This window comes from Athene noctua, chromosome 1 (assembly GCF_965140245.1).
Source record: "Athene noctua chromosome 1, bAthNoc1.hap1.1, whole genome shotgun sequence".
Lineage (NCBI taxonomy): Eukaryota > Metazoa > Chordata > Aves > Strigiformes > Strigidae > Athene > Athene noctua.
The window spans coordinates 121,413,011-121,557,189 of record NC_134037.1 but is presented as its reverse complement, the minus strand read 5'-3'; the positions used below and the strand labels follow the sequence as shown (position 1 = coordinate 121,557,189).

Sequence of the window (144,179 nt, the reverse complement as noted above, 5' to 3'; positions counted from 1 at the left end):
GGCAAGTGATTACCTCTATCCCTGCAAGCTCGGACATAGACAGGTCAGAGATATGTACATACGTGCAAATCATGACATGTACAAATGCCGAGAAAGGAACCCGTGACAGTTTGTGGCACACAGCAGCAGAACCTTAGCAGATGGGCATTTGGCAGCTAATTCTTTTAAACACGGAGAGAACCACTACATGCCTATACACAAATATGACAGATCAATACATGCCAATGGGGAGAAGGTTTGAATTAAGAATATGCAGGAAAGAGCCCCCTTTGAATATAGAGTTGCAAGTCACGAAAAACAACAACAAAACAGTATGCTTACCTATCATATACATACTAGCATAATGAAATCCTTCATAAGAATTCTGAAGGCATTAAATGGTGCATTAAGCATTATGAAAGCATTAAACGGTGTTCCAGCCTTATTAATGGAAGTCCCAAAGGAACTCAGGTTGTATGAGTAGTACAGAGAACATAACTAAGGACTAGATGCTGCTTAATTTATTGTGTCTAGTGTTTCTTCCTGGCTGGCTCTAGTGCTCCACAGGAGCTTCGGAAATAGTGGGATTTAGATATGGGTTAGATCAAACAAATCTGTGCCATCGGGTCTAATCGCATTCATTCAGTTCTGCCTTACACTGAAAACACACCCTGCAACTTTGAAAGAGAAAATGAGAATACCAGTTGCAAGTGCAATCAAGTCAGTGGAGTCACATGGAAAGAGGAAAAAAGTCAGAGATTTTTATACCCATGACAGTTCAGAGCCTACAGCATGGCAATTTTGAGAAATGCAGTGTTTTTAAGTAAAACACTTCAGAGGATTTTCAAAAGGACACTCTACCCTCTCCCTGAAAAAGGCAGGTCTGCTGGTGGCAAGCACAAAGAAAATAGATGCATCTGGGATCTTCATCTAAAGCTGTTCTTTTTCACTTCTGTAGTATAGGGCTACAAGTTTGTTCATTAAAACCGTAACTGTTTTTCTCCCAAGAAAGAGAAGAGAAACTGGCTTTATAAGAGGTGCATTCCTACAGTCCTAGGTAATTAGCAAACAGAATACTGTCAGAAGATTTTGGCAAGCCCAGGCAATAATGACTTACGATAACAGGGTTTTTTTAGCCAAAAAACTTTCCCTATACTTTCTCAGTTCCTCCTTTCTCTTACATCCAGTGTGGCTTTTAACTTTTCACTTGGTCACCTTCAAGTGCTTGTCTCATATTTGTTTGTGGAGTACAAAAGTCAACCAAATGGGGTAAGTTTACAAAGAAGAAATAAAACCCCACTTCCCTGGCAGCAGTGGGTCCTTGCTAAGCAACAGCAGGATGTTAGTGTAAGACCTGATGACAGGATGCTTCCATTTGATATATACTTGCTCACCTCTCTCATCAGATTGTAATATCGAGGGAATCAAGCCCTCAGATAAACCAGAACACTCTTGGATTCTACTAATCCAGTCCTTGTTTTAGCAGCTCTTTACTGGAGATAAAGGAAGGCCTATTAAATTGATCGCAAGACAAATAAGCAATTTGAGGCTTAATTCTGACTTTGGTATTAACTCTCACAAATCACTTCTTGTAACAGTATTTCACATCTGTGATAACAATTGTGCTCTGTAGATGTGCAAGTGTTAATTAGTTATAATTCCCCTTGAAAAATGTAAAGAGCTACGTAAGTGCTAAATACCATAAATTTTTCCAATAATAAATTGGCATAATTCCTAGACCTGATTACAACTTGTCCAAAAACCATGCATAATGCATATGTACACAAAAAGGTACATCATCCATTATACATGACCCTGAGCAGCCTAGAGAAAGGATATTAGCCTAAGTAATCCACTAAGGATTTTGCTCTCTAAAATGGTCCAGAATTAATAGATTGTAAAATATGTATCTTTATTCTCCCCCATCTTTGATTGCCGTTAGTTTGGTAAGAAAAGTTGTTTCTTTAATATAGTATGAAAGTTTCACATGTAACAAAATTAAATTGGCATTCATTCAATTTGGACAAAATGCAACAATAGTTAAGGAGTAATAATACTGTTCTGATTATATGAGTAAATTGTACTTAGATACTATAGAGCAATGCAGTTTGAGAGCTTTATAGGAGTTAACAGACTACAACATCCTTATAAAGAGTATCATCCCCATGTTTACAAAGAACAGAAGAAAAGGATGAAGTGAATTAAATGAATTGCCCAAGATGAAATAAGTGCCAGACTGAGCTAGAAAACTTGGTCAGTTTTCCTGTAGGCCAGTAACCTAAATTGCTGGTTAGCAGTTACACCTCCAGCTCTGTCTTATCAAAGGATTTCCTTTTTGACATAGCTATGGTTTTATCTTGTTATTTGTCAAGAATTAAAATCTCCAGAACAGTCACATGGAGATACATAACTCTGAAGGAAGCAGCTATTAGTATTCTAAAAAGCAGACAATGTAGTAGGAGAGAGGTAAAGGAATCAAAACACACCAGTCTGAATTTGCAACAGAAACATAAATGTTTGTGGGAAGAAGTCCCTAACAGTAAACTCCCTGGATTGTCAAGACCAGTCAGGAAAAGCAGTTGTGGAAGAGAGGAAGCATAGTCTTGGAAGCCCTGATTTTATTTCACTTACATAATAAGAAAATCTGGTGCCTCAATCATGCACAGTAACATTTGTGTTTATAATTGCAGACAATAAGGACTCTGGCTTCTGGGAGGGACTCAGTTTCTAAAATAAGACCCAGACATTTCTGGAGCCACACAGGAGGTATATATATTTCCTCAACCAACTTAAATTTCTCTTCTTGGGCAGCTAGCACTGCTAGTAAATTTTGGGGGAGATTTTCCTGACTCAGCTTCAGCTCTGGGCTTGCTTCAATGACTGATAGTTCTTTAGGACTCTCATCCACAATAGTTGTAACAAAGTGATAGAAGGCTCTTGTCATCTTTGCCACTGAAACTTAGCATCTTATGATTTTCAGGGAGCAAGTAATTCTTAGTCCTTGAAAAGGAAGAACGGGAGATAGGAATCCTCCTCCCAACCTTACACTCTCATACCTGCATGCACACTACCTGAGCTTGTAAACATAAGAGAACAACAAAAAGCCACCTGCCCATTTGCTGTCCTATTAGCAGAAATGGGTTGGAAATGAAACTGCGTGCCTCCTAGGCTTCTCTGCTCATTAATCCCCACCTCTGAGTTTGTTATTGTAATTAACAGCTGCTACATGCTTAGGCTGAGGGTGTTAAACCTTAAGAGCAGGAAGTAATTGATTTAGACAACCTTGTGTCAGGCCCTTTCTGAATTACAGATGGACTGGTGCTACTTGCAAGCTGGCCTCAGTCCGTCTGCAGCTCTTAAATCTTTGCCTGAGCTTGTCAATGCATCTGGCAAAGTGACCATCACTCCAACCTGACTCCTGCGCTCAGGAAAGAGCATTGATCCTGTTAGTGTCTCACCAACCACCCAAAACACTTTCTGCAGACAGGAACACCACCTTTCCCACTTTCTTCTGGCAATGCATGCACTCTGACCTGGACACTACTCCTTGCCATTGTCATGGTTTGAGCTCAGAGGGAAACTGAGCACCACACAGCTTCTCACTCCCCCCTTTTGAATGAGAAAAAAAACCCAAAATGCTCTGGAATCGAGATGAGGATAGGGAGGGCTGACTCACCCATTAGAGTCACAGGCAAAATGCAGACTCATTAGGGGAAAAAAAAGAACACAGATTTAATTCAGACACTAACAACAACACTTAACAAACAGAGCAGGGCTGTTAAAAGCATTACCACATCTTGAAAACACCTTTCCCCATCCCTCCCTCCTTCCTGGGCTCAGTTTTGCTTCCAATATCTCTACCTCCTCCCCACAAGGGGCACAGGGGACAGGGAATGGGGGGTGCAGTCAGTCCTGCTGCTTCTTCCACCTCGAGGTGGGGCGGAAGAACTTCCAGCACTCCAGCATGGCCCCCTCTCACAGGAGACAATTCTCCAGAAACTTTCTCTGACGTGAGTCCCTCCCACGGGCTACAGCATTTCCTGAGCTGCTCTGGTGTGGGTCACCCCTGCACGTTGCAATCCTCCCAGTGCCAAACTACAACAGCGGGGGCTTCTTCCCACAGGCTCCTGGCTTTCCTTGGGCACAGTGACCTATTCCACAGGCCACAGGTCGACCTCTGCTCCACCGCAGACCCTCACGGGTGGCAGGGAGGGGTGGCTCTGCTGTCTCACCATGGGGTACAGGGGAATCTCTGCACCAGTGCACTTCCCCGCTTTCTCCTCCTTCCTTCCACTGACCTCAGTGTTCAGATGTTCTCCTCGCAGCTTCTCCCCACAATTCCCACAACTCCTCCCAGGTTTCACTTCTTAAATATGTTATTGCAGAGGCGCAGCTAACTGGTTTGGCCTTGGTGCAGAGGTGGGTCCAACCAGGAGCTGGGGAGCTTTGAGAAGCTTCTCACAGGGGGCCACCACTGTAGCCCCTCCTCTGCTACCAAGAACCCTGGCACTCACTCAGACCTAGGACAGTCATGAAGACAATTAATCCTTCATGACTATTTGGTCCTTGTCCTCTGTGAGGGTTCCCCAAAATGTCAGGTAATGTCAACTACACAGCTCTTCTGAAATATGCCACTTGCCAGCTAAGAGAATGGGCTCGATTCTCACTGTTTTCAGGAAAGACTATCAAATAATACTTTGATTTGCTTACAGCTTGCATTGTAGTTCAAATCAGAGCTAAGAGAGGTATCAGAGAACTCTGCTTACTCTGTTAGCAGCCGAGTTACTCGGATTGCACTGAGCTCTGCATCAGAATGGTTTATAAAACCCAGCTTTATTAACATGCATCTGGTGAGAACTTGGCAGACAACTTTGCCCAGTGGCAAAAAAAAATTCATCTATTTAATCCTTGGAACATTTGCAGTCTCTAGACAGCCAACCAAATGAATACTTAGCTGCTTTTCCTGAATATGCATTTGTTGGCAGTTTCCAAAGGGTTAAGGGCTAGATCTAATTGCTAATAAAGTTGAATAAAATATTCTCAAAGGCATTAATGGGAATTGTTTCAGGCTCCAAATCAGTTAAACCAGTTTTTAATTAAACAATATTTAATAAATAACTTCTAAAACAACTGAGCTGCAATCTTAAGGCTTACTAAGGAAAGACTGATTCTTAAAATATTTTTTTTTTCAGACTACCTGGCTGCAACACAGGAGGTTGGACTGAACTGTTATATTAGAAAAAAGCATTTATCTTAGCAAGATCAATCTTGCTGTGATAACTTTTATTTCAGTTGAGTTATGCCAGGTTTAAAGCAGATCAGAATATTTGAATACTGTACAGTAGTCTGAGCTGATCTCAAAGTAATAATGTGAGAGGTTCTTCCTTACATAGATTTTCATATTAGTACATTTTCAAATCCAGCATGCTGAGACTTTTAAAGCTCTTGGAGCTGGGACTGTCTTTGTTCTGTTTGCACAGTGCCTGGCAGAGAGCAGTTCCAATACACAAATAGGGCTGAGGAGTATTCCAGTAACACAAACTATAAGTGATTTACTTACATTTCACATGTCGTCCTGTCACAAAACAGATGCTTATTCTGTCATGTGCAAAGGTTTATATGCAATACACTCTTGACTAAGCAAGTGTAAAAGGCGTCAAAGACCTACCTGACAAACCATATGGCAGATTTATTTATAAAGTAGTGTACTTTCAGATGTATAGCCTGAGAAGATGCTTGTCAAACAACTGTGTGGTCTACAGACATACAATAGTCTTAATATGGTGGGAAATGTAGATAAAATGCATCTCCAGTGGATAAACGTAGATAAAATTATCCAGTAAATAATATGGATAAAATGGACTCCAGTACCCTTGCTGGCTCCCTTACTCCAGCACAGTCCCACTGAAATTAGCTATTCAGGATACCCAATAACTACCACCAGCCAGTCATCAAATGTGCTAATTCTGATATGACAGCACAAACCGTCTTAATCCACTCTCCCTGCCCATACCTACTAGTACTGGTTATGAGTCACTGTCATTCTTCTTAGCTGCACTCCAGCTTCCCCAACTATGACAATCCCTGAAGGAAATGGGATTGTTGTCTTGGAAGCCAATGTGCTGCCCTGGCCACGTGAGCTGCCACCATAGACTGGCACCAGCTCAGAGCTCTCAGCAGTGATGAATGTTCTAGTGAAAATATTTCCATTAAAATTTGTCAGCTAAGGGATATGTCTTTTTAAAAATATCATGTACATGGGCTGAAAGGGGAACTAATAACCACCAAAAGAAATTAGCAACAAAAGAATAGTATTCACACCACAGAAGCAGTGTGAAACTTCCTTTTCCCCCCATATGTTTTTCTTTCTAGTAAGTGGTTTATTTAGTACTGTAAGACATAGAAAATTCAATTCAAAAGCTTTCTTCAGCCACATTAAGTTTTCATCTGTGCAACTAAACCAAAGATTTGTATACATTAAATACTAGCAAAGCAAAATTCTGCAGACCTAATGTACATACTACTGGAATGGTGACTGCTCTGCACAACATGCAAGGAGCAAGCATGCAGCGAGTTAGGAGCACAGTGAAATCCCAGGGATTTTCTCCCTTTTTATTTTTGGCCTATTTACACAGGCTCTTGATGTCAAGGCCTAGAGCATGTCTCTCCCCCCTAAACTTCAAAAGGCTAGTGAGCTGGTAAACTCTGTGAAGAAATCTAGGAGTTACCTCAATATCTCTGCTAAGATATCTTGGTGGGGTTCCCCTGTTGTTCTCTTGCAAGCTGAAGCTCTCAGCCTTGTCCCTTGCCTGAGCTATGTCAGCTGTGTCACTCATCCAGTCATGACCATGCCTGGTCATGGATCCCCTTGATCCAGACACAGATCCACGGACTGATTTCCCAGCTGACCTTGGCCTGTCCCAGAGGTGCCGGACGTCCTGGGCTGGGGGCTGCCCCCTGCTCTGCCCTGCTCCCTCACTGGGGACTGGGACAGGCCCTAACTGGCAAGGAATGCCCAGGAATCCCCTGCGGCTCCTGGTTCCCCAGCCAGTATGAGCCCACCCCGAACCCTGATACTAGTATTTAACAACTGTGTGTCAACTTCTTTTAAGTACCTGGAAGTACACATTTCTTAAATCTCTCAAAAAATAAGCTGGAAGCAAGAGAACTAAAAAGCACCCAACACAGACATACATAATTTCCTAAGGGGCAGGGTCATGTATCTTTTTTAGTTGATATTTTAAACTTCAGTAATGAATTAGTAACCCAGTTACAACTCTTAGCTTTTTAATACTTTCATCTGAAGGACTCAAAATTATTTCCTATCGCTAACAAAATTATGAAGGCTGGGGTTTATTGTTCACAGTTGAAAGCTATTGTGATTTACAGCCAAAACATAACCTCCATCCCATCAACCATCCTAACTGCAGACAAAAGCAGTTCTATTCTAGAGGAAATTATCTTTACATCAGCTTTATTTTTGAGTGGCCAAGACACTCTAAAATAACACACTCCTTCTGGTACAACAGAGTCGCAGCAGTGTTTTCAGAATGGACAATACATTAATGGGGCCATTTCTGTTTGCCTTTCTAAAGAAACACAGTTACTCAAGGCATGTTCTGCAGAAGAAAGAAAAAAAAAATCGATCAGTCCTTTACCTAATGCCAACAGTACTTTTTCTCTAACTAACAGATTTATGCAGTTAGCTTGCAACTTTCTCAGATTATTTCTACTCCTCAGAAGAATAGTGGACATTCAGATCTCTCCTATCAAGTCTAGCTGGGAAAGCACAATAAAAAGGAAGGGTCAATGGTGGAGAGTATCAGAGAAGCTGCAGGCTCTGTAAATAGTGTCTAAGGGACTGCCTATCGCTGCTGGAACACCCTTTAATTCACTTTGGAAACTCAAGTGCTTATTCCACATCTGAAATAGTCAATATCCTCACAGTCCTTCAGAGAACACCAGTTCAATTTCTATTCATGCATTTGTTCCCACTCAGTGCAGGGCTAGATGACAACCACCTCTCAACAGTCAGTGTAGCAGTTTGCTCAAAAGCGACCTGCATTTTCAATTCTTTGCTTTCTAATGACACTTACACAATTGATGGCGAAGGCACCCACACCATAGAGAACAAACAACCTATACTGAAACGGTTCCCTGCTGCCTCTGTGCAGGAATTGTTTGAGTTGCTGTTAGGGCCTGCGCACAGGCACTGTCTTTGCCTCTTACAGCCCCTCACCCTGTGGCTCTGGTTAGCACCTACCCAGGAGCAGGGTCTGATCAATGGCAGCCACTCATGTCAAAATGAAACATATGCAGGCACCCACTAGTGTCTGAAGGGTGATGGCTGCTAGACTGAAGGGAGTTGCTTCTCCAGATAGAGAGGAAACGAGGGCCAATTGCTGCAGCAATTGCTGAACAGTATATTGGACATTATTAGTAGCAATCCTGTCAAGTAGCAAGCTTGTCTTGACAAGCCCTGTTTTATAGCACTGATTCTCTTTAAATCACAAAGGATATATTACTAAATCATATACAGGCATCTGAATAGGTAGCCTGAATTTCAGTGAAAGGATGAAAAAGTTTGATTCTAATGTAACATCCACTGAAGCTCATAGAAAGGTCTTCATGAGTTTCAACAAGTACTAGATGTACTCTTCTGTCACCTCCACACTCAGTCTGTTAGAGACAGATCTGAATAAACACTTAGAGGTGCAAGAGCTGTGCTGTGAAAGTCACTGTGGATGCCAGAAAAGGAATGCAAATTTCTCAGTTATTGGGCCTTCACCACACTATCCACACAAGTCTGGGGATGTCCTCACAATATCGGGCAAGGGCCAACTAGCTGCTAGAAACAGGCCAAGACAACCTCAAGAGATTAATATCGACGCCTTGAAATACATCAGGCAGCAATCACAGGTTGATTGTGTAAGTGCTGAAAAGATTCAGGCTTTGTGTGTGGAAGACACCACAGCAATTCAATAGTGACATGACAGAGAAATGAAAAAATGGAGCCTCAATGCAAGCAAAGACAGCAGTGTTTTTCAAGGCACTGTTTGCACTAAAGGCTCATTAAAAAGAGATAACAAAATGTCAGACCTAATGTTTATCTGAGAGCACCTTCAGATTGGATATATTTGAGAAAAAAAAAGTACTAAAAATGTTTGAGACAGTCCTCAGAGCATGCACCAGGAACTAAAGGGATAATTTCATTTCAGAATTTTTATTAGTTGCTAAATGTGCTACGTCTTGGGAATTATTGATTCCAAATAGGTGATGTTCAAATAAAATTTAGTTAACCATTAATTCAAATACTGCAGATTCATACGCTATATTTTTATCTAACTTTTCTTGAATGTAGTCAATGAACAGTTTTATGTTATGATGGCTACATCTACGTTTTTCACAAAACACACTTCAAGTTCTAGAACAAGCTTTCTCTCCCTCCTGAAAAGACATATGGAAGATAAGCAATTTTCCAGAAAGTCTCTGAAGAGCAATCTTTCTTCTTTTCAAAGATTTTGATATCTTAAATAAGATGAAAATTAATTGCATGCAAATGTTTGATGCAACTCCAAGATTCACCTCAGTCCCCTTGTATACAGCTGCAGCTGATATTTGTCCTCTTCTAGGTAGTCAGGAAATCAGTTTGAAGCCTGCTGCTAATACTTCAGTTGGGATTTTAGGATTTGAGGTTAGCAAGCGAATATATCTTTGAGGCTTGATATATCAGGCAGGGGGCTTTAATCACCTCAGTGATTAACTTTGTCCATCAAAACACCCCTAAGCCTTCACAATGAGCTTTTAAAACTTGTGGAGTGGAGAATCAAAATAGGATGAAATACTTAACGCATAGAAATAGTTGGGAATATACTGTCAGCACAAAGCTTTGAGTCAACACACCTCTGCATAATTCACAATAGAGGACTCTAGCTTTATTAACTGGGTTAGTAATGTCATGTCCTGAGAGTGAAGACTCCACAGAAGCCAAGCTAAAAAATGCCACTGCCTAGGAACAGGCACACTAGAAAAGCCAGGCAAAGTCTCAGTGATGTTGGTTTAGCTGGCAAGGCTGCACATTAGCAATGGTACTGTTGTTCAGTAGTTCTGAGCTTCTAAGAGGAAATTCTAAGGGGAGAGGGCAGCAAAGAGGATAAGGAGGATTAATTTAAAACACACATTTTATCTTTTTACTCAGAAAACCAATGTTCAAATAATAACAGCTATGCTTAAAAGATAAAGCAGCAGAGAACCACCAAAATCCATTAGTACAATGAGTACTTCCAATTTTAGTAGTAACAAACAGAGCCCGTTCATACAGAGGTTAGCTAAACAGTTATTTTAAGGACTCTCTGTTCTTGGTGGAAAATTAACAGAGCAAGTGTCAAAAGCCTTTCATGATATTAAAAATTAGAACAGTCTGTCTCCACTGGGTATCCGGCCTGCAGAGAGCTTTCACCTGCTGAAATGTATAGTGTGAAGTTTATTCAGTGTGTAGAACTTAGCACAGCTGTCCTGAAATCATAATATCTATGTATCTCAATCACATGGCATTTGATGAGTATACTGGCTATCTAGAGCAACACAATTCCTCTGCTCAAGTCATTTATGTCATTCACAGCAGTGGAAAATTTAAAATACAGTCACTTAGAAACAGAGAATCACATCACTCTTCAAAAACCTCCCTTTCTGGAGAGAACAGGGGGCATAAGCAGTTATTAAAGCTGCAGAAGAAAATAGTGGAAGAAGGAGAGGGAACAAAGCATGAATATTTGCCAGATTTGAACTTAAAAGCAAAAATCCAAACCTGAAACTCTGCATTATGTCAGGCACTGAAAGTTTTGCTAATCTTTTTTGGGGAATCACACAGGTGGTATTTGTAGGTAGAACTAGGTTTATAATATCCATGGCTCAGAGGATCACTTGATGCTTGCTTCTACGCATCTCATTTGACTTTTGCAAGAAGGTGAACATGCTTGTCAATCAATCCTCTGACCTGCAATAGCAGTTTTCACTTGCTGTTCAGCCCAGCATACATAAATTTATTTTTGGACTGCAGTTACCATCAACTCCCACTTGTCTGTGGGTGGTTTGCCCAAGCTATGTACTAACAGTGCCATCTATTGCACATAGGTCCTGATGCAGACATGAGATTTGTCTCTGGGTAGGCCCAGCTCAGGTTCAGCATCATCCTTTAGTATGAGTGCAGTGCTGCACAAACCAAGAACTTGGCTTCCAAAGCTGGCATGGGCTTCAAGTAGAGCGCTAGTCATGGCCCCAACTTGGAGCTACTAGCGTTTCTTTACTCCAGTTATAACCAATTCCACTGGTCTTGCATGGCTTCTGGAAGAAGCCATTCAGTCCCTTTAGACTGTTCTGCCCAGCATGTCCTCTAGTGACAGGATCACCTAGTAACAGCATTCTCCGCTTACGTCAGGCAACAGAAACACACTGCACACTCTTGCCAAGTTTCTGACACATGCCTTGCTTTTCCAGCAATCTATTAGAGTCGTGAATTTAAAGGTATGGGAGATAAAGGAATGCTGCGCACCTCCAGCATGTTCTGCCACAGGGTGAGGTCAGCTAGCTTTGTCCATTATTGCAATGACAGAAACAAAGGAAAAAACCCTTTCCTGGGCTGTGGCAGACAAGAAAGTCCTGCTATCTCCAGAACTAACCCCTCATGGCTGTTGCCACTGGGTCTGTCACACTGGGTGCTCTGTCCCACTAAGCACTGTCAACATCCCAGGAACCATAATCCCCCAAAGCATAATACTATGCACAATGGCCAAACAGCAGCCACAATGGAGTCGTGTCGTTGGAAAGCCAAATTAAAAAAAAAAAAAAAATCCAAGTTCTCTCCCATATGTACACAGTCAACCACTTACTTTTACATGTTCTCTCATTATACTCTTCTACCAGCTACTGCCACATACCTCCTAGCAGTTCAGTTACTCCACCCAAACAGTAAGCCTACTCACAATCACTGGTCATTAGAAGTGGCACTAATACAACCACATATTTAATTAATGCTGTGTGTTTTTAAGTGCTATACCTTGACCATTGCTAGCCTGCACGCCCTCATCCTATAACATTACAGGTAGCTTACATGGACCTCTTGTATTTTTTCAACAGGCTAAAAATATCTTAGTCCATTAGCAAGCTGCTCTCAGCTGTACTCTCACATATTACACCATCAACAAAACTGCAATAACATCTATTTTTTAGGTCTACCCTGAGCACAGCTTTAATTTTTCCAGATCAGCGTGAGAGAAGGCCAGAGCCCAGGTCCCAAGCAGTTCTGTTCCTTTCAGGTCTGGGTTCTGATGCATATGTACATGATGAGGACTGAGAAAAAGAAAAGAAAGGGTGACGTCTTGTGACATTACTATCCTCAAGGTTGACATCTACTGTGCAATATTAAGCAGTTAATTTTAACGGAATTGTATTTTGGATCTCAGTTAAGCTTCTCTGCCAGAATGAAAGGTATATTGAATCTTTCTCTTGCCTGTCCCTACCCCTCAGCCACTGACAGTAATCAAGACTGACTGGAGAGTGAACTGGAATTGTTCATTTTAGTAAAACTATGAGTTAATATCTTATTTTGACAAATCAATACTTGCCGAAGTCCTTTACAACAGGTCTCAAATTGTTTTTCGGACTCATATATGTTCAGCTTTACTCAATGTTTATAAGGAGAAACAAACAGCAATGTCATGTTATATGACAGTACATACAACTTAGCTCTTGTGGACGTGACTTCATAGGTAATCTGATTATACAGATCAGCTATCAAGTGCAAGCAAATGAGTATGTGTTATCATTAAGTCTTTCTTGTTCTAGCATTCAAAAAACACCCCTTTCCCATTTAATCTGCTTGAATCAGCACAATCTGTCACCCAGTTTTTGGTAGTAAATCATGCTTTATTTTAACCTCTGATCAGGCATAAGGACAAGACTTCTCAGGCTCGACGTTCCTTAGTGAAACTTTTATTTATTTTTGTGCATCATCCCCACAATAACCTATAGCTTTATAGATGTTCTAATAGCAAACTAATGTAATTTAGCTGTAAAGTTGGTGAAAGTGTATTTCACAAGAAAGTGACTTTTCAGATATCATAACTATTTGGATCGTCAAGTCCAAATGCCAATATTATGTACAGCTGCAATTCAAATCCATTTTGGTTCAATGACTCAAACGATTTAATGCTAACACAAAACCAGTGAAATGCCCACTTTTTAAGAGCAAGACTCAAGAATTCTGCTTGAAAGTTAACCTTGAAAACAGTTTTACAATTAATTTTAATTGGATTTCTATTTAGCAGCTAAAATAATTTCCCATAAATGGCATTATGCCAAATGCAATCTCTATTGCCTTTCTAGTGGCAGAGAACTCATGACTGTAAAATAAGTGAGAGAATCAAAGGTTGTAGTGTGCTGCAAAATGGATCCTGGGGGAAACTAATAACTTACCGTGGAGCTAGAAACTAGAATACTTTTTTTTTTCTACTTTTTTCCCCAGTAGAACAGCAGTAACTATACATCCAGGGGATGCTCTGCACTTCTGAATTAAAAAAAACACGGCTGGATGAGCACGTCATGAAATTGCTACACACTAAAGAACAGCACATACATTCTTTGGGATCTTAAAATAATCTCCCAAGGGAACATTGTGGTTCTTTGAGACTGAAGACTACATGAATGCCAAATAAAGTTTCCATAGACTGACTAATCCACTAGCTATCCATCATTCTGCCGGCCTGCTTCCAGTTCTAATTCCCTTTGTCTTTTTCTTGGCCTGAACCACTCATTGTCCTTTGGAGTTGCTACACACGCCCACCCATAACAACAGGTTTTCCTTGTGAGGAATCCCCCATTAAAAGATCTTTTCAGTGGCCCCTCTTCTACTGGGGGCACACATAATTGCCTTGCCCCTAGTATTTTCAATTTGAGCTACTCTAGGCATTTAAATCCAATTCTGTACTGCATTTCTCCATGTGTAGCTGTGAAAAGATGAGTTTTATGAGGCTCTGGAAAAACACTTTCTAATTGTTAATCATACATATGGAATCAAACCTCTCCTATTTCCAGGTAAGACAGTTCTTCAACTAGAACTACAACTGCAGTGGCTTAAGCAGTTTAAAAAAAAAATAATCCACACTGTATCAGAAAAACATACAGCATTGAATAGTCACACTATTCAGAAGGAATGGATCTGCTATGACTCATGAGCCAGCAGAAAATTCATCAGAAGGTAAATTTTTCAGGGGAAATCCAGATCTTTAAAATCTTTCATGAAGACTTTTTTTGGCAGAAATGTCAGTTTCCAAATAAGTGCTGAATGCCTGAAACATGGTAAATATTAGCCCAAAATGAAAACACAAGTTTTACTACACAGCTTTGATCATATAAAAGACCAGAAAGGGAGAAATTACTTTGAGTCACTCTGATGACAATTCATAGCTGAAATACATTATTTAGGGATGAAATGTTTTTACAAAATCTCTACTTCACTTGTGAAGATATGCCTAATTTACTGACCTTCAAAGCACTAATTTAAATCATTATGGTTTTGGCTGCTACATTTTCTATGAAGTAATCTTTAAACTTTAAAAAGTTCATCTTCATCTCTGCATGAACCAAATAAACAAATAAAACTCACTCCCTCAAGCCCCACAAAACATTCTATTAATTGCCAGATTTTTTTTTTTTTTTTTACTTTTGTTCTAATTGACTACAGGTTCAAAGCCTCAGAGCACAGCAATCTCAAATGCCAGTTTTTCATCCTTTCAGACGTTGTGCAAATTTGGGAGAACTGTAATCTAAAACACTGGCAGGGCAACGGCCAATTTCTGTGTGGCAACTGTTGCCCAGTTTCTGCCAGTGATATCCAAAATATTGAAATGTTTGAAAACTCTTCTTTCCTGATGTAGCAATTGCTAAGAAATTAAATTGATGTTTGTGGACACAAAACCAAAGAAGGCAGGAATAAAAGCAGCCAGAATATATTTCAGTTCTAAAAAATACAGTTCTGAGCTTTTTGAATATTATCACACCTAGAGTATTTATACATTGTTCCGAAAAGTCAATGACATCAATTCCACTGGTTTCAACTGACTCTGAATTGAATCCCAAGCACCATTCACAGCAAAAAATATTAAAAATATAGCAGAAGGCAGTAAGCAGAATGCTGTGTTAATCAGATTCTGCTGTAGTCACCTGTGTTCTGAGCTTGTGGCAAAGTACATGGAACAGCTTCCCAGTTAACATAATTTGGAAATGAAGGACCCAGCTGTCAGCCCAGAGCACATTCCCATCCCAGGAGAGCATACTGGGGGAATTAAGATGTTTAGCTGTCTAAGTGCAAGGTCAGTTCCTTTGCTGATAAGGGCTGCTGTGAAGAAAGCTAGAAATGAGGGCCTGTCACTCTTTTCCTTGGAAAGTGATTTTAATTGGAGGCTTTACTGTCAGCCCCTGCCTCTGCTCCATCACAGTTGTGCATCTGTGCCCAATCTCCTGCTTCCCTGACTCTGCCCAGGTTTCCTGGCTTGGCCTCAGACCTGTCTCCTCACTGCTGATGGTCACTGGTCTACATCTGACCCTGATCCCACCCAGTCACCCCTCCTGCCTGCACTGTCATCAAGCTCCACTCCTGGCTCCTCTCTCCCTGCAGACCAGCCAGTTACTGCTGCTCCCTCACATGAGCTTAGAAGGCTTATAACATGCTTCAACTGTAACACTGGCAAAATGATTTTTAGGCTCCTTCTCTATTTTTCCCGCTGGAAATCTTAGGCCGCTCCTTATGCCTACACACTGCTAATGTACTTCCAATACACAAGAAATTGAAGACGCCTGCTGCAAAAGGGAAAAAATACTAATTTAAGTAAAGCCTTAAAAGTCAAGAGCTGTAAACTCACCCATGCTAGTGCACTGCATGCTGCACATTTTAAATTAATTCTTCTAGTTCTTCCCCTCAAATGCATTTCTTCCTCCCAAAACTTCAAAAGTATCCAATACCCAAAGAATTAAAAGTATTACTCATGTGCTCAGAGCTTTGATTTTTCCTACAAAAAAGTCCATTTCTCCTTTTCCTAAAATAAATGGCAGTCTCACCAGAGTAGGGTTGGGATAAAATCCTTTAATTAAGAACAAGCATTTATTCACTTAAGTTTGGCAACGATTAATACTTTCATATTCCCATTTGTATGGGCTAAATAATTGCTTTGTGCACATAAATTAATACAAAGTTAAAATAGTATCCTCTGTTCTGCTGCCCTTCTCCAAAGAGAATGTGATCTGTTAAGAAGAGCTATTGTTTCTACAGGAAAGCCTGTGACAAGACAGATTTTCACTGTGGGCTGTCATTTCTCCTTGGATGTTCAAAGGCAACACCCCTCTTCTTTCTACCTTTTATTCATTTTTAAATACAATACAAGTTTGTAATGCAGGAACTTGTCTACATCAGCAAATCAAGTCGAACTGGTAGTAGTGAATGTGCGAAAAAGACGACTAAAAGGAAAAAATTAGCATTTTCTAGTATTCCATTTCAACATCTGCATACAACATTTCACTAGCATGGATATTTCTTTTTTTTTACCATAAGCCCAGCATTTTGCCATGACTATCAGTCCCAGATTGCTTGTGTAAGAACATACCGCTAAGGGAACTAGTGCCTATTTGTCTTTATTTAATAACAATGAGAATTGGATAGCATGGAGAGATAGGGGATGAATTGTGCCATCCATTTCCAAGAGGGAAGCAGCAGGAACTCATTACTTTGTAAAAAGAGTTTCTGGTTTGCAGAAGATGAAGGGCCTAGCACACTGTCATTCAGTAAGTGCACTTTTACATTCATCCAAAAGGTTGTTGGCAATTTTCAGAGAAAGCTGTTTTTAAGAAATGATGAATTTCTATAGGATGCTTTGAGCATTTGTATAGCAACAAACCAAAACAGGAATACATAGGGGTTTTAGTACTTGAATAAAATTACTCTGTACTGAAGCTTTTAAAATTAATTTCTCATAAAAGTATTTCAAGAACAATGAGAGTTAAATTAGGATGCTGTCCATAGACTACTACTTAAAGAACACACTGTGTATCTACGTTGAAAATGCCAAGTGACTGTGTCATTGCTAGTTAACTATACTCTTTCCTAAATGAAAAGTACAAGATCCAAGCATAACAGTAGTAAAACCTTTGGGAGTGTATCATTGTTCTCTCATGTATCTTTTACAAAGAGCTTTTTATCTGTGCTCCGCAGTCCATTTGCAGACAGGGAAGCAAATGCACCAGGAGGTAAGGTCAATTGTTGAGAATGGCAGGGAAGGGACCAGAACCCATTCTCCTCACCCAGCTGGTAGCTTGATCCACACTGCTACACACTTGAGACAATGCCAGCTTAAAGCAAGCATCTGTTCAAGTAATAGAAGAAATAGGCTAATTTTATCAGTCCTCTTAAAATATGATATGTACATGTGTTCCATTGTATGATCTGACATTCAAAGTTGACTAAATTACACAGTGATCTTAAGATATATTTAGTATCTGTTATTTTACAGCTGGAACATGCCTCAAAAGTAGCCTGCAAAAGCTTTTCAGCTCAGACCTTACTGTAATCCCCAATGTTGGTTTTTTTTTTCATCTGTCTTACCTTTTATGTCTTTGTGTAACATATTCAAAGTCAACTGATTAAAAAAAAGTAATTTAAAATTAAGAATCAAAATTCACACTGGAAAATGCTTCAAATGCTCAGCCTAAGTACCTTTTTAAACCTGGCAAAGAGCCTATTTCTCTTGGGTTTCAATAAGATGCAGGATACAAACTGCTCAATATTTACTGAGCTTTTTAAGACCATAGATTATATCCATAAAAGCTTCCTGGTGGCTCAGCCACTCTTAGGCCAGAGGATGGGAAAGGAATTTGAAAGTCTGCCTTTTACCATTATCTCCACACTCCTGGCTGGTCACCTCAAAGGAAAAGAAAGAGGCAAGTATGTTTCTTGCCATGCTTCCAGGCACACAGTGGAAGCTGGTGGCAGAGAACAAAGGGGGCATTTTCACTCCTTCCAAGACTCTGCAATAATTGAAGTCTCAATCTGTCACCATGCTTTGAACAGTTTTAATGTTGCTTTTTTAGCATTCGTTTTTCTTTTCTTTCCCTTCAGTTTATTGTAATGGAAGTAATGCATTAAGAAGCAATGTTTTGACAAGAAAATCAAGACAAGACTACGAAACTGTTCCTTTTAAAATAATTATTGAAGTCCAAATTCATTTTAGCAAGGAAATCTGAGCTTTAACCTGGTAATTAATGGAGATGATTCCAGAAAGAGGACTCATTTTTCATAGAGTATAATGACAGATCTTGTTTTCCATGAAGTTGAGAAGGCTTATGAGCATTCTGCCAGGTTTCAGCCAATGTAGAGTGTTTAACGCCAAGGCCTCCAAGAAGTAATTTGATTTCCTATCTTTATGTGCAGCTGAATTTTCTCCAGGGCAGAGAATGTAGACTGACTGTCAAAAGCTGGGAGCTGCAAAATCCAGACACAGCACATTTTGCTATATTCAATTTATGCCCCTTGTTTTTAAAATAAGAAAAAATGTTCCTGAACATGCAGGCAGATAATTTAGTTTGTGTTATTTTATTAGTTTTACTTTTAGTTGGGATTGTCATTAATGTGTACAAGGCCACAAGGTGAAACAAGTTCATTACTTCTGTAGAGGCAGCAAAAGAATTTTCTAAACATACACTGGAGCAACAGCCATCAAAAGTCCAATAATGAGCTCACCATTTCCCAAGAAGAAATAACACTATTTAGTTTTAATAAGATTCTTACATCCATTTCTATGATTTAAGGCAATATAGTTTAACTGCAATGCAAGACCTACATGGAACTGTCCCCCACTCTCCAGAACACACAAGTAAATGAGAAAAAAGTCAAAGGAATATTTGTGGTCCATAGGAAAATTCAGATCTAATGTACCTAATGATACTGACCCCATTGCTCTGATGCCATTAAAAATGGGAATGTTAGAAACCAGTCCACTGCAATCAGTGGAGCTCTATCAAGGTAAAGTGTTTCTGAACGTGAGGTTCATCAAGCACTCAGCATGACAAAGATCATTCAAGTTTATACCTGTCCTGTAGCAATTCTCCCTAAACTGGATAAATTCCATTAAAATAAATTGCAGAAGTGATTTCTGCCATAAAGGACTGAGGAAGAGAGGGAAAGGAGGGGAAAACACATCAATAAAGCATTCAATAAAGATTTTACTGTGTTGCAGTCTTCTGCAGTGACTTGAAACAAGGTTCATCACCATGTTTCTCCCACAAAAGCAAAGTCAACACAGACAATTTCAAAACAAAAAAGCTCAAGTCAGATCTCAACGCTTAGAACAATATTGTGTTTTCTGAAATTGATGGATCTTGCAAGAGATTTAGGGATGTATTAGGGATTATTTTATCCCTGAAGGAGAGTAAACTAACATCAGTTCAATATGCTTTCACGTGGACATACTGAGTTTACACTTTCAATTGCTTCACGCTAAGCTTTCTGAATAAGTCTTAAAACCTTTTGGGTCAGATGTGAACTACTATAAATGAACTCTTAGCATATTTCCCCTTCAGCATTCCTTCCACACTCTCTTGTCCATACTATTCCCTAACAAAAGCAGAAAGCAAGTTGTGCATAGCAAGCCAGGTAATGGAGATCAGCAGCATGAATAGTAAAAAAAAAAAAGAAATCACAAAGATAACTCCTGCTTCTGCCTTCAGACATGCAGTTGTGTGCATATGCAGAGATGGAAGGATGGATGTGAAAAGGATCTCTAGGCAACTTGGTCTTGAAAGCAAGCCTAAATTCCAACAGCATCTCCAAACCAGGAGATGGGTTGCAGCAATGCTCAGTTACAGTTCAGCATTCTGCCTCCAACCCGTGATGCTTCTTTTTACAGTTCAGTATATGAGGAGAGTCTCCATGGCAGCCTTGCAGCTGCCATCCCAGTTATAGGCTTAAGAGTTTGTCTCCTCCCACTTCTACTCTGGCAACAGAGTAGACAGAACAGAAAGGCAGTGATCTTATTTTTGAGTCCACAGATTCAATTTATGCTAGTGACCTACAATTTCTAGATGGTGGAAGACATCTTTAATTTGTACACACAATCAGATAATGATGTTCTCACAGGGACTGATTACCCTCCCAGGAAAGGGCTGGACACTTGGAAAAAGTGAGCAGTAAATGCTGCTTTTCCCATTTAGAGGAGTTTTTTTTCCCCACACTCTACATTAATGGAAATACTGGCCATACCATTAGCCCATATAGCTCTCATTGCCTTGCACTAAGTGCAGAAATGGAAATTTCAAGAGTTTATTACTATTTATCCTTAAAGCACTCCATGCTTCTGTTTGTCTCTTATTAGAAGCTAAGAAAATGCGTAATCAATTGCCTGGTACCTGTACTTTGCAGAGAATTTAATCTGTAAGTATAGACTCAAATACTACAAATAAATCCAAGATGCTAGAACACAGTCTGGCCCCATTGGAGTACAGACTGGAAAAAATAGGCATCAGCATAACATCAGAAGACACCTAAAGGAAAAAGGTGTCTAGAAATACAGATATTTCTTAACAGAGGTTTGGCAGCAAGCATTCACAATGAAGGGAGAGCCAGACATTCTACTGCTGCAATAGACACGCCTCAGGTACATCTTCAAGAGACAGCTGAACACTGGGGAGTAAAGCCTTGTGGCAACAAAGACAGGTAGAAACACTCAAAACCCACAGTTCTGCTAAAGAGAAAGCACACAGGACGTTCCTGTATAAGCTTACACTGCACAAGAAAGCTCAGTCAAGACTAAACCTCCCCAGGGATGTGGTGGAGTTACCACCACTGGAGGTTTTTGATGCAGCTGGACAGGGTGCCAGATAGTCTCATCTATGCTCCCTTTTCCATGAAAGGCTGGACCAGGTGATCTTCCAAGCTCCTTTCCAACTTGGGCTGTTCTATGATTCCATGATTAAAATAGCCCCTCTACCTTCTGTGAGCAGAGTATTTTTCCACAGTCCTACAGTAGCTTAAGACATTTCAGAGGAAGTGTTAACTCCTTGACATTGTGAAGGAAAATTGAGAAAACCTTCAGCATCTCAAACTGCAACAAAGCTGCTGCTCAGACTGAGGCTCTGCACAGCAAGAAAGGCTAGCAGTACCAGCAAGGAAACTGAGCTCAGCCTGAAAACAGAATGTCATTACCAAGGTGCTGATATTCTAAGAGAAGCAAAATCTACTTAGCAGGAGGTGCTATCTTAATTTTGCTATCCTGTAATCAGCTGTTGACAAACTTGTTAATTGACTGAGCACAGCATCCACCAACACAGGCGTTAAGGAGGACATGGGTTGTCTAACTGGATGCATTCCCAATCTGTCATCACATTTTCAAAAGATAAGTACACAACTGGTTCATCATACAGAAATGGAAATCACACCTGCTTCAAGCTGTCATTAACACACTACAATGCCAAGTAACTGGGAGAGAGGTAGGAAATGCAAGTTGCATTTGCATCTAGAGCAGGCATTTGCTTTCACTTAATAAAATCAGCAGCCCAGATTCCACCACAGTCAGTGGAGCAGCACTCTGTCTACAGAATGCCAAGAAGGAGGAGGAAGGAAACAATTGTTACTTATTTCCTGCAGTACAAGACCAAAGAGGCAACTCACTGGTTATGATGCTACAGGTCTTAAGAAAATAAAGGTAGTACTTTTACAATATAAAGCACAGTTAAGCTCTGGAACTTACTGCTAAGGGATCCAAGAACACTGAATGAGTTCAGAGGGGATAAACAAATTCACAGAAGTCCATTGCTGACATTTAAAGGTAAAGCAAATGCTCCAGAAACCCTTATTAGTGCCAGGTGTTTCCAAGATAGAAAAGATGGTATGCACAGCCTGAACTTGTACCCTTGCCCCTGAATCATGGAAAAAAAAAAAAGACTCTACAACTCAGAGTTATAAAGCAGGTATGTTTACTCCAGTGCTAGGGTGCAAGGGGAACTCTCCACAAAGCTTGCACACCCACCGCATATTTTACCAAAAAGAGTGTGGATATCCATATTCATTGGATTACATAACACAAACATACATATGCATGAGTAAGGCTGGGTTAGTTAGAAAGGCTGATGTCAACAGTTTATGTCATCTTTGCACCTGTGCAAAAATACCTCCTAGTGGTCATCTTCAGGAGGAAGGCTTGTAGTCTTCCTCACTTTGTTTTTTCCCTGGAGCATGTGCAGATTCTCTTGGCCAATTTCTTGAATAACAAGAGTGTTTTTGAGACAGTTTACTTCCTATCTTATCGAAGAGAACCAATAGAACTTCTACCATTCATATATGGCTATCTTTACTCATTAGCAAAATTCCAACTAGTTAGAGCCACCTGTTACTCAAGGACAAAGTATAATATTTTGCTGAACATTGTAATCCTTGGTAGATTTTCACTGTGAACTGCTTTGTTTTGATGAACACAGTAGTCCTTGGTAAAATTCCACAGAACAGTCTGGGCAAGCAGGATTCTTAGCAGTATTTTAAAAAATACTATAACTTGCTATAAAAAAGTAAATAAGTTGCTAAGCAGTTTTCTATAAGTAAATAAATCTCAAACCAAGTAATCCTTTCTCTGTATCCCCCCAGGAATTTGTCACTGCCCAGCATTGAGACAGGACCCTTGGTCTGACAGAAATTTGTCTAATACAGCCTTGCAACTCATATATAAGTTTAGTCAGATGAGAAAGAGGAACCCAGCCTCAGAGATCATAAACAGGTAACTAAGGGAAATCCCACAAATCCACTTAATCTTAGTAACTTTTTTCTTTCAACTCCATAGACTTAGGATAAGTTGCCACATGGTATTTGCCATAATTTCCAATTTGTAGGCAAGTACAGCAATAATATTGACATCCCTCACTAGATTAACTAGATTATTCTGACATGTTTAAAGGGAGTCACCTGTACAAAGTGTTAGGGACCAGTAGGAATGAAGGGGAGGTGTTGGAAAAAAACTTTAGTTCACTTTTAATATTAAACAGTTAGTCAAATACACTGGGGTTTTTGGAAAGTATTCTACCTCTGTGTTCAGATGTATCTCAAACCAAACTGCTACATCTGTCAGGAAAAATCTTTCCTGAGGTCAAAATGAAAAATAGGCTGCAAAAATCCTATTAGCAAACACAATGCAACATTTGCCTTTGCATGATGAATGGCTATTTTGAAATTGAAGAGTAGAAGGTATTTGCTTTGTCCAAATAAAGTGCTGAGAAGACATGCAAAAAACACAACTGAGTTGTTAGAAGAATACAACAAAGGAAGCTCATTTAACTCTGTCCTACTCAGATGAGCTTGGTGACTTTAGCTACATCAGTCATTCTCAATCTGCATGAGCTTCACTACCCTTACTGAGACATTCAGGATAAAAATATATTTAGGGTGTGCACACAGCATTATGTGTAAGAGGGCTTACACAGACCTTTTCATACCTCTTAAAAGCAGAAGCTGAGACTGATTTGCCCCTTTATCTTCATTAACATTAAACACCTCACAATGCTAATCTCACCTGGATACCTTGAGAAACAGACAACAGAACAGAGACCACAAAGCAGTTCCAAGATAGCAAGACATCCTGCAAACTGCCACAAAACAGCAAGATGTACTATCAAATGTGCTGACAGAAAGATATTTATTTCAAGTCAGAGAGGAAGGAAATTTTGATCTGAAGAGATATTTTTACTGGGCAGTCATCTTTAGAAAGCAGAGGAGACTTACACACTCCCATTGTTTTCTCATGCCTCAGGAAAGCTCAGAAGTCCAAACATCCCCCTCTAACTTTCTCCCTCCTTCCAGCTTGTATTTCAACAGTCTTTCCATTTCTTCAGAACAAAAGTAGGTTAACAGTTAAAGCTGTGAAGGCAGCATGGCAATCTTACTAAGTATGCCAGGTTTGCTATGCTAGCCTGCAGAAAAATACAGTGAGGCTAATTAGAATCAACTGAGTGAGTACTCCAACTACAACACTTTCAAACGCTGCATCTGGCCTGGGTAGACTGATATAGACACATTCCTTATCTGATTTCTCCAGGAACATGCTGCTGGGAATTCATGGAGATTAGATACTCCTCAAATGGATGTTTGATCTGAATATGACACTTGTATTCATACTTTCCAGTCAAACATTCAAAATATACAAAAAGCTCTGACTATAGACAACATTAAACATCTCACTTCTCAGCTCTCTTTTGAGAATTTTGATCTTCATTTCTCTCCAGGCTGAAAGTAAGTAGGTTCCTTCAAAAGATTACTTTAGCATCCAGTAATCTGTTTCTCTAAACAGTCTATTTTAAACTAAAGAAGCAAATCACACTCCCTAATTCTGTTGGGTTTATTGACAGGAGTCTGTGACAAGCATGCATCCTGTTGTAACAGAATACCATGTAGCATTTGCCATTTCAGAAACTTTCTTCCTTTGCTACAGCAAATCAAACTCTAAAAAACTTAGATGAGGAGAATAGTCAATTACTATTTCTAAAGTTTTTCAAAGCAAGAATAGACACTTCTCAGTGTTACTAAAATCTCAGAAAACTAAAGTTCAATTTTTTAACAAATGATACTAACTTTTGCTCTCTGTAGCTTCATTGCAGCCCTAGTCTACCTACCTTTAGTATATTAGATAGCAGCAAAAGCCCACAAAAGCTGAGCCATAACCTGAGGATGAGCCTAACACAGACTCAAGCACCACACCATCCTGCTGGATCTGAACAAGGCACCTGGTACCACATACAGACATTGAGATTCATCAACAGCTCCAGACATAGAAAGAGAATGAACCAGGCCCTAAAGCCATCTAGATATCCCAGACAAGAACAGAAAACACCACCACAAAATCAACACTAAAGACACCAGCACACCTACAACACAGCATACTGTGCCTTGGCCTCAGTTTAAATGGGGCCCAAGGGCCTATGGGAAGGGGTGTGGCAGGGGCCCCAGGTGAGGCTGATCAGGGCCAGCAGGGTTTATGAGTGCCCTCAGGGCTCTGAGATAGCTGTTTGTAAGAGGATGATTCTGGAGTAGTTAGTTATCATCTGAATTTGTAAGTACACAGACCTAGAAGATCTTTTTTACCTGGAGAGGGAAACTCCAATGTGTGGTGGGTGCAATTTTTGTTATCTTCTATTAAAATATAGTTAAGGTTTGTTTTTTAATAGCTATGTTTGCTGCTGCAGCCAGCAAACTTTTACTAATACTAGTAGCTATGAACTTTTGCCAACAATCTTAGTTCTTCCTGTTGGTTGTATGAACAGATAATTAATTTTGTAACTCTGAGTAGGAGAAGGCTATTTTCTAAATGCCATGGTTCTTCGCCATATCTATTGCAAGGGCTTTTAACATCAGGGTGTTTTAAGCTTGTCCACCTACTACAATGGTCTTTGCTTTTCTACAGAGCCTGGATTAGCAGATAGTGCTCTGCACGTTTGGAGTCTGTAATTCTAAGATTTTTCTACCTAGTCAAATAGACTTTAAGGAAGCTAAAAGTAGTGGTTGGATCTGTTTGTTCTTAAGCCCTTTCTGTAGTGTACTTTTTTCCTGTCTAAGGAAGGGTCTGGTGGTTACTTTACTGATAAGTGTGAGGACTGGCCATCTAAAAGCTGTCTGGATTTCTACCAGAGACCATTACAAAACAAGTGTAGAATGTAAAAACAGTAGAAAATTAGTGCTACAGTAGCCTTAAGGAAGGGGCTACACCTTCTCTGCAGTCCCCAAGTGCTACTGAGATTTGATATGTTTGATATGTATGTCAAGTGATAGTACTAAACCTCTAAAAAAATTATGAGCATAAATCCCACAACTCTTGGTCAGAGGAAGCAGTCAGCAGCTGTTAGTAGCCAAAAAGTTGTTCTACTTGTCAGGCCTCTTGTTCACAGAACATATTTTACTGGGAAGTAACTGAACCACAAGTAGCAGCAAATGGTAGGCAGATAGTTAAGACGACTCAAAAAATGTCTGTTACGTTTCTAAATGGCAGCCCTCTGCTTTAGAAAGTGACAGCAGAGCTCATTTCTTAGGGTGTGGTGTGACTTGGGTGACTCCTTGCACATTCTAACAGCTTTTTTCTGCCTTCTGTAACAGAAATCATAGGATTGTATTTAAGAAATTGCTTGGAGAGTTCAATAATTTAAAATTTTTACTATTTTCTAAAATGCAAAAAAGAGGTTTTTTTCTTCTACCTCAATGAGGTATGTAATTCAGCTTCTTCACAAAGATGGGTGAAAGGGTGAACAAGAGTGCTGTTGTGTTAGAAGCTGTGATTTAGCAGGACATATTCCACGCATACGGATCTGTATTTAGATCAAAATGAAATAGGTAATTTATAGCTATATTCTAACGGTTTGCCAAAAGTATAACTCTCTCTGAAGCCAAATCAAAGTAATCTTCCTATTATTATGGCCAAGGCTCTGTCAGTGTTACAAGTATAAATGTCTGCTCAGCCATTTAACGTGGTTGTTTCAAGATGCCTTTGGCTTCAGTTGCCTTCAGGTTTATAGTCTTAGTGGTTTTCTTAGATTAATGCATCTCTGAGACAGAAGAAAAATGTCTGCTGGTGGGGTTTTGGTTATGAACTTAGAAGTCATATTAGAAGGTCATCACTGTCTTATGCTTTCCCATTTTTACCTATTCATTTATCACAGAAAAAAAAAAATCACAGAAATGGGAGAACAAAATGTAAAATATCAGCTAAAATAATATCCATCACTTGTGCTACAGAAGCACTTGGATCAAAAGCTGTTCTGCTGGGCGAGGCACAGAAATATGAATTCCACCCTCTCAGTGTTTTGAGCAGTGGGACAGTTACATTCTCACTGGGTAGGAGCTGCGACATGAGCTATAATTAGGGTCAAGTATGCCAAAATAGTATATGTGCTTCAGGGACAGGGCTCTCTGGGAGTGACCAGAGAGCCACAGGACTAGAATGCAGGACTGAGAGCTATGCTCTTCTTGCCAGAGACAGGAGGGTCTAAAACCCAAAAGGACTTGCTTCAGCAGTTGCCCCTTAAAAGGTCTCTGCTTTGCAAACTGCCTCATTTCTCTGTGCTTAAGTGTACACCAACAGAGTCAGGTCTGGGTTCCTGAAAATTACTCTTCAGTAATTTTGATATAAAAAAATACATGCCATTTGTAAAGCACAATAACTTGTTTTTTACTCAATCAGATGCTACAGATGGAAAAAAGATGTTTCAAGTTATGTAAACCTTTCTAAGTGCACAGTATGTTTCAGGTTTCCTTCAAGGTGAGAAGGTGTCCAGGAAAGTCAGGCTTAAGAGTTTATGGATGAAGCTGAAAGACCAGGAACATGAAACTAGCCACTTACAGAGCTGCACCATGGCTGGGGATATTTCAGCAATGAAAATAAACTTTCAGTACAGGGCTCTTCTGGAATGAGCCATTTTAAGACTGTGTTTATATTCTTAAAGCATCCTTTAGATTGCTACCATACATAAGCCACTTATTGATCATATCTGTTTTTCATTGTCCACTTACGAACAGGCTGGCAAATAAGGCTCTGAGCAGTTACAAACTTCAGCATTCATATTCCACACAAAACATGCTATTTCTAGATATCTGCTAATGCATTCTTTGGCAAAAGGGTAGCTCTGAAATAAACTTTTAAATAAGCCCTATCATCAGCTCACACTTCAGATAAATGTGTACCCCCCACGGGTACACATTCTTCCTTTCTTTCAAAAGGAAAATATTAGCTTGACTTCATGCCTGACACTCTTGTATTCTAGGGCTGGATCACACAAGTGCACAGGAACACCCCACAGGAAAATCAGTAATTTTCTTGACACTGATCACCTTAGTTATCAAACCACATGTCTGAAAGTTGCAATAGGCTTAAATATTTATGGACACTTTGGAAGTTGCATTTAATCATGGGATGATAACTGGTTGCTGATTGTATATTTGAAGGTTTTTGTGGCCTTGGCAAATAAAAAAACCCAGAATTTCAGCTTCCTGGAAGCTTGAGTAGTCTTTTTCTCAGATGATTTGCATTTAAAAAGACTTCTGCTTTCCTATGTCCCAGCAACAAGATACAACTTCTCAGTCTAACAATCTGTAGTCTAATCCAGCAGTAATTCTTCAAGCACGACTCCTGCCAAATCTAACAGTTTTGCCTGAACAGGGATAACCACTTGTGATGGTTTTAAGCCCTGCCGGGACCAGAGACCATGTTGCCATTGTCCCTCCCCCACCCTCGGACACAAGTAGGGCACAAACCCCGGGTTAAAATAAGAAGAAATTTAATACAAAAGTGTAATAAAACAATCTGAACAACAACAGTAGCAATGATAACAACAATAAAGAGCAATAACAGTAAACAAGACAAAAGATATACAGAGAAATACTGCAATGGTTACAGACAGCTCGCTTGCGATGCTCCCCGCCACCAAAGCCACAAAGGTAAAAGCTTCCCATGCTGCCGTGCTGGACCTGACATCAGCATGGTATGAATAACCTGGCTGGAGATCCCTTCCTCCTCTCTGATGGGGCAACTTAACCCTATTCTAGCTGAACCAGGACACTACTGCAGCACCATGATCACGGTCCCACTACCTGAAAGGCAACTGCAACCCCCAGATGACAAACTACCTAAAAGGGTCTTTTGACAGCACCAGCGTGTGGGCCTCTGGCAACTGTCACACAAAGCAGTGGCATGGTGAGCTACAAGGATATTCTATACCAGATGGAGACCAGACTGAAAGCAGTTACCTGGGTGGCCCATTTTCTTTGGCACCCGTAAGAGCATTTAGTCACCACCAGCAGAGGTCCATTTATAAATGTGTCCTTGCAGAGGCTTATTGATCTATATGCCACCTCTTTATGGAGCAGAGGGAAATAATTCTATGGCCACGTAAATTACTGTGAATTGTAAGCAGTCTTCTCGTTCTATTTTGTAGCAACGCTGCAGAGACAGTCCAGCCTGTCAATGGTAATAAAATCACCTTGTTTCAGCTGGCTCTTTATCTGGATTTTTGGTTATGAAAAAGACACTGGTGGGACCAAGAATTTTGAACTCAGCCTGCTTTACATTTGAATACAGAAAACTTTTTGGATCAAATCTTATTTTCATTCAAGTAACTAACCTCTCTAAAATCAGCGAGGTGATTTTATGGCTATGATTGAAAGTGATCTTGTTCCTAATATTCCAGGAACAATTTGAGATCATTGTCCAAAGGACAAATGGCCTGAAATGTCTGTTGGACACAAGTGATGCAAGATAAGTGATGAGATAAACTCAGATTGTGTTGCAATGTAATTCTTCTTTCAAGTAACTTACTTTAAAGTGTCCCCAGGAAAGGGAGAGCTAGGAGAATTACTGTGGCAAAGCTATGGCAGATAGAGTTACATGATTACATTTCTTACATTCATTGTGCATTTCAGTAAGTTTCTCTGTATAGGTAGATTTTTTTCAGTGCCTTGCAATGTCTTGTGTAGTTGTTTACCCTCTGTAAATGGTTGTCAGGAAAAAAAGAGGAGGAGAAAAAAAAAAGACTGGGCATTACTTGTCCATTGTCCTTGGTCTACATAATGTACAGGTCAGTGGGAAAGGAACAGGAAAAACATGCCCAGAGTTGTAGGTAATAACTGGTTAAACAGGAGGTCCAGAATAAGGATTTTATCCATGTTTTGAAATACTGAAGGAGCCAGATGAACATTACTTTATTAAAACTTAAATTATTAGAGAAGACAAGTCCCACAGAAGTCTCAGAAATACTGGCATACATATCAAGCCAACATACCCATTAACTCTTCAGATGGGGCCAGAAATATTATTTTTCACTGCATTCGGATGAAGACATATTTTCTTACTGTGGGAGAGAATGACCACAAACTTTGAAAAGGTAGTGCAGATATATTGGAAAAGATTAATTTTTCATGTATCTCTTGCTGCTTATCTCAGCACTAAATTCAGATTAATATATGAAGATATTTGCAAAGGCTAGAACTTGTGGAAGCTTGGCTTGAGGATTACACACAACGGCACCTGTATTTGTGGCTCTGCTGCAATATGTCTTTAAGACACTTATCCAAAAATTGACTATAAGCAGGAACTTAGCTTTTGATATGATAACTTTCATTTTCTTAAACATGCCATCTTTTTAGATGAGCTTTTATTCTTTTCACAGGAAGTCTTGAAGTACTGCAACCTTTAAAAAAACCCAAACCTACAGTATCTATGTTGTGTTAGAGTGCACAGTAGATACTCTGCCATAGAACATCTGTGAACTTAGCCTGGGATTACATCTGTGCCTTTGGGCAGGCTGCTTCACTGCTGAGCTCCTGCAACAGTCAGAGCAGGTTTAAAACAAGTATGACATACTGTGAGGAGAGTTGCCTACTGTCGTGAGACTATCGCTCTGCCTGGAATGGAGAAAAGTGCTTGCTGTGTTTGCAGTATCCAGAGTGGCTTTCAGATAACCAATTGTAGTGCAGTTTCGGCTGAAGTCAATATGAGATCTCCACATCTACCTGACTTTAAGAGAGTTTGATTCACTTTCACACAACATGCAGCTGCCAGAAAGGAGCTGGAGAAGGGTTATTTTTGAAACAAAAAGTCAGTGATGATAAAAAGCCATATATAAATAAACATCCATGCCATGTCTAACAAATTTTACATCTTGTGATGAAGGCCTGAATTTTGGATTTGTGTATTGTATAAGGAAGAATAATTCCTTTGCCTTTAATAGCATTATTTATGATTTAATTTGGGAGCCCAATCAGAATTATTTTATGTCGGTGACTGTTTTCATTGTAAATCACGCCCTTCTCACCACTGACAGAACCATTATCACACTAAGGAGGAATACTGACCACAGACAGCAACATGTATGAGAGCAGAATTTGGCCACAGGTGTTTGCACTAGATTTACTTTCTGAGCCTAGCCAGCTTGAGCTTGCATCATAATCTAATAAAACCTAATAATACCTTTTCATTTAACTCAAACACATATATCGGGCTTTGGAGGTGTCAGGTCTAAAAAGAGAATTGTTACTTCTGCTTTAGAGATTTTTATTGCTAAGGGAAAATATATTGGAAGAAACAGTTCCTTACACAGCAGTTCTTCTTTCTCCTTTCCACTTTGGAAAAACAAAAAAGAAAGAAAAGTAAGTCAGGCAATAAAAATTCACATTTCTTATCAGATCTGTCCTGATGCACTCAAACTTGAAAGCTTGTTCTCCTATCTCTTGCAACATCTTTTAAATTCTGAAGAGACTTGACAGGCAGAAAATGAACAGATGCACATTAGAGGTGGGAGATGATCTTGTAGGAGGTCTATGCTCGAGTTCTGCAAAGATAAGGATGCGGAGGAATGCCGGCATGGTGGAGCGCTGTGTGGGTAGAGGAATCCCCCAGCATGCACCTCTTTACAGGACTGGATATTGCATAAGGCTTGCAAATTACTTCATTTCCCTCCATTTTGTACCTTGGAAGACAAGTAAAGATACCAATACAGAGATATTTCACCAGAAACAGGCAGTCCTTCGGGTTCCAAACCTCATTCTTTCTGTCCTGGCTCCCCTGCTGAGCAGTCATTTTTTCAAAGGCAGCCAGCAAGCTGTTCCTCTAGCTCCCACACAGGCATCGTATGCTTCCTGAACCAGGTGCTCCTGGGCACCTCTGCTCCCTGGAGGGTGTGGATGGCTCTGGCTGCGGGAAGCACACTGAGCCCTGCTGTACTCGTGAGCTCCTGTTCTTGTCTTTGTATGACGAACTTCACCTCGGTAGCCAAGTGTCTTCTGTAGTTCAAGGTGCAGGCAAGATGAAGAAGCATATTTTTGATGTTATTTCATACTACAAGATCAAGAGCAGCTGTGCAGGATGTGCAGGAAGGTAGGGCAGAAATGTCAGTGCACACTAATGTGCCTACAGTGATGCACATGAACTTCCCTGCATTGGAAACATAAACAATAGATGAGCAGTGAGTTTTTTTGATGAAACATTTTTCAGTGCTGAATACTTTTGATAACTTATCTTCAAATTGTAGGGCTTGACAGGACAGCTCTAGTTCTTCACATTTATGCAGGACAGCAGAACTCAAAGGTAGTCAGAGATGTTCTTGAAAATTACGTTTAACTAGAAGTACTATGGGCACAGTACCCTCACTGGCTTTCTTTATGAAGGTGCAAAATATTATTTCCTCTTGTTATTATATATCTACCTTTTAGTGGGTAGTCATTAGGTTCATATGAACAAGAAGGCTCTTTATGTATTATGTATATTTCTTTTAAGACTTATTTATAGAGGACAGATATGAACATTCCTGGTCAAAAGTCAATGCCTTGTATAAAAGTTTTTGTTTTAAGTAGATATCAAAGGCTGAGCTATGGTGAGTTTACAGCAGTTAGTTACAGTGCTGTGTATTTACTGATCTATTTGTTTTAAACTACATTATTTTCCTTAAATATAACAAGCTTTAAGGTCAACAAATCCTTGTTAGAACACACATGGAATAGTTATTTCTGGCCATATATTGCTTATTCTCTAATCCATTATTTGTCTTAAGTTATAAACCAAGTTTCAAACTCTTTTACCATTCACATAGTGAAAAATATATTGCAACTATTATTTCATTAGGCACATGTATGGATTAAATTAAAATAGGAAATATTGAAATTGCTATTGTCTGTGTGATAATAATCTTATTTTCTAGTTTTATAAACAGTCCATCAAAAACAAATTCCAAAAGTTTAGGAGGGTGGTTCTGGAAATTCAGTATAGGACTAAAAAAAGACATAGATGGTGTTATTAGACACCATCATTTTAGGAAAACAAGTATTACAGTAATTTGCTCTGCTCTAGGCAGCATCATGAATCCATCATGGCACACGGTGAAAGAAAAAACATCAAGAATGCTGGAATACCTTTCTTTACCAGGAGTCACCCACACATAAACCTAATGGAAACAAACTTACAAAAAAAAAGGTTTCTAACTATACTGTCTACACCACACTAAAATCAATGAGTTTAATTCCCTTCTTTTTCCAGTGGAAAGCCACACTCTCATGGAAGGCTAAATTTTAGTTCAGTGACATAAAGACTTGACACAGAAAATGCTCATGGAGCACAAAGCACAGTCTTCCTTGTGTCCTTCAAGAGAAACACTGAAATTACTGCTAAAGAAGTCTAGGAAACAGTGTATCCTGGTGGTGTCCTCTGTGCAGAGTAGGGACTGGTCACCACAGTAAATTATGATGCTGCTATAAAAATATTGTGCCATGAGTGCCTGCAGTATCCCAGAATGGAGAAAGATACATTGTTGGCATTCTCTCCTTTCATTCAGGTCTACCAGAGTTACCTGTTCCTTCCATACTATAGTTGAATATTCCATTTTGTAATCAAGATGAAAACAAACAGCTACAGAATTGAACTCATAAATAATTTTTTCGAAATTTTGTCCAAAACTTAACTGTGGTTAATGGATACAGTTCCATCAACAGCTGTTGAAATCTAAGCTGACAGCTTGATTCCTAAACCTTTTCTGTAACAGTAGTGAGAGTATGGAAGTTAGAAGACTCTCAAGATTTATGCAAAGCCAGCAGAGCAGCACACACATATAGGGTGAAATCTGAAGATGTACAGATTTTTCAGAAGCCCAATGAAGCTAAAGGAGAGTAAATTTTGTAAGGGACAGAGTAACTGAAGAAATCACGAAAGCAATAAATGGTCTGGCCCAGACAGTTGTCTTCTCTAACTGCACCTCCTTGTTTTCTCTTTTTGTCCATTTCTCAATTCATGCTCCTAATCAGGTTTAAATGAGGTGTATCTTCTCCATTTTTGCAAGCCTGACCTACTTAAGAGGGATTAGCAGCACTGTGACATGTCTTCACTGTTTTAGGAACACTCTGTTGTGTTTTAGGAATGAAGCAACTCTGCCTTGTTTCTGAGCAGACTTTGTCTGAACTGAAAACCTCCTCTGTGTTTAATGTGGCTAGAAATGACTTTATAAAGTAAGACTTTTACTCTTTTCATCCTCAAGTCTTTCTTTCCTGGTCCTTTTGAATTCACAGGAACACTCCCATGTGTTTGGAGCCATCATTTTACATGTTCCTCAGCCACTTCATGGAGATCTGTTTTGCCACCCCCTTCATTTGCATATTCGTTGAGGACACAAATATAATTATTTAGCACGTTGTCCCACACAATAAAATGTTCCTCAACCTTCCCTTTTGCACATGAACTCTTTATCACATAAATTCTCCTAATTTGGTTCCACCGGATCTCAGACCTCTCTTGGTGTTGGCCAATGACTTCCCCCCCAGTGCCCAATGAATCTATAGACAAACTAGCGTGTTTCCCTCAGGTTTCCCCAGTTCTTACTGAGTAGCAGAGAAAAGTCCTCTCTGTACTATCTCCTCACAAGGGACCTTCAGTCAAGTCTTGTCAAATAATCTCTACTGCTGTATTTCTTTCTGTTCACTGCATATCTCAGGTCTCGACATCACTGAAATACCTCATCCAGTTTTCAAACTATCCATTCGGGATGGGCACTGATAAATTAAAGATTTTTTTTTTTTTTTTTTTTTTTACAAACCACGAGAATAGCTACAGGATTAGAAAAACTGTCATGAGGAGACTTTGAGTTTAGTCTATGTGTATCCCATGGAAGATATTAGAAGACATAGACGATATATGTGTTGTGTGAGGCTCTTACTTACTCCTCAGCTTGGTTGTGGTGGCAAGAAGCTCATGGCTCAGAAAGGCAGGGATCTCTACCATGCTGCGAAGCTGTTGACAGAAATCTTCTTTGGTACTATTTGAATAGAGGAGAGAATATCGCTGAGTCATTGGGAGAGGTGACTGTCGCGGATGAAAGTATTGACGCAGTAATGATTTAGAAAAATAATCTAGATTTATTAATAACTAACAACTATTTGTCAATACAAAATAACTCAGAAAGAAAAGCGACTTATTCAAGTTCTAAAATGACAATATTCACTCTACTTAACGGTACCTTAATTTATACACATATGTACATGCGCATACACAGACCAGACATATACATACAGAAACAAAGGGGTTTGGGTTCGGTAAAATGAACACAAAAGGGACAAGCACACAGGAACAAGGGTAAGGGTACGTACCCACACACACGCACACCCACCAATAAACAGGTGAAATAGAAGCTAGCTCAAAGAAAATTTCCCTCTCGAGCTTAGAGCAAATACTCACAATGCCTTGGCATTCCTCAATGGGCGATAACTGAGACTCGAGTGGGGGGACTTCGCCCTGGCCTTCCGTCTGGAGCAGACGACACCTTAAGGGTTTTGGTACCTGAGAGGCATTCCAGCTCAGGGGAGATGCTGGTCACAGGCCTGCTGCGATCCAGGAGAGCTCAAAGGGCCTCTCTGGTGGTCGCAGTTTATAGGATCCAAGAGAATTGGCTTTTGTGAAATACTATCTGGTGCCTTCCGGCAGTTGCACAAGAATTTGAATAACATGCAACCCTGTTATTGTTCCATCTGACCACATCCCAGGCACAGGTGTGTCAGGCCATCAGGAGATGATGGGCCATTATAACCTTTTCCAAGCAATTAGGAGGGGCAGGAGCCAGGCTCCTCAAGGTTATTCAGTCCTTATCTCCATAGATTGGTGTATGGCTTGGGGGAATGTGGATGGAATCACACCTGGCACCAAGCAGCCCAACAAGGAGGGCAGGGAGGGGTAAGACTTGCACCACCACAGTGACCTACTCTTGAGAAGTAGCAAATAAGGAAAATTGCTGTAGCTGTTTCATTTCTGGATGTTTTGAGTGGTGCTATGGGCAGGTCTGTCTCCCTGCTCACTCAGTGTTGGAGGAACAATGGAAGCCCATAGCTGCTGCTAAACTCCTTCTGACTAGGAGCAAACTTTTGCTTCTCTTCCCAGATGCTACTGCTGAGTCCACATAAGTGTCAATAAATAAAGGCCAGACATACACTCTGGTTTTAAGGAACGGTTTGATCAAAGCCCAGATTCCAATGGAGAAACATGGGAGTAATGTAAAGGAGCCTCATAAATGAGCAACATGTAACAAAATCCAGAGGTGGTAAGTCCTACTGTTTACTGAGGGGGTGAAAAAAAAGAGTGTAAATGTTTTAACAATAACGCTTTTCTACTTTTGGTGTGGCTTGGAAAATTTTTTATCATGATACTTCCAAATTAAGGTAGTCTCCAGCCAAACTAGAACTAATCTGTGTATCAGACCGGAAAGCAGCTCAGATCTGTGCAGCGATGTCTTCTTTTTTCTGGTCAATTTACCAGGCTAACTAAGGAAGTTGACTGTCCTAATTACTGTTACTTGAGAGTGCAATCTTTCCATTCAAGGACAGGGCTGTTGTACAGAGGGACCTGGACAAGCCAAAGGAATGGGGCTGACTGGAATCTCATTGAAGTCATGGAAGAACACATAGTTTTGTGTCCAGGCATGAGCTCAACAATGCACTGGGATAGAGAGGCTGCGTGGCTGGGGCAAAAAGTCCCTTGGGGCCTGAGTGGGCACCTGCTTAAACATGATCCCGCACCTTGAATACGGGGCGCCCTAACACAAGAAAGACTCATAAACCTTGATCGAGTGCACCGAAACTGCAGCGATGGTGGTGCCGGAGCCCTTGCCCGGTGGCTCTGCTGTCGAGCGGGAGCTGGGGCTTGAGCCGAGGGGGCTGTTCCCGGTGAGGGCAGAAGAGCCGCCGGCCGCGGCACCGCCCTCCAGCCCTTTCCCCTCAGGAGGCGGCGGCCGACTCCCGCCCAAACCGCCCCGCGCGCAACGGCCGCGCCGCGCGCTGCCCGCCCGCCCCGCGCAGGCCCCGCCCCCGCGGCGACCGCTCGCACTCCCACTTCCTGGGGCGGGCGGGTTGAACATGGCGGCGGGCGGCTGGGGCGGGCGGCGGCTCTGGTGCGTCGCGGCCGCTCTGTTGCTCGTCGCGGCCCTGCTGCTTCCCGCCGCCTCCTCCTCCTCCCCCCGGGCAGGCAGCCCCGGCGAGCCGCGGAGCCTTGTGCAAGTGCTGGGCGGCTCCAACTGGAGCCTAGTGTTGCAGGGCCAGTGGATGTTGGAGTTGTGAGTAACGGCCGCTGTGTGTCCCCCGCCTCAGGGGGAATGGGGGGGAGGGGGCCCGGCGTCTCCCGCCTCGGCGCTTGCCCCGGGGAGCGGGCACGGCCCGTAACGCCTGTCCCGGTGCGGGGAGAGGGGGGCCGGGCGGTGCCGGCCTTCCCGACCTGTGGAGGGAAGATCGGGAGCTCTCCCCCCACTACCCGCCCGGGGAGGGGGGGGGGCGGCCACAGAGGGACGCTTAATGCCGCTGATCCCCTTTAACACCGAGTGTTGTCGGCCCTGAGCCTGCAGGCACACGCTCGCCTTCTATTGCGATCTGCTAAAAGTAGCTTTCCTTCAGGTTCTCGTCCTGCGGGGGCACGGAGCCTCACGAGTGCCCTAAGGTTAAAGTAGGCGCGTTTCAGCGGTGACCCTCACGATAACGGCCAGCTGGGGAGTAGTGTCAGGCACTGCGCCTTTCTCTGCTTACCCGACTGGGGCTTTCCTTGGATTCTGTACGAGCTAGGAAGGCTGAATTTGGTGGGTAATATTCTAGCAGGAGTAGTTTTCCAAAGTGGTAGGTGTTACGTAACACCTCGGTACGCCCTCTCTTGCACCCGCCTTGCTCTAGAGATCGTGGTGTTATAGGGAGATGCATCAGATTTCATGAACTTTGCAGTGCTGCTGCTGCTTTATCCTGGTGACGGCTGAAGAGCGGCTTGCCTATTGCTGGCTGGGGTTTTAAGTGCTTCTCCTTAACTGTAGTGGTGTCAGGGCTTTGCTTGTGACATGATGCTGTTCCTGAAACGCACGTGACGGTTTGTTCTTGGAGTCTTGCTCATCTGCTTGTATTTAGAAGGGGGAAAAGGAACTTGAGAGGTTTTTTTAAGACAGCACTTAACAAAAAATGCAGTTTAAGTAGGCTGTATGCTCAAGTGGTATCTGTGTGCTGTGCTGCTATGAAGTAGGATTTTATTGCAACATCTGTGCGACTCCTCTGTGAAAGTGCTTGAGTTTGAATAGTTTGAAAGAGCCTGGGTAGCCTCTGAAATGGACTAGGTTGCCCATCAACACCTGAACTCGTGCTCTCTCATGAATACTTACCCAGTTGTTTTAAGTTTTGTTTTAGTATTGAATTTATTGAAGTTACCTCCAGTCTCTTATTAGGGGGAGGGACTATCCTAGGGCTTTACTGCTCTGGATCCTCCTGGACACATGGTTTTAATCAGTGAATAGATGGGAACAATCCTGAAATAGTTGATTGAGAGAGACACAGGGATGTGTCGCCTGTTGGGGCTAAGGACTGAGGTTGGATTTTTGAGTCTCCTTTTTTCTCTTGTCATTTATTGTGTTCTGAAAGGTGTGGGAAGGGATGATCTTGAGGTGGGAGAAAACAAATTTATTTTTTTAAATTGAATTTTTTCCACTTTGGACATCCTAGTCCTATGTGGACTCTATTGTATGAAAGAATGTTTCGTATGTGAGTTCATATCTCAAGGAGGAAAAAGTTACTTAGGGTTGCCTCAAAGTTCTTATTTCTAAGAGAAAATATTTAAATACTTAGTGGTGTATGAATCTGAGGAAGAAAGAGGAACTGACTGAAATCGGAAGTGGTTGGAATAGCAATTAGTTAAAACTTGTTATGAGTCTTTACTCCATTTAAAACGTTGCACTCTGGTTTGGAGTCACAGATAGCTGCCAGTAGCAATGGTGGCAGTTAGCTTTAGAGCTAGCTGAATATGCTGTGTTGCTGGAATTAGACTTACTTTTATTTTATATACAGTGTTTGATGTGTGAAAGATCCTTGTTTCTCCACGCTATTTCCTGTGGTACATTCCTAGTGCTTTCTGCTTATCTCCTGAGAAGGAACCTTTGTCTTTACCGAGGGTGCTAACTCAGTGCTGCTGTTCCTGAGTTAGTGAGAGTTTGAGGTTCCCAGTTGTGTCTAAACAGGAGTTTGAGATCTAGTATTGATTTTTTTATGATTCTTGCAGCTGTTTTCATGGTGATGGATTTTGGCTTCTACTGATTTTTATCTGGTTTAGAATGGGTGATCCGGACAGGAGCCCTGCATGTCAGTTCATTGATTCCTTCCATGCTGTTGGCAAGAATGCAGTATGGTTCATCAAAACCTTATTTGCTTGAAGAACCTTCTGTTTGTTTATAATACCTTTATTTTCCAAGCAATACCTTTTTTGCAAATATGGTTATAGGATCTCTGTGAAAAAAATATTCTTGTCACCTGCTCTAGATTACTGACTTGAAGACTCTACCCTGATAGGAATGTGTACTACTACTTCTGCTTAATGTCAGGTTTTTCTATTTGTGAGAGTAGTGTAGGTGAGTTACTGTATGTTACCACCTTTTTGTTGTTCTCAGGTGCACAAATAAAGAAACTAAAGTCAGACATTACTTGTGTGCAGGATTTATAGTGGAACAGGATTTCTTCCTTCATCCTTCCTAGCTGAAGTGTGTGTAATTGGTTGACTAAATATTTGGTTATTCATAGCTGGCAAAATTGCAGGCGCTGGAAACACTGCTGCATTTCATTGATAAAAATGTTCTGGATAACTTTGTGTCTCTGAAAGACATTGCAACACTTTTTGCCTACTGTTACTATCTCAGCGCACAGATCCCGGCTGAAGTGCTGCAAATGTGATGCTGGAAGGAGCTTTCTAAAAAGTTTTCCTTATTGACTTATTTCTAGTCTGTGGCTGCAAGATAATGATTCCTTAATATGAAGAGTTGTCTTTTTGTCTTTACTTTTAACATTGTGTCTGTTAGGAATGTATAAAGTTAATTTCTGGTCTGTTTAAGAGTGCATTTTGCATTTGTAAACATAACTTGTTCCAAGCTTGATTGATCTTAATTTAGCAGCCTCTTCTTATTGAGCTAGATTAAACCAAATACAAAACCCCACCAACAATAAACTTGTTGTCTTTATGACTCTGGTTACAAATGACAGTATTTCGTATGCTCCTATTGCATCTGCAGTCCTTTAGGTACTTGCCTGTTGGGAAAATCTCTAGTTTAGTTCCCACACAGATTGTTAAATGGTTTGGTTCCCATTTGTTTTGGCACAGACTTGGTGCTGTGTGTACTGGATAAAGAATGTCTTGATTTTCCCCTGGCTAGAATTAAAATAGAAAATTAAGAGAACAGTGTAAGTAACTAGTCATGTTTTCAAGACTAGCTTCTCATACCTATAGTATAGGCCCATACTTTAATTTCTCATTGTTGTTTATCATTAAACATTGTCCTGCTATCTAGTAGACTGGATTATCACAAGGGTTCAGCTGCTCCACTAGCACTTTGGTCTGTAGTTTCAAGAGATTGGCCTAAAAATCTAGCAGAATGTTTTAGTATTTACATGGTTTAATGGTTTTAAACAGTTGACATGAAACAATGTTTCAATAAATTCCTGAATAATTCCATAAATTATTTAACAATTACTGTAATTTAGATTGAGAGTTCAATAAGATTGCAAAGTTTCTGTCACTTGTAGGAGGATAGGCTGTTAATTTTTCTTGATTTATTAGTATCCAGGCTATTCTTTGTCCTATTCTTCAAAAAACCCACAAAAAGCAGGGGGAAATGAAAATCAAGTTACCAAAACTCTGGTTTAGTTCTGAAGCTTCTGCAGCACTCCTGACTGAGTTCAGAGGAAGTGACCAAACTATCTATGGACTATTATTTAATAACTGAACGTATGTCGTATTTCTGTGCTGAGCATTGGCTGAACAGAAGCTGAGAAAGTGTGAAACAATATCCATGGTAGCAGATGTTTTACTCTTATAGAAGGGGACAGAACCATGTAGAATGATGGAACTTAATCTGCTGAAGTTCTAGAAGATTTCACATAATTTTGGAATGACTGATTTGCATTCTATTTTAAAAATAATTTCTCAATCTTTAAAAATAAAAGCGTGTGAATGGAAAGTTGTTGGGGTCTTTTTTTTTTTTTTTAATTGCAGATGGTATTCATTCTTTTCCTGTTTTTGAAACTAGGAAGCAGAATAATTACGGTATACCCTGCTTTGCTTCTTGTCTTGTTCTTGGAAGTTTAAAATGTATTTCATTACTGAGCTGTAGAACAAGTGGAAAGTAGCACTTGAAATGTTATCTCAGAGAGTACAATTTCTTTGGCTTGTAGTGCATCACACCACAATGGTATGCAGTTACTTTTCCCCATTATTCAGGTATTATTGGAAAAAGAGGTGGATGTCAGGTTACTGAAGTGTAAATACAGCCGTATGGGAATTTGTAAGGTTGAGCTTGCACCCTGAAACAAATTCCCCAAAGCAGTGTCTCGGTGTATTATCACTTCAGTGGGCCCATCTGTGATCTGAGGTGTTTGAGTGAAGCTTGGCAGGAGAATCCAGGGAAGAAACCTCCTTTGTTTGCTCTGAGGTAGCTGGTGCTTCAGCAATTTGAAAAAAAAAAAACAAAAAAACAAAACAAACCAACAAAAAAACAACAAACAAACCACAAAACCCCCCAAAAAACCCAAACCAAAAAACCCCCAATTTGTTAAACTTTTGTGGAGCAACAGTTTTTGTGTTGGGAAGTCTTCCCTGTCTGTTTTGGAGGGGGCTTAGCACCCTGCTTCCAGGGCATGTACTATTGTGATAGAGGTCTTGATAGATTACAGGGACTAACTTCTTTATCTTTAGCTACCACCTGCTCACTTGAAAAGTGGAGGGAAACCATGTAGTTGTTCTTCTGAAGCTTATCTTTTGTTGAAATTACAAAGTTGCATATCCTTCCTCAAGACCTATTTGTATTTAGGAACGAGCATGAATCAACTGATAGGCTTAAGGTAACAACCAAAGACATCAAGCACTGTCTTTTTTGTACATTCATGAAGTCTGTAGCAATAAGGCAAAACTACTTAATAAAAGTAATAATTATTTCATTCCAGTATTGTTTTTACTATTCTATTAGGTACTGTCTCAGCATTTGCACCTCTAATAGTACTCTCAATCTGAAATCCAGCAAATAGCTTGGTTTACTATAAGCAGGGCCTTTTATAAAAAGTTGTGTGTCTTGAATTGAGGAAAAACTAGCCTAAATGGGGAAACTTTCATCTTGCTTATTTAGCTGTTTTCTCTTCAGGAAATCGTCTCACACCTGTATCCTCGATTCTTGCAACTTTGTGAAATTGCTATCAGAGCAAGGTGTAGAATGCTATTCCAGGTTACATTTGTTCAACGCTGATAGTTACTGATAATGGTAGTGAAAAAACAGATAAAAGGAGGCAGTTACATTCATTTGAAAATGAATTAATTCCCTAGCCAAGCAGTTACAAGAGGAGAGATTAGTGCCTTGGAGTTGGAAACTGTGTATCAGTAAATCTTAGTAAAGTCATTCTGTGTTTACTGATCAACTCTGTAGTGATATGACTGAATGGCATGGTTGCTCAAACTGGTTTTAATTTGGGTTTTTTTGTTGTTTTTCTTTGTGTATGGCAGTCATCAGTGAAGTTGTTGATATTTGAAAGGCAAAGCTTGATATTTTATTTTTTTGGATCAGAGATAGACACAGACTTTGCTTTTGACTTTTTAAGACCTTAAAATTTTGCTTTTGGATTGCTTTCTTGGTGCCCTCTGAAAAAGCTTCAGGTACTGTAATGGATTGGAGTGGGAACTGGAAAATGTCTGGCCACTTTGAAATAATGATTTTAATCCACTGAAGTAAATTGTTCTCGCAATGGCCCTGACCAGGAGATAGATGTTAGTTGTCTTATTTATGGAGGGTCAGCAGTGCATGATGATGTTTCATTTGTGAAACTTTGTGCTATGTAAGAGGTCTGGCAATGCAATAGATGAGGTGTATTTTGAGAGATGTGCATAACCTGCTTGTGGTGAATAACTTGGCAATGTGTAATTTATAGGTATGTGGTGTTTCAATCTGATCCTTAAATGTCAGACATCAGTAACTTGCTTTTTTATGTGTAATGGGGCACTGAAAATTTTCTTTCCCTAACCAACTGCCCAGGTCTTGGTTTAAATCTCAGTGGACATAGATTTATTTATTATTTATTTTTTTTTAATTGGAAAGACCAGAGTCCTGTTTCTTGGCACCCTTGTAGGGCATAAGGCAACACGTTAACAGCTAAGGTGGGCCCTGTGCAGGGGAGAAGCTAGAGGAGTAACAGCCCAAAATTTGGTGGTGTTGATGACGATTATTTCCTGGTCTGTCTGTGGAGTATGGCAGAAGAAATTCGGCTACGTCTACTTTTTAAGTGATGAGGTCTTGGATATTGTGACTTGATGAAAAGTAATGAAAACTGTGTTCACTGCACACATATGGATCAGCTTTCCTGCTCTGACAGATTTATTTTTTTTTTCTGGAGAATGTAAGAATGGTAGCTGTACTGTGACTCCTGTAGAAAAACAAATCAGCCGCAGTTCTAAAGGAGTCATTAGAAGCCTGCCCTTGAAATAAAGCACCTCCTTAAGCTTCAGTTCTTCAGGGTGCAAAAAGTTTTTTGAAACTTTTCGTAAAGGTGACCTAAGTATCTTACTCTTCTGTGTCTTACTGAAAGTGTAAGGGGAAGGTATTTTAAGACTGAGAGGGAGGCACAATAAGGCTTTGGCAACAGAATGTTTTTTGATTTCCGGGAGGCACTCCTGAATTCCTTAGTGCTTCAAATGCTTCATAACAAGCAGACATTCAAGCTTCAGAAAAGTGAGGATGTTGAAGTAAACAGCAGTGATAACTCTTGCAAAACTGTCTATTACAAGTTCTTACTTGTATATGTGAGGACAGGGTGTTTCCTGGCTGGCAAAAACTAAATGTGTAATTTCAGGAATGTAAAGCAAATATTTTAAGCCTGATTTAAAATATTTTAATAAGCAAATATTGTAAATCTGTGTCATTGTTCAGCTTGAGTGTCTGCACCTTGTAATATCATATGTGACTGTTGCCATCCCACATCCAATATTGGTAATAAAAAATTGGAAGCCAACAACTAAGGCTTTTTGTTAACTTCATTGTTATGTTCTGTCACTGCAACACTGTGATATGAATGTATTTTAATGCTGCTTTAGGCTAAAGAAAATGTTTATAATCATATGATTATCCATGTGTGCTGAATATTCCACTTAATTTTGTTTAGAAGAAAGGCTCATGAATGCAAAATGTAAACTTAAATGTTGATGTTGGCCAAATTTTGATTTCAAGATCAGATAGTACCTTAAACAGGCCAAGGGGTATATTAATCTTCAAAATCTCATGGCGTGAGTTTGACACATCTAGAGAGGCTGGATTTAGAAAACCTTCTGACGTCTTTAATTTTAGAGCAACATCAGCAACATTATCTGGTGGATGAGTGCAGTTTCTTACATACCAGTCAAACTACTGTAATAAAATAATACTCAAGTACAGTATCTGTCAAACTATTATTAAAAGCTCTCTGTAGGCCAGCATGATGGGAAACAACTCTGCATGCGAGACTTGTTTCCAGCACCTTTTTAAAAGATACGAAGGGGCTGATTCTTTGCATGGTAAAATTTATGTATTGTTTTCAATACTTTCATATGAAGTGATGTTAATCCAAAAAACCACAGTAATGGCGTTCATACTTAAAATAATAAATTTCTAGTATGGTAAAATAACAACACATATTTTAAAATTGTATCCTTTTAACTTCCAGTGACAAGATTTCCTTTTTTAAATACTTGGGTTTCAAAGCTATCATAAAGCACTCAGAGTAAATTTGATTCTGCTGCTTCTGTAAGAAATTATCTGGTTTAGATTCAATCTTACTTACATGAAACATCTGCCGGTAGCTGGGGAGATCTTTGTCCTCAGCCACTAAGAAAGTAAGCATTCCTGATCAGCAGACAGCTAGAGAGTAGGGAGTGCCACTTTTAGGCCGGATAGTAGTTCTGGCAGACAAACTGAAGGAGTAAGGGAGTTCCTTGTAGAGGTTCCCAATTAGAATGTAGTGTTTATGTGGCCTGTTAAAGATATTGGCCTTTGCCCATGAAGAAATCTGTTGTTAACAATGGATGAGGAGCACGGTAGCATGTATGGAGTACTGTGAGAAGTGGCGTGTCTCTACACCCACTACTTCTGCTACCAGCAACATGCATATATACATTTCCACCTCCAAATCCCCCCCCAATAAATTAGGTTAAACCATGTCAAGGTCTCTTGATTTGTAAAAGTTTGTTCATGGGCAAGTGTCATGGCTCAGTTACACTCTGTACCTTGCTGTTCTGTGGTATATGACAGACCACTGCAACCTGCAAAAGTTTGACACAGACCTTGTCAACCAAGTTAGGGTAAAATGTATAAAGATGGCAAGTAGGATTTTATCAGACTTTAAGTGTTACATGATATTATTCTTTCATATTAGCTGTTTGCTCTCCATGTTAATACTATCAATGGCAATGACAAAATTGATTATTCCGATTGGTAGTATAGAAAACTCAGCTCTTGAACCATGCTTTCTTATTTTTCTCAAATTAATTCTCAGAAAATACAAGACTTGAGAAGAACAAGCAGTATAAGCAGTAGGAATTTGATGTGCACTCTTTTTAAATCTCTGAAGAGAATGCTCACAAAAAGGTCATGCTTTGATGTATTGAGCAGTGAGTGGGCTAAGGCAAATGTAATTTCTGGAAGTTCTGAGGTGTGGAAAATCAATACAAAATGTTACATTTAAGTATACAGCTTCAGAGGACAGCCTGACTTCAGTAATTCAGATAACTTCCATGGAAATGGATTTATTTCATATGTAATCATGAGTGGTGAGGGGTTGGGATATGAATTTCTCAAATCTGTGGAGATTTGTTTTGTTTTAATAACATGAGGAAGAATGTAGGGATTGATACAAAACTACTTCATTATTTTATTCAGTAGACTTGATTAAGAAAAACTGCAGAAGTTTTTTCCTGTGTTATTGATGTGTTTGTATTTTTTCTGTACAGTAAATCAGTTGGAATGTCTATAAATGTAAGAATATTAAAATATTTAACCTGTTTTCCCCCTTTAGCTATGCTCCTTGGTGTCCAGCTTGTCAACAGATTGAACTGACATGGGAGAGCTTTGCAAAGGAAAGTGAACATCTGGATATCACTGTAGGAAAGGTGGATGTCACTCAAGAACCAGGTATAGTATGAAATAGACTGTTTTAGTAAAAGGATTTATTCAGTCTAAGCACCACTTAGTGTCTGGGAGTGTGTGTTTTTCTACTAGAGTACCTGGGATACCAGCCAACTCAGAAAACAGGTTTCTAAATCAAAATAACGTTATCCACATTTTATTTCTCCTTATCGTTCATATCTGTGAGCCTAAGTTTGTAAACTCAATTTGAAGGATTAAAGAACTGGGGGAGTGATCTGGCTTAACACTGTATTAAAAGGGGCTTATTCTCTATTTTAAATCTACTTCACTGAAAGCTGTTGCCTGTCTAATTCCTCTCTCCTCCAAACTCTCTGCAGAAGAATCCAGTTCTGTAGCCTCCAGTTACTGAGAGTTTTAGGGTGTGGTAGCACTACCACAATGTGAGACGGCTTTAATAAGTTCTTAACTGTTTCCATGATGATGCTGGGTTCTTGACTTGTTTAACTGTGTTAGTGCTTTGAAGTATAGATGTTATTGTTTTCTGTTGGTGATGTGCATATGCAAATCTGTTTACAAAAAGAGCTTCCTAACTATCCGTAGAAGCATGAATACAATCTTATTTATTCCTTTAGTGACTCACTTCAAAGTTCTAAACGTGCGTTTGTGTAAGCAGTACCAATATTGTTTAAACCTCTGCATCTCCTGGGAATGCTTCATGCTTGTTTTGGCTCTGAGGGGATGAAAGATTTGATCAGCGGTATCAAAAGACTGAGTTGGGAAGAGATGTTAATAGAATAAAAAGGCTAAGCTTTACTGATCTTTTTTTTTTTTTCCTTATAAAGCCTATGGAAAATGTGTTTGGCATGTTTTCAATTAACGAAACAGACAAGTTAACTGTATTAAATTAACAGCAGGGAAATTAAACTCTGGTCTCAGATACAGTGATGTAAGTTCACAAGAAAATGCTAGCTGTTCTAGACCTTGTGTAGGTTAATGTTTTCTTAAAAGTTTCAGGTATACAAAAAAATGCCGAAAAGCTGCTGATGTGGGGCATTCCTTTAGTGCCTATACTAATCATTAACAGTTTATTAAACAGATTAATTTGAATATTAAAACTTTTTTCATAGGTGTGAACCTAAAGCTAACTTCTTCACACTAACAAAGTAATGGTTACTCTGGAGTTAAGGCTGCAAATGAGGAACCATTATAATCCTATCCTGTTATTTTCTCCTGATTAGGTGGGGATTCTTTTGGTATAAATTTATCTGACTGCTGAGTGATGCCAGATTCTTAAGACCTTCGATGTGACTTTTAACCAGAAGTTCCTTAAATATTTGAATTTCTAATGGCGGGAGTCTTGACCTCTGAGGATGTTTGACTTAGCAAGTCAAAGGACTGACCCAGCATGTTGAATTTGTACCAAAGCATGAGTAATAAACTTAAAATATCCAGTTCAGCACAAAGCATGGAAACTATAGCCACTTCTAAAACTAATGAATAGTCAACTGGAAAACAAAGATTTATTACATATTTGACCTTTGATGCTGATGTGATTTTGAAGGTATATGAGCTCCTTTGGAATCTTTCCAAAGTTATTGAGGTATTTTTACTATAGGCTTATGCTTTAGCCTTTCGGTTGGTGTGATTAAGCGCTCTATCTCCTGTTCTTGCTTGCACAATGGTATCTTAATTAGCTTTGGTTATGTAACCCCTTCATCAAATTGGAAGTAGTCAAAAGGTGTTAAATGAGGGGAAAACCACTAAATGAGTGCAGAATTGTGTAAAATTACACTTCCAAAACCTGCAGGAGAAAGTAGCTGTTCATGTTGCTTAATTACAGCACATTCCCAAAGAATAAATCCACCGGAGCTGTAATGGATTTACAGCATATTTCAGTCACTTGATGTATTAGTCTTAAAGTGTTTATTCTTTCCTTATCCTTTGTATTGAAAAGTTCAGTATTTCAGGTAATGGGGGTGCTTCTGGATCTCAAAGTTCTATATATTTGTGGTGTCTTGAAGCTCCCAATCACAACATTTACCTGTGACATTATAAGACTTCCTGGGTCTTCTGTAATCTTCTTTAAGCAGTAATTTGATGAAAGCAGATGTATTTTTAGATTGCATGTTCTCTGTGTATTTGGGGTGTGTGTGCAAATACTGAAGTTTTTTCCTGTTGTTGATTAGTTGTTGACTTCATAATGGATGTATGTCAGGTTTTGATTTCCAAAGACAGATGCTTAACTGTGTTTCAAGTTAAAAACTTGAACTGGCTAGCAGTTTATTAAACAGGCACCAAAACAATTTCGTGTCTGTTCTTAGTTTTTTGTAGCTGGCTCACATCTGGTTTTACTGTTCAAAGGAGGTGCCTTAGATAAGCAATGAACCTTCAGCTAGAGCTTTAGGGATGCTAAGATGCATTTTGGCAACAGATTTTATATTTTATAGATTTCATTGTTCATTCTGAGACTGTTGGTACTTGTTCTAGTATAGGCTACTGGTAAGAGAGACTTCGACTAGCTGTTTTGTTTTCTGTTTGCTTGACTAGTATTTGTAAGAATTTCAGAGAGTCTTTCAGTGTTCCCATGACTTTCTCTGCTCTTAAGCTGCTTATGTTCTTTATGGCTCTCCACCTAGTTTTTCTTGTGAAGCTGTGCTTTCTGCTTGATTAATTCTACTGTTACACTTGTGTGTTTGTTTACTTTATATCTCCCTGTGCTGGCACAGCTTTTAGCTGTTCTATAAAGTTCACCACCACCCTGTCTCTCATAGCAATGAAGGCAGAAAGCTGAAAAGTTGAAATCAAGAAGACTTCCTTTTTGGAACTGTAAAGATGTTTGCACTTGATTTGATAGAAACATCTTAAAAAAAAACCCAAACCCTCAACAAAAAAACCACACAATGCTTTTTTGCCTATCCCATAGGGAAATTCACACAAGGAAAAGCGTTACTACTGAAACTTTCAGAAATAGCTGGCTTAGTTCAGTCTGACACATCTCTGTCTCCAGAGGCAGAAACTATCTTGCTATAGTACTTTTCCATGGCTAGCTTCCTGATGCAGAAAGTTGTTTACTTTATTGAAGGCTGAATAAAGCCTTTGGTTCCCCAAAATATTATCACAGAACTTCATAAAAGGAAATATTGAATAACTGGTTTGTACTCTTTGCATTGGTACTTCATATGAATGGCAGTTGCTACTAGAGGAATGTAACCGTTACTAATGGAGTTAGACTGCCTATCTAGGGGTTGATAATCTCTGAAGTCTGTTGTATCTTTTTCCAAAATGGACTGCGTTAGTAGCAGTCTTTTTTCATTTCTGCAGTCTTTTAAGTTGGACGTGTTGAATAGTAAATGATATTACCAAGCACTAATGTAAGGTCTTCCTGTCACTTGCAGGTTTTATGATTATCAGGAGGTGTTAGTGTCAAGTAGCCCTGACTTTCCTCAGCTTTGGGAGCAGTGGAGAAAGAGTGGTGTCTTCACCTGACAGCTTAGCTAGTTGAGTTGTACAGAGAGCCTGCTTATGAGATGTTTGGGAGTTTTTTGCTTCAGCACCAACTCTTTTGCGATGAAGCCATGCTCTGGGAGATCTTCGTTGGTGTACTTAGCACAGCAGTGAAGCTGGAAGCACTTGCACATATTACTCTGTAGCACTATGAAGTGCAAGGCTGGAGAACTTCAAACCCCTTTTCCCTCACAAGCTGCTTGTTGATGACTTGGATAATTTCTCTGTCCTTTAAATTGCATTGTTGTCACTGTCTAGGGTGATACTTGTAAGAAGATTATTATGTATTTGCCTGTCAGTGAAACGCTCACTTTGTGTGGGGAACAATTCCTGTCAGCTTCTTGAAGGCCTACTTCAACCTTTCTTTGTCCTTTCTGTGGTCTTACGTCTGATGCTCAAAATGCTGACATGACTTACCCTTCTGGATGGTGTAAAAAGTTATTCTCATGGCTTAAATTTGCAATATTTTATGAAACAGAGTGCTGAGACATCTCAAGCTTTATTATCAATCTGTTTGCATACCATTTGTATTTAACTAGAGAGGAATGATGTATAGGAAGGAAGGATAAGAACTTAGAAATATCTGAAACATTGTCTTGCTACAGTCATGTTTGAGAGAGGTTGAGCTTTCCTACAGGACATAAGAACAGACTGATTGTGCAGTGTACATGGATTATTTGGAAGAAGCAAACAAGCAAATACAGAGGTTAATTTAGTTAATGACTTGAAGTACCTGAGATCTGAAATGTGCAGCTCTAAACCATTTAAAATTAGATAGAGGATGAATTAAAATCAGGGGCCAGAGTTTGCAAGCCATTGTTGTCATTGCTATCATTAGTGGCCCAGCTTCCTAGATGAAAGGTTGTCTGCATGCACAGACACAAGCACACAGCCTCCTAGAATGTGGGTGCACTCGTGTGGCTTTTCTGTCTCTTAGTTGGAGGTGCACACTGCCAGTCTGGTCAAAAACTTCAGCAGTGTGCAAATATTGATCAGGGAAATTCATGTAGAAAAACTACCTCGTAGTAAGCATTCTTCAAGGTAAGCATTTTTCCCTGGTTTGTCAGCAGTTATTTAGTATGTTACTGTTTGTAGCATTTCTGAAGACAAACTATAAAGCTGTATTTACAAAACAGTGGTAAAAGCTCTGCAGTCTGCTGCTTTCTAGTCTACAAATACAGATCTGTCGATATTTATAGGTAAGTCAGAATGCTGACAAATTTCAGTTTAGCTTAATTATTTGATGTGGTTTTTTTTCTCCCCTTTCCAGGCTTGAGTGGTCGTTTCTTTGTCACAACACTTCCCACAATTTACCAGTAAGTGCATCATCCTAGAAACAGTTGTCTGTTTTGGTATATATTCTTTTTTTTCCTGTCCAGTTTGAACAGTGGCATGGAAGATGTAATGAACACCTGGCTTATTTCACTTTTGTCAATATGTAAAACATTTCTCTGGAGCTCAGTGCACTAAAGGAACATAAAGGATGTATTTTTAACTTGTGGTGGAAGGCTCTCCTCCAAACAGTTTTGTACCTAGATAAAAGCGATGCTTTTTCAGTCTGGAAACAACATTTAATAGTGCTTGTAAAAAATGATGTGAGAATTGGTATTGGCTTCTAGAAACCTGACCATATGTGAGCAGAAATACTTGACCTTACGTGTCACTAAAATTTCTCATTTGAATCACTGACTGCGTAGGTTGCAGATAAACCAGTACAGAAATTTTCCCTTCTTTGTTGTACTGCTTCTCTTACTCGCTAGAATCCTTTGTCTGTTGACTCAGTATCAATATGTAGCTGTTTACTCCCACCTGTCACTTGTTTTAAACTGTAACTCTGAAATGCAGGTAAAAACGAAGGAATACTGACTTTTGATTTCAGTTCAGGTTATTGTTTAGAGCTTTGATTGCACTGATATAGTACTCATCTGAGGCTTTTCTTTAGTTTAAGTGACTTTACTAATTTCCCCCATTAAAAACAGATCAGGAAAGACATTTTTTCTATCTCTTCTCCAATAAAACGATGTCATCTTTTAAATACTGAACCCTATATTAAGTCATGGTATTGTGAGTTGATCATATATACACACCCACGCATACATAGATGCGCACTTTTAACTCTGTGTCTAAAAATGGTTTGGTGGTTAACCTCATGTGCTTTGTATTTGCTGTAATGCAAGTGAATATTTAAGAAAATTAGCAGTTTTAATAAATGGCAAAAGCTCATGCTGTTTAAACTGAGACCTTCCATCGTGGATTACAGTTTCAAAACATATTGAAAATGATTAGGCGTTCAACTTTCTGAGCAAGTCAAATCTATTATGTATATGGGCTTTTTGTTTTGTTTGTTTTTTTTTTTTTTTTACCACAGGTATGGTTTAAGGGGTGTTAATGCATATTTCTGTTTTTTAGTGCAAATGATGGAGTATTTCGCAGATACCGAGGCTCACGGACATTGGAAGATCTTCAAGGTTATGTTTTGGAGAGAAAATGGGAAGCTGTGGAGCCTGTAGCAGGATGGAAGTCTCCATCTTCTATAATGTAACACTTTGTTTTCATTAACAGGAAACATGTTTTATAGCTCATTATTCATTAGGGGTGCTGTGTTGACAGCTTAGAGACAAAAGGCCTTTATTCCCTAGATATGTAGGTTTTGCAGAAGCAATCTTATTGACAACCTGCTTTTCAGTTTCTCACCTTTTAAAAGCAGTTTATTTTCTGCACTTGATTTTGTTCGTGCTTACTTGGGCTTGTTTATATAATCTTTGAAAATGTATAAAGAAAAATGTACAGCCACTGAGCATTATATAAGTGTCAGTGTCAATATCTGCTGAGTGCTGGAATCAAATGCGTGTTTCTACAGATTATTGCTTCATGACTTCTGGCCAGTTGGGGCAAGGCAGCCTTTAGCTTTAAGGATTTCTTGTTTATTTGTTTACAAGGAAGTCCTGCATCCTCCTTTGGAATAAGGAAGTGATGTAGTGCTTACACAGTGTATCAGAGATAGTATTCAGAGAACTGAATTTGCTTTGAAATAGTGTAGAGTGCTTGCATGATACAAAAGATGAACCAAAGATGTGAGTGACCTGCATTTCATTGTGGCTAAAGTTATTAGGTGTAAGTTCATGTCAGAGATCTAGCGGATGTCCTTACGTTTCATCTGAGAATGAGGAAGAGCTATATGATATTTGATAAGGTGGAGAGGAGCTACAGGACTGGAATTGGTATTTCTTGATTATGCTCACATGTCATCTTTCAAGGTACTGTTTCAGTGCTTTGCAATCAGCTGGCTTTAAATGAACATCATACAGAGAACTTGTATTTATCAGATAATTACTAGGGACTGAATGGTATTGAAAGTCTATAGATAGAAACTGTTTCTGGGCAGTATGTTGTGTATTTCAACTCCTGTCTGTCTTAGAACCTGTTCCTTCCTTTTCTTTGTTTTCTAGGATGCATGGTATGGCAGGGCTATTTCACCTCTCTGGATGGATTAGGGTAAGTAACTACATGGTAGTGTTTTCCATACCCTTTTTTATGCTTAGAATAATAATCTGTTTAGAAGTCAAAACCTAACTGAATAGTTCTATTATCCTTTTACAAGAGTTAAATTTTCCTTACATTTACTGTACACTGGGTGTAGTCTTTGCACTATAAATTTTGTAGACTGTGCCAAAAATGGCAGTTTGTAAAGATTATCATCAGTGCTGAAAAAACTTACTGTTCTTATCATCTTGGTATAGTTAAAATGTTCTGTCAAAGTGTGCTAACACAATAAAGTAGATTTTTAAAGAGCTGCTGTAAAAAATAGTTGTAAACATAATTTAGTATCTACCAGGTTCTCTCACTTAATACAATTCCTAAAGATTATATCCAGGTTCATTTTCAGCATTGTAAATCATGCTGTTCTACAGTTCATTGGCATCTGCTGTACTGTACAGGAGAAGAGAGGGTAATGGTTTTATTTTTTAGGAAGAATTTCTGCATCTGGATTTCAAACTGCCAACACTTTTTATAGGAGTGTTGACATATACAACAAATTTGGACAGTACAGTAATTATCAGAAGTAAAGGAGAAGTGCTTCATGTACTCTGCAATATGCTCTGAACTTCAAAATCTTTCAAGGCACTTTCATTTGGGAGCTATCAAAGTTTTTTCTGTAGCATAAAAATGCTGAAAATTTTCAGACCTGGTTAGGAAACATGCTTCCTTAAAATCCTCAAGTTTAGCCAAGATTGAGAGACTGTGTTTGATTGTAGCAAAAGGTCTTAATGTTGTAACTTGCTACAAAAAATATAGTAGGGAGTTTGAAGACAGTTTGTATCACTTCCAGTAAGCCTCTAACTAACCCAGAATCAAACTAAACTTTGAGTTATTAGGTTTCCTGTGCAAGCTATCTTTGATTCATTCTTTCACTGAGTACTGTTAAGTTTTTCTAGCCTTCTGGTGTTTCTCTTCCATGGTTGCTGTGTAATGATGTTGCCTCTGTCTAGTTTCCTTCCTGAAAGATTAAATGTTCTGGGAAGGAACCTTCTCTAATTTGCTTTCCGCTTTGGAGAATATTTCAGCTGTACATTTCCTCACGCTTCTTGTTGTGCCGTCCTTGCATATGCTTTAATAAATGTTGGAAGCTGTTCTAACATTTTTAAAAAAACCACAACCCTGGAATTTCAATATTTAAACTTTTGTAAATGTTGATTGTGGTTTGTTTTCTAATGGATACACTTTTGGAAGAGCTCTAATGTCATAAATTACTTCCTACCAGACTATCTGACTTGATGTGATGCTTGGTTCAGTGAAGTGAATTTGTAGGTTTGAATAACAGGCTGCTGTTTCAAAGAAATCTTAATATTGTATTTAGATTATTCTCTTTACATTTGTAAGTGAAATAACTTATTCAGTATCTGCTTAGAATGTGTGGCTCCTTTTGAGAGCTAAAGATCTTGCATAAGACCTAAATGGCTCAATTTTAGTTAATTGCCAAATTTAAGTATGTATTTGGATCTTGTGCAACTTTAAATGTCTACCATTCTGCTTCCCAGATGTAACTATGGGGATAAAGCTCTGCGTGAAGTTGCATTTTTTTTCTCTTGGTGGTGTGCCTGTGAGGTGGATGTAAAAGGACACTTACTTTTAACCCAACTTGGTTACTTTTTTGGTTCTGAAATGTTTAAGTTCTAAGTTATTGTAAATGATCAGCTTTATAGACTTCTGTTGGTGCTGTGACTGTCACTATCAGGAATGCTGGCTTTGTAGTCTCCTTCCTGTGACAGAGTTTATAAGAACGAATGTACAGGTTCATGCTGTGGGTTCGTCTACAGTCTGTCTCTCACAGTTGCCACCTTCTTACAGAGCAGAAGGATCAAGAACGTTGTGCTGAGGCTTCCTCATACATTTATCTGCAGTAAGATTACATATAGCATCTCTAATGCCAAGTATCTTAAGAAGAAGGAACTGTGCATACTTTGCTTAAAAAGCCTTTTAATGTGAACAACTCGGTAAAGAAAAACAAGGTTTAATGGTATCAAAACAATTCTAGTATGACATTATAGGATGAGTAGGGCTTGAGGGGGAAGGCTTTAGTATAAGTACTGTTAAATGAAAGGTCTTAATTAGCTATTAATTTATTGGTTGGTTAATAATGGTGAGGGCGGTATAAATTATATGTGGTGTTATGTATGAAGTTATTAAGTATCATCTTCTAATTTCCAGCAAATTCATAGCTACCTCACTGGCACTCTTGGAATTCATGTTTGGATTTCTTATGCAATCTTCATTTTAGCTACCTTGCTGATTGGCCTGTTCCTGGGTTTGGTAAGAAAGCACATTACTTTCTTTTTCTTAGTTACCTAGGACTTTTGCTTTGCATTAACTTGTGAAAAACAGAATAAATTTCACTGGTAAAGATATACTGAAGCACCTTATTTGAATGATGTATCTCCTTTCCCTGGTATCCAGTGATAGGAGGCATGGGAGTGGTTCAGTGCTGCACCAGGGGAGGTTTACACTGGACATTAGGAAGGATTTCTTACTGAGAGGGCGGCCAAACACTGGAACAGGCTTTTTACAGAGCTGGTCACTGCCCTGTGCCTGTCAGTGTTTAAGAGGACAGTGCCCTTAACATGCTTTAACTTGGTCCGCCCTGAACTGGTCAGGCAGTTGGACTAGATGATCGTTACAGATCCCTTACAACCGAAGCAGTCTATTCTGTTCTATTCTATTAAAATCCTTAAGTATTCAGTACTGCAGATCCACTCTCTAGGTTGTTACCTGCTTTTGGTAAAGGTTAGTACTGGTTCACTCAAGTTAAAATTTTTATGAAACATGCTTCAATTTAGATTTTTTTTTTTAGTCCATCCACTAAAAAAGCTATTTTTATATTGGCCTTTTGTATCTAAGACTTTCCTATTTAAGAATTGAATGCGTGTGGTCAGAATTGTATAAAGACACCAGCTTTCTAAAAACACAGACTTTGTAGAGATTTTTATTAGCTGGAGTGGGATTGTATTTGTGGGAGTTAGCAACATAAGTATGCTGCTGCACTGTTGCTCAAAATGAAAGGATGAAAGTTTTTAAAAGCTTTGATGATTTGGGGGTTTACTGTATTACAGAGCATAGCTTTGTGGTTACAGCTTGATTTTAATAAAATCTGATCTCACTTCTTTTTCCCCTGTGATCTTTTGATTTGAGTCCTCATTAGTAAGTGGGGAAAAAAAAAAAATCTGACCTCCCTTGTTAATAACCAGAACTGGTGTGTTCATATATCAATCTCCAAAGCATCAGGAAGGTTATTCACACAAACCTCTTAGCTGTGTATGTCAAGCACCATATCCTGAGCTTTATGTTGCTTCATCAGTGGAAACAGTTCAAAGTTGCTTTACCTGTGGAGCTGGGATTATTTTCTCTCAGAATATTTGAATGACGTGGCTCTATGACCTCTTCAATATCAATATTAGATGAGAGACTGAGCTGGAAAAGGACATAAAGATGGGAATAGAAGTTCTTTCAGACTGGTTGCTTGGTCCACAAGCATACTCTGCAACTGCAAAGACAGTTTAAAACAGTTATGCTGATAACTGGTTGTGCTAGTTTGAAAACAAACTAGTGGGAGACACCAAGTCAGAATAACAATTTAATAAGGAAAAAAAAAAATTATAAAGGCAGATAACATTGGGTTAAACTGACAGAGTCAGGATACAACCTGACACCCTGTTAATCAGGGTGGTGGTAGCAGTCTGGTAGAATGGTGGCTGCAGTCCCCCCGATGCAGTGATCCCGTAGAAAAAAAAATCTGCTCTTCCTCAGAAAAGTCCAGTGGTGGCTAAGTAGCTCCTGTCCTCTGGAAATCCAGTGGAACAGAGAGATCTCTGGTATTCAGAATCTCAGGTTCTATCCAGGATGGAATGCTGGTTTTCTCCCTCTGGGTGGAGCATTTCACAATGGGGTAATGAGTCATGCTGCATGGCATTGATGGGCCATTAGCAGAAAGATAGTCTGGAGGGGGGGGAGGCAGGAAAGCACTGCCCCACCTGATTTCAACAGCTCATGAGAATGGTAATAGAATACACTGCAACCCAGGACATAATCCACCCCTTATTATCATCTCCATCATCCCAAATCAATACCTTCCTTAAACTCTACACACGCCCCCTCACATATATATATACAATGAAACCCTACACACAGTTCTCACCTAAGATTAGGTCTCCTTGTGGTACACAACGGCTTTCCCCCATCTTTCTGCATTACCCACCAAGTGTAACCAGGTCCTTGAGCAAAGAAAATCCCATGGATGGGTTTGTCTTTACCTGAGGTGGGATTAATCCAAACAGTCTTTCTTAAAATACCTCTCAGGTGTACCACAGGGACTCTATCTCCATCCACTGTGTGCAAGGGTTCAGACTCGGCGGGACCAGCTCGATTGATGGACCCTCGGGTATTGACCATCCAGGTGGCCTTTGCTAAATTCACTTCCCAATTTTTGAAGGTCCCCCCACCAAGTGCCTTTAGGGTGGTTTTAAGTAGTCCATTGCAGCGTTCAACTTTCCCGGCAGCTGGTGCCTGATAAGGGATACGATATATCCATTCGATACCATGTTCTCTGGCCCAGATGTTGATGAGGCTGTTCTTAAAATGAGTGCCGTTGTCTGACTCGATCCTCTCAGGGGTGCCATGTCTCCACAGGACTTGCTTTTCCAGGCCCAGGATAGTGTTCCAGGCAGTAGCATGAGGCACAGGGTAGGTCTCCAGCCATCCAGTGGTTACTTCCACCATGGTCAACACGTAGCGCTTGCCTTGGCGGGTTTGGGGAAGGGTGATGTAGTCAACTTGCCAGGCTTCCCCATACCTGTACTTTGATCATCATCCACCGTACCACAGAGGCTTCACCCGCTTGGCCTGTTTGATTACAGCACAGGTCTCACAACTGTGGATGACCTGTGAGATGCTGTCCATGGTAAGGTCCACCCCTCAGTCACGGGCCCATCGGTAGGTTGCATCTCTCCCCTGATGACCAGAGGCATCATGGGCCCAGTGAGCTAGGAATAATTCTCCCTTGTGCTGCCAGTCCAGATCCACCTGAGACACTTTCACCTTGGCAGCTCGGTCCACCTCCTCGTTGTTGTGATGCTCTTCATTCGCCCGACTCTTGGGTACATGCGCATCCACGTGTTGAACCTTCACGGTTAGCTTCTCTACTCGGGTGGCAATGTCCTGCCAAATCTCAGCGGCCCAGATGGGTTTCCCTCTGCGTTGCCAGTTGGCCTTTCTCCAGCGATCCAACCATTCCCACAGAGCATTAGCTACCATCCACGAGTTGGTGTAGAGATAGAGCCTCGGCCACTTCTCTCATTCAGCAATATCCAAAGCCAGCTGGAGAGCTTTAAACTCTGCAACCTGACTCGATCCACCTTGTCCCTCAGTAGCTTGTGCAACTCGTTGTGTGGGGCTCCATATTGCAGCTTTCCACTTCCGGTTAGTGCCTACAATTCGGCAGGAACCATCAGTGAAGAGGCCGTAGCATCTTTCAGTCTCTGGTAGCTCATTATATGGTGGGGCTTCCTCAGCACGAGTCACTTGCTCTTCCTCTTCTTCAGAAGACAATCCAAAAGTCTCACCTTCAGGCCAGTTTGTTATAATTTCCAGAATCCCAGGGCGATTCGGGTTTCCAATACGGGCACGCTGTGTGATGAGAGCAATCCATTTGCTCCATGTGCTGTCAGTGGCATGATGTGTGGAAGGAACCTTTCCCTTGAACGACCAACCCAGCACCGGTAGTCGGGGTGCCAGGAGGAGTTGTGCTTCTGTGCTGATCACCTCTGAGGCAGCTTGAACTCCTTCATAGGCGGCCAAGATTTCCTTCTCTGTGGGGGTGTAGTTGGCTTCAGACCCTCTGTAGCTTCGGCTCCAGAATCCCAGTGGTCGACCCCGAGCCTCACCAGGCACCTTCTGCCAGAGGCTCCAGGACGGACCATTGTTCCCGGCTGCAGAGTAGAGCACGTTCTTCATCTCTGGTCCTGTCCTGACTGGGCCAAGGGCTACTGCATGAGCAATTTCCTGCTTGATCTGAGCGAAGGCTTGCTGCTGTTCAGGGCCCCAGTGGAAATCGTTCTTCTTGCGGGTAACCAGGTAGAGAGGGCTCACGATCTGGCTGTACTCGGGAATGTGCATTCTCCAAAAACCTATGGCGCCTAGGAAAGCTTGTGTTTCCTTCTTGCTGGTCGGTGGAGACATCACAGTGATCTTATTGATGACCTTGGTGGGAATCTGACGTCGTCCATCTTGCCACTTCACTCCCAGGAACTGGATCTCTTGGGCAGGTCCCTTGACTTTGCTCCTTTTGATGGCAAAGCCGGCTTCCAGGAGAATCTGGATGATTCTCTGTCCTTTCTCAAATACTTCCTTTGCTGTGTTTCCCCACACGATGATGTTGTCGATGTATTGCAGATGTTCTGGAGCCTCACCCATTTCCAGTGCAGGCTGGATCAGTCCATGGCAAATGGTGGGACTGTGCTTCCACCCCTGGGGCAGTCAGTTCCAGGTGTATTGCACACCCCTCCAGGTGAAAGCAAACTGGGGCCTGCATTCTGCTGCCAAAGGAATGGAGAAGGCGGCATTGGCAATGTCAGTAGTGGAATACCACTTCGCTGCTTTGGACTCCAGCTCGTACTGAAGTTCCAACATGTCCGGCACGGCAGCGCTCAATGGTGGCGTGACCTCATTCAGGCCACAGTAATCCACCGTCAGTCTCCATTCTCCACTGGACTTACGCACAGGCCATATAGGGCTGTTGAAAGGTGAATGGGCCTTGCTGACCACCCCTTGGCTCTCCAGTTTACGAATCACCTCATGGACGGGAACCACAGAGTCTCTGTCGGTACGGTATTGCCAACGGTGCACTGTTGCTGTGGCGATTGGCACCTGTTGTTCTTCAACTATTAGCAGTCCCACGGCAGAGGGGTCATCTGAGAGGCCAAGCAATGTGCTCAGTTGTCTGATATCTTCTGTCTCCACAGCAGCTATCCCAAAAGCCCAGCGATGTTCTTTTGGGTCTTTGAAATATCCATTTCTGAGATAGTCTATGCCGAGAATGCAGGGGGCCTCTGGGCCAGTCACAATGGGGTGTTTCTGCCACTCATTCCCAGTTAAACTCACTTCAGCTTCCAGTACAGTCAACTGCTGGGATCCTGCTGTTACCCCAGAAATAGAAATTGGTTCTGCTCCCACATACCTTGATGGTATCAGAGTACATTGAGCGCCAGTGTCAACCAAAGCTGTGTATTTTTGTGGGTCAGATGTGCCAGGCCATCGGATCCACACAGTCCAAAAGATCCGATTATCCCTTTCCTCTACCTGGCTAGAGGCAGGGCCCCTCTTTTCCTGGTCATGGTACATGTTGCTTCCCTCCGGTGAATATGTTCCTGAGGTCCCTTCAAGAGGATTGGTCATATTATCATTCCTATGCCGTCTGGAATTCTGTGCGTGAGAGACTGGAGGAGCGTTGACTCTAGATGAGCTTCTTGTGGTAGTCGTCCCTCTTTTTAGTTCACGTACCCGGGCTGCTAAAGAGCAGGTGGGTTTTCCATCCCACTTACTCATGTCTTCTCCACGTTCCTGAAGGAAAAACCAGAGATTACCTCGTGGGGTGTATCCTCTCTCCCTGGTTGGGGGACGCCTGCTCCTAATGGCAGAGACTCTGGTTGGTTCTGGCGAGATGTGGTAAATCTCTTCCTTGAGTTCCTTTTTCAGTTTCTGATGACCCTCTTCAATCAAGCTTCGGACTTGCTCAGCCAGCCTTGTTTTTACAGAGGAGACATAGGTGCGAAACGGGGCTGTGACAGTGTCCTCGTAAATTCTCAGTTTGTTGACCAAGACGCCCACCCTGTCCTCGCCTTCCCTCCATTGCAGCGTTGCCAGGTAACGGGAGTACATCTCTGGTCCAAGGCGTGCGAACCTCAACCACATCTATGACGTGCACTGGACACCATCTGGGCTCTTAGGAAATCTCTCATCTTCTGAGAAAATTATTTCCAGTACAGCCAATTCCCTCAGGCACTGGATACCTTGTTCCATTGTGCTCCATTTTCCTTGGTGCACCTGGAGGTCTTCTTTACAAAGGTACCTGTCCCTTACACTTGTCAGCAGTCGCTGCCAGAGGCTGAGAATTTCTTGGGTTCTCCCGATCCCCTGGTCAATGACCACATCCCAGGACAGAGATCCCAGTTGCCTGGCCTCACTTCCATCCAGAATGGTGTCATTGGCTGCAGCGTCCCAGATGGGGAGCAGCCAGGTCAGGATAGACTCGTTTGTCTGGCGGGTGAATTCCCTCCGCAAGTCACGCAGCTCACCCAGGGATAGCGACCGAGTGATGATCTCTGGCTCTGCCTCTTCTGCTGGGTGCAAAGGTCCTGCTGCATCCTCGTCAGTCACTATGCGAACTGATTTGCTTTTTGATTTCTTCTTCTGCACGGGGGCAACTGCAATCTGGTTCAGTGATGGTTTGTGTGGAGATGCTTTCAGTGCCTTTGTTTTTTTCCTCCTCTGTGTCAGTCTGCGTAGACATGGACGCTGTTGTCTTGCATCTGGTTTCTTTCTCCTCTGTGACGGTCTGTGTAGACATGGTGCTTGTTGCTCTGCTCTTTTTTTCCCTCTCATCCTGAGGATGCTGTGTCATAGCTCTGATCCTAAGCATGGTGTACACAGTGCAGGTCATAGAGAAAAAAGAAAAAAGAACTGACAAGAAGATTATTCCATCCTTAACATCCACAGAGAACTCAATATTTCCAAAAACCGCTGTGTCAGCCTGAAAAGCTGGAAAAGAACACTCTTTAATCCTCCCCCCAGGGTATGGGTATGATTGTTGAGGCCCCAGATGTAGCAGCCTAAAGTAGGACATGCAGACAAAGTTGAGTATATATTCCGAATTATGTTTACTGTCTTGGAGGTTATCATGCAGTAGGCATAATAGACTAATAAAGCAAATTTTATACCATACCCTGGTCTACACAGGAGCATTAAAATCTGCAGATAATTCCCCATGTGTGGAAAAATATAGAGAGCTAGATACAAGACCCATGTAAGTATGTTGAACATCATAGCGAGTAGGTGGCTTTTACAATACAAAATTGTAATTCTGACTTTTCTCAACAGCCAGGCCCCACGTTGGGCGCCAAAATATATGTGCTAGTTTGAAAACAAACTAGTGGGAGACACCAAGTCAGAATAACAATTTAATAAGGAAAAAAAAAAATTATAAAGGCAAATAACACTGGGCTAAACTGACAGTCAGGATACAACCTGACACCCTGTTAGTCAGGGTGGTGGTAGCAGTCTGGTAGAATGGTGGCTGCAGTCCCCCCGAAGCAGTGATCCCGTAGAGAAAAAAAAATAAATCTGCTCTTCCTCAGAAAAGTCCAGTGGTGGCTGAGTAGCTCCTGTCCTCTGGAAATCCAGTGGAAAAGAGAGCATCTGCTATTCAGAATCTCAGGTTCTATCCAGGATGGAATGCTGGTTTTCTCCCTCTGGGTGGAGCATCTCACAATGGGATAATGAGTCATGCTGCATGGCATTGATGGGCCATTAGCAGAAAGATAGTCTGGAGGGGGGGGAGGCAGGGAAGCAAGGAAACACTGCCCCACCTGATTTCAACAGCTCATGAGGATGGTAATAAAATACACTGCAACCCAGAACACTGGTTTAACTAGCTGCTAAATCACTATTCCATGTAGGACGTGTAAGGGTTGTTTCTGGCACTTGGATCTCTGTCCTTCAGCCAAAATATTAGTGTTAGTGAAATAAAGAAAAAAATGCATGAGGGTGTGTCTCAGTAATACAGGAAAGTGATTTCAAAGCAGTGTGTGTGTATTTAGGCAAAACCACGTTTTTATATGTAGTATGTGTACAGAATTGGTATATATGAGCAAATGTCTTTTGTTATGCAATTTAAACAGCTGCATTTTTCTAGATGGTAGGTTTTCATCACCAAGTGAGTGCAAATTAAGTTAGTGTAACTAGGAGCAAATAATTATGATGATTTAAAAAAACCTTCCCTTCTTCACTAAAAAAAAAAAAAAACAAACCTGAAAAGAAATGTAAAGTTTATCACTCAGATTTTTCTAAGAAGTTTCTCAGTAATTGAAATTAACTACTTTAAGACTGTATCATCTGTCTTTTCTTTCCTCTGCATTACTCTTAGCACATGACAATGAGACCTAAATATTTTTTTTTTGCATTTTGGTTGTATGTGTTCTACACTAGGCTGCTTTGAATAAGAACAACAGAAAAACCTAAAAGACAAAATCAAGCACAAAAGGTGGAAGTTCACATTGTGTATAGGGGAGTCTGGGGTAGGAATTGAATAACATCTCAGAATACAGAAAATCTTGATCAAGAAGCTTTAAATAAATAAGAATTCATCAACTGTGTTCTAGGCCTTTCTTCTTAAGATGCAAGTCATTTCAATACCGAATAAATTTAGGGAGTTAGGAGGCAGAAAATTTGGAGTAGAAAGCAGAGAATGTTGGTTGGTGTACACTGAGAATGCACTTTTTTCTATATATTTATTTAGCTCTTATCTCTGAGCAAGATAATATATTTTTTTTATTTTTATTGTATGTCTATTTAAAAAGGACGAATAGGAAAATACTTAATAGTGTGGGTGCTCCTGGGATGATTGACTAATAAAATTTTTTTTTCTTTTACATAGATACTGATTTTGATTTCAGACTGCCTTTGCCCATCCAAGTCAAGATACAGAGCTGAAACATCTGGTAAGAATTCTTTAAGTGGGTGAGACACTGTAGATTTAAATGTAAACTTGTAGGAAGGAGAGAGGGCAATACCCTGTCAGGAACTTAGATGTGAACCAATAATCCAGGTATTCATTTTAGTCCCACTGACAAAGATGGATGTGTTTGGTTCTAAAATATTGATAGCAAAGCAGAATGAAAAAAAAACAAAAAAAACCAAAACAAAACAAGCTAAAACAAGACATTTGTTCTAGCTTCCACAACTGTGAAGAGGCTAAATGCATTCAAAATGAGGAAGTCTTGAAGAAAGATAGCGAGGTTTTTGTATTTTATGTAGGTGCACGATCACTAGACCTGTTGCTTAACTATAGAAAGGAATTTGCTTTAGCAGGACACTTCTGCATCCTAATATACACTCTATATATTGCATTAGGAGATTCAGTATTCTAAACCTGTAAAATTCTCAGTGTAATTTGATTGGGGAAAGGAGGAGATAGAGGGAATCATATGAATCTGGGGATGGGGGAAGGTTTTGCATCTCCTTCAAACAAAAGAAGAAAACATACATCTTCCTGATCCTTAGTGAGAAGTCTTCTGAATAGTACTCTGCTCCCTGTGAACATGAGAGGCAAAAACAAAACTTGCACACGAAATAAAGTCTCATGTCAGCACCAGATGTGTGTTAAGTTCCAGAACACCTTTTGGTACGTTTGTGCTGTTAAGTGGAGTCAAAACTTAACTGTAATGAAAAATTTATTTTTAAGTTGTGTACATTTTTGTGTATTGGTTTGCTTTTGAAGATGAAGATGCATGCATGTGTGACCCTTGCCAGTAAGACTTTCGCCAGACCTAGAATTTATAAGTGTGCAAAATTACCATCTTCAAAATCTTAGTTGTTCCTCACCATCAAAAATAAAATGCACCTCTGCCTACTTGTGCAGTGTGCTATCTAGCTGGCTGGTTGACTCAGCTGTTACCCGACAGAGCTTACCGGTATCTTACCACTTCCCAATGATTTGTTTGATACTTGATTCCTTGAAAAGGTATAATTATAATTGGTCTGTCTTTAGTTTGTAACTTGGTGGAACAAAATGAAGCTATGTATGCTTGATATGCAAGAAAAATAAATAAAAATGGAGGAGAAATACTACTGAAGATTTATTTGAAATAATTTAAAAATAAGGAAAATACAGTCCCCTACAAGTTTTCAATAATATAATGAATATCGCAGAATAGTTATGTGATGATGTAACTGTAGAAGATCTTATTCTGAGATTCAGTCTGACTTCAGTATTTGAAACTCTTCTTTTGTTTAGAAGAAGCAATTACAAAGGATAATGTGGAGAATGCAGCATTAGAGGAACCAGAGGCAGCTACAGAGCTTTCCGCAGATGATGTGGAAGAGACTGCAGGCGGAAAAGATCTCTTAGACGGAGAAGATGCAGCAAATTCAAGTGTTGATGACTCAGAGGAGGATTTACCACTTGGAAAGGAGTCAGGAGAAGAAGAAATGGAAGACTTAAGTGAACAGCCTCTAGCTGATTCAGAGACTGAAAACTCAGTAAGACAGCGTAAAAGTCAGGTGGCTGATAATGGACTATAGCTTTTCTCAGTGGTGTAGTTTATACACTTGGACCAAAGAAGTATCAGACCCTGGGCCTGAAACTGAAGCTTACACTTGATTTGTCGTTTGTGTTTACGCAATACCTCTGTTCTGTCAGCTGGCTTTTCTTTTTTTTTTAGCTAATACTTGCTTACTTTGTTTTATAAGCACGTACACTGTGTGTTGTATAACTTTAGCTATGACAATCAAAATAAGTGTATCTTACCTGTTTGAAATCTTCTAAGAGAAAAGGGGTGTAACAGTCTTAGTTCACCAGCTGAAAAATGGTCATCTGTGCTTGTCTTCCTTTAAGTATTGACCTGAGCAAGATCAGGACTTTTAAGTCTCTACTTGACAGAGCTGTGATTTTTTCTGTCAGAACGTTTGTGGTTTCCAAATGCCACAGAAGCACCGGCTAAGTGATGCAGTAGTGAAAGAAGGCACCTTACTAGTCTTCTATTAAAATGTTATGTACGATGGGTTTGTTTCTATCACTTTCTCTTTCATTCTTACTAATGTTTGTTTTGAAAGTTTAGCATACCGTACGCCCCCAGATTTTTCAGTTTTTGGCAATTCGGAGGCATGCTACACAGCTCAAGCTTGTCAGCTGAGTTTTTTGACCCAAGGAGTTTGAGTAATTGAAAACCTCAGGCCAAGAAAGAGTGGCAGCTAAATGCTTTAAAATATGTTTGAACTTTTTAAAGGAAATTATTTTGGTCAGGGAGGATTTTTGCCAAAGCATGACTTCTTTTTTTTTCCCTGCTTCGGGACATTGTAGCAAGAAGTACTCACTTTGCAGTCACTAAGTTGTATACTTCTTGCCAATACAAGCTTGTCATATGCAGTGCAGTTCTGCCATTTCCAACTCAGAATGCTTTTGGCAGAACTCAAACTGCTCTAGTAATATTAACTGAAGAGGCACTTAAGGTTTTACCTTTGATTGCTTTCCTACTTTTTGTCACTGGAATCGGCACGTTAGGAAAAGAGGGGCATGGGTGGGTAGTGGGAAGAAGCTTTTGGATTTTGCTACTTATATCAAGATAAATGTGTGTCTGTTGAACTGTGTAAAGTGAAAATTACTTACCAGGTAGACAGGGTTAGGTGTGGTTAGAAGACTTAAGGTTATCAGTGTTTCCCTCCTTTAACTTGGTTAATATATAAGGCTTTTTTTTTCTAAGGAATACCTACAGGGAGATCCTATATGTTCCTGTTCTGTTGACGTGTGTTCATGTGCATAAGATGTGTCTTAATCTTGATTGTTTTTATATATATATTGCATAAATCTTGCTAATATGCATGAATTTCATCTTGTTCCTCAAGAATAAGGAGTAATCAGAGATGAAATCATCTCTCATTAGAAGAGACAAGTTGCAAGTGCAAAACTCTGGTTTCCTTTGAGACTGAGATTAATAGGACTGATTTGTATTGAAAGTTGTTTTGTTTTTTGTTTTTTATATGCTCATAAAGAGCATATTTACTAAGAATTAATTACATTTTTCCTGTCTGTGTCCTGTTGCATATTGTGTTTTGGAAGTATATGGTAGAAACTTTGCATTTGTCTGTTACAGCTGTGTAAAGAACAAAATTACACTGCATATATTGAATATTAATTTTCTTAAGGAACGTTCTCAGTCTGGAGCTTGAATTTCATATAGCGGACACATGTAAATATGCTTCCACATACACGAAAACATACAGTTGATAATATATATATTGCACTATAATGAGAACAGTTTGTCTTGTGTTAATTGGGCATTGTCCCATGTAACTGAGCAATTGTAGAAGCTTACAGACAGCAGAATTCAGTAACAGTTGAAGTACGTAGCAGCTTTTTTAAAAAAACAAAACCAAAACCACCCCAAACTCAAGCTAAGCTTTTATTTGACAAAGTTAAGAAAACTTTTTTGGCCACTGTAGTTCTGAGGGAAGAAATGTGCACCTAAAAGCTCAGAGTACTGATTTGTTGTTTCCATGATGTATTTGTTTTTTCATGATCTGTGCATCGGGAGCTCATAAAAGTCTAAAAGAAAAACAAGAATTTAACCATATTTCATGAGAGAAGCAGGAGTCAGTGTGTGTATGCAGGTACATGAACTTGCATGAGGGTAAGAATAGACATATCCCCTCAGTCATGGATCCAAAACTACCAGACACTGAAAAATATGCATGTGTCCAGCACAGACTGAGGGCAGTGTTGACTTTGGTTGTGTACCAAAGAGGATATTTTTTAATGTGTACAGGGTGTTGTGATGCTCAATGTGTAGGAAGGAGCATGTTGGTATTAAATTCTGATTCAATTTCTATTCACTTTTGTAATATTGCAGAGCCAGTCTTCTAATATCCTCTTCAGTTGTTTAAAGAGGTTTTAACTTTCAAAGATACAGAACATCCTTGTCTTGTTGTATGCTGTTGGGACTATGAAGCATTAAAAAGTCAAGTGTAACACTTTCCAGTGCTCAAGAGGAGGTATTTGGGCTTTCTGAATGTTTAGGCAAATAAGATGTTCTCACAAGAGGTGGATTTCAGTATGGTGTCTCTGATTTGAAAAACAAGCCAACCCGCACTTTGTCCTACAAGAACACATGGTTTATAAGATGCTGTGAGAAATGTCAGAAACTCCTTTTTGTGGTGATTCTCTGAACTTTCTGCTTACATTTCCTCAGTTTTTGTATGTCACCTGTTAAATGCGGATTATTTAAAATGAAGATACAAAGTATTTTGCATCATCATAGAGTTAACTGTAGGATCCCTGTCTGATGAGCAGGGATTAAGCAGGCAGCAAGTGACAGCAGCTCGTCTCTTCATAGATCTGTCTTGTGAATCTGGAAGTGAGCTATACGAGGCTTTTAAGGTTTCTTGAACATAATGTGTATGTCATTGCTCCTGTCTTTTCATTAATAAAGTAGGGAATAATAGTGCTAACTTGGGTTTGACTGTATTTGATATGTATTGGAATATCTTGTTACAAAGAACACTGAATTGTGATAAGGATTTAAGGAAAAAAGGTGCTATGCAACTCCAACTTAGTTTTACATTTGTAGGAAAAATATTGTGGCGTGATACTGGAGATACTCAACTCTGAGTAATGTTTATACGGCAAACAACAAGTAGCAAACACTGTAAAGGCTAAATCTGTGTTTAACAGAAAGATCACTAGCTATGCACTAAAGTGTTACTCTACTTTCCAGAATCAGTTTTTTTCCTACTAAAACACGTTTTAATTGAATCATGCAAGTATAGTACTAATTAGACTATTACAATAGTATTAAACTTGGTGTGTTTCCAAAAAAAAAAAGGTCATTATCAACCTTTGGTGCAATCTGAGTGTTCTGTTATCTCTGTTCTGTTGTGATTAATTTTAAAATATGGAACTTATTCTTGCAACCTCAGTACAGACAAAATGTCCTTGGAGAAGCTGCTGCTAACACTGTTCAAAATGTTTTAAGGATAGGGCTGGAAGACTTGTAAACTAGAGCTGCATGTCAAAAATGACTTAAGATTTTTTTTTGAGAACCAATTCAAATTTCAAATAGGATGCACACCACTCAGAAAACCAGTCCCTGATGGATCTGAACATGAATGCTTAAAAGCAAGTCATTCAGAAAATCCGGTGGGTTACTTTTTAAAAAGGCTAGAAATACATACAGCCTTTCAAAACTACTGTCCTTGAGATTTGTGTGAAAGTTGTACACGTGTTTTGGAATACTCTGTATGTGCTGCACCCGTGCTGGGCAGCACTTGTTATGTGGGCTTTCTTCATGGAGATGTTATACAGGATTGTCTTTTATATGAAAGTGTTGCAAATTTATACTATGGCTATTTTTACTTAAATTCTATATAAATTTTGTATTTATGATCATCTTGTAGCTAGTTTTCATTTTCTCAGTGTGTAGATGGCTCATCTGTGTAGTTAACGAAGATGATTTTTTTATATCGATCTTCCAGTTAATAAGAGGTTGTGATTTGTGAAGATTCCTTAAACTCTTTAAAACTAACCTGTACATTAATGATTTGCTTCCTTCTTACACGAGTGAAAAAACACTTGGAAGAAGCATACCTAGATTGAGGGTTCTCTGTAGGTAGGTGCTCTGGGCTGAGCAGTGTGCTCTCAAAGGTGTAAAATGAAGCTGGGGCTCAAAAAGTGTAGCTCTGAACCCTCGAGGGCTTTATCTCTGTACCTTCATGTTAGGTTAGTTCCCTTGCCCGCCCCCACCCCCGCCAAGAAATCCACTAACTCTGCAGATCATGTGCTGGCTCTCTCTGAGATTTGGAGCACAGCAGCATGTTTCTCCCTACTGATGGCCCAGGTGGCCAAGAAGGCCAATGGTATCCTGACTTGTGTCAGCAATAGCATGGCCAGCAGGGACAGGGAAGGGATCTTACCCCTGTGCTCGGCACTGGTGAGGCCATCAATGACTGTGTTCAGTTTTGGGCCCCTCACTAAAAGAAGGCCCTAGAATGACTCGAGCGTGTCCAGAGAAGGACAACAAAGCTGGTGCAGGGTCTGGAGCACAGGTCTGATGGGGAGCGGCTGAGGGAACTGGGGGGGTTTAGTCTGGAGAAGAGGAGGCTGAGGGGAGACCTCATCGCCCTCTACAGCTACCTGAAAGGAGGGTGCAGAGAGCTGGGGATGAGCCTCTTGAACCAAGTAACAAGTGATAGGACAAGAGGGAATGGCCTCAAGCTGTGCCAGGGCAGGGTCAGACCAGCTCTTGGGAAGTATTTATTTGCAAAAGGGGCAAATTATTTATTTGTTGGGCGTTGGAATGGGCTGCCCAGGGCAGGGGGGGAGTCCCTATCCCTGGAGGGGTTGAAGAGTCGGGTTGACCCAGCGCTGAGGGATCTGGTGGAGTTGGGAACTGTCAGTGTGAGGTTAATGGTTGGACTGGATGATCTTCAAGGTCTTTTCCAACCCAGATGATTCTGTGTGATGTGGTCCAAAAGACATGTACAGATCTGAACAGCACATCTTCTGATTGTATTTCCCAGCAAGCAGTTGCGGCTAAAGCAACAGGCCTTCGGGCCGGGTGGGCTGGAGGGAGAAGAGACTCCCAGGAGCTGTTGCTGCAGTGTGTTTGGATGACGTGAACGACGGCTGGACTCAGTACACAGCTTCTTTCTCATCAGGTGTGTTCCCCAAACTGCCTTTGACCCTGAATGGAGCTGCTGTGTGAGTTGGGTGATTTGCCATTCATTTGGCTTCTTTCCCCTCGTGTTGATTTCCTCACGTTAAAGTTGAAGGCAGAATGGTATCAAATGCAGCCTTTGAAAGCACTTTGTTGTTTTACTGTTTAATCAGCTGCTTCTTGTTCTGTCTCATGATGTGAAAATATGAAATGTTCAGGTGGAATACTACAGGCAAAATCCAATCGGGTTTTGAAAATTAAGTAATCAGACAAACATAAGTATATTTTTATAGAGGAAATAGGAAGATGCTTCTCTGGTGGGTATACTGGAGCACTAGAAAAACTTGAGTTTCTACCTTGGACGTTTGAACTGGACCAGTAGTAGCTCCCAGCTCTGTCAGTGGGGCTGCCAAGTAGTGTGTGCCTCTTCCTCAGAGCTGGTCACACGTTGAAAGCAGAAAGCTGGATGGCTGCTGCTGACCTCTTTGCAGGAGGTCTTTTGGCTGCAGTATGGTTGTGGGAAGGAAATGGATCCTCTCCTTTTCCCTTTTCTGAGTATTAAACACCCCCATTGCACACACATGCCGAACACCAGGATGCTTGGCTGTGAAGGGCTGCCTGGGAGGCAACAGTACATTTACCCTGTGATGTTTTTTTCAGCTTTTCCCAAGAGCTGCACATTTTTTCTCCCAATTTTCTGCTTACCCTTCCACTCCTAACCCATCACACAGCAGTGGTTCAGTTGCAAGCTCACTTGCCAGGGAGCCAAGCCTGCTGATTGCTTTCTTTCATTCCCTTCCCTACAGGAGAAAAAAATGTGTTTTACTTCAATGAAAACTATAGTGAATACTTTTAACCAAACATCTTAATTTCTTTCCCAGTAGAAAAAAACTCTATGTACTCCTACTTTGTCTTTGCTGAGGAGAAAAGAAAAATCCATATTTTAACATACAGGGAACAAATGGGGATTTAGCAATCAAATATTTTCCTTAAAATTTCCATTTTATATGGAAAGGCCATTTTTCTTGGCTCATTAGAATTTCTCGGTTCCTGCTAGTACTTCAGTTAATCTGAATTCCAGTGGGGTGTGAGAGCTGAACATAAGACGCTGCCAATCGTCTTGCCAGTAGCTCTCATGCAGAGGATGCAGAAATGATGGCGTCATTCAAAGTGTTTGACTTTTGGTCCTGCATCAAGAACATGAACATGCTTGAGAAGGGCACTTTTTATGTCTGCTGTGCAGTTGAGGGGCCATAAAGGGCTCTGAGAACCTCTTTGTTCATCTCTGGGTTGTCTTCATTGTACTCGGTCATCCAGATCCTCCCAGGTGAGCTGGTCCTCCGTTTGGGGCTCCCCTCTCCCTCCACCCCAGCAGTCCCTAGAATTCCCAGCTGGCTTCCCAAAATAGACATTCAGGGGTCTGTTAGGGCCACCTGTTCACTGGCAATGTGGAATGGCCAAGAAATTGTCCTCATCCCTGCAGTGGGCCCATCGTTTTCAACTCAGTCTCATGCTGAAGTTGTAGGTGGCTGCTGGGGAAAAAAAGCCACAAATTTTCTGTGGATTCTTCTGACTGACATGGAGGGACCAAAGTAATTTGTTTCAGCTCTGATGCGAGATACTCAACTGAAAACACAATCTGTAAATATATTTGGAGAAATTCATAAATGTTCATGGAGAATTTGGAAGTCAAAATAACCATTGACTGATGTAAGTTACTTGATAAAACAACCCTGCACAACAGTCTTGAGAAACAGGTGATCACTGGGACATTGAAATATTTTAATTACATACTACAGTTAACTTTTACTGCAGTTAATCTTTACTGCATTTAACTGCAGTGAGAAAATCCCAGCTGACTTATCCTTCCCCTGTGGAGGTTTTTGCATGTTGACAGGAGACCATGGACATTGTCTGTCTGATCCTGCAGTGGGACATAGTGGTTCGGACTGAAATGCTGTATAGTGAGCTCCCTCCCTAGCAAATAACAAGCACCTTGTGATATTTCTTATAACACTTGGCTTTTGATGGGAGCACTTTCGAAGCCAGAAATTGTATCTGTGTTTCATAGCCCTCGTGGGGATTTTCTTCCAGAATTTTCAGTAGCCCTCTTTGAACTCAAAGGAAACTTGGGTTTCCTTTGCAGAGCCTGGTTCAGCTGAGCTCCAGTCACGTGACACCCTTCTCCATTGATAATTCTCCGGTGACCTGCCAAAGGAACAAGTGAAAAGCAGTAGATATGGGAAAGGATGGTAACACTACCCCGATCATATTTGGATGTGGTTGGTTGGTTTTGTTTTGTTTTTTTTTTCCTCTGCCCTAGTCACATCTGAATGTTTCAGTTGAATCACACGTTGACTTTTATCAGTGAGGTTTGCCATGGCTGCCTGGGCAAAGTGCTGTTAAGTCAGATGCTGTTCTTTGCTTCAGGGTTAAAGTTCAGACAGCTGATGTCTCATTAAGTGGCCAGAGGAAATCTCTCATCCAGAGAGATTCATTAAAACGAGGAGCCAATTACTTGGAGGGGAGCTGTGTCATAGCTGGTCTGTGTGTTGGCATCGGGTGCACTGGGGAGATGCTGTCTGCACTCTCCTAGAGATTACACCCATGAAAAACCAAGTAGTCCTAGTTCAGCAGCAGATTAAACTTCTCTTTTTCCTTTCTTTGTGCTGACATTGACACCTTCCACTGCACCCCAGTTCACAAACTGGCCAGCAGTGGGAAGGATGGGGGTTCCTGCTGGCATAGGAGAGTCTCCAGCTCCTGGTGGGCTCCTGGTCTGTGGAGTTTCTCAGGGTGTGTTGGTTGAGTGGCAGCAAGAAGTTGGTGACGCCAGTTGGGCTTTGGTGTGTGCTTGGCACATTGAGGGGGGATCTGTGAAGGGTGATGTGTGAGCAGCTTCATGATGGGGAGAGGGAGGGACTTTTAGCCCAAGTGGTAAATAACAACCAGTAAAATAAATCACTGATACTGTGTGAATGTGGCAAATGAGCATAAAAATGGAGAGAAAGGTCAGGTTGGGAAGGATTTTTAAGAGCTTACCTCTTTTTTTTTTTAAGTGAACATTATAAAAAGGGCGGGGGGTGAGAAGACACACCGGTGGTGAAGCAATATCATTACCTTCAGAAATTTTTGTGCAACTTTCCAACATTAAAAGCTTTTGAGTTCATTAAAGTTGATTTCATCTGTACGTATTAGAATGTCTAGCTATCACGTAATGCTTACTGTCTCATGCTCTGGGATAAATACCTGGTTTTAGCACAGGCAATGCAAACTTTAAATAAATGAAAGCAGATGTGTCCCCAGTTTTGAGCTGAGAGTGCTGAGAAATGTCAGTGTTAAGCCATTAAATTGCATTTAAATTATATCTGACACTGATATGCGATAAGTGCCTCGTGGTGCAATTGTATATATATTGATATTAATTTCCAGTAATTCCTCCCATGAATATTCTGAGCAGCTAGAAAATTGACCCCCTGCACACCCTGTACAACTTAATCTGAGATGCTCTCATTGGAAAAGCAGTTAGAGAAATAGCTGCAAATCTCTTGGTGCAATCGTTCCCTTTAAATGCTTCCTGAGACTGAGCTTACAGCTGGCATCATCCTTCCTGCCTCAGCCCCTGAGAGATCCCTCCAAAAATATTTGACAGTCTCCTTTGAATCTTAAGCATTTTTCTCGCTCTTTGCAGAATATTGTGTTCCTAGTTGTTATTTATAAACCAGCAGCAAGGAAGATGGCTGTGGTTTTCAGAGGTACATGTATATTTAACTTGACATTAATCTGAATTCTTCAGCCTTGCTGAAGAATGAAAAAATCAAGTCAATTAAAGCCCCAAATTATTGGAAGGAGGGAGGCATGACTGTTCTTCTATTGCGTTGCATCTCTGTCTTGGTGCACCACAAATAATGAACAGTGAGCAAAATACAGGCTCCCTGGTTTGCTTGCACCAGAGGGGTGTGCGGTGAGCGTGCTGCTTTGCTCCTGCACATGCTGCAAAGTCTGCCACACCTTGCTCTGTGCTTTCGGGCTTTGTTTCCAATTAAGGTATCAATTTCTCCCTTCTCCCCCAAATCTGTTTTTAATAAAACGGTGGTGTTAATTGAAATGTACACAGCTGGAAAACCTGATTATATACACGCGACACACTTGTAATTTTTCCCTGTCAAACAAATAGGTAGAACTGTCGCAAATTATGTATATTTGTTAAATTTTAAGTCAAGATTTGATCAAGAAATCTTAGCTGAGTCTGTTACACTTCGGATGAGTGTCATCCCTTTGATAAGCTGGTTTTATTTCCAGCTGGTGAATGCATCTGACTTTGTAACATTTTAAGAATAACTAGAGCTCTCTGGGTTGTGGAGGTGTAATTACCTTAAAATCAGGAGCTATTTGCCTGAGGATGTTTTTGATGCCCTGAGCTGCCTGGCACCTGGATCACTGCAACTTGACTCAGTATCTAGGATTTTAATGAAAATAACGGGAAACCTGCTTGTGTTAGGTGTTGTCCTAAATGTCCAGGCCGGAACATGCTTTTATAAGTAATCTAAATCAAGATTTTGCTTTTGGGGAGTAAAAAGTATCTTTCTCATTTCAGTCTCCTGGATATTACGGATGATAAAGGCATACATGAGAGACTCTACATTCCTGTTATTGCAGATTTAAGTCATGCATACTGCACCCACATATTTCTTTCCTTGCTGATTTATTTTCTTTTTTCCATAATCTATTCCATTATGTTTTAGGTGTCCTTGACCACATGAAATAAAGCGTGGTGCTGAAGTCCAAATGACACAAGGAGTTGGTGTGGGGGTTTTTTTTGGTATGTAGGTAAGTTGAATCCTGATGGAAGTCACATATTAATGATTTACAGACAAAAATGCAGAGCTTAAAAGAGAGGGAAGTAGGAATAAACTAACACAGTGACATCTGCAAACATGTCTGGAAGACCAGTTTGCATTGCTGATTTTGAAGAGTATGCTAAAAAATTTCTCCCCAAATCAGTGTATGATTATTACCGATCCGGAGCAGATGACCAGGAAACGCTAGCAGATAATGTAGCAGCATTTTCAAGGTAGGATGATGATTTAAGGTCTGGAGTGGGAGGTAGGGGGTGTGAATTCTGCTTTATTATTAGATGTGGTGCAACATTAAATTCTTCTGTATGAACAAAACTTAATTTTTCTGCAACTTCTTTCTTTTTAGCAAAAGACTCAGATAACTTTCAGAAAAACTGTCTCTTCCCTTTCACTCCTCCACCCAACATTTTCAGCCAAAAAACAGTCCCTAAAATCCATTAGTATCTTTAGTTTTACCTGCATTTTTGCTGCTTTTGTTACCATACATTCTCTAAAGAGTCCTTTCAGCTCCGATATATAATCAGCTGATGAAACTCTAATTTCGATGTTTTGGGCTAGAATGCTGGCAAGGGATTCTTGCGATTGGGTTCTACTTCTGATGTCTCGAGTCAGTTTTGCCTTTTGCTTGTTCTTCCTGAACTGAATTAGTTACGCAGCCTTCCCCAGTAAGTGCTTGTGCAGCATTGCTAGGTCAAAGCCTCATAGCCTAGCAGGAAGGAGTTGTGTATCCTAGCTCTGCAACAAGCCCTGAAAGCCAGAGCTCAGTCCTGAGTGGCCAAGCAGTGCTCAGGGGCATTCCAGCAGAAGGTCAGCACTTCACTGGGAAATCTTGTAAATGATGGGGACTATTATAAACCAATTTTGACTTAGATTGGCCCTATGAACTGTTGTCAAAAGCTAGACTCGGGTCACCTTTTGTCTCAAAAGTACAAGGTCAACGCAAAATAAGTCAGCATTTGTCATCAGATTCGGTGCAAGAGTGTCAAAACTCTTGTTAAGTCAGTTGGTTCCCCACCTCTTGAATCTCTGCTGCTGCTCTGCCCCTGGAGCACTGCAGAGAAAAGAAGGCAGCTGGAGGCTGATCAGCTCAGCTGGATGAGCCTGAGCCTGGCCAAGCTGCTTAAACAGCTGATGGCTTCTCTTTCCTTCAGGTGCTGTGTTGGTGCAGACATTTAACCCCCCTGCACTTGTCTTTGCTAATCTCTAAAGGCTTTTTATTAGATGAGACTAACAAGACAAAACAAGATTTTTTTTTCCGATTTATTTTTTGTCTTTCTCCCTCCCCGCTTTGCTTTTCTGCTCCAGAGCAGCAATCCTACTTACTGCTCCAGTTGCTTTTCCATAGGCTATGAGCAGTTCAGCTGGAAATCCCATGCAGCTTTAAGGCTGGAGGAAACTTGGTGGTAATTCACTTCATGGGACTTCAAAGGTCAGATCCCAGAAATTGGCTCAGAACCTTAATTTTAGGGACATGTATAGAAAAGCTTTATAATGGCAGGAGAAGACGATGACTAACCTCCCCTGTGACCACTTATTCCAGATGTTTTAGCTCTTTGCAGAAACCACCATCACAGACTGGAAATCCTCTTGTACTTGGGGCTACTCAAACATCAGCCAAAGGGCTGTTCTGGCTCCAAGGAATAAATAGGAACAGGAGGGGATATAGTAGTACTCACCTAATGCTTATTTTTTTAATTTAATTTTTTTTAATGCTTCCGGATGCTATGATGTTATTTGCCCTCTTAAAAACAAAATGAGGTGTTAAGGACACTCAAAAGAAAGTGCTCAGAGGCAATAAACTGTGGAGTAGTGAACTTTTTACTGCTAACTGCTAGAACTAATCGTGATCAAGCAAAAATTGTATCTAATCTGCCCAGAGACAGGCCAACAAAAAGCTGGGTACGTCCACTTGCTGTTTTGGTATTAGCAGAGCTAGATGTTAGTGGTGAGATAAGAGCAGCTCTGCTCTGAAGCTGTTTCCCACCGCAGGAGCAGATTCCTCTGATAAAATAACCTCCTTGCCTCAGGGTGGTTCAGGCTCACCTTTCCAGGCATCTTCTATCATATTTTCAGTAAGAACCCCCAGTTTTAGGCATTCAAAACTGCGGAGCTTGCAGGCAGCCTGGAACTGAAGGAAATATTAATTAGCGGTGCTTGAACAGCCTAAGACATTTAAAAAAAGGCAAATTAAATTTGCCAGGTCCCGGTGTGGCTGAAAGGCACTTGATGCTGGATTCCTGCCCCTCGAGAGTGAAGGTACTAACGGGGATGGAAGCTGTGTTTCTGTGTTTGCTACCTCTCCCTTTGTATATTTGTCTTAAAGGAACCAAGATCTAATTTCTGCAGTAGCTTTAGGCCACTTAAGCATCTTCTAAGAAAGCAGTTACAAAATCTAAAAGACTTGACAATGAGATTTATTCTATTAAACCTTCAAACAACTGAACCTATAGACAGTCAAAGAGAGAGGTCACAGGGTAGAAATACTGAAGTCAGAGCTTTCCTTGTTACCTTTCCATTGCTCTACATCTACGTCTTTTTCTGGCTGTCCATCCAAGCACAGAAAAGGGGGGGTGATGGTGCTGGGGGTCACCCAGCAGGGCAGGAGGAGAGCTGGGGTCAAAGCCTGAAACCCAGCTGCCCCAGTGAGACACGCAGCCCCCTCCTTTCTGGCTGTTGTGGGGCTGGACATCGCAGTTGAAGTCACCTGCTGGGGCTTACCAACTTTACCCGTATGAAGTGGAGAGGATGCAGGGCTGGATCATGGTTATAGTGATTTACAGTTTTGTGGACAAATGTGCTCTTTTATCTGTCCATAATGAGAAGGAGATGATAGTAAAGTGATGGATTGAGAAAAAACCAAAACACAACCAACCAAATAACACAAAAAACAACAACAAAAAAACCCTGGAGGGGTTGAAGAGTCGGGCTGACCCAGTGCTGAGGGATCTGGTGTAATTGAGAATGGTCAGTGTGAGGTTAAGTGTTGGACTAGATGATCTTCAAGGTCTTTTCCAACCTAGATGATTCTGTAAAGGTGGTCAGAGTTAAAAATAGCACTTATATAGCTTATTAAAAAGTTAAATCATTCAACATTTCTAGTGCCTTCCTGTCTATTTGCAAACTAAAATATTTCCATTAAGCAGTGTGCACTTGCTGCTTGCAGCCAGATGGACTTTCCTCTTTGCAAAGGCCCCCCCTTTTAATGGGCCTTTGAACCTTTTTGGAAGCATGTTGAGCACAGGGCTCCGTGGGCTCAATCTCAATAGCTACCTGTTTCTCACTTGTCACTGCTGAGATGCAACACGTGACAGCACATTTCTATTTTCTTTATTTACTTTCTTTGATGCTGTTGGGAAGAAGCATAGCCTAATCATTAAGGACACAGGACTGCTTCTCACTCTGAATCTCATACAGTCCTCGTGTGTCCCTGAGCGTGTTACTGGTTTTCTCCCTGTTCCTGAGCACAGCTTGTGGGTAAATATGAAGTAAGATGGACTTTACACTCCTGAACCACAAAGATCACAAGAGCTTGTGAAAGAAATGAGTATGTTCAGCTTCATCTCCCATTGATTTCCACTGTCAGAAGCTTAGTTGCATGATGAAAAATGTTTGCAGTTTATTTAAATATTTGTAGATATAGGTATAAATGTTTATGTTTAAACAGAAGAGAAGAAAGCCTGAAACTGCACCAGGAGCATAAATTGTTTGCCCTTAACTTTGTGGTGCAAAATTACTCAGGTGAGTGAGACTGCTGGGCCACATTGTATTTGGAGAAAACTCAGCGTTGGGTTTGTCTGTGAGCTCTGTATTATTTTGGCAATTGAATGGTTGCATTTGCAGAGAAATAAATAGGTTATTGTTAAGGACTGATCTGGCAAGTGAATGGTAGTTTTGATAGATGCTGCAATACCTTTGGAATGGCCCATGAAATTTTGGGAGCGGTGCAATCCATACTTGTTAGATTATAAAATGCATGTCCTGTCCTTTTGAGAGCGTAGAATCTTAAAGTACTTTGGACCTGTAATCAGATACCAGAGTACAAAATGTCTCCAAAAGGCCAGTGTTTAAAATGAGGTTAACACGAGGGACGGTGACTCTCCTCTAGCTTCCAGCTCTTCTGGGATTGAGGTTGGCACAGAGAACCGGAGCTCATGTTTCAAGATCAGTGTGTTCCGGCTGAGGCCAGATAATTATTTTTTATTCATGGTTTTCAAATGACGTGGAGATGACATTGGTGTGAGGCATTAAGGCCAAAGATGATGATTTGGGATGTCAGAGCATGCGTTGCTCCCCATAGTGTCTGACAGCATTCACCTTGCATTGCTCTGTGTCCCGAAACACCACGTGTCCTTCCAGCACCGTGTTGTCTGGCGATTAAATTCACTCTCAAGTTGTCAAAGAACCAAGGGGCCTGAATAGAGATTAGATTTTATGACAAGGTCGGCATGCCTTTAGCTTGATGGCATTCAAGAAATCAATCTGAAATATCCCCTTTCGGCATTTTAATGAAGGAGGGGTGTCTGTGTGTGTAGGAACACGTTTCTGCTAATCTGCCGTGACACGTTCTGCCACTGACTCCCTGGCGGCCTGTGGAGAAGATGCATTTTGTTGTCGTGCCCAAGGAACAGCAGTCATTTGTTTATCAGTGACAGCATCAGTGTGTATTTTCTGCAAACATATCGTAATTTTTGTAGATAGGTATTAAGGGTGTAAAATCGACTGGGCGTATAAATAATTAAATATTGGTTAAAAAAGCAAGGCTGAGAATGTGGTTGGGGTCAAACAATCATGTGGAGTTGTAGGGGAGAGAGAAGAAAAGGAATGCTTATAATAATAAATTACCTACATTTCTGCTATGTCTTTCACCTTGGATTTGCAAAGTGCTGCTAAGAGAGTCACTGTGTGGATGGCAGGACACCCTGGGAGAGAAAAAGGATTTTCCTCAAGCAAAAGCAGCCTTGTACAGTGCTAGCACCTGCCCCTTCTGATGGGAAGCGAAGCTGTAAGGGACATTAAGGCAGCAAAGTGGATTGGAGTTGGGATGGAGACTGCCTGAATGGTGTGTCATTGCCCAAGTGTGCCACTTGCGATGCAGCACGAAGGGATTATTTAGCACGGACTTGGAAGGGAAACAAGAGGAGCTGCTTCAAAATGTCAGTTTTAAAAATTCAGCATTTTTCACAGCTGAGAATGAGCGGGGGGAGAAACAAAGTGCTTTCTTCTTACCCTACTGCAAGATAACTTACATTCTGAAATTTTTGAGCATGGAGAGAAAAGGGGAAAAAAAAACCCAACCCAAAAAAACCCCACCCAAAAGCCACCAATCCACTCTTCTTCCCTTTCATCCTTCTTTCAAAACAGCAGGTGACTGAAGCTGCCTAAATTGGGGGTGCTCACTGCCTGCCCCACCACAGCATCTCCCTTCTTCCAACTAGGAAGAAAGATGTACTCACTTGCAGTTGTTGAAGGAAAATATGTGGGTGATGAGGAGAAGGCAAATAAAAAAAACCCCACAACCCAAAGTTTTTACAAAACATTGAGGAAATCTTTTAACTCAAACTTGGAAGCAGGCGGTGTGTGGCAGTCTAATGAATCCATGCTCCAGTTACTGGGAAATCCTGCTCTTGGGTTTTGTTTGCTGATGTTAAGAGCATTTCCCTATGGCTTGTCTAGAAAATGACTCGCTTCAAGAGTCCAGCAAAGTCACAGCTGAAAACACCCATGTTTCCAAAACAAGGTCGGGTTTTATTTAAAGAGCATAATATTAAGGTAGTGATCCCATTTGGTGTTTTTTGTGGGACCCAGTAAATACTCAGTTATGAGTATTCACTTGATGTTGGTCTAGAGGATGCAACCTGATAAGGTGCAAGGGGAAGAGAAACCACAGAAGACATTGGAAGATTCATTTATGTTGAAAGTCTGGGGCTAATGAGCCTGAGGACCCCAAAAAGCTCATGGATGGAGTAATGTGATGGTACATAAATGTGAGTGAGAAGGAGGCTGTTTATCACTGCTTGAAACAGCATAATTTTTCTTGCATACACTCTTGGGAGGATTTTTGCTCTTTGTTTCTTTTCCCAGCTAAAAGCGTTACAGAAATGTTGGTGCTTCAGGGCTGACCCTCACGTGTGTGCTTTGAGATGGCAGTGTTTTACAACCAGGCAAAAATCTTGACAGGTCTGGGATAGCAGAGAAACTAGGAGGCTGGGTAAGAGGGAGATACTTCACATTCTTAGGTTTTTGAGTTGGACTGTAAAAATGAGCAAGGTTATTAAAGTTTCCTCTGTTTTCTTTATATTTGTTGAGAAAAGATGTCTTAGAGCTGGGAGAAAACCTTCAGAATGAGGATTAGGAAGAAAGGGGGAGAAAAAAGTCATGTTTTCTTTGTCCCACCCTCAGCCCATCCTCCCCTGAAAAATAACAAACCAATACAATAGCGTGAAAACAAGTCTGAGGAGACATGCTTGCAGTGTGTGTCTTGGCGTTGAATAATACAGCTGACTCCCACAACTGTATCTCCTTCCAAGCATCATAACTGTCTTTCTCCTTCCTGGGGAGAGCTTTCTGGAGAGCTGGCAGTGCCTCCTGCTCTAGGGCTTCAGAAATTTGGGTCTTGTCCTGGCTCTGTCCCAGGCTTCTTATGGAAATGTCTCTTGATTTTTTTTTTTCTATAAAATTAAGAGATTGTGTGTTTCCTTCTTTCTCCCTAACCTGTCAGCTTAATATGCAAACTTAAGCTGATCAGTACTTGCTGTCTGAGGGTAACAGTGGCTCTGGTTGCTATCTCCATGCTAATAATAACAACATTATCAGTCTCAGACATTCTAGTGCAGAGCAGGTAGTCAGGTTCAGCAGTACTAGAGCTTAAGCTTTTAATTCTTTTCTGTAATGAAAATTCAATAGCCATCAGAGTCATTTCAGAGGGAGGGATGCCTTAGGGAGAGGTTAATGCATACCCTACTCCTGCTTGCTGAGAGGGTCTGGCCTGGCTCGGTGCACACCCATGTTCCTGCTAATGCACACCCTCTTGTGGCTTGTAGTAACTGTTGCTGGCTACAGCATCACCTGGATCATCAGAAAAAGTCCAATTTCACAGGTACCCCCTGGAATGTGACCCTATCCCAAGGTTTGGATATTGCAGTGTCATCTATGTGACCCCCATAAGAGGGATCGTGATACTGTTGTGCTGCTGTTGGGGGAAGGGGGGGTGGTGTGTGTGAAGATATGTTTCTCTGTGTGCAAGCATGTGGTGTCCAGTCTGACTACAATAAATTGTAATTCAAATTAAGTGTGGTTTAGTTTGCTCTGTTTTGGAGACAGCTTTCATTTTTACCCAAGCTGAAGACCCCAGTGGAGAATAAGGCCACCTCTGGGCTGACACGGTTTTTGGCAGACACGTTGGAGGCAAAGCAATGTTGGGAAGAGTCGAGCAGATGCTGGGCCACGTCATTCAAGGACTAGACCATAATTTGCCTTATTGGTCTTCTCCTGCACCAAGTTACAGTGGCTGCATTTGCTCTTTTCCTGGAAGCCTGGAGTCCCTGCGGTACAATGGGCTGTCCCTGGGGCTGCGGCTGTAGTCCCAGGGACTACGTGTTGTGCAGTGGCAGGTGACTGCCGGGGCTGGGACCTCTCTGAACAAAGCGACTCGATCTCTATGCCAGCAGAGATGCAGTGCAGTGGATTTCCACGCACCCTGGAGCTGAGGAAAGCCAGGGCACCCATCCTGCTTCCCACGTGGAAATTTGTTTCTGTGTAGTCTCACTGCAGAGACCCTTAGCACAGGCACAGGGAAGGCTAAACATGCTGGCCAGGCTGGTTTTATGCAAAAATCCCATGTCTTTTGGCTCCCTAATCCATAGAAGGAATAACTGAGGGTGGCTGATGACTTCTCCTGTTCCTGCACACCCGCTGTCATCCAGTTCTGCCTAGGGCTTTTAAGGAGGCTGAGATTCACCATGAACCTTATTATTTTGCAGCCTCTGTCATTTCTTTCAAATGATACCCACCAATAATACTCAAAGGCTCTTTGCTTCTTTCATGCTCCACAGACTTCAGTCCCTCCTTGCCCACTCCCTTCTGCCTTTGTGCATTTTGTTGGTCACACAACAAGGTTCTGTTACAGCCCCAGTACAGCTTTCACCACGATTCTCTTGACAGCAGGAAAATCTGCTCTTGTCTGTTGGGAACCGTAAATAACCCTGATGATGCTGGCTTTTTATTCTCTTTCTTTGTCTCTGTGTAGATGGAAGCTATACCCGCGGGTGCTCAGGGATGTGTCGGTGATGGACCTGTCAACCTCAGTCTTGGGGCAAAAAATCAGCATGCCAGTCTGCGTCGGAGCCACCGCTATGCAGCGCATGGCTCATGCTGATGGAGAGATGGGTACTGCTAAAGGTAAACCATGCAAAGTGCCCCCCACAATGAGTTTGAGATGAGCAGAGTAATCTGCTGGGGGTGCAGCCCAGCTTGGTTCCTTGCTTCTGATGCTGTGGCCAGGATAGGTTTGAGTTGTTGCTCAGAGTAATTGGGTCTATTTTGGAGTTTGTTTTTTACTGTCTTCCTTTGCCTGTTTTGTCTGCGGGTTCTCACTCATGATGAAACAGGGATGAGAAATGCAGTATGTAAGAGGGGAGTCGTAAGGAATACAAAATTGAAAACTATATCTATATAACTCTCTATACATTCTATAAAGGTAACTACAGATATTGTCATGGCAACATTCTTCCTGTTACAGAACTGCTTCTAGAAATTCAGAAGTCTTTGCTTGGCTGGGGAAAAATACTAGCTTTGAAGAGAGCTCTCCGAGAGCATCCCAGGGAGCCAGTGAGATAAGGGCCCCTCTGGGCTAGATGCTGCATGAAGATGTTGTCAGCATGGAGGCTGCAGCCTAAAAGACTGCAAGAAATGGGGTGTTAACCAGAATTCAGATGTGAAATGGCTTCTTAATCCTTTAACCCGAGCTGCAGGATAACACAAAATCTGAGAAAGGTCACACGGTGTGCCTGTTGCATGGAAACTAGATTGGGCTGTGTGTTTCAGTACTCAGCTCTGAATGAAAAAGGATATAAATCCTGAATAGGCAATATTTAAAAAAAAAAAAAAATCCTGTGCATTGCTGAACAATTCATCTAACAGTGTTTCCATGACCAATGCAGCAAATTCTAGTGTGAAGTGAGTCTAATATCTGCCCTGCGGTGGGAGTAGGCCTCAGCTCTCATTAAAAAGCCATGTTGCTGCGATGTGCACTGTGATGGGCTGCAGCACAGCTCCGGCAGCAATCCCCGTAAAAGCAGATTTCTCGAATTTTATAGTAGTTTGGGGATACGTCTTGGTTAGGATTTTTTTTTCCTCCCCAACAGATTTATTAGGAAGCCGAAGATTTTATGCCTATTGTATATGCAGGCGCATTCCACACGATGGAGCTCGAATACCTTGAATTGGTTTGCAAAGCTGCGTCTGGTGGGACGCCTTGGTGCTGTCCTGTCCTTTGGCAGCTCTCGCGGATTATTTCTGGCCCAGGTTATGCTGGGAGGAAACTGTGAAGCATTATACTGTTAAGTGCAAACATATTAATGCGATGTTTAAGAGCGAGATTCGAAACACACAGAATTCAGCATGTTCCTTAGTAAAAATTCCCACCGATGCTGTGGCCCGGCCATGTTTTAAGACATAAATCTATAGTGGCATGTAAAGTTGAGTAGTACAATAAGGCTGACTACCAGCGCTGAGTTATGGTCGTGGTAGATAACTTAATTTTGGAATTTCCTGACTTTTGGGCACTTACAATTTTGAACTTTAACATATGACTATTGTGTTTAATGTTGTTGGATTTTCAAGCTAGGAGAGCTTGGTGTACTGGCAACAGTTTGAATGTGCGGTCAGATAAACGTGTCCATGGGAGTTGGTAGATTTTTCATCACTTTCAAAGGGGAGCGTAATTAAAATCACACCCTCTGTATTGCATTAGAGGTTCTTGTAGCAAAAATCCGGCTTTGGTTTTGTGCTCTGTTAGAGGTGGAGTGGGACATTCAGGGCCAAGCTTTTTCTTTGACCTTATAAGATGACATGGATTAGCTGTAAAGTACTTGTTTGGCTTAAAGGTTCCCTTAGACTTGGGACATTCGGGATCAGGGGGTTTGCCACATCCAACTTCTCTTAAACTCTGTGATACCTCTGAAACATAAGTGAGCAGATTGTTGGTTGCTTTAAATCAGCTTTTGTTTCAGCTGCACTAATTTACACAAGCCAAGAAAGTATGATCCATAGTCTTGTGGCTTTTGCAAAGCCTGGCATATTTTGTCAACTTGACTTTTGGCTCAGGTGTCTCGGAAGCAACGTGTGGGGTGGTGCCTCTGCTGTTGTGACAATCCTTGAAAAGCACAGCGTGGTGTGAGGCTTGCCCCTTCCCAGCCAGGGAAGTAGTAAGTGCCCTAGCTCACATCAGGGGGGCACGGCAGCTGCCCTTGGAGCACCCACAGTGTGCACGTGTGTGTGCCCGGGCACCTCTCAGCACTGCCACAAGCTACATGTCTGCCTGATTGGGGTTAAACCTCAAGAGATGATCTTGTGTTCACACAATCCTGACCTGCAGAGCAGGGTGGTGCAGGTAGCAATAACAACTCCTTCCCCTAACTTTTTGTGTTTTTGAGAGCGATGCCTGATCCTGTCAAGGAATTCCCTTAAGCATCAGCATTTTGCTTTGAACTGCTCTGCTCTTCCAGCAGGTTTGCCAGCACCTCGTGGCATAAACATCCTCTCTAAGGACAAGGGCATGTCATGGTGTCTCTCATTAGGTAAAAGTCCCTGCCCTCACAACCCCTTGCTTTGGGGCTTGTCAGTGGTTTGGGAGCTGCTACCCCTCACTGCTGCTGCTCCTTGAGGGATGCTCTCCTGCATCAGTCAAGCTGGTGGAAAGGAGAATGCATCGTACCCAAAGCAGGGAAAAGTGTGGCAGCTTGCCTTAAACATACCTTCACTGACAATTCCGTTTCTATAGTAAAGGCTGTTTTTGGGGAAAAATGTTAAATTGTAACTTTAAAAATTGCTGGTGGCAGGCCACACAACACAGGCTATTCCAAAGGTTAACTAACTCCACTCTGAGCCGAAGAAGCTGTAATCATGGTCAAGACTTGTACAGCTTCAAATCCAGATGATGGATTTACTTATGCTTCTGTTAGACTTCAAAAAAAAAAAAAACAAACCCCAAAAAAACCCCAAAAACCAAACATCCAAGAAGAAAAAACTATTGTCTATATAGGCTGCAATAAAGTTGCTCCTCAGTTTTCTTTGACACATTTAAATGGACCTGGAGTCCTTCCTTACAGAGAAAGTTCTCTTGTCCTTGAAACAATTTCATGGACCTTGGCAGCTGTCCCAGTCTCTCCAAGTCTTTACTGAAGTATATTCCCTAGGATTTTAGTTGTAGTTCATCAGTTATGTGGCAATTGTCCAAATAATGGATTTTCTGTTCAGTAGAAACTGAAAAATTGGGAGGAAAATTGTTTTGGATTAACTGAAATGTTTAATTTGATCCAAACCAGAATGTTTTATTTCATTTTCCTACTAGCTAATGCTTTTAGCCATAGTTCTGTTTTGAAACAAAAGTGTTAGCACAGAAGAAAACATTTCCATTTTGAAAATATCAACACATGACATTTTGACTTAGGTGAATTTTTCTCATCTTTCCCACTCCAATTTCAACCTCTTTAACTAAAAATATTTGCCAGATTTGATGAATAATCTTAGCCACCATTAAAGAGCAAAGGGCTGTTCTCTAAACACTTTTCAACAGAATGTTTCTGATTCTTCGAGGTTTTTTTTTTCCTGCTCATCCATCAGAAGATTCACTATTCCTCCACGCAAAGCCATTTTTGCCATCCCGACTTCACGCTGTGCTTGCGAACCACTGTGATCCCCATGCCATCACTGCTCGTGCTCCTCTAAACAGGACCCACCTTCAAGTACACCGAGAAAAAAAATCTTGTGCACCATCCAGCTGCTGAGCAAGAAGTAGCAATATTTTTCAAACCTTAATAGATTATAAACAGATATGTAGCATTATTTTATTGAGATTTCTGTTGTGTTTATACTGCTGCTAATTACATAATGCTCTCTTACTGCCCAACTACCTTATGTTCTCTCGTTTTAACCCAGAAGGGCTATTGCTATACCTGACTTCTGTCTGACTTGCTTGAAGTCAAGTGGAACAGTCTGGCTCTTTTCTTGGCCAGATCTTTTGAAAACTTTGAATCCTGGTTGCTCAGATCTGGCGATTTTATGTTTACCCTCTGCAATTGCTCTCAAACGACTTTCTGGGTTACTGCTGACGCAAGAAGGGTTTCACCATCACCTGCGATGTGACTGCACAGTATGCTTTGCCAAATAGAGAATAGGAATATTGACTGAAAAGATTTTTTTTTTTCCCCTGTTTTAGCTGAGTTCCTGGCAGGTCTATCATTTCCACTGGAGAGGGAACAACACCTTTGCTCCTTTGGCTCTTAACAGACTTCTGCTGGGCTTTTTGATTGCTTTGCTGCTGAACATCTGAATTCAGGTTTCTTGTGCTCATTGAACATGCTTGTGACTGTGAGGGAGGGATTTTGCAGTTTATTGCTTTTTGTGCTCAGCCACAATGAAAATAGCAGGACTTTGCATCCATCTTCCACCAGATAACTATGTAGTGTTCCACAAAATACATTAATTTCGAGGTATTACTACTCCAGAGTCATCGAGAGGACAATATTCATGTGCAACAACATGGCCTGGACTGACCTGGCCCTGACTCCTCTCTGAGACCAGCATGTCCAGGGGACTTTCTGATGCAAGTGTGGGCAGGCAGTGTGGCATGACAGCCCTCCAAGACCAGCCGGACCCATTTTCTGTCTCCAGCCTTCCTGCACAGCTGACAAAATGCATTGGGTCAACAAAAACATTATAGGCACAACTCGCATGCAGCATTTTGTAAGCGGTGAGTGAGGTAAGGCTGGGCAGGGGATTTCTCAGCCAAGTGCGTTTTGTCAAGAGAGTAATGTTAAGTACTTTAAACAACTGTTTCTTAGGAGATGCAGCTCCAAGAACATAGCTACTTCTCTTGAGAAATACCACCCTGCCAAAAGGACATTGTGTTGATCTCAAGGAACGTCCTCTGGCCCCTGACTTGGGGACAGTGGATCCACTGGTGGATTCAGGGGAAAATGACCACATGGGCAGTTTGGCTGCTGTGCTTTGGAGATGCCCCAAAAAGGGAAATGATGGGAATTTGCACAGCTAGAGAAAAATAGCAAGTTCCCATTCCCCTACAAGGTAACCCTGATAAAATATGCAAGCTTAAACTGGCCTCTTCTCCAGTGTCCTCTCCTGAATTATGTGGCCTCTGGGTTGCCCACAGAGACAAACTCCGTACCCTTCCCAAGGCACTTAATGAAGTGATGCTCCATCAGGTGGGGAAAGGAGACTCTGAAGTTTCAGGATGAAAAAAGGGTCAAAAAACGTTATTGCTCTGTTCTCCTGTGGACTTCTCAAGTGGGTGCTGTCCAATGGTCAGCCTTGATTTATTGAAATGTAGAGTACTTTAGTTGAATTCCCCAAGAATGAGGAAAGCCCCATTTTATAGCGGTTTGTGTTCCCTGATGAGGTTTGTTCTTGTTCCTGGCTTCCCTGGGCTAAGTACAAGCAGATAGCAGTAGGGCTGAAAAACCTGTGCCTGCTCAAAGCAGCCGAGGAGCAAAGGCTGTGATGCTCCCCTTTCCTAGGCACCCCACCATAGCCCAAATCTAGTTGCATTTGGCCCTGAAACAAGATGGGGGACAAATAACTCAAAGCTTTATTGTCTTGGTATTGAAAACTTCCCCAGCGTGCTGCGTGCAGCTAATGCCACGCTCTCTGCACTGTCAGTGACCTCGATGGGAGCCTGCAGTGTGTACAAAGGTAAATGTATGCTTTGGGCAATGCTTGGGATTACAAGAAGACCTGGGGAGGGGAAAAAAAAAAAAAAGGCTAAAAGCAATCTGAAATGACATGAGGAAAGGCTGGTTTACAAAAACTTGACGTTTAAACTCTGGCAAATGTCACATATTGCTGCAAGAGCATCCCGTGGGAATATGGATCTAGTAGTACTGATTTGTAATAATAAATAGACATACTTACAGCACCCCAAAACTGAAGTGTAAAATATACTTGTTGGAGGAAATGAATTGCTTCTGAAATGAATTGCTTCTGTTGTCTTCAACAGCAGCTAAATGGGCAAGAAGTGGAAGAATATTTTTAGCAAAACCTGATTTGAGGTAGGAAAAAAAAAAAAAAAAACCAAAAACCCAACAACCTGGCAACTCTTCAGGACCATGCATCATCTGGTTTTGAAAGTCTAGAAAATTGTCATAATAAGCTTTAAAATTACGAAGATAAAGCACAGATCAACCAGAATTGGAACTTGGAATCTCTAAAATTTGAAAAATTCTCTGTGTGTGAACTTTGAATTTGGCCATGCAGATCTGAAATACATGTGTTGAGCTGGTGCTTTACCAGAGACCCGTTAACTTTACAGGACAGATGAGGCAAATTTTGTGACTATGCTTTTGTGAAAATGCCATAACCCAGTTTGGGATAGTTGAACTCTGATTGAACCAAACTGCTTAAATCTGATCTGAAATAAGATTAAAACATTATTTTCTCTATTGCTACATACGCAGATAAGTCAAAAGGATATGGTGGTATTTTGGGTTTTAAGTCTTCTATTCAAGGAATATATTTTATTGCACAGTTTCTATTTTAATTTTTTTTTTTTTTTTTTGCAACTATTCTTGTGTCCGTAGGGCTGTAGAAGTAGACCTGAGAATAAAAGAAAGCATGGAAATAAATGGATACCTAAAGGCAGATTGAACCATAACATTTACATTTTTCCCTTATCTGATCTGAGGGTTTTGCAATTGCTGCGCTAGCAACCCTTCCTCTCATTCATGAACTCATATTTGACAGAGCAACAGCAATGTGGATCCCTTACTTCTTAGCATCACTTAATGGACTTGATTTGGCAGATCACTTACGGGATTTGAGATAACCCACCACAGCTGATTTTAACAGGATTTTAAGCATTCAGAGTATGCATCAGTTCTTCAGAAGAAACTAATTTCTAGTTACTTAATCTGTGAGAGGGAACTATTTTCAGTCATTTTAAGGGGAGAAATGAAATGGCTACAATGTAAAGAGTTTTGGGTCATTGCCACTGTATTTCTAATGATTGAAAGCTGTGTAGTGGCCCTGGGAGGGCGTAACCAATTTATTTGAATAAGCTGTTCATAAGTTTCCACTCTAAGAGACTTTTAATCCTTATCTAACAAAATGTTGTCATAAAGACCAATTTTTAATTCCTTGATGGGCTGGAGATGACATTTTGAAACAGAGGTCCATTTACATTAAAAATATGCATACTGCAGTAGACCAAGAAAAATAAGGCTTTATATAATATTTTTTAGCTTTACGGTGTGTTTTCCTTTATTTTACATTAAGTGACAGATTACTCCAAAAAGAATAAGTGATAGATTCATAACAGTATAATTGTATGAGGTTAGCTGGTTTGTAGTGCAGCCTGGGTTGGAAATCACCCCCAGGGAGGCAGCTGGCACAGAGCCTCCAGCTGCTTGACCCCATCTGGGATTGTTCAATGACATTTAACCTTGGGGCTGCCCACACCTTGGGGGTGATTTCACTCCACAGCTTTTTGAAGGTAAAGGAGGAGAGGTCAAAACACATTGGGCATGAGAACCCATCCCTTTGGCCCCAGCGAAAGACTTTGGGGACCACTTGTTTGTTGTACCTGCTCATATTTGTATCTACTTCTGGGGTGTTCTGGGTCGGGACTGCCACTTGGGATGTGTTTCTCCAACTCTCAGTAAGATCAGAACTTCTTTTTTGGTTCTGTTTTTTTTTTACTGGTTGAAGTGTCAAGCTTTATGTGTGAGATCACACAATGGATGTGGTGTTCCTTTCCTTCAGGTCACGAGACAGGCAGCCAAACTGTTGAAGCAAAGAACAGTGGAGCTTCCCCCTTGAGTCTTTAAAAGAGGTTGTCTGCTGGACTGTGTCCTTCTGTTTTTATTAAACCCTGTAATACCCCTGTAGGTATGACAACAGGCATTTACTAGAAGAGCACATCAAGAATCATAGGCTTAATGCTAGTGAAAATTTTGAGGGTGGGAGAAAGCAGACAAAATGCTAAAGGGAGCATGTGCAGCAGTGGTGAGGAGAACTGAAGAGCAGTGTCGAGAATGAGAGACCCAAAACACCGATCTGCCGCAATGTGGCAGTGTTCAGAAAGTTGGTAGCCTTATATACATATATATTATATATATAGATATAGATATACATTTTTTTTAGATTATTTAAAACTACATGTGTGTGTATGTCCTTGAATGTATGTGCCAAAATTTCTGACAAGTGGTAGCCAGATGCTAGGGACTTACAAACAGGCTTCCCCGTAAGATAAAGAATTATTAATATGGGTTAGGCTTAGTTTGATCGTAATATCTTTTTATTTTCAGTATTGGAGCAGGGATCATCCCAAACAGCATGCAGACAGCAGTCACCAGAAATTTGCCTATAGAGAAAATAAGCCATGAAGTGCTTGCAGCAGCCCACTGCTGTTAGTAACTGATATTAATGTAGCATTCCCTCAAAGGCTGAAAATGCATTAACACTGAGGAAAGGCAAGATGAAATTACATGCACCGACACACTCTGGTGAGCCAAGTGCTCCTGTTTAGAGAAGTCTCTGGTTTGGTTAATCTCAAATATAACCTTGTGTTCCTCCAGCCTGCCAGGCGATGGGGACAGGGATGATGCTGAGCTCCTGGGCCACCTCTTCCATTGAAGAAGTGGCTGAAGCAGCTCCAGATGGCCTTCACTGGCTGCAGCTTTATGTGTACAAGGACCGGGAGGTTACCAAATCCCTTGTGAAGCGTGCGGAGAGAGCAGGCTACAAAGGGATCTTCGTGACGGTGGACACACCGCTCCTCGGCAGGCGCTTCGACGATGTGCGTAACAAGTTCCAGCTTCCTCCCCACCTCAGGTAGATGCTTGCTGATGGGATGTGGGGTGGGTGTGTGGCAGTGCCATGGTCACTATGGCCTGCTGTGACAGAAACTTGTCTGTGGCACAAGGAATTTCTTCCAGGTGCCACACACTGCACTGGGTGATAATATCAGGGAACTGAGCACATATCTCTTGCTGTGCTTGGGCTGTGATCTGCTTTGGGCCAAAACTAAGCTTTCTTGGCTCTTTGAAGATTGTGAAAAGCTCTGTGTGCCAGGCAACACGAGGCTGCAGATGATGAAGCTAGAGCGATGGGGCGTTTCTTTGTACATCTGTCAATATATCCTTGGATGTCTTCAAAACCCATCTGGACACAGCCCTGTGCACCCTGCTCTGCCTTTGAACTTGGATCTAGCTGCAGAGTTGGCTGTGCTCTGAATGGGGGCCTGGAATAAAGGCCCTTCCAACTGGTCCCTTCTAACCTATGTTATCCTACGACACTGCTCTGGGTCCAGGGCCATGTCACTACCACAGAGCCCCTTTCCAAGCAACTTCAACTCTTCTTTTACTCAAATAGAGAAACACAGGTATCAGTCTTTCTAAATTCTCCACGAGGGCAATTTCTAACCCCAAGTGTGTTTTGGGACACTTTCTGTATCTTGGAAGAATTTGTGGTCTCATGATTGACTTCAGCACTAATTCTAGTTCCTCTCTACTGCAGGGCCTATGCAGCATTTAATTTTAACAGAGCTATCCAGTAGTGGTGTAAGGATACAGATATCACTAGCCTTTTGCAAATATAAACTGGTAGACTGGAGAGACCACCCTGATAAACATATGCCAAAATGCTGGCACAGTGTTAGCAGCCATGGACTGGCTGGAAGAGTATTTACTGGACGGGATATCCAGGACTTGGGTTTGCAAAATGGAGCTAAAAATCTTGAGAGAATCTTGCAAGGAGGTCTTGGTAGTGGCCATAGTCTGCCACAGCATATACTACAGACTACTGTGTTTGCTCTTATTCAGAGGCTGCAAATGAACACAAAAAATTAAACATTAAAAAAAAATAGAATAGCTGAATGTATTTTGAAACAGTTTAACTTTGATTTGAGTTCTGGGTGAAAGCTAGTTTTGAGTATTAACAATGGGTCTGAAGTGCTCTTCCTATGCCTCCTAAGACTGTTTACGTTATACTATGTACATACCGTATCTAACATGTACATATCAAGAAATATAATATCACATCCTCAGGTCTTTCTTCTTTTTCATAATATTCAAACTGAAAGTTAAGCCATGGGACTGTGCAATGAATCTGATTCTTCACCTTGCAGGCAAAAAACCCCTCCAGAGCTTGGGTTTTGGGTCTCCCCCATACACTTGTACTTGAAGCTAATAGATTGTATGATGAAGGTTGACAGAACAGCCTTAACTCTGCCTGTGATTTCTGTATTGAAGCACAGTCTTATGAGGAAAGCACCAGAAAACAAAAAATCTTTGACACATCAAAGATGAAAATATAGTACACTGGTATGCATTATGCCCCATATAGTAATCCTGCTATAGATCTGTGATTGACAAAACATTGTCAATACACACTGTCATTTTACCTTAAAAAAACCCCCAAACTTTAAATAGCTTTTTTTAGGGGCAGTATCATTTTAAGGCCTGAGGTTAAAGAGTTTTGAATGTGAGTTAAATAAGCCAAAAATACTCAAGGAAAGCAGTAGAGCCTTTCTGAAACACTTTGATCCCACTGATGGAACAGCAACAACATTTTGTTGGAGTGAACCATATGAAATAATATGAAGTTGCAATAATCTTTAAAGGCTCGAATTAATCACTTCAGATTTCAGAATGACACTTGGACAGTGTTTTGTTGCAGAGTCGGCAGTGAAACTCTCCTAGTGCGGGGCTCTGCTCAGTTATGTGATAACTTTTTCTTGGCTTCAGGTTTTCAACAAAATTTCAAAGCAACAACAAGGTGGCATTGTGCTCAGAAATGTATGTAAGGCAACATTCATTCAAGTGTTGATCTGCATTTCACAGGCCAAGAAAAACAACGGTTATTTATATAATCTTATCCATGGTTCTGTTTTTCTCTGGGTACCCCACCCTCCACAAACCAACAGCTGAAAAGCTGGATCTTGCTGAGAGCCTGCTCCTTTCCCATTTTCTTCTGGGCCTGGAGCTGTACAGAAAAGCCATGTGAAATGCTGCTTGTTGCAGGCATGAAATCGACAGTGAAGCGAGCCAGTTTCCATGAGAAAAAACCTGTGCATTTCCCAAAATGTGGAATATGAGTATAAAATAATGCAATGTGCAGTGAGAGACGGTTTCTGAAGAAGAGCAGTTAGCCTCGTGTGGGATGTGGGTGTCCTTGGCGATACTGATGTCACTGATGGTGTTTGAATGATTGTGAGCACTTAGGCTGCTTCAGCTTTCCAATACAAGCACAGCCTGAATTTCTCTGTTTTCCCTACTTCCCCCCTCTGCTTTGTCTAGTAAGTCTGTGAACTCTTCCGTGCAGGGGCTGTCACTTGCCATTCAGTTCCTAGAACCAGTAAGGTTGATTTGGTGCTAAAGAGCAAGTAATAGCTAATGTTTTATATGAACTTCATTCCCCACCCCCACAATTTACAAGGAAACATGCAAAAAGACAGAAGGTGAACTGACTGGATGTTGGCCTTGCTGAGCAGATGAAAATTCTGAATTCTTTGCAAGGCTTCATGCAGATCCAGAAAATTCATGGATCTTAACAAAATTTTCCTTCTTTCTTCTCTCCTCCCACCTCCATGATCCCCTATTCCTCCAGTAGCTGAATCCCCTGGATTTAGAGAGGGGAAAAAGAAAAGTAAAACCAAATTTGCTGCATGAAAGCTTAGGGGATTTTTACTGTTAGGTGGAGGTGCACCTCTTGACTTCAGCAGGTCCTGGATTATGTCCAATGAGATTGATGTTCTCTTCTCACATGCAGCCTGTACCACTCTAGGGTCTGAATGTCCACAGCCTCTGATGCATTTAACCTCACACTGCTGCTTGCAGATACTGTAGTTCCTATTTTATGAAGGCAAAAGGAGTGGTTAAGCGTTGTGCCCAATGTCACACAGGAGGTCTACGGAAGGACAGATGCTTGAGCCCAGATTAGTGCTCTCACTGCTGGGTTTTCCCCCTGATTGCAGATTTGATGGTGAACACTTAGATTTTGGACTTTATCCTATTTTTTTTGAAAAAAAATAGGACTGTTGCCTTGGGCCAGAGAAAGTTGCACCAATGTTATCAAGGACTTTGCCAACCAAATGTTTTGGCTTTGTAAGGACTGTGATCTGACACGCAGTGATGGGCTTTTTCTGCTCCTGCCCTGCAGTACAGCAAAGCTTTAACACAGGTATATTGAATGCTGGTATTAGGGACTGATTTGTGACTATTTTTCTATGTCTTTTGTTTTTTAGATTAAAAAACTTTTCAAGCAGCAACCTGGCATTCTCCTCAGGGAAAAACTTTGGCGAAAATAGTGGACTGGCTGTGTATGTAGCTGAGGCGATTGATGCAAGTGTCAACTGGGAGGACATCAAATGGCTTCGAGGGCTGACCTCACTGCCCATCGTTGCTAAAGGAATCCTCAGGGGTGTGTAGCTCTGCTGCTTCCCCTGGGGGAGGCCAGGCGTCCCTTCTCAGAGGCACCAGAGAAGGAAATAATGGGGAAATTTTTGTAGTACCACATAGAATTGCATTGCTTTTTAATAGAAAGCATCTGCCTTGCTAATATGAAAAATGGTGGGATGCACATTTGTATTTCTGTGCTGTGCTAAACAGGGAAGATTTGCCAAAACCAGACCCAAAAGCACTCAAAGGGTTGGTCTTATGCATGGTTAGGAACCCAGCAACCAAGACAACTTATTTAAGCAACTGCTTAACAGAAACACGTGGAGCTGTCAGGTGGTTTGTGTGGCTGTGCTGCCAGGTGTGTTTACCTCGACGTTCAGTAGGTAGGGACCAGAGCCACTGCTCACCTGTCAGTTGGTAGCCTTGGGTCACAGCAGTAAGAGCTGAAACCAGATGCAGCCAGGGAGATTGAACTTGCTCTGTTCATTGTAAAGCCTAACTCTGATCAAAGTTGTATGCTATTGAAAGGAAAGCTGTATTTCCATTGTCAAAAGAGCACTGAGCACAGTGAAGTGGTTTCATTAAGTATGGGCTATGACTGTAATCATACTGATAATTCTGGCTTGGAGAAAATAATTTAGCAAAATAATTTCTAGCTGGCAATGTTTAAGCGATGCCAAAATTGCTTTCATGATGGTGTCAATGAGATCCCAGTTATGGAAGGACATATATCTGTTTTTTCCTAGCTGATGATGCTAAAGAAGCTGTAAAGATTGGAGTAAATGGTATCCTGGTGTCAAATCACGGAGCACGACAGCTTGATGGGGTCCCTGCAACTGTAAGTACTGGTGCCAATATGCACCAATAGTCTGGTATTCTCTACCTTTTGGCTTCTTGTTTACTTTCTCTAAACACATGGCAGCTGGAGGAAAAAACTCTAAATACATGTGTTATGTGTCTTAACCCATGAGCAGTAATCTGTCTCCACTTCCCTATGTATGTCACATCATATTTTGAGTTAGACACAGCCTCCCCTTCAAAAAAACCCACACGAGGGTTCATGTTTCTTCAAACTACCTAGGCACCCTGTCCTTGGCTGCAGCACCCTGCATGGAAATCTAGAAGAGCAATTTCAGATAGCGTATTACCATCAGTTAAATGTTTAGAAACGGGAAAGTCTTAAATTTTTTTTTTTCCAGTCTTCTCTTTTATTTCTCCTTTCTCATCCTTTTTTGAAAAACGCCTGTTGCTGTTTGCAGTTCACTGAACGTTGTACTAGAGTTGTTTTTCCCTTTTAATATTCTTCAGAGACCTCTGAAAAATGACAGAGTTACAGAACAGCTTAAAGGCATAACGAAACTCTCCCTTTTTCTCCTTTCAAATCCTTTTCACCTTTGGAAAAGGTATAGAGTGGTTAAATTACAGGTTTTTTTCCTTTTCCTTGTCGTGCTACCCCATGCTGTTTCCAAAGGTGAAAGGGATTTGAGAAGTTCTCAACTGGCAAAAAAGAAAGAAGTAAAGGAAAATGAAAAAATATGTGTTCAGGCTGAAGGAAAACCCCAGAATTCCAGTCATCACTCATGTTGCTTCATTTGGTGTGGGAAAGCTGCACAAGTAAAAAGAAAATGAAAGGGAAGAGAATCAAAGCCCAGTTGTGACTCTTTCCTAATGTGTCCTTGATGAAAAACCTCCTGGTTTCCATGATGATTTTCTGAAGGGAGAGGGGGACAGGTAAGCCTTTTTTTGCTGCAGAGTGTCTTATCTGCTCAGCTCTGTCCCACTGGTGTGTGTCCCCCTCCCTTAGAACACTTCCACTCTCTGCTCATCTCCTCAGGGGGCAGCTGAGGATTTCCCCAGCCAAATTCCTTCACCTGCTGATTTTCTGATGTCTTCACATGGACCCATTGGTCTTCTGGTTGTGTTGACTCGTCCTTCACCAGCCAAGCCCTGCCCTGGGGAGCCAAATGCCAGCACAAATGGTGTTCTAAGTGGTTAATGAAGTTGAGGCATGATCCTCTGAGATGTTCTTGCTGGGCTGTCTCCAGGTACTTCTGGGTACTGGTAGGAAAAAGATGCCCTGACGTCAGGAATTCTTCAGTTTCAAAAGGGAGACTGACAGTTTTCTTTTTCAAATGTGATTTTATGCTGTTGGAGAGTGTGCAGCCGTTCAGTTTTAGACACCTTAAGGAGAAATGAATTTTCAGAATGTGGGTGCCTAATACTTCTGAAATGAATTTTTCTTCTTTAACTCCTGTGCTCTTTATCTTCTTGTCTCCTTTTAAGAATGTATTCCCTAATTTCACTAAGAGTATTTGAAAATCCTGGGCAAGTCTTTGTGTGAGGTAGTCCAACAGGAAGAATGTATGAGGATATTAAAAACATTTTGAAAAATCCAAAAGCTCAAGAACTATGAATTATTTTTTTTTACCCACTGGAATAGAACAGAAATTAAACTTGCAAACTACTTCTTATGAATTATTCCTTTGCAACACAACAGTGCAGAGGAGAAGGCACTAAAAACTGATGTGTTCACTGGATTTCATCGTACGAAGAACTGCATTTCACAATGCAGTTTTCACAATGTAAATATCTGTGTCGGATCATGCTAAATGTTTCTGGTTTAGAAACATAATAATTTGCTTTAATTTCATGGGTTTTCAGAATGTGAGCTGAACCCAAGCTGGTTAATATTTCTAGTGTCTAGTTACACATCGAGGAAATCTATGTTTTAATTATGGTTTGCATCATACTTTAGTTATTATAGCACTTCAGTGCTGGTACAGTTTGTCAGGATGTAGAAAGCAGGCTCTGTATATGGAAATAGATATGTTTGGCAAGAGAGCAAAACCAAAGGGAGGGGAAAAAATCACAGCAAGTGCCAAACTTCAAGAAAATTTTACTCCAAATCTAAAAACAAACTGTTCTTTCAAGTTTTTTCCCCCTCATCTCCTAGTCATTTTTTATTCATTAGAAAGGAAATGAATTATATCCGTACTTGAAAGATATGAATTTGTGTGCCTTTTGTCTTACTACCACACACTGTTTCCAGTCTCCTTAGTATTTGGCTATCAGTTTTGGGTCTTTCCTGATTTTTTATGTATAGGAACTATTTAGGCATTATAGGAATGGTTGCCCTGTAATTAATGTTTGAGGCTTGAATTCAGGAGGCTCATCTCTTCATTGCGACCTCTTGCATGGTGTGGACATGTTACTTAGCTCACTGGTTAATTACTTGCAACTTAGGAACAGTAAAAATCCTTTTTCCTGTTACCTTATCACTCGTGTAGGGAATAATTAGAGCTTGGTGAAAGTAACATGTGCATGCATTAAAAGAAAGCATTTCCCACCTTGCTCAAGACTTGGAGGAAAGCTGATTTTTTTTCTTATAGGAAGACATTTCCTCTGCAATTATTCCTGTAATCAAGATGCATTTTCTAAAAGGAAAAATATATTCATTAAAATTTTTCAGCCAACTCACAGTTCCTCAGGGCACATCTTTCTCTTACTCCATAACTATACGTACAATGCCTGCCTGTGGGTACCTGGATGCTAGCTTGGCCTTTAGTATAAATGAATAATAAATTCAAACGAGAAGGTGGAGATGGTTATTTAAAAAGTGACAGAGATTCAACTTCAGCCCCAAACTAGTGAACACTAGAAGTTTGGGGGGTAGTATCAAGGAAAGCCCTCCTCTGTGCTTGCTGTTTCTTGTATTCTTCATGAGTGTCTGATACTGGCTTGTCTTGAATAAATGTCATGGGATCAGAGGGCCATTTTGTGTGACCCTGCTGATTCTTATTCTATATGTGACTCTCCAAATAAATTTTGACCTTTGTATGTATCTACTAATGTGCTAAGTCACTGCTGTTTTTCAGTACCAAGCTGTGTAATTTATGCATACAGTTAGGTATGCAATTGCTCATTTAGCTTATTTAAAGCTTGGATCCTGTATGTAAAAACTCATTCAAAAAATAAATAGGGTTACAGAAGTGGACAAGCTGTATTCCTGGTTTCACTTTTTTAGATTGATGTCTTGCCTGAAATTGTGGAAGCTGTGGAGGGGAAAGCAGAGGTGTTCCTAGATGGAGGTGTAAGAAAAGGCACAGATATTCTCAAAGCATTAGCTCTTGGTGCCAAAGCTGTATTCATTGGAAGACCTCTCATCTGGGGCTTGGTTTATCAAGTAAGTTATAAAATAAAATTTCTGGTTTTAGATGTTGTTTGCTTACAGACTTGTTGCTTATGCTTAGTGTATGCATGTATGTGTGCACATAGGGGTTGCGTGTGTGATGGTATCTGAGTGTGTCTGTGTGTACCCAGACCATCTAATCTAAAATTTGCTAGGACAAGTACTGGGGAGTTCTGGCTGTATGTAAAATTTTGACCCATGTATACATGTCTGTATCTACACACATGAGCTATATGTACACACAGTAGTGCATATTGCCTCTTAATCTCTCAGGGTGAAGAAGGAGCAAAAGAAGTTCTTCAGATGCTGAAGGAAGAGTTTCGCCTGGCAATGGCACTGACAGGTGAGACATCGACATTTTCTTTCAGCAATAACCACCTGTGTTTCACATTTCCTCATAGCTTTCATTTGCCCTGGGCAGGATGCTGTTGTAACCTAGAGAAGGGAGATGGCAATGTTTGTGATATAAACAGATTAGGCTATGGAGAGATGGGGAAAGGAGTTGTTGTTATCTCTGTCTTACAGATGGGGAACTGAGTAGATTAAGTAAAAACAAGTAAAAATGTTTTTCCCGAGGAGAGCAATAAATTTGTAAAATGTCGTGGCAAATACTTGGTCACTAAGGGGTGGATTTCATAGACAGAATGTAGATTTCTATGGGATAGAAAAAGAAAAAGCTTAGAGTGGGGTAGAAAAGCAGGGCTTTCAACGGAGATGTAACTTCTCTTCCAGGATGCCAGAGAGTAGAAGAAATTGGCAGGACACTGATACGAAGACATCAAGTACTGTTTTCCAGGATTTAGGTCTGAAGACCATTGCCTCATGTGTTGCCTGCTGTGCAGAAAGTGTGCTACTGGACAAAAAGCAACTGCCTTCACTCTTTGGGCCTTATCCTGCAATCCTGGCTGAGAAGGGGTAGTCTGCAGGAGATCTCTTTTTGAAGTAAATACTTGAAATGAATTTTACAGCTGTTTCTATATTCTCCTGGGCTCTCAAGGAAAGCTGCTCTACTGGGAGTTGATTAGAGATGGGCCTTTATACAAGTCCAACATAGAAATTTGGAGGTGTTTTGCAACAAATGCTAATATTAAGTTAAATGGCTGGAAGTAAGTTAGCTGTTAAAATGAAACTATAAACAGAAATGTTTTGATAGCAAACAGCTATAAAAATGTAGAAATTTAAAATTTGAAAGATATTTCTTGCTCACTGTTTAGAGAAACTACACTGTAGATCATAGAGATTGAATTTTGCTTTCTTATGAATGTGGTGCCATTTCCCTAGTGACTATGTGCTATTCCTTTGTAAGTGTGTGGGCTTGTAGCATGTGTCTCGGAATCACACAGAATCACAGAATTGTCTAGGTTGGACAAGACCTTGAAGATCATCCAGTCAATCTCAGAGGACTCGTAGTTGTAAAGAAATGAACAGCAAAGCAAAACCAGGGAAGTTCTGCTGTTTCAGTAACACAAACCTTTTGCAATCAGACAACCATTATGTATGTACATCATGTATCCTTGCCTGGTACAAATCCCTGTAGCCCTATTGCCTTCACCAAACTGTGCCAATTGCACCCAGGTGGAGCCCTGAGTCATGTTTTTCACCTGGATTAATTTGCTGATGTGGCAAGTGAAGGTTGATGATACCTGGGAATGTTTGTAGGATTTGCAGCCATGTGCAAAAAAGCAAAACTTGAATAACTGAGATATTAACCCATAACTTGGGAAGATCCTAGTTGCTCTATTCAGTTTCCATGATTGCCCTTCAGACAGATAAATCTTAATGTTATTCACTCTGCTTATGATGAGTATACAGAGACATACAGGATCTGCTCCTCTTATCCAAATACTCACTGAATTCAGAGAAATTTTGCAACTCTAAAGAACAAGGAATATCTTCATGCTGCAAAGTAACCTTTCCCAAAGCGAGCAGGAGGAGGTGAGACCCACTAATCTCATCTTGGGTAAAACTAAGAGTGGCTTTTCTCTCTGTCTCACTTCTGTTGCAGGTATAGCAATGTTACTGAGAGCAGGGAGAGGTCACTGCAGAAAGGTTTTGAAAATCTTGTGGAAATTTAGTGTTCATTTTTAAGAAGGATAAAAAAAAAAGCCTTGATTTCATTGTTCCACTGTCACTGACATCACTGCCTCCACCATTTGTTTCCCATCAGTGTCAGAAGGACTTTTGCATTCTGACTCTCCCTTCTTGCTCTGTTTGAAATACCCCTTACTGAGCTTTAGAGGCAGCTTTGAAACAAAATGATGGAATATTACAATGTGAACTAAAGCTGGGTCTGGAACTCAAAATGGGGAGAAAACCCAAAAGGCCAAATGCTTGCCCTTCGGTTGTAAAATTTGTACTCTTATTTACTGCAGAATGTAGTGTGTTGTGTGAGGGTTGCATAGCAACAAAATAAAGTTTATCTGTGTAAGGAAATATGAATGTTTCTCAGAGCACAGAGGAGCATAATTTCTGTGGTTTACTGCACTTATATCTGTTGCAATGTGGACTGTGTCAGATGTCAATTACAGAATGACTGCAGAAAGACTGTTTATTTTAGATAATATAAATGTTACTTAAAAGATAGGGGCATAATATCTCATGTTTACATGTCTAAGATCTATTTCTAAAGTTTAGAAGATGCAGTTTCCTGTCTTTGCCCCAACTAGATTCAAGGAAAATTCTGTAACTCTATGGTCCAGGATAAATTCTGACCGTGAGGAAACCAGTTTCGTTACTTGTGCATAATTAACTATTTCTTGGTTCCTTTGGGATTGTGGGTTTATGTTGGTTTTTCCTGCTTATTATCTGAGAATTGTCTGACTGCCTCCAGTTCAACTCTAATAGGAACAGACATGGATTAAAAACTGAAATTAAAGCAAATACTGAAAGGCTGCATGTTAGCAGAAATGAAATTGATTTGCCTTGTAGACTTCTGTTTTTAAAATATTCCACAGTGAAGAGAAGCTGAACAATGCCCAGGCTAAGAAAAAAATCTGCCTCACAGTTGCTTCACCAGGAGAAGCTCAGAAGAAGACATAGCACTCATAACAGGTGGTGGTAGATCTTTCAGCAGTTTGTGAGGGTGTTTCTGAAGAGAATATAAGCAATATAACAGAAAAAAAGGAAAAACCTTTGAGATATGCTAAGTAGAAAAATACAATATTTGACTCTAAAATAACAAGTGAAACCAAAAAACTCTTTGAAACAATTAGCCACAGTCCTCAGATCAAGGCAAGAAGTAGGAGGGAACAAAACACAGAATATGTGTTTTGCATATCTGGTGCTGTAGCATATCTCCCTATTCACATGTCAAAGAACAAACATAATGTCTTGAGGGCTTTAATTGTGAAATTGTTTTCTGACTTTACCTTGGTTCCATATTAAGTCATAGATACCAAGAAAAAATGTCCACATAGAAAAAATCAAATAAGGGATGAATGATATTTATGAACCCAGAAAGAGCACTCAACTGGTGTGCTTGGGTGCCTAGGAAAAACCAACCCATGTGGGAGGCTGGTGACTGAACAGTAACTGAATGGGGTTCCCTAACCACCTCTGAGGTAGACCAGGAACATTCCCTGGAAGAAAAGATTGCAGCTCTTAATGAGAGAATATTTAGCAAATCTTTTGTGGAGAGAGAAGAAACCAAAAGCAAAACCTGAAAGTATGAAAAGAGGATCCTGTACTTTTTGGGAGAAAGTGATACCTCCCAAGAGGCTAAGATGTGAGGCAGACTTTTACATACTGATGTTTCATATTCAGTCAATGTGGATTTCTCTGGTGCTGTCAGTTTAGAAGAACCCGTTTTTGGAAGCATCCCCACAAAGTTGTCTCCTTAGACCCAGTGAGCCCACAAAGGATTAAACCCACTGAAGAGAATATGGAAGAGCCTATCCCTCTACAGAGGATGTGTAGAAACCACTTGGGAGATTTGGAGAGGCTTCAGCCCTGATTTGGGATCTCAATAACTGGACTCAAGAGACCCATTTCTAAAGAAGACAATCTGTTTCAAAGTGACAAGGTCAGTGAAAGAGCCTGTGACATTGTCTGGGCATATGATAGAGGACATCAAGGCTGAAGATGTAGGGAGCAGGGCTCTCCTAAGAAAAAAAACAACACACTTCTGAAAAAGACCACCTTGAGATGAAGGACATGGATGGTTCGTGCACAGAGGAGAAGTTTGACTGCATTGGGAATGTATATACCACGAGAGCCCGGCAGTTTCACACAGCAGAGAAGAGTGCAGAGGTGCAGGGCTGCAGGCATGGCAGTCTGATGAGCAGAAGATGGCAGAAGTCAGCTAAGGGTTGTGAGACCATCTGACCTTTCAGATAAAAAGTGGATGAGGAGTTTAGTCTAGCTTTGGGACAGATTTTACGCTCTTGTTTAGCCTGTTAGCTCTTTGAAGCAGAGACCTGCTGCTTTTTGAATGCTTGGAGCCCGCGCACAGGGTGCAGAATCCAGTAAGTAAATAATAGGAGTCATAATTCAGTGCTCTGAAGGTGAAGAGCTGTGAAAGACATGATCTGTTTTCTTGTGACCTCCACCTCTCACTGTGACTATGGGACACGTTATTGTGTTTTATTTTACTAGTGGCCAAGTCAAACAAATAGCTCTGGAACTGGTAAGAACTCCACCTCCATTCCCAATTTTACAGGTTAAGCGTGAATCTTGTCTGTCTTACTGGGATTTTCTGAACATAAATAAACAGACACTTAGAGTAACTCCCTTTGATAAATGGGCAGTGTGGGTCGGGGCCTGCTGGATATGCAGGCAACTCAAAGATGAAGCAGATTTGGGGAAGTAGGCAGGAATGGCTCTGCTTTTCTTGGCTTCTCAAATGGTTTTCAGGCTGAAATCAAACACTTAAGAGCATGAGGAAAGCTGGCTTCTGAAGTAATGATTTTGCACTGAATCTCGCTGTAAGGATATCTCTTATAAAAAAGCTACTTTTGATGTGGAAATTTGGCTCTAAACCACACTGAAGGCCTTTATAAATAACCACTTCATCACAGGACACACAGAAGTTGGCTTCCTTGAACACTCCTAGAAAGCAAGTCTAACCTTATTGAGCCATAACCTCAGCTAGTGTAAATCAGAGAAGCTCCATTGACTTCATTAGTTTATAGTGATTTACACCAGCTGTGGTGGCCCACAATACAGCAAGATATGTCAGCTTTTAAATTCTGCCACCGAGTGTTGAACAAAACTCTTTAAAACAAGACTGGCAATCCCAGATTTAGATGCTAATGAGACACAGCACTGTAATTGTTTCATGATGCCTATACGCTCCATTTTGGTTTCATTTTTGCCTTGCTTCTGTTTTTCTTATCTTCTGCCAAACAGAGGGAGAGTACCACATGTTACACTCATAACAAAGATGTTTTGCTGCTTTGAGAACATGTCCTCCAGATGCAAAACGTCTTTGTGTTGTAGTTTAGCTTCTTTCTTTGCATAGGTATGTTGGTTAGGTGCCCTCCTTGAGGGCCAGCCCCATGTTTCTCCAGGGCCTGGAGCTCCTGAAAAGGGCACCCAGAGGCTGTCCCAGCTGAACTTCCAAGATCTGATTCCCTCTTAGGGCTTTCCAGCTCCTAAGTTATCATTTCAGATGGGCAGGACGAACTGTCCAGGAGCACCCTGATAGGAATGTCTCAAGAACATCAATATATCTCCTCTGTCCCTGTTCTGCAAGGTGCACAATCTTTAACCACATCGAGTCATCAATTGCATTGGCGGCACCTTTATGGCATGGAAGGCTGGTAGATGCATACAGATGGTTTGTTTAGCCAAGAGGAAGACATTCATAGAACTAGACTGACAATGATGAATACTGAAGGTTATTTTATGACAACAGCAGCTGTAAGTTCCAGTCAAGGTCAAGATGGCTTTGTGCAGTGCAAAGATGCTTTTCTGCAAGCAGCAGTTTCTACCCAACAGAGTTGTAAGTGTAAATTGACAGACACGGGAAGAGAAAGTCTCTCTCTACAAAATGGGGGTAGAAACACATGGATTTTCCCAGTTAGGTCCCTCAAATTCCCCTTCCACTGCCTTAATTATAAATCATTCTGTTTTCCCTAAGACAGATAACTCTGGGGTGGACATCACATATCACAAACACTCAACAACCATGGGGAAGGTCCACAGATGAACTACAGAGCAGAAGTAGAGCTGGGCCACAGCCAAGCCTTTAATCTGTATATTTTTTCTTGCAGAAGGTGGAGCTCCTTATACAATTGGCTCTGCCAGGTTGCCAAGCAAAATCTGATTGTGGTGACTTAGCTGTATGGGAATGGAAAGCCTCTTACTTCTTACTGTTTATCTATAATTCAGTTATTTGGGTTCTCCCCAAGACCCTCAGTATGCTAACACCTTTAGTTCTGTGTACTGTATTTTATTAGATTTTCCTGTTGGGAGGACTGAAAGTATTGGATTTAAAACACTTAGTTGTTATTAAAAAGGTTCCTGCAGACCAGGTACTCATGGTTGAGTTCATTTCATGTGAGATTTGTATAATTTTCAAGAATGGTCACAGAGACTTCAAAGGAAGGTGCAAGGATCATACAATAAGGCAACAGGGCATAAAGTGAGCTCTTGCACAAGTGCAGGATGTGTATTCTACACATTTCTACTTGGTATGGTTAGCAAATACATTCAGCGTGTATCGTTGCTTGGACCCAGAAGTCCAGCAATATGTGAGAGGAACAATCTTCATAACAGGTGAGACCTGAATGCTGATCAGAGATGGGAATCTGAACAGCAGGATCATCTCACATAGCTAAGCTTTCCTCTGGGTCTGCATGCATCCTCTATCAAAGATAAACTAGTCCGGTGCATTGAAGAGTATAGGTGGGGGACTCTATTATAATTTTGTTACAAACTGTTACTGACTCCAGAGTTACACGTCTGCAGCCTTTCCATTGGGTAGTTAAGAGCAGCAAAAAATTACTGAATTTGGTATAAGCAAATTCATTTTGACAAACTTCTGTCTCTACCCAGCAACCTGGAAAAAGTAAAAAAGTGCCCTTCATACAAGAAACTCCCCTGGCAAGCTCTTTGAAAGAGTTACAGAGAGATTTATATCAGGAAAAGTTGGTCACAGTCTCAGGAAAGCACAACAACAGAATATATGTGCAAATAAAGAGTAAGAGTTGGCAATAATCCACCTCATTTCCTTACTGCCTGATGATGAGTTTGTTCCACAGCTGCTAATCCATGGCAGTGGGTCCAGGGGTGCCACTATCCATCTCTGCTTTGTTGTGGCATTTTGTCTCATCACATCCTGTATATTGCTGCCGTGTCTGCACCAGCCTTTGCTGTGAAGTCCTTGGTTTCCATCTCGCTGAAAAGCTGGAATAAGAGAGGTGCCTGGGACCTTTGAGCAGAGTCTTTCCCTTTGGCAGTACTCTGAAATGAGGGGTGGGCAGGGGTCAGTGTTGGTGAAGGGGTTTTGGCCAGAAGGTAAGAGCTTTTTTTAATTTTTCAAGAGCCCACTACCCGGGATTCAAGTTGAAGTGTATCGTGGTTTGCCAAATGGGATGAGGGAACCTGCATAGGTGGGAGTTTGGTGTAAGCCATAGGTGGCCTATAGTGCTTCAGCAGCACTTTACAGCTGTGGAGAAAGTGCTGAGTGCCTCCTCAAGGTGGAGGAACCCAGTCTCTGGCTCCCAGGCTACACACCACCTATAGCCATGGCAAAGAAGTTAAAAAGGAGGCTAGCAGAGACCTTAAAGTGTTCATGTTACTTGCTCAGTGTTGTCCTGGGCCAGATTGGTTAGGGCTTGCTGTTACAGAACTACTTCTCTAATGGTCATGCATTTGAGTAAATAAAGAAGCCCACTACCATTACAACATCTTTCCACTTCATCTGTTTAGATGCTGATACGATCTTTGTCCAAAATGTTTAGGGCCAAACTGTGAGCTAGCATAGCTCTGTTGCAATCTGAGGAGTTGTACTGATCTATGTTGGCTGAGAGTCTGAACCTACAGGCTCATCTCTCTCTGTACCCTCCCAAGAGGCACCAAAGTTTTCATCGGTTTCACTGGAAGTTTTGTGTGCATCCTATCAGGTCCACAGTGTTGGAGTGTGTGGGACTTGCAGCTGTTACGTGAGGTGTGTGATTGCCATTTTTTTCAGGAATTTTGAGACAACAGCTGGAGGACAGCAGCAGTTCTGCGGCAAGGCTGTGATGATTGTTCGTAGTTTGGCAAGGCTTGCACAGTTACCTTCTCAGTGCTGCTGATATTTCTCAGCCAAGGTTGAACCATTACAGAGTTGATTCTAAATATCAGACCATCTTGTGCAAATGGAAAAATGAACAGCACCGGTGCACAACATGCACATTTTAATGTATAAATAAACAAGTGCCTTATGACTTCGGAACTTCACTCTCCATGTTATCTATCCATGAACTATAACTTAACTGGATTCAGTCTCCCAACCTTTGCTTTTTATGTGCTCACTCTTAACCTGGAAGACTGCCACAGCTGTACAGCAGGCCTAAAAGACATCTCTGATAGTTCTAGCTCCAGCTTATTTTCTGGCTATGCAGTGGTGCCAGAAAAACTCAGAAGACCTCGTGGTGAATCGTTAACAGTGTCTTCTCATGTTTTAGTCTATGGATAGTCACTTGCAAGTAGTTATGCATAGGTTCGTAACTGCTGCATAACAGACTACAAAACCACACACGACTTAAATAATTTGCTGGCATGCTAATGAACAGTAAGCCCAGACAGTTCAACCATCTGCATGCTCTGCTTTTTATCAGTTTCAAGTGTGTTGGGTTTGGGTGTATGTGTCCCCCTAGCAAGCATAAAAACATACTTTTGATCTATCACAGAAAGGCCCTTTTACCATAAAGATAAAAAGATTAAAAAGTATTCCCTTTGATTTCCAATCCTTTTTCCATTATTTCTCTGATAGGGATAGGAGTTAAATTGTCAGTTACTATAGAGTGCATTCAAAGAACAAGGAACTACAGAGCACATCCAACCCATAAGCCCATTTATTAATTTGTGTTGCTGTTTTCTGATATGTTTGGAAATCTTCATTACTATATGATGAGCAAAGATGTTGGCTGCAACGTAAAGCATCTCAAAGCCAACTCTGCGTGCTGCTGCCATGATCTCTAGAGCTGTGATTGCAGCACAGTCACGGAGAAAGTTTCCGTTCTGACTGAATCTGCCCTGCAATGCACTGGCTAACTGACCTTGGGGGATTTTTATTGCCTCTATCAGAAGCTTTTTGGTTATTAATACAGGAAAAGTAATATGTATGTTACTACGTGGGAACCCAGGAGAAAGTATCTGGAGCTGTGTTCCTTTTGATGGTCAGAAAAGTGCAGTGACTGAGTTTCCAAAGAGTTTGAAGTCTTTAAAAAGCAAAGTGTCTGCATGCCATATAACCTAATGCATCAAAATAAAGGTGTTTTTGCAGAGGAAACAGTCCTGTTAAGTTATAGTCTTTTCTTCACAGTTAGCCTTTTTCAGCCTCACCTTCCCAACCTCTTGAGAAAATGGCTACAGAGAAATTCCTCGAAGTTTCTCTTTCCTTTTCTACTCGGAATTGGCGTACACTCCTTTCCCCACTGCTTCATTGGCTGTGGGAAGGTGTCGCTGTGATAAATTTTTTTTTTCCATGTTTTTGTTTCTAGTGCTGGCAATAGTCAGAAAATCCTGTGGTACAGTGTCATCATGGTAATTGCCAGAACAGCTCATTCCAATATTAGTATGTTCAGTGAAGTGTGTCAATTAATTACTGTTCACTTATCCTGTCACAGACACTTCCATTACCCCAACAAGATGCTTTTAAGCAGCATGATAGTATGTAAACAGCTGATAAAAAAAGGGTCATCAACCTAGTGAGAACTTCGGATTTTTGGGTGTGGTGTAATTTGCTTCATGAAAACAGTCAGTATGTAACTTTACAGGGTATATAGTGTCAAAAGGAGCAATTCTTGATACGTTATTTTCCGTGAACTAAAATCTTCCAAATCAAGTGATCCTAAGTCAATTCCAGCAGGTGATTTAAGTCTGCAAAACCAAACTTTGCATGTGTCTGGCTAAGGAGCTGCCTTTTGATCTTACATGTGTAAATGCATCCCAGACATGTGCACACACAAAGTGGTTACTTGTATGTGGAAGCAGAGGAGCCATGATAAGGTATGTACCTGACATCTGCCTTGTAATTTTCTCTGCCCTGATTGTGACTTTTTGGAATTAATTTATGTCTGTAGCTGAGCGGCTCTAAGGACTAAAGCCCTAGCCAACGTGCAGATCCTTGGGCGTACAGCTCTTGAGACACATGAGCTAAAGGCTGCCTGCGGTCCTCACTTGAACCTGCTGGTGAACTTGGGTCTGATTTCACAGAGACAAAGCCTGAGTTTTGCCTGTAAGTGGAAGCCATGCAGGACCTAACACCTTTGCAGCCTTTGTGTTAGTGCAAATATATCAAGAAGTGTACATAGTTGATTGTTAAGATGGTGCAGAGAATACCTGATCTTGGTCTAGAGGTACCAGCGAGATGATTTGGGGGCTCGCTCTTATCAAAACAAAGGTATACAGAATCTAGTGGCTGAAAGCTGAAAGTATTAAAAACAAATTGTGGTTGGGTTTATTTAGCAGCGTGTTATTAGTATTGCAATGTTCCTAAGAGATGTGGTAAATTGTCCTTTGTAGTATTTAAATGAAAAATGGATGGGTTTTGAGAAGATTTGCTCTATTTTAGCCACAAAACATTGGAGACTTGTTGGGTGAAATCTTCTCTTTTGTTCATGGTGAAAATCAAATTAGATGATTGCAACATCCCTAAAACTTACTATCACTTTCCTTTTGATGCTTTTGGTGTTTGTTTTGGTTTTGGGGTTTTTTTGGGTTTTTTTGTTTTTTTTTTATTTGTGGTTGTGGTAAATCAGCCAAGATAGGGCAGTTTGCATGATTGATTTGTGTGAGCCAAGCTACCAAGAGGTGTATCAGATCTCTGACTGTGGATGGTGCTGAGCCTCTTTATCAGAACCTCCCAATGACTTTAGGCATTTAGGAGTTTTAGACACTTAAAACCCAGTGATACTTTGGCTTAAGGTCCCTGCCTGGGTCCATCAGTACAGCACTTTGGCTGGAATGATATCTTGCTGAATTAGACTCATTAAGGCTCTGCACTGTCATTTTGTTTCTCTGACATCTCTGCTTTTGACTTTGCTGGTGTGGATACGTCAGACGTCTCACTGTCTTGCTGACCCACGGTAAGTTTGAGAGCATAATTCCAGGCTTTGTGAGAACAGAACATTTGTAAAGCAGCAGTCCCTCACTAATCTGCAGAGAGAAAGCACATATGACAGGCAGCGGGGATTCTATTTTTCAGGATCCAGGATTTAAGACAGGCTTAAAGGAGTCTTATTAAAAGTGTTTTCCAGTGCATGTGACTCCTTCTGACAGCACCCAGGTGGTTAAGAAACCAGCATTAAGAATAAAAGCTGTTTCTCTTTTCTGCACAACAAATGGTTCAAGTGTCTGGTATTTGATTCAGAAAGGAAACCTGCAGCAGTCATGTCCCCTGAAATGAACCAACCAACATTTTGAGCTGCCAACACTTCTGTCTATTACGTCAAGGCATTGCACAGTTTAAAGCATAGCAAAGTAATATACATATTTTTTTTCAGTAATCCCAGGGTAAATATTAGGTAGACAGCATTTCTGCTTTGCACATTAAAAACCCGACTGAATTTGAAAAGCCTGCAAGTGCACTTTGGGGATTTTGGAAAGTGTCATTTGGCCATGAGCTAAGACCAGAAGCTGCCATTTTGCAGATGGGGCAGGAGGGAAGGCGTTTGGCCTCATTCATAACTTCACAGCTACTGCAAATATCAGCTGATGAATATTTATGTTATGACTGGCAGAGGCCTGAAAGGCAGACGGGGGGAGGAGTAGAGGGGGAAGCTTAAGTTAGGAAAATGGTTGTCTGAACTCTGTGGGATTTCTTTACCAACACTTTCCATGCTTGAACAGTAGCTGCTGAATGAAATCATTATGTACTGAGCCCCTGTGCAGGAAAACAAGGTTTGTCAAGACTCTGTTCGTTAGCACCTCGTACTTTGTTTGAACCTTGGACATTTGCTGGGCCCTGTAAAGGGAAACTTTTTTCCTTTAAATCAAACGCGCTACAAAGCTAACCAGTTTTGTTTTGTTTCGTCGTTGCTGCGATGGCACTAATTGTAAAACAGGATCTCATCAGTAGGAAAATAGGGGGCCAGGCAGGAATCTGAAGTGCTTACAGGGTGGCATGGGTATTGAGGAGGTGGTGCTGCAAGGCAGCCTAAAGTAACATATATGGAAAGGGTTAAACTGGAGGTGTCATTATTGAACTGACCTGTAGTGCTTGACTGTGCCCAGCTGTGGTGGTGTCTGAAGGCTCATCCCCTGTGCCAGGAACACACTTGAAACCAAACATCTGTCCCGCAAGTTGCTGCACAGCTACTGATAAGCAGAGATGAGGGAAAATGCAAATTTTATCTGGGCACAGAGCTGGGAAAGATTAAAAGCCAGCTACTCTTTCTTCTTTGCACAAATCCTCAGCGAAAACACTGTGTTGCATTTAACTGCTGCAGGCAATAAATATTTGGTTAAAATGGAAGTTATGCTGTTTTCTGCAAGTTCCCCAATAATTTCTGCATATATCAGCAGTCTCCAGTGTTACTGGTTTAGTTAATACTGCACTTGAATTTTAAGTAAGCAAAAGAGGTGAGTGTCCTTCCTCTAACATAATTTCAAAGTAACGTATTTCTTCATATTTGTATTATCTCAAGTCACTCACTGAGGGGAAAAAAAATCCAAATCTCTTCCTTTTGCCTTCAGCAGGCTGTAAATTAACAGCAAGGAGAAATTTTCAATAAAGTTCATGAACATGACTTCACTGTTGGGATGAATCAAGCCCAGGAAGGAAACCGGCTGAAATAAGTAACTGCTGAAAGTCAGCTAGAGCTTACTGAAGTAATGGTTGGCTGCGGGTGGCCCGACTGAGCCCCCCACAGGACCACAGGGTCAGAAAGCAGCAGCTTGAGATTTCATGAAATGCAAGTGCCTATAAGGCAGGCAGCCTCGGTTAGATATATCAAAAGAATAGAAGTGTCCAGAATCAGTTGGTCACTTCAGAAAATCATTCCCAGAGGGCTCTGCAGAATTTACCAGGCTCTGCCTTAGAGGAATAGAGAAAAGCCTGGATTTTGCTTACTGTGCTTCTTCAGTGACATCCCTAAACTCAGCACTAATTTGTCTGTTTTTTTCTCTGGGAGGCGGCTTTTCTTAGACTGCTTATTTAGAGGTACTTTAATTCCTTCACAAGGAGGAAAACCTTCAGGAAATGCCTATGTGCAAGAAACTGTAAGGGCCTTGCACCCCATGAAAACCACTTGCCAAGCCCTTCTGCTCTTTCCCGCCCTGTGGGGAGATGCCCGCGTTTACAGACACCAGCAGATGGTGCTGCAATACATCGAGTATTTATTTCTCTGGGCGGGAAAAACTTGGGACAGATGTACTAGGGGCTGCCCCTGAACACCCCCAACCCCTGAGGCAAAACACTCCCCCAGGCCTTGTCAGAAATGTGCAGATGCAGATGGTGGCAGCTCTGTCCCCCACCCTGGAGGATGAAAGTCCCACTCCTCTTTTCAAACATTTCTGATGCAGCAGCGAGATGAGGTGGCCGTGAGGGTGCAGAGGGTACCTGTGTGAGGGGAAGGGGCGTGCCTTTCCTCAGGGGTGGTTGGGTAGAGTTGTGAGGAGGGAAACAGCCATGGTCCCCTGGCGTTTTGCTCTGCTCAGCCCTCCTCACAGTGAGGCGTTTGCCAGCCAGCACAGGTCTCAGTTTGGCAGGTGGCCCCTCAGAGAGGGCGGCCATGGCTCCCTCCCTCCCCAGTGCTTTTGTTAGTGCTGGATTTGTGCCCGCAGCTTGGAGTGGAGGTGCTTGGGACACGGGGAAAGGCCTAATTTTACTCAGAAATTTTAAAAATACCTCAGAAAACCCCCCCAAAATTGGTGAATTTGTGCCTAGTGCTGCAGCTCTGCTGTCTGCATGGCCCAGAGTTCCGGAAGCTTCTGGCGCTTCTTTCCTGAGGGAAACGGACCACCCAGCTGCTGCCTCCACCACCCGCCTCCAGCCTGTGGGGTGAAAACTGTGAGGAAAACCCCCCCAAAAAGGGCAACTGAGGTAAAGGGGAAGTTTGGACCGGGGTGCAGAAATACACGCAGTGCACCATGAGGAGGCAGGACGTGTTTACGTGCAGGGAGGGCTCTGCACAACATGGTGGCGTAAACCAGGACCGGCGTGGATGCGTTTCCCCTATGGAAAAAGGTAAGTTCTCAAAACGTCTGCCGTTTATTTGTGAGATTGTCCCTGCCTGCCAGCCAGGTGCCCTGTGAACCGATAGTGTGCCGTGAGGGGAAGGGGTCGAGGACCTGCTAGCCAGCAGGCAGCAGTAGCAAGGACAGGGAGGAATATGCTTGGAGAGGGACCCGACAATGTTGTGCAGCTGTTTTTGTTATACCACCGAGCTGTAAAGTTGAATAATGATTTGAAAAGCAAGGGATGTGCCAGGAGTACTGGCGTGTCCCGCTTATGGGCGCTCAGGGCATTTTGTGTAAACTGAACTTCCCCCCCCCCCCGTTTTTTTGGATGGCTTAATATCACAGCAGCGGAAGGGAAGAGCAACAACACGTTTGGAGATCGGAGCCTGTTCCCTGATCCCTCTGGCACTGAACTGCAGCAGAGTGATCTGAGGACAGAGGCGCAGCCTCGCTGCTCTCTCTCTTTTCATTGCTATAACCCAAAACGTGGAAGTTATTTCAGTGCGGAGGCTGCACGTGAGAAGGCCCTCAGTTTCTTTTATTAAAAAAAAATTTAAAAAAAAATCAAAGAGGACAAGAAGGATAACTTGTGCATGATTTACCAGACAGCAGGGGAGCGAGTGGAGGGATCTGGCACGGAGTGGAGGGGCCTTACTGGAGATGGAGCAGTTTGCACCGGGGGCACAAGTAACTAGCAATCTGCAGCTTTTCTTTTGTCTGCAGGATTGTGATAATTGTGAGGCAGGGGTGTGTGTGTAGATTTCTGGGTTTGGGTTTTTTATTGTCTTTTTGCCTTTTTGGAAGGTGACCCATTTGTTTCCAACCAAAAGCACCTAGGAAAACCTGCCCCCAAAGAGGAGTTATTCATCTCAGTGAGGGGAAAAAGGATGGAAAGACAATTACTGTGTCTTGTGACTAACGTAATATGTGACTCAAAATGTTAAGCAAGAGTGCTGATGTGATAGCCTTTTCCCCACAACACGGAATTGTCAGGTTGAAATGTGAAGTAGTTCCCCTGAAGCTCGGTTGCTCTGGCTTTGCATCTAAAGCTGCTGGAGTTGGAAGTTAGTCTGTAACCTAGAGAAAATGTAACTGTTTAAGGGGGCCTATTCCTATTACAAACACAAAATTTAAGGTCTCTGCTGTAGTCTTTATTTAGCAGGGGAAAGGTGGATTTCATGCAAGAAAGAAAGAGGGTGCTGCGGCGGTGAAGCAGCCTCATGGTGTCAGGGCCTGCAGCCCAGCTGGAGGGTCCTGCTGTGGCTCAGACAAAACCTGTGATGTAATCTCATCTTTTCCATCATTCTTGGATTTGTTGTATGTATGATGCAGATTGGGAGTTCATCTCTGTGTGGGAATGGGTGCTGGTGTTCCTATTGCAGGATAAGGTGGCTGTTAGGTGGTTTTTCTGCCCTCTTCTGATCTGCCTGTCCACATCTTTACTCCAAGAGGTTTGAGGAGCTAGGAATTGGACTGTGAAAGGGTGGTTGCTTGCAGCATCTTCTCATGTGCAGGGTCTGGAGAAGTTGAGCTCTGCACAAAGGACAAATAATTTGTTTAAACTGGCATTTTTAGATTTCAGAGTGTGGCTTTAGACTGAGTCTGAGTGACAATAAAAAGATTTATTCTATGAGAAGATTTGACAGTTACGGAAATTCAGTAAATCTCTGAGGTAACAAAAGATTATTTTGACAAAATGAAGAAAAAAAAAAAAAGGCTGGTGGTGGTGGCTTGGGCTTTTTTACCTTTGTTTTAAAATTATATTAAAAATCAAAGAAACAAAGCAAATAGAAAGTTGCTATGATGACTTAATTTTTGATGCATTTTCCTCAGGAAAATATCAATATAGAGAATTCTTATGCTACTAGGGGATTCTTATTTTCCTGGCGTGCACATAAGCTAAGTCTTGATTAAGGTGACTTGTTCTGTTAGGATATTGTGCCAGTGGTATTTCTCCTGGAGATCAACTTTCTGCTGTGGTTTGCTGGGTACTTCCTGGGAGAGGCAATACTGTATTCCTGCTGATGCAGGGGACTATTACTACTTAAGTATAGTGCTATCAGCTGGAAAAGGATATGCATTCAGAAAAGAAAATGCATTGTTACTGGCATTAACAGCTCAAGTCTGTATTCTTGTTGAGGAGTGGTTTCCCTTATTCCAGTCTGTGCTGGGACATCTCACTGAAGCATTATTGGCAATTTTATTGGTGGTATGTACTGAGGTGATCTTGCTTTTGGAACTGTCTGCATGCACTTGGGTTCTTTCCCTTGTGTGCAGTGATGCACTAATCTGGGTGATGCTCCTGATACTTTATATATAAGAAAGCACAGCTCTTGCAATTATATTCTGCAACACATGTTTGGTTTTTTTTTTTTCTAAATTACATGTTGCAAGCATTAGTTTAAAAGAGGTAAGAAATCTGGACTTAAAAAGGATGCAAATTACAGAAATGTCCCTCCTTGTCATTACTGTCTTCCTTTAGCTTACCTCTTCCTCCCTTCAAACTATTTATTTATCTTTTTGGTCTCTGAGCTTGAGCACAGAGTTGTTTCATTTCTTCGAGTAGCAGATACAGAAGGTAGCAAAGCTTTAGGTAGATAAATATTCATTTTGTTGTGGAAACCGGGCACTGCCTTGTGGGAGCACATTGCAGAAAGTACCCGGGAAGGGTGTTGGCTAGATCAGCCTGCCTGTGGGAGAGCTGCCAAGAGGTTGAAGGGATTGCGGTCTGACTCAGGACAAACCAAAGGTGAGCGAGCCCATCTGGGAGTTGAAGTCCTATAGAAAAGAGTGTCCTTCCTCCTGCCCCCAAAATATTTTGTAACCGTTTTCATGCTTGCTTCAGAGCCAGTCACAGGATGTAGCACATTCGTGTGACTCCTGCTGCATCGTACTGCCCCAGATGATGGTTTTAATGAAGAATCATTTCCGAAAATACGTTGTACTCCTGTTTTGCAATAGGGTGGCAAATACTGCTTTGTTAGCTATGGGATGTACTGTGGATGGCAAATGATTCATTGACTAACAGGCGAGAATTTAATTTGTAAGAAATGTATTTAATTTGGCTTTAAGAAATCTGCATTTTTTTGTACAGAAGTTTTGTGAGAATTATAAGAATTTGGATGAGCTTTCACAAAGGTCATTAAGTGGGAGATTAGGCATTGAAAACCTTGGCAGATTTTGCCATAAGTTTGTGCAGTCACTTAAAAAAAAATTGTAGCTGTGATTTTATTTCTGACTTCAAGGAAACTTAATTTTATACCTTGGTTTGGGATGTGATGTGCACGGTTGTAATCTCTGAAATTGGACAAAAGCAAAGCAGATGGATCTGCTTTGGAAAGGCTTTCAGTTTTCTTCTAGAAGTCCTTTAGTAGATCACAGTATACCTCCCTTCCAGGAAAGTGTTGTGTGGTTTGAGGTTTTATGATAGACTTTTTCTACAACTCCACTCAGGGAGGATTCATGCTTAAATGAAAGCCCAGCAAGGCAAAAGCCAGGTGTTTAGGATGTGGCATTGGTGACTCAGTACGTGGTACACTTCCTTCTCTGTCAATATTCAACAAGTGCCCTTGTGTGGTAACAGGGATGGGTTATTTCTTGGCTGACATGAAAAAAAACCCAACAAACCAACAAAAAAACCCCAGGTCACTACTAAGACTTTGGGACTTGTACAGGAAGGTCTTCTGTTCTCTGTAGCGAATGGGCAATTAGCCTCAGGATCACTTCAACTGAAAAAAATTACATCCTTTAAAAATGAAAGCTGTAAGTGTTGTATTGCAGTAGAAGCAAGAAACCCCAGCTGATGTCAGGGTCCCATCATGCCCCGTGTAAAAATAAGGATGAGTAAATAGGGAATTTTTCCTGCCCATGTTCAGATGGAAACATGACTGTGTGAGCACCAGAGTTACCTGAAAGGGCCTGTGGGAACTTGAAGCTGGGATCTCAGTGGGGTGCATTAGCAGAGCTTTACTTTTCCTGTCTCTGAGCTGTGAACAGTATGGCCCGTGCAGTTACCCATCACTTACATATTTGAACTTGAATTCCTTGGATTTGATGCTGCCTCTGCAGCTTGCTATTTGCTGCTGACTGGGGACTGATTTGCCTGCCAGAAGGATGAGGGAAGGGCAGATACTATTGTAGCTGTTCAGCTGTGACATGGCTGAGTTTTGTGTGTCTGGGAAGTGAGAACTGGATTTAATGGTACCTCTAAACTGTGTGTTTGGGCAGAAAAGGGCCAATCTTGATGGTGATACCATTCAAAGTCCCCTGGTGCTCCAGTGCTGGGACCCTGTAGAGAGAGGCACAGGAGAGATCTCTTCAGCTGTCTCCCTGCAGCAAGTCTGCAGATGAAGGAATAGAACTGTATATCGAACAATTTCAAACCTCTCTGAAGCCTGTCAGGGCTCACAAAAGATCAAAGCATGCATGATTCTTGTTCTGCTTAAAAAAAAAAAAAAGTAAAAATCACATCTTGGAGCAGTAAAAATGTTTTTCCACCTTAAAGATTGTTATTTCAAAGGATATTTTCTTAGTGACTGAAAAAGGAATGGGAAATCCCATATTATTTCTCCTTCACTCCCTCAGCCAGGTCCTTTCTGTGCCTAGAATTTTATCTGGTGTGATCAAAAGGCTCCCTGCATAGACTGTGAGATGTCTGAGGACGTAACATTTAGGTGGTGTTTGTCACCTGGCCTGAGCCTAGCTAGATGTCTGCTGCAACAGTTGGTTAGACATGAGATGGCATATCCATTGCAGGTGACACATTAGGGGTTTTCTTTTCCAAACTCTGCTTTAAGAGACAGAGGGGGAAATCTTAAGATTTTTAACTGTAAAATAAAATGGCACCTCTGAAGTAAACACATCAGATGTAGAAAAAACAAGAGATAGCTTCACTGCTTTGTGCATGTTCCCACAGACAGTAAGATACACCATTGTTACTCTTTGGCTACAACTGGGCCTAGAACATGGAATTAAACAGCAAAATTTGGAGTCCTGACAAAATGAAAAACTTTTCTGAGCTCAGTTCACATTTAAAATCTGCTTCACTGTAGCCACTGAAACAAACAAACAAACAAATTCATATAAACTTCTTATTCTACAACAGTTTTACAGCACATACCACCTTCCATATCTTCAGAGTTACAGCTTGTGTAGGCTCTTAGCCTTGTTAGATCACAGTACACTTTTTCACTGTAAGGGTTTGAGCATCAATGCCCTGTCAGGATTACAGTAGATATGTGTTTCTTCTTCCTGTGGAAATGGCATCTATTTTTTATTTTTTTTTTAACTACATTAAATCGTTACATGGGATTATGTAACATTGCATTAAGGAGTTTCAGGAAAAGGTATATGTCTTTCTGAACGCTTTCATGGCCTCACTGGTGTTTCAGTGGAAATCTAGATGTGCTAAATGTTTGTGTTATTAAAGGGAGTTAGATCCTTAACCTCTATAGAGAAAAACCCTACTAAGTGCCTGTCCTTAAACAGTTTTGAAGCTGATCTTGAATCTCTCTCTGCCTCATTTGCATTGTTCTGTAGTAACATAAAAAAATACCCAGACTAATTTTGTTCTGGTCTTTCTTAGGTTTAGCTGTCTTATTGACTTCCTTGAAATTGCTCACAGAGATATATTTGCTGATTAGTGGAAATAAATCTGGTACCTTTTCCCCTGTATTTTGTAAGCCAAATAAAATGCAGTAGTTGTGCAGCTTGAAAATATTTATAAATACACACAAAATAATTTTTTCCTACTTTCAGACAGCCACATAAGCAATAGTATCAGTGGAACATTGCAGGTGAGTATGATGTGGCTCGATTTTAAGAAACAGGAGTGGGGGTTTTGCAATCCCAGGTGGTGGGGTTTAAAAGGTGATACTCTGATTTACTGGGACATGAAAAGCTGTATCATGGTGCTCACGGAAACAAGGCGGACCAAGGAAACAGGGCCTGAGAGAAGGTAAAACAAAATTAAGAAACGCTGGTTGTGGTGGTTCTTTTGTCAGTTGTTGGTTTGTAGCTGGATGTAGCTCTTCTGTAAGCACTAAATAATCAGTGGCACCTGCTAGTACGCGGTTACCTTCAGGATAGATAGGAGGAAAGGAGAATGTGTGTGTCTAATGGTAAGAGTAGTTGCTAGAGTAATGTTTCCACTATAATATAACTGTACTGCCTGTATTTTAAAAAGAGAGGGTAGGGAAAATACCTTGAGTTGTACCCTGATTAGTCATGTACAAAGGAACAAATGCTGAGGAACATTTTCACTGAACTATAATGCTTACTCATGATGGGTGTTATGATTTCTTAGCTGAAGGCTCAGCTGGGGATTAGAGCTACAGAGAGACACCCAGGGAATGACTACAGAGGACAACAGCGGCCCAATTAGTCTTGGGCTTCCAGGCAATTTGAACCTGGTGCTGATGTTGGAGATGTTTTATTTTTCAAGGGAACTTTTGCCTTTCTAAGAAGCTGAAAATCATTTTGCTGGGTGGATCTTAGCTCTTCTGACGAAAAATTGCAGTTTTCTGTGGAAAACAAAGCTTCTGTTTGGAAGGAACTATTCTGATGGGCAATCAGATAGCTTTAGATGGAAAGATTTCCTACCAGCTCCACACATTTGAAAGAGACTGTTTCCGAATGAGCTTCCCAAGTGACAGTGAAGCTATTCCAGTAAGTTTTATGCAGGCAGAATGGGATTGGCATATGCTGTGTTCATTGCAAGCTGTCCAGCTTCAAATTACTTTTAAGACAAGTCATTTTTGTTCCAAGACTCTTTGCATTGTGCAGGAGCAGCCACAAAACACCTTGTTTTCAGAAATGAATTTACTGTCATCTGTAATAACTCCTGTAATGTGAGGTGTTGTATTGAGCTATGTGATCTAACAACCATGATTGCTAGGATCTGCAGCAAACAAAGTGCTACTGGGTTTTTTGCAAAGAATGAAACTGATTCATAGCAAAGTTATATGAGGTTCTGCACGCTCTACCAGTGATGATTTGAAGGTAATTTGTGGGCTTTCACTCTCCCTCAAAGTGAAACGGCTCCCAATTTTCCAGCAGAATATTTTTTTTATATTTGAGTAATGATAAAGACCAGGAGCTGGGTGGATTGAGGGGCAGCTGAACCTCCCTTTGGCAGAGAAAGAGGATGGTGAATTCCAGTGGGTGTGAAAGTAATGTGACTAAGATACTAGCAAACAGTACATGGTAGGACAATCTTCTTTCGGGTTGGTCTGGCTGTCTGGGGAAGTGTTGGAGTAGAAATGATGAAAGATGTAAAGATCTTAAAAGGTTGGAAGGTGAGGGGCAGGGAAGAGTAGTCCACCAGGGAAGCCTGACTGCCATAATTATGGCTATTTTCTCCTTATGCTCTTTTCTTGCCATCACTCAAAGCAGATGTGGCTTTTTCTCCTGGTCTACTTCCTTTCTCTCCTGAAATTGCTATGGTCACAGCTAAAGCGTTCTTCCAGGCACGGCTGTTACTCAGGATGTGCTGTCTGGACTGGGCTCTAATCCCAGCCCCTACTGACAACAAAGGGCATTGTGGCAATCCCAGTGTCATTACCATCAATGGAGAGAGCAGAAGTCAAATGAATGCCTGGATTAACCCAAAAGGACCTTGCAAGGAAGCACCAAGAGGGGTGTCCTGGCATGTTGTGAACCTGGAGTTACTCTTAAATTTGCTGGTGTTGCATGAGTCTAGTATTGAGGTAGCACTTACCTTACAGTGCACAGTGAGTTGGGGCAGTGGAGGTGAGATAGAGAAGGAATGGAAGCCTGTAGCTGGCAGACTCTCTGCAGCTGCCGGTTTTCATATCTTCATCTCAATCATCTATTTGTGGTGCTGGTGATTCCCATGACCTTGGAATTTTGCTGTGAAAGGAAAGTTTTAAAAATTACTAGCACTAATTTATAATTATAAATAGTAATAAAATCAGAGACAGTTTCTGGGCTCAGTAAATACCTCGCAGCAGGATTCCCCCTTGACACTGATCTCTGTTCCAGGCTGCCTTCCATTCCCTTTCTGGACTAAACTTTCCCTCCTCCGAACAGTAACCCTGTGTTGCTCCCAGTAGCTCAGTTGCACCATAGTGTACCATGGTGTGGGTCCTACCCCAAGGCCTCCTGCACTATTGCTGTGCTCTGATGGGGAAGGATTTTAAGCAAGAACAAGTCCAGAATATTTAAGTTAATCTATAAATTAGGTTCAGAGAAGTGACACCCAAGTATGCTATTTCTATGTGTTTCCAAACAAACCGTGTATTTTCTCAGAAATTTTCAAGCAAGCTTTGTAGCCTGAGTACGACAAAAAGTGGTGGAATCAGCAAATACCGACCTTTATGATAGAACAGGATAATAGCTTCAGTAGCTGTGGCCCAGGCTGGGTGATCGAGATCTGGGAAGAAAATCAAGTTAATTCGCCTCTTAATATGATCTGATATTTCTTAACATCTGATATCTAGGAATAAATGTCATGTTAAAACCACAAAGTTATGACCAGAAAAGTAGCATGAAGGTTTTAAAATAAAATAAGTGGGTTTTTTTCTTTTTTCACTTGGGCCAAAATATTGTGGTATTTTTAAAATAAAAAAAATATTATTGTAGAGATATGGTAATATGGATCTAGTACTTGCCTGGAATAAAGAGTCAGATCTTGAACACCTTGTACCTGAGCTGTTGTTACACTGATTCACACCAGAAGAGAATCTGGCTATTTAGTGATTTGGGGTTTTTGTTGACTTTTGTTACGAGTGTGAAAGTTAAATAGTAATATTGACTCGGTCAATGCCTTCATTGTATAAGCCTTTTTGCCTTCCCTTGGTCTTCAAATTTGTTAATATTAGTCAGAACTTTCTGGGAGTGACTGAAATGTCTCTCTTTAATATTAGTCTGAGTTTAGATAGGACTAGATTGTTTGAATTCAAGTAACTCCTTTCTATGTTATAGAAAGACCAGACCTGGGATTCTTAGATCATTGTCATGAAAAATCTTACCAGTAATCAGAGCAGGTTTAACCAAAATAGAAAAGGTGGGGAGGACTCTCCTCCCTGAAACGAATGTATCTTGAGTTTTTAATTTTTAATATTTGCTCTTTAACCTGAACACCCTCAATATGAATTAAAATGAACATTCTTTGAAACTTCAGGCAGCTCTCAGCCAGCACAAGAGGCTGACTCTAGATAGATTTTGGTGTCAAGCACGTCACCAAGTTGCTGATCAGCTGAACTGTAGCAGCCGATCACACATATGTTTTCTTAGACAAATGCTTACAATTAATATGAATGGGGACTGCATGTACAGCTTCCTTAGTGAGATTTGGACTTTTTGTCCAACTTTTTTTTTATTTTGTTTGTTTTACTCTAGAGACATCTGCTTGCTTTTATTCCAATGGAAATTAAAGAGCTAACCTTGGTAAAAGTTTAAATTTTTTATTAGTGTTACATTATATTTTCAAAAATTTAATCAAGCCTGAGTTCACTCGAGAAAATCAACTGCTCTTCTTAGCCTAGCCTCCTTTCTCTAAGTTCTTCATTGACAAGTTATGTTACATTGTAGTGGGCATAATTAAAATTAACCTCCCATTCACCTGAATCCGAGACAATACTGAAGCTAAGGCAGCACAGTCTTAGAACTGGCTTTGGGAACACACATTTCTAAGCCATTTCATTTATTAACATCTGTCAATGATAGAAGCTCATGCTTATGGGTGATGTTCCAATTTTAAGGCCCCAAGAATGGGGAAATGTTGGATTGGATTGATTTTAATTCTACTGAAACGCTTTGCAGTTTTTTAAATTGGCATCCAGAGCATCTGGATGTCTCTGGAATTGTCACTAGTGGAAAAAGAAGTTCTTTCTGTGGCTGCACAGAAAGAGTGATTTTGACAGAGGACTGAACTGAATTGTTTAAGTATTGTACATCCAAGGCCTTCCAGAAAGTCCTTTAAATTGTCTGAGCATATAGATGAGCTGAGCATTAAACCAACATTCATGGAATAATAAATACTAGTTTTTGAAATTAAGGAAGTTAGTCAGTTGATGGAGCCCATGAATGGAAGAAGGGGAATTCACTCTGTATAGCTGTGTAAACACAGATTCTGTTGTATATAACTCAAAATAAGACTTTGCAGCTTAACATGCACTTCTGAATTCTTACATCATACATCTTCAGTGTTTCCTCTATAAAAGAGTCAGAAACTTCTGTTAGAGCTGTTTGCTTTGAAATAAGTTATTCAGTACTGCATCCATCTAATCCAAAGCTTTTCCATCAACACTAGACTGAAAGTTTCCTGTTCTTTGGTTTTCTGTGGTCTACCTTCTTACTCACCATAACCTCTTGACTGCCAGGTCATACATGACTTGTAAGTTCAGATTTGTGTTTGATTATAACGTGAGCTCCTAAACCCCTTAATTTTGTTACTAATTCCATTGGGAAAGACTGAAATATGAGTTTGAAAACAAAATGTTATCTATTAAAAAGCCCATTCTGCTAGTATGTAAAAAATGTCCAATTTCACCTAAACCCAGCTTTTTTTATCTTAGAATATAACATTCTGGTGACATTGGAGGCACACTTACTGTATTATTTTTGGCCCATTCACAATGGCTTTAACTCTCTGTCTTGTTTCAGCCAAAATTTTGTCAAAAGGGGTCAAAAAGGAGGATGTAGTAGTCACACTAAGAAGGTAATTTTTGCTTAATATGTTGGATGTGCTCACTTAAACCCTGGGGCTTAGTATCCGAAGAACATTTGATTAGCTTGGATCAAGTACAAGTGCTTCTATACTGGAAACTAATCCTGATAGATTTTACAGGATGTTTCAAGTTACTAAAACACAAAATTCTGGATGACGGCAAGTTAGAGGGAAGGAGGACCCTGCTGGGCTTGCCTCTGGAAGAAACGTCGGATGCATAACGACTCATTTACTTTAAGGAGGATGAGTGAGAGGGCATTGGGACACTGACTGAGTCTGACAGACCCCTGATGGCTGAGGAGATGGGAGTTACACACCATTTCCATTATGTTAATGTCAACTTTAAAACACAAATGTCAATGTTTGTAACTCTCTGCTCCACATAGCCTTCTAGCATCTAGATACAAATAACAGCCTAGCTGTTGCATTCCCCCTCCTCAAACTCTGTGTGGCACTCTGCTTTTAGTTATGTCTTTTAAGGTGAGGCCACACGACTGGATGGTAGTGAAAGTTATGGGCAGGAGAGAACATACTCTTCATGCAAAATGATGTGAAATCTTTGCAGAGGCTATAAAAAATGTCATCTGACTCCTACCGAGAGTTTCTTGAGACTGGGAGTGATTGCTTTAGGGGAGATGTTAGAAACAGTGTGATAGGTGAGGGAGAATCTTTAGATTTATGAGAGGGGAAGGAGAACTGGCTGAAGTACCTGTGATCAAACAACACCAGAGAGGGAGTGAGAAAAAGATGTGTGTAGGCCAGAACCCCACTGCTGAGATGCCTCTTGAACTGTATTTTCTCCACATGGGAACTCGCATGTGCTTCTCAACTCCCCAGAGGTAGAGAAGGCAGAAAAATGCTGCTCTGCACCCAAGAGTCCATGCTGCTTGCTGGAAAAGCAGTGAGTGGCAAAGATATTCTTTCTGGTTTTAAATATGATCAGTGATGAGATCCTGATATAAACAGCCTCTTGAATAATCCACTTCAGCCTTGGTTTAGATCTAATTTAAAATATTTGAAAATTTGATGTTCACTAGTATATTTCTACTGAAGTTTTTCCTTGGTCCTGACCCTTGTTGTTACAGTATTATCCTTGTGTGTACATTTAAGAAATTATGTAACAAAACACTACAACTCTTAACTATCAACATTTGCTAGAATTTGGATTATGCTAGAGAAGGATGAACAATATATTTAATTTTACTAGCTGCCTACTACTATTTGCTTGCTCATCATCCTGGACTGTATTTAGATAAAATTTGGAATTAATAATATATATAATGCACAAAAAGACCACCAAAATGTTTTGTTAGTTCTTTAAAATACCTCGATGTTCCTGATTATATAGGGAAAAAATATTTATCTGAAGATACATTACCTGTAAAACTAACATGTTATCGTGTATAGGCATCATCCTCTCGTAACTATCTTTTATTTACAGCTAAAAGGAAGCTAAGCTTTCCTGTTCATGCATGGATTAGAAGAGGAAAAGATACTTTCCTTCTTCTTCAGTCTTTCCCAATCTCTTTACCAATTCTGAACAAACTAGTTATTTTAGAGAACTGTTTAAATGGACAAGAATTAGGATGGTATTTCTTCTGTTTTTTATAAAAGAGGTCCTGCTATAAGAAGTTAGCTCTAAGTTCTGTAAGTGTTGGTTACAGTGACATCGATCTACTCAGTGCTTTGACTTTCTATGAGTTTGTCAATAAATAGATGTATCTCTTAATACTATTTTTAAAATAGAATTTAAAATATTTTAATAATTTGTGGGTTTAGGCTTTAGCATGGGTTTGTCATTATTGGATAAATATTTATTTTTAAGCAGGAAAAATATCTCACTGACATTTAAAATGGCCAGATTTATTTTATTTTATTTTTAAATGGCTTTTGAGTCCTAAAGGACAGAATCAAAACTAGAAATGGTGTTGATGTAGCTTACTTCATCATACAGGGGAATTGGAGTTAACTCAGGCTTTTCCTGCCAGTGTGAATATCAAATGTAGCAGCCTGCAGTGATTCAGATGTCTGTGCAATGCTCTTTTCACCGGGGTTCCTCTGAATCTGCTGTGGCATTCACAGCTGTTGTCATAAGCCTCGATGGTCTTCCAATCTGTGTACTGGGGTGTGAGAATGGCAGCCTGGGATGTCATAGACTGACTTCTTGAAGTAGAAGTTAAGATCTTAAATTTCTCACTGTCTTTAGATGGCCCACCTAACCAAGTAGGTAGGTTTTCAAAAAATTTCAGAAAAGTATTCTTTTCTGCTTTGCTTTTGTTGTCAATAACTGATGGTTTCAACACCATTTCAGTAATTCCATAAGCTCTCATGTTACTGATGCTCTGTTTGCCAAATGATCAGTTTTAGGTGCTGTTCTATTTGTAATAATTCACCATTAAAAGTAACTTGGCTTATGGTCTCCAGATAGTGAACCAAATGCTTCTTCAGAGACTTTTCTGCAAAGGTTCCTCTACTCCCACTCTTTCGGTGCTGATGCCTCAGCTGAACAGATAGAAGCAGCATGATTTTTTAAAAATTATTTCTGTTAGTCGTAGATCTGAAAAGAACAAAGATCTATCAGATCTCTAATTTGTGAAGCGGGGATCAATGAAACTGAAATCTTGTGTGAAAAATTATGTTTACCTTATAGGCTTGGAAAAACCGTAATAACCCTCTCCCCTGACAACTCCAATATGATTTCTGCTTTTTTTGCATTGACAGGCATTTCATTTTGCATAACACCTTATACTGTATTCCTTCGAGTTGGTTGCAAGTCTTGCACTGATCTCCATTGAAAAAATCAGGCCATAGTAATATTAGCAACATAAACAAGGTTGGAATAAATGCCAAGGAAACAGGAAAAGAGGTCTAAATTTCTATGTCTTTGACCAGTCAAGAAGAAAAAAACCAACAGGGATGGTGATAAGTCAGTTATGTATAATATTTCCACTTCTTTTTATTGGAAAGCAGCGAGAACCTTTTTCCTGCTTCTTTCACTGTGAGAAAGGAAGGGCTGAACTAAAAAATTTTGAGTTTTAACTTCTAGATTTTCTATTAACCTTTTACCTCCTAAACTTCTACTAACCTTGAGCAAGTGACTGATCATTTTTTTAAAACTCGTTTGTTCTCATTTGCAAAGTCTTTTTTTGTTAGCCTTAAACATGGGATTTTTCTTACGTAGTACAAGTCATCGCTAAAACCCTAAAAGCCTAGAAAAGTTAACATTTTTGTCTAAGTTACTCTCTTCCTAGAGATCAAAGAGACATGAGCACCTACAGAACTATCCCATCCCATGGATGAGTTGTCACTTGAATGTGCCTGTTGTCTTTGATTGTACGAGACTTTATGACCAGTTCGTAGACAGTGCCTCGTTTTTACACAGGGGACTGTAAGCATGGACTCTCTCTGTACAACACCTAACATGTCTGGGGTCCCACTCTGTTTCTTTTTATTTACACTAAGAAATATGAACTGGAAGAAATGATATCATGTGAGGGGCAGAAGACCCTATCTGGATAGCTCCTAAGATACTCTTATAACTTTCTGGGATCAGTAGAACAGGATCAACTCGTACAATACCTTCATTAAAAAATGAGTTCAAATATTCACCCATAGGATTTGCAGACACTTGGACAAAAGAAGGTTAATAAAAAAGTATTGCTGAAAACAGACTTGTTCTCAAAACATTTTTTTTTTAGGCCAGTTTTAACCAGCATAATTTTGCAGGTCATTTGCACCTCTGTGTGCATGTGCAGTGTGACATGTTTCCACTAAGCTGAGACCCATTTCCATTTCTGTGCAGAAATCATGTCAAACACATGGTTTGGCACAAGTCAAACTGAAAGCATGAAGTGGGTAACCAATTCATACCTTGTAGGTTTATTCAACTGGAGATGAATAAACTTGCTGTTTTCAGAAGACTGCTTTTCTGAAGAGAGCACTTGTGTAAGTATTGTAATGAAAAAAAAAGAAAAAGGTTTAAGCCCTCAGCCTTGCTTGAAATAATAGGAACTAGACCATAGAGACCCCATCAGCAGCTTTATCAACCAGGAATGGTGGGTGACACGGTGGGCCTGTGGAAGTCCAAATACCCTGTGTTTAGTGGCCCGGGATTTCATCCACCTCAGACCACATAGCTGTAATTTTGAATCAGCGTTTGTTGTTCTGAGAATATTTATGATTGTGAGAGCAGAAATCTTAAAAACAAAACAAAAAAACCCTAAAACCCAAGCTGGGATTTTCTTCTCTGTGTGTATGTGTATTATTTCTGGCTACCATGGCAGTTTTCCTATGAAATTTGGCTTTGTTCAGTTGATAGTATCACTTTGGTCAAACCAACTACATTTCCAGACCTGGGCTGCACAGACCATTACTGAGGTGAACAGAGGGGTTTTTAACAAATAACCTCATTAAGCCTTTAAGCTTTTTGCTCAGCACGAAAATGTTCAATGTGCAGTGTCACAGCTCTCTGGGCTCCTCAAACCAAGTGGAATTTGCCCATCTTTTCATGAAATGCTTTTTTTCTCTTGTCGTGTGTTCTGTGCTGTTTACCACACATGAGTTACAGATGGTAATTTTAATTTAAAAACCCAAATGTAATAAATTTAGCAGATTAGTATTTGGCCAGCATTGAGTGCTGAGATTGTTCAATTGACTATTATGGAAAACACATCAGCCAACCTCAGCCCTGACCAGAGAGCAGTGGTTCCATCCCCTTACAAACAAAGCTTTTGTTATGTCTTCCTTGCACTGTGACTCTAGTCTCTACTGTGCATTTGTTTCCAAAGCAAAACAAAGAATTCATAATCCTTGGCAGTTTGAATATTTCAACTTGGATTTTCCTGTTATACCATTTACCTACTAGGCGACTGAATGTAAGAGATGACCTCACTGCTGAGGAACAGTATGTTTTCAGATGCCTTCAGCCCTATTTGTTTCAAGTGCAGCTTTAAGCAAGAGTGAACTGCAAAGCAGAGTCTAAGGATCAGGGTGCTAGTGCTGCTACCCCACACTCTACATGGTAGAAGGACTCTAGCATATGGTTTCCAATAGATCCCAGAGTTTGGCACTTTGTGGCTAAGGTTTGTGTTATATCAGTGTTGCACATTCAAGAAAACAAGGGTTTCTTTTTTTGTGGTAGGTTTGCAAAAATTTACTAGTTATTTTAATTTGGAGTTTTCAAACATAAATAGGACAGTATATATACTCACAAATGTTTATTACTAAGATACATTATAGTCTGTATTATTTAATGACACTTTACAAACATGAACATGCACAAATGCATTATTTATATTCATTATGAAGAAACTGTAGAGACGTATGGATAATCAACATGTATCATACACTTTTGACTGTTTTACCAGTATTCTGCTTATTGCTTTCCTCGTGGTTATTTATAACAATGTCTTGTGTTCTATCAGATTTAATCAAAAAATCATAATGACAACAAAGATTTAATTTTTCCCACAAGTGTGCACCAAACTGACCCTGGCTTGGAGTGCAGGATGAACACTTTACTGCAGTGCAGACTGTCTGGAAGTCCTGTCATTTTGCAGGGTATGTACTAGGGACAGATTTGAGGTTTTCAGTGTAACTCTCACAAAACCTAATTTTCCAGTGAGTCATGTGATATCACTTCCTTATTATTTTGACCATTCTGTTTAGACAGGTTTTAAGTGTTTCACTTTTTATTCCCAGGAACTGAAAACAAGATCTATAGAAACCTAGCACAGGAAAAGTAGGAGAAGAACATGTAAAAGGCTATAAGATAGTACTGGGCTGCTCTTTCTTTTTTTTTTTTTTTTTTTTTGTCCTTTATCAGTGTAAACTGCATGATCTGTTAACCACTGGTCATGATGGGGTCTTCAGAAGAGCAACTATTAATTTAGAAAGTGGATAGACTACCTAAATAAGGGCTGTCCCAGTATTAGGCATGAAAGATGAGCAATGAATCACTCTCACTTTTTGGATGAATATTTGTAGGATTAACATACAAAGTTGAAAGTTGAACAAGAGAGAGGAGGTGAAAATGGAAAGAAGGACACTTCTGTACAGGCTCCTCTGCCAACCATTTAGTTTCTCTGAGAGTGCGTTTTTTGACATTTAGTAACAATTTTTTGGTTTATTTTACTGTTTGAGGATGTCGAGGCCCTGACCAAGACTGGGGATTTGTTATGCATTATACCCTGCACATGTAGGGACAGCTTGGCTCATAGGACTTGCAAATTGTAGGAACAGAAATAAAGACACACAAAGGTGCTATTTGTTTCCATGGGGTGATGGAAAAGGTCAAACAGCAGGTCACTGGTAAAGCCCAAGTGTGCTGATTCCTGGTCTTCTCTCCTGCTTACTAAACTTTGCCTCCTTTAGCAGGAAAGTGGCAGCAAAAATGCTTCAATAGTCCAGGGTGGGAACAGGGATGGGAAAAATGCAGAGAAAAAAACATGTTCAGCTTTTTGTGAAGCTGCCATAATCATGACTTGTCACTAGCAGTGACAAAACTGCCTGTGCAGTTTTTGTCTATTGGTTTCTGCTCTTCACCCAAATTTGTTAGTGGGTCTTGACTTCTCATATTCCTTCTAGTTCAATTATCTCTGCATAGTGTCTATATGGTCTGATATTTTATTTGATTGTATTTTAACTTTCCAGTGACAAATAACGTATGTACCCAATAACGATGTACGAAATTAGGCATCGAGTGGTGAAGTGGTGAAAATCTGAAGCCTCACAAATCATCTTTTCAGGAAGAGTTAGACAAATATTCTATCTGTTCTCTTGAAGCCTTTACACACTGGCACATCACATGTACAGTGGTTGCCATAATCTTTTATTAGAACTTTTTTCTGGTTCTGACAGTGAACAATACTGTGGTATCTGCAGCACTCATTGTGTTCACTGTAGGAAATGGATAAAGCATACTATGCATATAGTAATAAAGCGAAGTGTCTGCCAGCTCCAAAGACATATCTGCTAAGTACTGCATGAGTAAGAATTAACGTGCTTGGAGTATGATAGGAGTGTTGAGCTCAGAGTCATTCTCCTGAACAGTGAGTTGATTTAACTTTTACCATTTACTACTGAGACCTGGATTTATGTGTTTGTAGACATTTCTATGCCAATACGTCAGTGCTTAATGCAGATCAGTTCCCTCTGAAGTAGGCAGGAATGATCAGATTTCCTTTTTACTGACGGGTGAACTGGAGCCACAGGAAAACTTCATGATTTGTTCACACAGCCAGCCAAGACAACACAAGGGATTCCCAATTCCCAGTTTGTTGTTCTAGCGATTGGTGGAGTCTGTTTCCATTCCCAAGCAGTAATGTCTCTCCTAAACCCATTATGAACACTCCTTCCAATTCTGTATTCCAGACTAGAACAAACTGTACTGATCTGACCCCAGTTGTGAAGCTATAAATTTAATTTACAAGGTCATTTATATGGGAGGAGAAATAGTGTCAAAATACAAGAATCTATGCAAGGAGAAAACAGAGGCGGCATAGATAACATAGCCCCTGTAAAATGTCTCCACATGTGATTTGTGTGGAAACAGTTGCTCTGAGATCAGAAGGAGATCTGTTGCTTTTGGCAAAACTGGTAATTCTACAGCTCAGTAGTTATTAGGGCCTGTGTGATATTTTCTGAGCTATGGTCTTATCTTAAAGACTTCCTGTTTTGTAGCTTTCAGTTCTGTCAAGTTGTATACCTTAGAGTGATTCAGTTTTGTTATTATAATGATATCAAGATTTACAATGAACTGGTAAAAGATTAAAAGATAGTATGACAACAAGCATAAAGGTGAACATAGTTTGGAATGGAAAGCAGAAGATTACAAAAGAAAATTTCAGGCTGGATGTTGCTTTAGCAGTATTTTAGGCGCTTCCTGTTTTCTATAACTCCACCAGTCCAGTAAGCCCATCCTCACTATAAGACTTGTTAGCACTAAAACCCCCTTTTTCTCCCTCTGTCAGCTAGCTGTTGTAATGCAGTGTGGTCTAAAACAATTGCAGAAAGAGATGGAAATTACCAAATTAAATTTATCAGATTTGAAAAATATTAATGATGTCGTACAGAAGTAACAAGAGGATACGAGATCTAAAGCTCTCCTGTGCCAGGTGCTGACCCACGTAAGTATGAACATAGAGGTGGGCTATTCATTGGTAGCTGCTCTAGGTGATGTTAATCAAAATAGGGAACAACCATCTCTGTTTTAAGTTGTGGACCCACAAGGCTCATTTTGAAGCTAATAAAGATTATACAATTATAGCTGCATTCCTGAAGAACTGTGGAGAGACAGCTGAAAAAAACCCTATTATTTGGCAAAAAGTTCTGACCATGCAAGGTCTTCCAAAGGCAGTAAAGGGTCTGACCATCAGTGGAAAACACTACAAAATCTTCCTCTTTGTAAAACTTGTGAAAGTAATACCATACTGACAGTGTCCTATCTTAAGACTCTCCAACCTTGCCAAAACTCAATCTACCTCATACTAAGTAACAACAAAAAGCCGTGAAATCACAAATCAATGAACTTGGGAGAAACTTACATCAAAGCTAAGTTCTCATCTCCCAAACACAGGGCAGATAGAAACCCATTGTCTATGGACACTGCATGTGCTCTCAATTTTGGTCAATTTTATGCATCAGGATACTCTGGTGCTACCAAAATGTGGTACCATAAAATAGGAAGATCAAGTAAATAGCATTAAAAATCACAGCAGAACCATGTATTTTACCAGCAGTGCTTGAGGTATTGAACAGCACTTTGTCTATAGGTTCAGCTTTCATTCCTGAGTAATGTAGCATGCATCTCAAGGAAATGGGTCCAAGTGTGAATAGAGTTCTCATATGAGGTTTATGCACACTCTAAATACAATATTAGCAAGCTCGGGAGAGAATGGGCAATTCCTATCGATCTGCAAGGCAAACCAGGAGACATTGTACAAGTTCTGTGTTAGAACTACTAGAAATGTTAAAACATGAGATTGTTTATGGTGAAATGCACACAGAACAGAACACCCAAAGCAAGAAAACTGGAAGAGATCTGGCCATCCATACAGCATCACACTCCATAATTAACTCTCAATGCAGCACAACTTGAATACTGACCTAAGCAGCATGTGGGCAACTATTTCCCCCAAAGCCACAAGTGATGACTAGAGTAGTTGATCTCAATTCATTATTTACTGTTCCTTGTTAGGCTACAGATTCCAGCCTGCCTGGCAGTGTTTTTGGTAAAAGAGGCAGGCTCCTAAATTAAGACTTCTAATTCATCTAAGTGGCAACAGTTAGGCTGTTTTACCTGTCTGTAGAAAGAAAAAACCACAGATAACTCAGAACTGCTGCTTTTCTAGGCTTCCTTTTCTTAGCTAGAACATATAAGAGGGAAACATTGGTTCTGATTAAATTGGTGTGAATTTTGCTTTTGTCTTCCAAGGGGCTAAGATTTTACCCAGGCCTCAACAGCATGCAAGTCTGAAAGAGAAGGTAAAGTGCCTCTTGCTCTACTGTGTAAGCAAACGCTAGGCTAAACTGGGTGTTCTGGGTATTTCTTCTCCAGCCACTGGAAAGATGAGGGAGCTTCAGGCTGTTTTGGAAAGTGTAGCTCTGACTTAAATGTCAGAAATAAAAAATAAAAAAGTGTGAATGGATGAACGAGTGGAATGAAATGATGGACTGGCTTATAAACTTACAGTTACTCACCTGGTGTCCTCCACAGTATAAAGTCATCTTCCTTTCAGTGGTAGGTTTTGTTGTCACATGTAGTTATTAGTCTAATTAAATAAACATAGATTTGACATGAAATTTATGCTGGCCTCGCTCTCACATTCATGGAATAAGTGAAGAGATACCTATTTGACCTGGCTGAATGACACAGGGGACCAATCAGTCAGGGAGTTTGCTTTATAGAGCAGTTGTTTAGATAGCAATTCACAAGATTTACAGAGGAGATAAATTAGACTGGACTCCAAACCACACCATCTCCTTTGCTTGTCTTAAGGTTGAAAGGGGAAAAAAACATTTACTAACGGATAGAGGACTGGATGGGAGCTGAGCTCTCACTCCCACTCTGCCACAGAAGCACTTGTATGTTTAGCAGGTTTAGGTTGCATATATATATATATACAGGAATCGGAGACTTCTGACTGTGCTGCTGAATGTGATGGGCACTCCTGTGCTGATTTAATAACTCTTGAACTCTGTAGAGGTTCTTCAAGGGATGGTAAAGCAGCTTTGGAAAAGATCAGTTTATTTCTCTTGGTTTTGAGAGAAAAGAGCTTCCTTCAGTGGCAGCAAACAATCTGTAATAGACTGGATTTTTTGTATTGTGTTTAAAAAAAGAGAAAAAACTGTTTTGAGTTGTTACTAATTGTCACTGTGCAATTGAAAGGTCAAGCCTGATGTTCTTGCTCAAGAAAAACCCTTCTCATAGCCAGTGTTGTTTTGCCTGAGAAAATACTGGATAGAAGCGTGCACAAATGTCAGCACTGGGACTGAATTTGAACTGTATTCAGGCACCAGTTAAGAGAGCTCCAGAAAAAAGCTCTGAATGTAGAAAGAATGCTATCTTTAAAAGGTACTTCTACATAAGAAATACAGGGTGAAACCATCAATTTACAAACTTTTAGGAAGGAGAAGCAAGTGGCTGTAATTCATGGCTCTGTTCCCTTGGTCCTAAAGGTGCCATAGTTATCAAAGTGCTATTAAATAAGTCTAAGGTCAGTCAAAATGCTGCTCCCAAAAGTGCCAGCTGGTTGTCCAGATCCTGACCCCATTCTTCACTCCTGAGCAGGTGGTATAACACTGACTTAATTCATGCTTGTTCACAATGCCTCTGCATCAATTTCTCATGAATGTGCATGAAGCAGCAAGAGTATTTACAGTGTAATTAACAATATATGATGCAGCAACTGGGAAGGTGCTGGCAGAAGCAGGATTTCATTTGTTCGGCGGCTGTTTATGCAGCTTGCCTCTTTTCATTCTCAACTTATGGTCCCACATCAAAACATGTGCCTCCTGCTGCCTGATCTCTTCTCCTAAGATACTTAATTCTGTAACGTTCACAAGGCCGTTTTATGTGTAACTACTAAAGCACTGGCTGAAACATTTCTTATTTCTGTGTAAAGTTCCTAATTTGACCTTTGCAGATCTAGTCTAAGTAACCAATCATGGGACAGAAAAACGAATGACTAATTTTTGTAAACAACTTACACAATGCAGTGTACTAAATTAAATAACAAAATGTTAACAGCAAACTTTTCATAAGATATTTTGAGAGGGAAATGTTAAAGACGTTTACAAGTCCTTTCAAATAAATCTGAGAATATCTCAAGCTACTCACAAACAAAAGAAAAAAGATGGAAATTTCCCAAGAAATTTATTTTACTGCTCAGCTCTATTCTTGTCCAAAAGGTTGGGAAAATGAACAGTCACTTTTTGCTTTTGCAATTTTAATTTCTAAACAGGATGGGATACAGAGTATTGGGTAGATTGTGGCTGTTCCTGCATTGAGAGATGTCTCCTGTAAGTCGGATCAAATGTTTGCAAGTCTCATATCATTCTGATATCTATGAATGAGATCTTCATGCCGACTGTTCGTATTGATATTTCATCTGCTTCAGTTATGTTGGAAGGCATGATGGATGGAGGTGAAGGCATATGGAGGGGTTCTTGACTCTTAAAATAAGAATAATAATGAAAATATTAAAGGCTGGAAAGACTAAACCAGCTATCAGCTATCCTTGTGGTAAAGTATGATATAGTTTCTGTATATATATATATATTCTGTATATATACTGTTTCCATACACAGACTATTTAAACGGCAAGACAAAGGACAGTAAATAAATAACACTCCTTTACATCAAAAGCTGAAAGCAGTTTAGCCTCTTCACTTTACTGAGAAGTGCCTTGTTCATAGTGTACAATTTTCTACCAGTCAGAAGATTGTAATTGTGGAGTTTCCTCTTCACTGACAGATGAAGGTGTGACAGGAACCAACAAATGGAAGAAGGAGGATCCATTCAAAGTAGGGGTAAGGCTGTATTTTTAACAGTGGGGTTATTTAACAAGTTTGGAAAAATTTATCCAGGAACATGGTGGATCTGCATCACTGTCATTCTTTAAATCAAGAATGGACGTCTTTCTGATGACCATGCTTGTGGCTGTGGCAAGAGTTATAGGCTTTGAAATTCCATGGTTTGTGTCATCCAGGAAGCCAGAGTAGATGATTGTGTTTGGTCTCTAGTGGCCTCTCAGGCCCTCCAAAGTATTCAGCTGGATTGCTACTTGAAGCATGTGTGGAAGAGGAAAAGTAACATTTCTCATATCTGGACAACAGATGACAAGTGGTTTCCACTGGAGTTACAGATAGAGTTTCCTTTAATTTTCCAGGCAGTGCACTAACTTTTCAGGGAATAAGGAAACGGCCAAAGGACCTTTTGGTTATTTTAAATATCATTATAGCAGCCTTTCCTCTCCTTCCCCTTGTCCTCCCCTACATACTCAGTGTAGAGGCAAACAATGCACAGAAGCGGTGTCCTGGTCCAAATATGAAAACACTGGCACTGAATAACTGTATTTGCATGGGGCATCCTTTAAATGACGTTAATAAAAAGTTGACTGAATTTCTCTGAGTACTTTGAAATGAGTTCTGAAAGAAAACAGCTTTCAGCAATTTGAAAAGAAAATTTTTCATTTACAAATGGCATATATTGACTGAGGTTGGCCATAATATTTATGAATAACCATAGAAACATGATGAACAGGATCTACACAGTTACTTCCAAACTTAATTTCCAGAATCAGTATATTCATATAACACTCCTAATCTGATATACCAGGTAATGGCAAATATTACGTACACGGAAGAGAATAAACAGAGGCATTCCTTAGTGGTGTTCTTCTGCAAATAGTCCTATATTATGCACACACTTTGAGCAGACTATAGCCAATTAATTAGACCACAAAATATCTGCAAATATTTACTTGATTGCTGTGGTTTGAAAAAGCTATAACAATGCATAAAATAGATTTGCTTTACACTTCAAAAGACTTGTTTGCAATAGTAAATGATAGGAAAAAAAAACAGGAAAAAAATAAAATGAAAACAAATAGATTAAGTTTCCAAAATACCACCAAATATGTGATCTGCTGAAATTATCAGACTGTTAACTGCTTGTAAATCTGCCTAGGCTGGGATTGTGAAATTATTTTTACTATAACAGCAGAAACCTTTCTAATGCTACCATTGTGGCACCGTGTCAGCTGAGTAAGAGGCAGCAAGAATGGCATAAGAGTCAGCTGGGCAACCTGAGAACAAGGCTGTTTAGCAATACAGAATTTTCTTTCCAAATAGAGGCAGAAGTCTACTGATGTAATTGTGTTTATAGCCTGTGAACTTCTGAAATCCTAGGAGAGTACATCTTGAGGACAATGCCGTGGCTTTACATAGTCCAACTAGCGGCTATGTAATTTTTGAGGAAGAGCATCAAGAACTCTTGCTCATCTGCTTAATAGAATGTGGTAGGGCTCTGCTGTCCTTAGTTGAAGTATGACAGTTTTGCATCCTTTATTGCCAATTTTAGTATCCCCCACCAGTCGTATCTTATGCGTCCATAAATTGTAAACTTGGTTTAAAATGAAAGAACTTCAAATAAATTTGTTTCAGTTATTTTTATTTCCTGTCTGGTTTGAGCGTTTGGTATTGGTAGAAAATAAGGTTTTTGTGGTCTCTGAGGCATACTTTTTCCTGTAGGACCTCTTGCGTAGCCTGTGCATCAAGCTGGGGCATGGTGGCAACAAGGACTTTCTCTTTGGAAGACAGAAGATGCTGTTGTGGAGGTGTTCTGGAGATTAGGAGAGCTCTGTTGATCTCATCTGCCTTTTGAGTTTTCAGTTCCTATTGTGCTATAAATTGTACTCTACTGGTTCCAGTAAGTTGTGCAGACAGATATGGGTACATATTAGGATTTTAGTGAGGTTTTTTTAATGACATTGGGAAAGAAGTGGTAGACTGCAGAAGTTCAGCTGAGCATTTCTGCTGACATCCTTAGCTGTGGGAGCGTTAACAACGTTGACACAGACTGTCATCTTCTGGCTTCAGATTTACTCCACTAGGATGAGAGATTGGAGTTCACATCCCTCAGACATTGTTTCAAGCTATCTATAGACGAGAGAAGATAACAGTGCATCACCTTACACTTTTATGGTTTTGCCTGTAATCACAGAAAAGGAAGATTGAGTTTTTGAGTGTTGATTTCAGTGGGAGCAGAAATGCAGAGGCACTTTTGAAAATCTTGTTTGCAGTTTATTTTAGAAATGAAACTTTAGGTTTTTAATCTCAGTTCTGTAAAAAAGTCAAAGATGAAAAGAAATATTAGGCCCTGCATGTATGCGGAAATAGGTATATTTCTACCTGATTAATTCTGAAGAAAACCAGCATAGCTTTATGCAAATGAAATTGTTCAGTATATGAAGTATATAAAGGCCTGAAAAATTAAGGGAGGTGAAAACTGGGTTTTGAACATCACACTGAAAAAAACTTCTTACTTTAGTAAATCATAATGATTCAATTTCTCCAAGCTACTAAAACAAATTGAGCTTTGTCTTCCAGGCCAATGGAAATATATTATACAGTGCTGTTGCAAAGTAAAATGGCTTCAGCCCCTTTATGGAAAGGGGAAAGGTTCTCAGGCTTTCTATTCCCAGTCCAGTTTAATTTCAAGTCTTGTGCTCAGTTTCACTTTCAGAGTGCCCTAAGAGAAAATGTAATTTAGACTAGAGCTGCATTCACAAGTTAATGGCACTGTATGTAATTCTTCAAAATGATGGATACTGGAATTTTCCCCCCTTTACAGGAGGAGTCACATTTCTCAGTGTCACATAAGGAAAAGAAACAAACATGCAGAAATAGCAACTGGCCCTCAGATCTTTGAAGACACATTTGTGTTTCCAAAGCTGAAGTAATTTTCCTGCCAGAAATCAGTGTGATCTAAAGTTAGAGCTCCTGTATCTGTGCCCTTTGTACTATGTTGACCTTGTTAAAGATGCAATTTTATGTATTATAGAAAAAAATGGGAATCATAGGGGAAGCAGAGAGATTGTCAAGCAAGCTAGGATTTGTCTCCTGAGGTAAAGGAAAAACTTAGATGTAAAGCCTGGCTTCTGTTGTCTGCCTCTTGTCTTCTGCATGTCGCAAGCTATCAGCAAATGTTTGAATACAAGTATTTACTGGGTTTGACTGTTTTTGCAGTATCGTATCTGCTTTTGTTTTATTTCACATGAGTTGATTTACTGCTGTCACTTTGCTACATGTTCACACCTGTGCTATGCATGCAAGGAGATCCTTACTGAAAGGGATGCCCTCAAAACATTGGTTCTCAAGGAACTTAGAGGCTAAGAAGTTGAGATTTTTGCCTGAAACAGGTGGGTGGAAGGATGATAGAGTAATTTTGATCTCTTCATCAGTAGTACAAACACTAGTAGCAAGAAAGAAGGCCTAAGAGGGATCTACTTTTCAGTTAATACAGGGAAAGTTATTTCACTCAGACTAGCTGAACCACAGACCTGAACTCTCTATCTCTGCAAAACTATCCATGTCCTATGTTGGAGCTAGATAGGGAAGGTAATTCTATCACTTTGAGACCTATCGGATGGGCACAGTCCTCATGCCTCAAGCTCAGTACCATCAAACACAACGAAGGTCAGAGTCCCCTAAAAACATTGAAAGCAACAGCTGTTAGAACAGCAGCATGTCTCTCCTGGCTAATAAAAGCAGGTGGAAACAGCTGTGTATGCTGCTAGTGGAACTACTCAGTGTCTCTTTCAAAAGTACACATCAAACTCATGGATAAATATAAGGGTTTAGCCACTCAGTCAGCACTCAACCCTGAGGAACTAAGTATCATTAAGTTTTTGCGACGTGTAACTTGGCATTGGCTGGATGCATGTTGTACTCGGAATGAGCTGTTAGAGTCTTCACCAGGTTATTTCTCCTCCAGATGACAGTTATCCATTCAGCCTTAACGGAAGCAGCATGCACAGAGATGGTTTTATGTCACTATACAGTATCTTATGGCCACAGACAGAGTTGAAATCTCCATGCTTATATTGCTGGACTTTGCTGCAGCTTCACTGGAGTGAAGTAGAAGGTATTACTGTTATGATATAGTATGGGCAGTATCCCCAAGAATCTGGACAAGAATATTAACTGGAATTAGTAGTTTCTTATCCCCCTTAGTGCTGGTGTATCTAGTCTGAGGCATATCCTAAAGTACTACATTATACTAAAGTATTGCAGTGTTGGATGGAGGTGTGGTGTTGTCTGTTATATGTGGCTGCCATGATGTGGAGGGGACAGAAGGGGTGAAATAAACAGGTGATTTTCCTGGGCAGTAGCAGGCATTGGGTCTTATCGATACTTGTATTCTCTGTTCTTCTCATGTGCCCCCTTCCAGAAATCTTCCGTTACCAGGAGGTTTGTTCCCTTTAAACACACAGGGAATAATACCGGGGGAAAAAAACATAATAAAAGGAAGGTTACTTCTTTGTTGTTGCTGCGGGGAACATTTTTGTGCAAAGACTTTTAGCATTTGTTTTTGCAAAGAAATATTGACCTTAAAACACAGACAATTGACAAACAAGCTGGAGTATGTTACTGGATTGTATCAAGACTGTTTGGTGATGCATTGACATTTCGTGTCATGACTCCATTAATCAAAAATATTTTTGAGGAAATTCTTCCTGGTTCATTCATCCACCAATAATTTACACTGGGAGCAGTGGGTCTAAACCTCTTTGGCAGACTGAAATCGAGGAGCATGATGAACAGCTAGCCTGGCTCCTGAATGACCAGACACCCACTGCTTACCACGGGTCTCATTTTTTTTCAGACATGCAGTTAGTCTGTTATGCCTGGAGGGAGCTCACGGTAGATATTTGTGAATGATAAAATAAAAAGGGACTGAGGGCTCAGGGACTCAACAGAGGATCTTAGGTGAAAGAAAGCAGTTGTTAACCTTCCTGTGCCTGATATGTGGTTTGTCAATTAGGCAGCAGAAGCCGAGTTGGTTGTATATTGACCTACAAGCATTAAACAACTGGCTGAGAGCCATATCCTGTGAAGACTATACTGTCCTTTTGATTTGAAAAGCAGCACCACAGTTGTGGTTCCACTTAGGGTTTTTGAAACACAGGCTTTAATGAAAAAAGAAGAGAAAGAAAAGTATCTTTCACCAGGTGCACTTTGACTATTTGGAAAAAATAAAGAGGATTTTGCACAGAAGTATCCCTAGTTTTCCAAGGGTTATTAACATGCATAGCCATGCCTGGCTTGACTGTGCAGTATGCTCCTAGACAGTATGACAAAGCTGGAAAAATGAAGTCAAGGAAATATGAGCTGATTTATTTTTTTATGTGTAACAAGCTAAACCATGATCTAGTGCATCTGTGGAGCAAAAGAATATTTATTCAGTTCCACCATTGAAAACACTGAGAAACACATGAGGTGAGTGTGAATTGTCTCATGTATTCTCCAGACATAATTAAACACTGGCCCAATTTTTAATGTGGGCTACCTAATTGGATGTCAGAAATTCCACATTTGGAGCTTCAGTTTGACGTTTAGTTACATAAAAGAAGCATTTAAGAGTCTCCAGTGAGTGTCAGTGTCTGAATGCAGATGCCTTGTTTGAAAACTGTGCTCCTTTACAATGATGCATTCCAGGAGGAGAAAGCCCTGGTCCTGCAAACAGTTTGAAGCAGGCTTCATCTTGCTGCCACTGACACCAGCTTGCTGGAATCCACTCATTCCAGGGCATTGGTACACTAGTAAAGACAAGCACATGTGGAAGCAGTTGCAGAGTTCAGGTCTAAAATAACATGAGATTTTTCTCCTATCTAAATGCACTATAAATTTGAGAATATAATTCCAAGGTGGATATTCAAAAATGAAAGAGAAAGTGCTCAGATAACCATCTTTCTCAAATGCCAGAGGATCTGTAGAGAAAAAACAGTTCAATTACAGTGAGACTTTCTATAAGTAATAGAGCTGGTGTGACCAGGTGAAAAATGGGAATTTGATATACACACAAGGAGGTAATTTTTAATCCTGCCAGCCTGGAGGAAATAAATAGCACCTAAATCTGGCCAGATCACCTGTAGCTCACACCACCCACCCTAGGAAAGAATTAGGGGATGTAGACAGGTATTCCTGCTCATAGCTATTGGAGAGGTCACTAATCCCTAGGGAAATGTCCTAAAGGAACTGTTCTGGAACAAGAAGTCTTAAAGCATCTGAAGCTGTTTGCTCAACAAGGCTTTATCTGTGCCCCGAGACCTGGAGAGACTCTTGCAGCTCCTGCTGTCTCAGGCTTGACTCCTGTCAGTACATTGCACAGCAGAGTTAAAGCTAAACCAAGCAGATAATCTGCATGCTGCAAACACTGCTCCAGCAGAGGCTTGGATAGTCTGGGGCTCACATCAGCTACCTTTGCACACAGTCTGTGATTCCCTTTCTGTAGTTTATAAAATAGTCTTATTACAACACCAGGAAATTAACTCCTAAAGGGAAAGGGTTTGCTGTCAGTGTTTAAATGCTGTGAGCTGCTTACAAGATTTAGGAATGATGTGAGAATCTTCAGACTCAGCTTTGGTTTCTAATATTGCTTGGATCTGTGTGTGCAGGTCCCTGTTTACTATGACATTATGCTGAAACATGCACACTGATGTTCTTCTTCCCATATTGTTTGGTCAATTAAATTAATGTAAAAAATGTAGCTTTATGGGTAAAATGTCATCATTAAGAAGCATTGCTTACTGTAGTGTATTCCCCACTTGCCAACTA

The 144,179-nt window shown here is 40.7% G+C and overlaps 2 protein-coding genes across 3 annotated transcripts; both read left to right on the top strand.

The window, feature by feature from the left end:
- Positions 1 to 36,892: 36,892 nt before the first annotated feature.
- TMX4 (thioredoxin related transmembrane protein 4) lies at positions 36,893 to 69,370 on the top strand. Of its 2 annotated transcripts, none has more exons than XM_074912214.1 (8): positions 36,893 to 37,116; positions 46,094 to 46,209; positions 50,939 to 50,984; positions 52,078 to 52,206; positions 53,118 to 53,163; positions 55,378 to 55,479; positions 63,869 to 63,932; positions 65,231 to 69,370. In XM_074912214.1, the coding sequence occupies exons 1-8, from the start codon at positions 36,920 to 36,922 to the stop codon at positions 65,512 to 65,514; spliced, it is 984 nt and encodes a 327-aa protein (XP_074768315.1). In that variant the 5' UTR covers positions 36,893 to 36,919; the 3' UTR covers positions 65,515 to 69,370. The 2 variants fall into 2 exon arrangements, with proteins under 2 accessions (XP_074768315.1, XP_074768224.1); XM_074912123.1 differs by having other exon boundaries at positions 36,894 to 37,116; positions 65,228 to 69,370.
- A 6,207-nt stretch (positions 69,371 to 75,577) lies between these two features.
- On the top strand, positions 75,578 to 101,246 carry HAO1 (hydroxyacid oxidase 1). Its single transcript, XM_074927030.1, has 8 exons — positions 75,578 to 75,714; positions 83,745 to 83,896; positions 92,308 to 92,563; positions 95,976 to 96,151; positions 96,876 to 96,967; positions 100,154 to 100,312; positions 100,592 to 100,661; positions 101,051 to 101,246. The coding sequence occupies exons 1-8, from the start codon at positions 75,578 to 75,580 to the stop codon at positions 101,119 to 101,121; spliced, it is 1,113 nt and encodes a 370-aa protein (XP_074783131.1). The 3' UTR covers positions 101,122 to 101,246.
- Positions 101,247 to 144,179: the final 42,933 nt, after the last annotated feature.

Bases quoted from the DNA above. Each gene is read 5' to 3' on its own strand.
- TMX4 (XM_074912123.1), top strand. From the start codon at position 36,920: ATGGCGGCGGGCGGCTGGGGCGGGCGGCGGCTCTGGTGCGTCGCGGCC. The intron at 37,117-46,093 runs GTGAGTAACGGC...TTCCCCCTTTAG, and splicing joins GGCCAGTGGATGTTGGAGTT to CTATGCTCCTTGGTGTCCAG. The intron at 46,210-50,938 runs GTATAGTATGAA...TCCCCTTTCCAG, and splicing joins GGATGTCACTCAAGAACCAG to GCTTGAGTGGTCGTTTCTTT.
- HAO1 (XM_074927030.1), top strand. From the start codon at position 75,578: ATGTCTGGAAGACCAGTTTGCATTGCTGATTTTGAAGAGTATGCTAAA. The intron at 83,897-92,307 runs GTAAACCATGCA...GTGTTCCTCCAG, and splicing joins AGAGATGGGTACTGCTAAAG to CCTGCCAGGCGATGGGGACA. The intron at 100,662-101,050 runs GTGAGACATCGA...CTTCTCTTCCAG, and splicing joins CCTGGCAATGGCACTGACAG to GATGCCAGAGAGTAGAAGAA.